Raw genomic sequence first — 141,280 nt, forward strand, 5'->3', positions numbered from 1 at the left:
AGTGTTTTAACAGGTAGTGGTTGACATGAGGCTAGAGCTGGATAAACCAGAGGTGGAAATGGGGAGCCAAGAAGAGTTATCCTTTTGGACGTTGACCGTTACTGTGCTCTGTCCAACAGGAGAGCAGAATAGAGGGCAGGGCCGAGCATCTTTTATACTTCAAGTGCTCAAGGTTCCAAGAAACAATCCAGGACTCCTGGACCTTATTGAAGGAGGTTGTGAGCCCAGGCATGAGGAACCCAGGAGCTATAAGACAGTGAAGCCCGTGAACAGATTTTTCTGAACATTTGTGAACAAGGGTAAGATTGAACTCTTGCTGATAATGTGCTTAACAGTTTGAATCATAGATTGTTAAGCTGATTAACTGGTCAGATCTCTTACCAAGAAGGCTAAATGACTTGCTTACAGGCCAAGAGCTGAGCGTAGAACACTTATGTCCCAACATGGTGCTGCATTTGGAAGTGTTTCATAGAGATATTTTAAGTCAATGCATTTGCTTTAGGAATAAGGCAGGGTTATAGACCCCAGTTGTAAGTCATGTAGTTGTGAATTTCTCTCTGCTCCTTGAGGTCATAATTCCCTCAACAGAGCTCAATTAGCCTTTCTAAGCCTCAGCTCCCCATCATGTAAAATGAAGTATTATCATAAGGCTTCAAAGAGAGAATGTTTTGAAAACCTTGAATCCTACCACATATGTAGGATTTATGTCATTTCTATATTTTTTTAAATTTATTTTATTAGTTTTGGCTGCACTGGGACTTCGTTGCTGTGCGTGGGCTTTCTCTAGTTGCGGCAAGCGGGGCCTACTCTTCGCTGCGGTGCGTGGGCTTCTCATTGCGGTGGCTTCTCTTGTTGCAGAGCACGGGCTCTAGGTGTGCAGGCTTAAGTAGTTGTGGCACATGGGCTCAGTAGTTGTGGCTCGCAGGCTTTAGAGCACAGGCTCAGTAGTTGTGGCGCATGGCTTTGTTGCTCTGCGGCATGTGGGATCTTCCCGGACCAGGGCTCGAACCCGTGTCCCCTGCATTGGCAGGCGGATTCTTAACCACTGCGCCACCAAGGAAGCCCCATGTCATTTCTTAATAAGCCTGTTGATTTATTACTGTGTCCATAGAGTCCAATTATCAGCCAAATGAGCCTGATAAATACCAACTCCAGAGGAACATGTGCATAAAAGGAGACAGATGAGGCATAAATGTATTCGGTTTTATCACTTGGCAGGGTTGGGTGACAGGCTTGGGCGGAGGTGGCAAGAATGAGAGTGAGTCAAGATTGGCAGAAATGTAAGAAGCATATGTGTTCCTTTTTTTTTTTTAACCTTCATGATTACATCAAAATTTTAACTGGTTAATATGAGTGATACTAACAAGTGGTATTAATTGGAGTTCTTTGAGGCCGTGGTTAGGAAGGAATGTGATCACAGGTTAGACCTGGATTCAAACTTCAGTGGTAACCAGGGACAGGTGACCCTTAGTGAACCTTAGTTTTTTCATCTATAAAATGGATATACTAATACGTACCCCTTAGGGTCTTTGTGAAGATTAAATGAGACTGTGTAGAATTTGGTATGTATTCATCCTTTATTGGATGTTTTTTATAATGATTATCTACACAAAGCTTCTAATGCATTACCAGTTAGATGCTCAGATATTTGTGTATGCACTTAAATTTTTTTTCCATAGCTGAAATATTCCAGGAGAATTAGTATGGGTACTCACAGGAACCAAATATGTATTAAGAATTATGTACTAGTTATGTGCTTGGACTTGGAGTTTAAAAAAATTGGGTATGGTAAGGGAGAGACCTTCTATTCAAAGTATCTTTCTTGAAGCTATGGGAGATGGAGGAGAAAATAACCCCACCATCATCAGATACCTGGTCATCTGGTTATAATAGTTTCAGGTATATATAGTTATTTACTTATAGTGTTAAAGAACTTACAATTAAAAAAAATAAGGCTACTTATAATTCAATAACTATTTCTCTTCTCATTCATTAAGCTTTAAATATGCGGTTTTAAGTTGACAGCTCTAAAATAGCACTTTGCCTGTTTCACCCTGATTCATTAACTGAGCAATCACTATTAGCTTTGTACTCTATTGACCTCTGTAACGTTTTAAGAAATATTAGTGAGATGTGATAGGTACTCCTCAAGAACTTAGCTTGAGAGCAGGGCAGACCAGAATGTTAATGGAATTCTTTTTTATAATGCGCGTATACCTTTAAGGTAGTATCTCACTATTTCCTGGCCTACGTTAGCTCTGCTCTAGTTGAAGTTACCTTATCACCAGTCCCTTTAGCTTGCCATGTGCTCTGTTGCTTCTCCATTTTTGTTTTCATGGCATTCCTCCTGTCTGAATGCCTTTCTAGCTCTGCTTGTTTTTTTTCTGTTCTCGCCTACAACATTTAACAATGCCATGTAATCCAGCACTTTACTATAGTATTCTATTTTGTATTCACTTTCATTTATTCAATTGGTATTCTCCAGATTATAAACACCTTAAAGGTAGTACAAGCATGACCCCTTAACTTCACCCTTTTGCCTCACATAGTGCTGGAGAAAGTGTAGTCATTAAATGTATAGTCTGGAGTCAGACAGGAGCTTGAAACCTTGCTCTGCCACTTACCAGCTGTGTAACTTTGGGAGAATTATTTAACCTCTCTGACCCTCCTTCTTCATCTGTAAAGTAGCAATGGTGCTTTATATATCATGAGTGCTCAGTAAAGGTCAATATTATTATTATTCAACAACTTTTTATTGAGCACCTACTATGTGTTGGGCCTTGTACTGGGTACTGGAAACTGATTTGGAACACAACAGACAAGATCCCTGCCTTTATGGACCAGTAGAGAAAATGGACATGAAACACATATGTAATTACAAATACAATAAGTACCAAGAAGGAAAAAAGCAACTACAGGAGAATAATTGACAGAGGTCCTTTTAGCCTGGGGCACTAGGAAGCGCTTGCTGAGAAAGTACTTAAACTGGTACTGGAAGATGAATAGAATTTTTCCTGTAGGAGTGTCCCAGACAGAGAAAAGCATGTTCACAGGCCTGGGGCTAGAAGGAGCATGGTGCACCCAGAGGTCTGGAAGAAGGCCAGTGTGGCTGTAGCAGAGGGAGGCCGGGCTGGTCCCCACACCCAGTGGGGACTGGTGAGCTTTTATGGTCCAGTCAGCTGGCCACTGGCGCATATCCTTTCATCACTTTCTTTTCTTTGAAATGAGATTAAGATGTAAAAATTAAATGCCAACAGTTTGAAATTTAACTCATTTATTAGGCATGATGAGAAATGAATTATCCCATGAAGATGAGTTTTTCGAAAACTAAGCCTAGGGTAGACATTTAAGCCTACCCTTTTGAATGCCAACATTTGTTGTTTTTGTTATTTTTAATGGATATCTTTCTAAAATACATACGTCTCTGCCTTCTTTGTCAACAGTATGACCTTGGATCATTAAGGAGATTAAATTATGCTGTACCACGACTCACATTATTTTAAAGTGGTATGGCATTAATGCCCTCAAGGTCTGTTGAGATTTGTGGGGCTATTTTCTCCCATTTTGAATGGCCCAGATTTATAAGCTTAGTGCCATTGTCTGCCTGTTGAAGTTTACTCTTTTTTTCCTGCAGAAATGATAGTCCCCTTGCAATATCCTGTTCCTTCTTGCTGCTGTCCCTGTCTCTAGATACAGTGTCGCCCAAATTTAACTTCTGTAAGCTAAGAAATTTTACTTCTGTAAGATGCTTCTGTAAACTGAGAAAAAGATTTCTAATTTTAGGCAATCTAACAGGTTTAGCAGATTGATTTAGAGCGACGGTCTGCAGGTTTCTCTTAGTGGTCAGGTGCATAGGGTTTTATTGCATGGACACTGTCATCAGAGGTCTCTCTCCCTTGCTTCCTTTCAGTGAATGTCCAGGTTGTTGAGGTTTCTAGATAATGGAGTTGCTGTTGCCCTTTCCTGTTGACACTAGAGTATTGTGGAGCAAGGGGCTGATTTTTTTTGTTTGTTTTTTTCCCAAATGAAGGCAGAGCAGTGGAAAAGCAAACTGAGGTGTGAAATTATTGATGAGTCATAGAATTTTAAAGCTTATAGGTACTGGAAATGTTGTCATTCCAGCTTCCTCGCCTTGGTGGTGAAGTTAGGTTTTACTGCCCAAGTTCACAGAGCTGTTGGCAGAGCCGGAAATGAAATTCACATTGACCAGGTATTAGCCCAGTGCTCTCCTCTGTACCATCCTGCCTCACAGAAAACTCTGAATAATTGAATAGGTTTGCAAACTTGTATACGGTTTTATGTTTAGCCTTTTTATTTCTAAGGATAGTCTCTGGGAGGACTGGAACATTTGTGATCTTATTTTTGGCTCGTGTTTTATGGTCCTAGCAGTGCCTTATTTAACGGAACTGTATTCTGTTAAGATTTTATTCCTGCCCGCAAGAGCTTCGCCCAGGTCTTGTCCCAAACCTCTCTTACACCATCACCGTGTCCTGTCTATCCCTGTGTTCCCTGTTTGGGGTTTGGAAGCCTAAATCTTAAATTCCCAGCCTTTATGGGATCACCAGTGCCTTGTTATTTCATTTGATTCTTATTATTCCAGTGAGTGAAGGAGCGTAATTCAGTTTTACTCCTGAGGAAGTAGATTCCCAAGAGAGAAAATGATTTGTGCCCACTTTCCCAACCAGTTAGTTACTAGACCAGGCTTTAACACCCTTTTGCAGTTTTATTTTTCACAATGACAGGTTGTCTTCTGTAGGTTGAATATCTAGCATGTTTAGTCTTCATTCTTAGACTTCGGTTAAGAAGTGTGTTCATAGAGTATAAGCTCCCTGAGCACAGAGTATGTGTTGTCACTGCTGTGTCTGCAGCGCCCCAAAGAGGGTCCGGCACATGGTAGGCAAGCAGACGTATTTGTTGAAAGAAGGAACATGTGTGAAGGATGGCATCATTGAATTCACTCTCTGTTTACTTGCCAGAGAGGTTGCTCCTGATGGCCAGACTGTCGGGTCATCTGCAAGTGGCTTTTAAACTGGGGCGCGCCATGTGAAACTGATCCAGGCTCAGTTGTGCTGGTGTTAATTCTTTCAGTGTTTTACTTTTGATCAGGTGTGTAACTAAAGATAGGCAGAGGTTTCTCATTACCAGAATTTTTTTCCAAGCTACGGTGACTCTCGGGACCAACTTTAAGTTCTCCCAGCTATAGTAACAGTAATTTAATTAGACTTCTTGTTTGATTAGATGTGAAGACAAAGTTATTTCCGTAAAGAATGTTGTGTTTTATGGCCTTTCTCTTTTCCAGATGGAACTAGGGATTAGCCAAATGACCACAGAAATGGACATTTTTGTTAATTCATGGTCTCTAAAATGTGTGGACCTCAGGCTTTAAATGGTGGGCATTAAATGTGTGGATGAGTCTTGCATTATCCTCTGTCAAGATGGTTGTGTTTCAGAGAAGGTAGTACAAGCTGTCACCTACTTTCTAATGTAATGAGTCCCTGAAAACCAATTTGGTTATAAATGCCAGTCAGTGACTCCCTGCTGCCCAGAGCTCCCCTACCAGAGGTCAGTATATGGCTATCAGTGCCACCTGGGACACTAGAAATCACTATTCAACAGATGATGGGGTGGGGAGTAATTCAGTCACCATGGAAAAACTATAAAGAAGAAACACCACCATAAATTCTGCCACTTAGAGATGGTTGCTGTTAATATTTGGAAGAATGTTTTTAACCATAAACGCACACACACACGATTTTACATGCTATTCTGTAAACCTGCTTTTTACTCAACATGTTATGAATATCTTTCAATGTCAGTAAATACCTGAAACATTTTCATTAGCACCTGGTATATTGTTTCATTGCATAACATAACGCATTTAACAAAGCTTCAGTTCTTGTCTAGGATATACAGGTATAGTAATATGGGGTTGTTATGTGGATTAAATGATAATGTGTGTAAGATGTTTAACACAGTAGATGGCCTGCAGGATGCAGTAAACTTTCAGGTGTATAACGTATTTTGTAAAGATGCGTAATTATCCCCTGATAATAAATTCCTGAGTGGGATTGCTTGGGTCATGTGGTGTGGGCATTTTCAGTTCTGATTCACATCACCAAATAGCTCTCCAGAAAAGTTACAGCAGTTTATATATTCCCACCCACAGTGCACACAGGTGCTCTGGTGTCCACCCCTCACTGGATACATTTTGTCAAGCGCTTCCAACAGGTGGAAAATGTTATCACATTATTTTTCTTTGATTTTCTTTTGATTACTAGTGAGATTGAATAGCTTTTCAAACATTATTGGTCATTTCTGTGTCCTTTTGTGAATTACTTGTTTGTGTCCTTTGCCTATTTTCTTTTCTTTTAAATTTTATTTATTTTTGGCTGCGTTGGGTCTTAGTTGCTGTGCACAGGAGCTACGCTTCGTTGCAGCGCGCAGGCTTCTCATTGCGGTAGCTTCTCATGTTGCGAGCATGGGCTGTAGGTGCTGGCTTCAGTAGTTGCAGTACAAGGCTCAGTAGTTGCAGCACGTGGGCCCTAGAGCACGTAGTTGTGACACGTGGGCTCAGTAGTTGTGGCTCGTGGGCTCTAGAGCACAGGCTCAGTAGTTGTGGCGCACGGGCTTAGTTGCTCTGTGGAATGTGGGATCTTCCCGGACCAGGGCTCGGAGCCATGTCCCCTGCATTGGCAGGCGGATTCTTAACCACTGCGCCACCAGAGAAGTCCCTGCCTATTTTCTTTTGAGATCTTTGTCTTTTTCTTATTGATTTGAAAACTCTGTATTAACCCTTTATTGTGTTGCAAATAATTTTTTCCATTTTTTTTTGACTTTATGTTCAGTATTTTGCCATTGATTTTTTTTTAATAGTCAAAGTAATTGCTATATTAAGGGTTCTGGGTTTTGTATCATTTTTTGTAATGGTCTTCTCATTTCTAAGATTATAAAAATATTCACTCATACTTCTAGGATTTTTATGGTTTAACTTTCTGTATTTAAATCTTTGTCATATGTGGAATTTAATGTGGAGTCGGGGTAGGGGGGTAAGAAGGGAGTTAGGAATCCAGCTTTTTATTTTTCCCAAATAGCTGGTTTTTCCAAAACTCTTTTACCACTGATTTGAAATGCTTGCTTTATCATACACTAAAAGAAACTTTGTCCAGCCTTGGACTTTGTTTTGTTCCATTGATCTGTCTTATCTATTCCTGTGCCAGTGACTGTGCTAGGGGATTAATAAACCTCTCACTAGATGGGGCAAGTTTCATGCTCATCTGTTCCTGATAGAATCAAGCTGACATTTGACATAGCTAATCTTAAATTTCTTGGTTTCTGAGCTTTCTACAATAGGGTATGATTATGTAATCTGAATTACTGTATTTACTCTGTGGCCCCTCTAGATGCTGGTTTTGGATTGCTAATCACACAAACAGTATATTTAAGTGGTTTCCCTTAATTTTGACCTGCTTCTAGATCCTGCATTTGACTGACTGCTTAGCAATATGTAGTGGCCAGATCGTGTTCTCTTTGTGCTAAATAATCTACTCTTAAGCATACTACATTGGAGCAGCACAACTATTGTTTACCAGAAATAAAACAGGCTTCAGCTCTCTGCCACCTTCTCCATTTCATTTGTCATGTATACAGCTAATACATAACATCTTTTTTGTAACAATGCTTGAAGTAGACACTTTACCTTCTATTGGCTGGACTCCTCAACTCCTAAATGTTTTATTTATATGTTTAGTATTTTAATATTGTAGGATATTCATTGGAAATATTGTGTTGGAGGTTTGGGGTTTTCTCTTCCTAAAGGGCTTATTCTGCCTTTCAGTTCTTTCTATCCAGAGTTTTGTCCTCTGCTCTTATTTCTTTTATTCATCTAACTTTGCCTTGATTAGAGCAGTTGAACCATAACTTATTAGTTGATTATGTTCAGCTGTATGTACCGTTGGAAACCTTCCTCATTTTTTTTTTCTTTTTACAATTTGTTTTTATTTGTATCACACAGTACAACTGTTCAAAAAACTTTATGCCATTCTGGAAAAGAAAAGGCTCCCTTAAATAGAAGGACCAAAGTGATAATGGGGAGAATAAAATAGGTTAATGCAGGAAAATGCGGTTTTGGATTCTTTATCTAATAATAGTATGATAGGCAGAAAGAGTTCCAAGTTTTACTTATAAAGGACCAAAACAAATGAAATCCTAGAAAAGAATATGGAGGCAGCCAACTAGCCAATTGACCATTACATAGGTAGAACATAACCCCGCTTCCATTTATCCCATCGCCAAGGAGTATCATTTGCTTTTGCTTAGGACCAGGAATGTGTACATTGTGATGCTCAGAAAGGCAGCAGAGAAGCACCATATATTTTCAATCCAGAATGAACACAGCATACCGTGGAATCTTTTGGGTTTAGTTTCTCCCAAGAATAGATCTGACTCTTGTGGGGTAAAAGAAAGTAAGAACCAGGCTGCCCTGGGAAACCTTCCTTGTTTGAGTGAGTGATCCTGTGGCCTCGTCTCAGCTTTCTTTGGGTATTTCAAGAAGTACTTTTTCTTTTCACACACATTTCCTTTTCTCTATTTTTATTTTCCTTTTATTCCCACTGTAACTGTGTTTATCCTGATCTTGAAATTCTTATTTAACAACTACTTAATAGCATCTACCGTATACGTAGCACTTTACTAGTTGGTGAAATTAATATATTTTATTTGTGTTACCCTTTGAACTTTTTCAAAATACTTGCCTATATCTTCGTGTTTGTTCTGCCTGCACAACTCCCTCTACCATACCTTGCTATTGCTCCCAACTGCTCCCACCTCTGTCAGCCCTGCTTAAATCTTAGTGGACAGACTTTTATTTCTTCATACTCAAATATTTGAATTTCTCTTCTGTATAGTCTACTCCTGGCCGTTGCCTCTAAACGCTTCGATGTGTTTATCAATTTTTGACTATATGGAATTGATGGTAACTACAGTGAAGGAGAGGAGTAAGGTCACTATTGTATGTGTGAATACCCAAGAATACATACTAGTGTTTAACAATGTTGTGGCTGGCAGTAAGGGCATAGGAAGAAACCCTACTTAGCTAGTATTTACTGAAATGGTGGTAATCACGGTAGAGGGGAGATTACACACAGATCAATTTTGGTAGCAGGGGTTTGGGAATACACTTTTACGGAGATGTTCGTGGAGAACTTACTATCTATAAGACCTTGTGCTAGGCCTGACAGGAAATACCAGATCATACTGTTTGCCATCTAAGAATTCCTAACATGATTTGAGAGGTAGCCAAATATGTAAATAGTTATAGTACAAGCAACATCAATAAGTGCTGTGAGAATAATACCTAAGAAGAGGTTATTCAAGCTCTGATAATTAGGAACTAGAGTGGTTGGTTTTACATGGAAAAATGGGATTTCAGCTGTCTTTCAGATCTTTTGCATTGGTGTAGTCCCTCTCTTGTGGCTATCAAAAAGAAACACCCACAACGTGGGAATGTAAATTGGTGCAGCCACTATGGAAAACAGTATGGAGATTCCTCAGAAAACTAAAAATAGAGTTTGCCATATGGTCCAGCAATCCCACTCCTGGACACACACAGACAAAACTATAATTCTGAAAGATACATGCACTCCTATGTTCATGGCGATGCTATTTACAATAGCCAAGACATAAAAACAACCTAAATGTCCATCGACAGGTGAATAGATAAAGATGTATGTACACAATGGAATATTACTCAGCCATAAAAAATAATGAAATACTGTAATGCCATTTGCAATGACATGCATGGACCTAGAGATTATCATACTGAGAGAAGTAAGTCAGAAAGAGAAAGACAAATACCATACGATGTTACTTATATGTGGAATCTAAAATAGGACACAAATGAACATAAGTACAAAACAAAAACAGACTCACAGATACAGAGAACAGACTTGTGGTTCCCGGTGGTGGGGTGTATGTGTGTGAGGGAAGGATTGGGATTTTGGGATTAGCAGATGCAAACTATTGTATATAGAATGGATAAACAACAGGGTTCTACTGTATAGTACAGGGAATTATATTCAACATCCTGTGATAAACCATAATGGAAAAGAATAGGTATATTGGGTTGGCCAAAAAGTTCATTTGGGTTTTTTCCGTAAGATGTTAAGGAAAAACCCAAACTAACTTTTTGACCAACCCAGTATGTATAACTGAGTCACTTTGCTGTACAGCAGAAATTAAACACAACATTGTAAATCAACTATACTTCAATAAAATTAAAAAAAGAAAAGAAAAACCCACCATATAATGCTGAGGAGCGATGGATATGTTGAGAACAGAACCTTTCTTCTTTAAAACCTGCATTTTTTTTAATGTGTAAAATTTATTGATTTTTCATACATTCAGAGAGTTATGCAGTTGTCAACTACAATCATTTTTTATTTTTTTAACATCTTTATTAGAGTATAATTGCTTTACAGTGGTGTGTCAGTTTCTGCTTTATAACAAAGTGAATCAGTTATACATATACATATGTCCTTATATTTCTTCCCTCTTGCATCTCCCTCCCTCCCACCCTCCCTATGCCACCCCTGTAGGTGGTCACAAAGCACTGAACTGATCTCCTTGTGCTATGTGGCTGATTCCCACTAGGTATCTATTTTACGTTTGGTAGTGTATATATGTCCATGCCACTCTCTCACTTTGTCCCAGCTTACCCTTCCCCCTCCCCATATCCTCAAGTCCATTCTCTAGTAGGTCTGCATCTTTATTCCTGTCTTGCCCCTAGGTTCTTCTGACCATTTTTTTTTTTTTAGATTCCATATATATGTGTTAGCATACGGTATTTGTTTTTCTCTTTCTGACTTCCTTCACTCTGAATGACAGTCTCTAGGTCCATTGACCTCACTACAAATAATTCAGTTTTGTTCCTTTTTATGGCTGAGTAATATTCCATTGTATATATGTGCCACATCTTCTTTATCCATTCATCTGTCGATGGACACTTAGGTTGCTTCCATGTCCTGGCAATTGTAAATAGAGCTGCAATGAACATTGTGGTACATGACTCTTTTTGAATTATGGTTTTCTCAGGGTATATGCCCAGTAGTGGGATTGCTGGGTCATATGGTAGTTCTATTTGTAGTTTTTTAAGGAACCTCCATACTGTTCTCCATAGTGGCTGTACCAATTCACATTCCCACCAGCAGTGCAAGAGTGTTCCCTTTTCTCCACACCCTCTCCAGCATTTATTGTTTCTAGATTTTTTGATGATGGCCATTCTGACTGGTGTGAGATGATATCTCATTGTAGTTTTGATTTGCATTTCTCTAATGATTAATGATGTTGAGCAGTCATTCATGTGTTTGTTGGCAATCTTTATATCTTCTTTGGGGAAATGTCTATGTAGGTCTTCTGCCCATTTTGGGGTTGGGTTGTTTGTTCTTTTGATATTGAGCTGCATGAGTTGCTTTTATGTTTTGGAGATTAATCCTTTGTCAGTTGCTTCATTTGCAAATATTTTCTCCTATTCTGAGGGTTGTCTTTTGGTCTTGTTTATGGTTTCCTTCGCTGTACAAAAGCTTTTAAGTTTCATTAGGTCCCATTTGTTTATTTTTGGTTTTATTTCCATTTCTCTAGGAGGTGGGTCAAAAAGGATCTTGCTGTGATTTATGTCATAGAGTGTTCTGCCTATGTTTTCCTCTAAGAGTTTGATGGTGTCTGGACTTACATTTAGGTCTTTAATCCATTTTGAGTTTATTTTTGTGTTTGGTGTTAGGGAATGTTCTAATTTCATTCTTTTACATGTAGCTGTCCAGTTTTTCCAGCACCACTTACTGAAGGGCTGTCTTTTCTCCACTGTATATTCTTGCCTCCTTTATCAAAGATAAGGTGACCATATGTGCGTGGGTTTATCTCCAGGCTTTCTATCCTGTTCCATTGATCTATATTTCTGGGGTTTTTTTGCCAGTACGATACTGTCTTGATTATTGTAGTTTTATAGTATAGTCTGAAGGAAGGGAGCCTGATTCCTCCAGCTCCATTTTTCTTTCTCAAGAGTGCTTTGGCTATTCGGGGTCTTTTGTGTTTCCATACAGATTGTGCAATTTTTTGTTCTAGTTCTGTGAAAAATGCCAGTGGTAGTTTGATAGGGATTGCATTGAATCTGTAGATTGCTTTGGGTAGTAGAGTCATTTTCACAATGTTGATTCTCCCAATCCAAGAACATGGTATATCTCTCCATCTATTTGTATCATCTTTAATTTCTTTCATCAGTGTCTTATAATTTTCTACATACATGTCTTTTGTCTCCTTAGGTAGGTTTATTCCTAGATATTTTATTTTTGTTCCAATGGTAAATGGGAGTGCTTTCTTAATTTCACTTTCATATTTTGCATCATTAGTGTATAGGAATGCAAGAGATTTCTGTGCATTAATTTTGTATCCTGCTAGTTTACCAAATTCATTGATTAGCTCTAGTAGTTTTCTGGTAGCATCTTTAGGATTCTCTATGTATAGTATCATGTCATCTGCAAACAGTGACAGCTTTACTTCTTTTCTGGTTTGGATTCCTTTTATTTCTTTTTCTTCTCCGATTGCTGTGGCTAGGACTTCCAAAGCTATGTTGAATAATAGTGGTGAGAGTGGGCAACCTTGTCTTGTTCCTGATCTTAGTGGAAATGGTTTCAGTTTTTCACCATTGAGGACAATGTTGGCTCTGGATTTGTCATATATGGTCTTTATTATGTTGAAGAAAGTTCCCTCTATGCCTACTTTCTGGAGGGTTTTTGTCATAAATCGGTGTTGAATTTTGTCAAAAGCTTTCTCTGCATCTATTGAGATGATCATATGGTTTTTCTCCTTTAATTTGTTAATATGGTGTATCAAATTGATTGATTTGCTTATATTGAAGAATCCTTGCATTCCTGGGATAAACCCCACTTTATCATAGTGTATGATCCTTTTAATGTGCTGTTGGATTCTGTTTGCTAGTATTTTGTTGAGGATTTTTGCATCTGTGTTCATCAGTGATGTTGGCCTGTAGTTTTCTTTCTTTGTGACATCTTTGTCTGGTTTTGGTATCAGAATGATGGTGGCCTCGTAGAATGAGTTTGGGAGTGTTCCTTCCTCTGCTATATTTTGTAAGAGTTTGAGAAGGACAGGTGTTAGCTCTTCTCTAAATGTTTGATAGAATTCGCCTGTGAAGCCATCTGGTCCTGGGCTTTTGTTTCTTGGAAGATTTTTAATCAGATTTTCAATTTCAGTGCTTGTGATTGGTCTGTTCATATTTTCTATTTCTTCCCGGTTCAGTCTTGGAAGGTTGTGCATTTCTAAGAATTTGTCCATTTCTTCCAGGTTGTCCAATTTATTGGCATAGAGTTGCTTGTAGTAATCTCTCATGATCCTTTGTGTTTCTGCAGTGTCAGTTGTTACTTCTCCTTTTTCATTTCTAATTCTATTGATTTGAGTCTTCTCCCTTTTTTTTCTTGATGTGTCTGGCTAATGGTTTATCAATTTTGTTTATCTTCTCAAAGAACCAGCTTTTAGTTTTATTGATCTTTGCTATCATTTCCTTCATTTCTTTTTTATTTCTTTCTGATCTGATCTTTATGATTTCTTTCTTTCTGCTAACTTTGGGGGTTTTTTTGTTCTTTTTCTAATTGCTTTAGGTGTAAGGTTAGGTTGTTTATTTCACATGTTTCTTGTTTCTTAAGGTAGGCTTGTATAGCTGGAAACTTCCCTCTTAGAACTGCTTTTGCTGCATCCCATAGGTTTTGGGTCGTCATGTTTTCATTGTCATTTGTTTCTAGGTATTTTTTGATTTCCTCTTCGATTTCGTCAGTGATCTCTTGGTTATTAAATAGTGTGTTGTTTAGCCTCCGTGGTTTGTATTTCTTACAGAATTTTTCCTGTAATTGATATCTAGTCTCATAGCGTTGTGGTCGGAAAAGATACTCGATACGATTTCAGTTTTCTTAAATTTACCAAGGCTTGATTTGTGACCCAAGGTATGATCTGTCCTGGAGAATGTTCCATGAGCACTTGAGAAAAATGTGTATTCTGTTGTCTTTGGATGGAATGTCCTATAAATATCAATTAAGTCCATCTTCTTTAATGTATCATTTAAAGTTTTTGTTTCCTTATTTATTTTCATTTTGGATGATCTGTCCATTGGTAAAAGTGGGGTGTTAAAGTCCCCTACTATGATTGTGTTACTGTCGATTTCCCCTTTTATGGCTGTTAGTATTTGCCTTATGTATTGAGGTGCTCCTATGTTGGGTGCTTAAATATTTACAATTGTCATATCTTCTTCTTGGATTGATCCCTTGATCATTAGGTAGTGTCCTTCTTTGTCTCTTGTAATAGTCTTTGTTTTAAAGTCTATTTTGTCTGATATGAGAATTGCTACTTCAGCTTTCTTTTGATTTCCATTTGCATGGAATATCTTTTTCCATCCCCTCACTTTCAGTCTGTATGTGTTCCTAGGTCTGAAGTGGGTCTCTTGTAGACAGCATATATATGGGTCTTGTTTTTGTATCCATTCAGCCAGTCTATGTCTTTTGGTTGGAGAATTTAATCCATTTACATTTAAGGTAATTATCAATATGTATGTTCCTATTACCATTTTCTTAATTCTTTTGGGTTTATTATTGTAGGTCTTTTCCTTCTTTTGTATTTCCTGCCTAGAGAAGTTCCTTTAGCATTTGTTGTAAAGCTGGTTTGGTGGTGCTGAATCCTCTTAGCTTTTGCTTGTCTGTAAAGCTTTTAATTTCTCCGTCAAATCTGAATGAGATCCTTGCAGGGTAGAGTAATCTTGGTTGTAGGTTTTTCTCTTTCAACACTTTAAATATGTCCTGCCACTCCCTTCTAGTTTGCAGAGTTTCTGCTGAAAGATCAGCTGTTAACCTTATGGGGATTCCCTTATGAGTTACTTGTTGTTTTTCCCTTGCTGCTTTTAATATTTGTTCTTTGTATTTAATTTTTGATAGTTTGATTAATATGTGTCTTGGCGTGTTTCTCCTTGGATTTATCCTGTATGGGACTCTCTGTGCTTCCTGGACTTAACTATTTCCTTTCCCATATTAGGGAAGTTTTCAACTATAATCTCTTCAAATATTTTCTCAGTCCCTTTCTTTTTCTCTTCTTCTTCTGGGACCCCTATAATTCGAATGTTGGTGCATTTAATGTTGTCCCAGCGGTCTCTGAGAGTGTCCTCAATTCTTTTCATTCTTTTTTCTTTATTCTGCTCTGCAGTAGTTATTTCCACTATTTTATCTTCCAGGTCACTTATCCGTTCTTCTGCCTCAGTTATTCTGCTATTGATCCCTTCTAGAGAATTTTTAATTTCATTTATTGTATTGTTCATCTCTGTTTTTTTGCTCTTTAATTCTTATAGGTCCTTGTTAAACGTTTCTTGTATTTTCTCTGTTCTATTTCCAAGATTTTGGATCATCTTTACTATCATTATTCTGAATTATTTTTCAGGTAGACTGCCTATTTCCTCTTCATTTGTTAGGTCTGGTGGGTTCTTGCCTTGCTCCTTCATCTGCTGTGTGTTTCTTTGTCTTCTCATTTTGCTTAACTTACCGTGTTTCCGGTCTCCTTTTCACAGGCTGCAGGTTCGTAGTTCCCGTTGTTTTTGCTATCTGTCCCCAGTGGCTAAGGTTGGTTCAGTGGGTTGTGTAGGCTTCCTGGTGGAGGGGACTAGTGCCTGTGTTCTGGTGGATGAGGCTGGATCTTGTCTTTCTGGTGGGCAGGTCCACATCTGGTGGTATGTTCTGGGGTGTCTGTGGCCTTATTATGATTTTAGGCAGCCTCTGTGCTAATGGATGGGGTTGTGTTCCTGTCTTGCTAGTTGTTTGGCATAGGGTGTCCAGCACTGGAGCTTGCTGGTCGTTGAATGGAGCTGGGTCTTGGCATTGAGATGGAGATGTCTGGGAGATTTTCACCGTTTGATATTACGTGGAGCTGGGAAGTCTCTTGTGGACCAGTGTCCTGAACTTGGCTCTCCCACCTCAGTGGCACAGCCCTGACGCCTGGGTGGAACACCAAGAGCCTGTCCTCCACACAGCTCAGAATAAAAGGGAGAGAAAAAAGAAAGAAAGAAGAAGATAAAATAAAGTTATTAAAATAAAAATAATTAAGAAAAAAAATTTTTTAAGTAATTAAAAAAAAAAACAAAAAAAAACCCAGACAGGCAGAACCCTAGGATAAATGGTAAAAGCAAAGCTATACAGACAAAAATCATACACAGAAGCATACACATACACACTCACAAAGAGAGAAAAAGGGAAATATATAGATATAGATATAGATATAGATATAGATATAGATATTGCTCCCAAAGTCCTTCTCCTCAATTTGGGATGATTCGTTGTCTATTCAGGTATTTCACAGATGCATCAAGTTAATTGCGGAGATTTAATCCGCTGCTCCTGAGGCTGCTGGGAGAAATTTCCCTTTCTCTTCTTTATTCGCACAGCTCCCGGGAGTTCAGCTTTGGATTTGGACCCGCCTCTGTGTGTAGATCACCTGAGGGCGTCTGTTCTTCGCTCAGAGAGGACTGGGTTAACGGAGCAGCTGATTCGGGGGCTCTGGCTCACTCAGGTCAAGGCTAGGGAGGGGTACGGATGCGGAGCGAGCCTGCGGTGGCAGAGGCCAGCATGACATTGCACCTGCCTGAGGCACGCCGTGCGTTCTCCTGGGGAAGTTGTCCCTGGATCACGGGACCCTGGCAGTGGCAGGCTGCACAGGCTCCCAGGAGGGAAGGTGTGGGTAGTGACCTGTGTTTGCACACAGGCCTCTTGGTGGCTGCAGTAGCAGCCTTAGCATCTCATGCCCGTCTCTGGGGTCCGCGCTGATACCCGCGACTCGCGCCTGTCTCTGGAGCTCCTTTAAGCGGCGCTATTAATCCCCTCTCCTCGCGCACCAGGAAACAGAGGCAAGCAAAAGTCTCTTGTCTCTTCAGCAGCTCCAGACTTTTTCCCGGACTCCCTCCCGGCTAGCTGTGGCTCACTAACCCCCTGCAGGCTGTGTTCTCGCCGCCAACCCCAGTCCTCTCCCTGGGATCCGACCGAAGCCCGAGCCTCAGCTCCCAGCTCCGCCCGCCCCGGCAGGTGAGCAGACAAGCCTCTCGGGCTGGTGAGTGCTGGTCGGCACCGATCCTCTGTGCGGGAATCTCTCCACTTTCCCTTCCGCACCCCTGTGGCTGTGCTCTCCTCTGCGGCTCCGAAGCTTCCCCCCCTCCACCACCCGCAGTCTCTGCCCATGAAGGGTCTTCCTAGTGTGTGGAAACATTTCCTCCTTCACAGCTCCCTCCCACTGGTGCAGGTCCCGTCCCTATTCTTTGTCTCTGTTTTTTCTTTTTTCTTTTATCCTACCTTTGTCTCTGTATTTTCTTTTTTCTTTTATCCTACCTACCTTTCTTTTATCCTACCTTTTTACCCTACCTGTATATGGGGAGTTTCTTGCCTTCTGGGAGGTCTGAGGTCTTCTGCCAGCGTTCCGTAGGTGTTCTGTAAGAGTTGTTCCACATGTAGATGTATTTCTGATGTATTTGTGGGGAGGAAGGTGATCTCCGCGTCTTACTCTTCCACCATCTTGCAGCTCCTCCAGGACCTGCATTATTAAAAGGTATTTTCACTGTGTATAGAATTCTATCTTTACAGGTTTTTTTTCCTATTCTTTAAATATGTTGATACACTGGCTTGCATTGTTTCTGGAGAGAAGTCTACTATGATTCTTTGTTCCTCTGTATGTAATAATCATTTTTTCTTCTGGATTCTTTTAAGATTTTTATCACTGAACCAATGGATGCTAATGGATGGGGTTGTGTTCCTGTCTTGCTAGTTGTTTGGCATAGGGTGTCCAGCACTGTAGCTTGCTGGTCGTTTTTTGTGTGTTTCTGTTTGGATAGTTTCCACTGGGAGTGTCTTCCAGTTTGTTAATCTTCTCTTCTACAATGTCTAATTTCCTGTCAATCCTATCCAGTATAATTTTCATCTCAGATGTTGTAATTCTCATCTCTAGAAGTCCAATTTGAGTCTTTTTTTTATATCTTCTGTATCCTTATTTAATGCTTATCTTTGCTCAGTCTGTTCTCTAACTTCTTTACTTTTATATTGGAGTGTAATTGCTTTACACTGTTGTGTTAGTTTATTCTCTAACTTCTTGAATGAACATATGGAGTATAATTATAACTTTTAATGTCCTTAATCTTATTATCTGTGTCATTTCCGGGTCAGTTTGTTTGATTTTTCTCTTCATTATGGGTCCTGTTTTCTTCTTTGCATGCCTGGTTATTTTTTATTGACTGTTGGACGTGGTGAATTTTATCCTCTTGGGTGCTGCATATTTTAATATGCCTGTAAATATTCTTGAACTTTGTTTTGGGACGTAGTTAGGTTACTTAACAATAGTTTTTGGTCTTGTTTTTAAGCTTTTTAGGCAAGGCTAGTGTAGCATTTAGTCTAGGATTAATTTTTCTTCATTACCAAGGTAAAACTTTTCTGAGTATTCTGTCCAAATCCTTGTAAAATATGTGGTTTTCTCCTATGATTTTTGGGAACAGAAATTGTTTCTGGTCCTGTGTGACACACAGATATTGTTTCCTTCAATTTTTTCAGGTATGTTTTTCCCTGGCCTCAGGTAGTTTCCTCACATTCATGTGATGATTAGTACTCAGATGAACACTTGGCACTGTTCTCTTTCTTTGTAGCTCTTTCCTCTTTCATACACTAAGCTATGAACTCCAGCCTCTTTGGCCTCCTCAGACTATCAGCTCATCTCTTCAAGTGAGGAAGACCTCTGGGCTCTGCCTGGGCTCCTCTTCTTTGTACCGTGGCCTGAAAATTACCTCCGGACAGTAAGCTAGGGCAGATGTAGGCCCTCGTTTGGGATCATTGTCCTTCATTGCCGGAAGTCCAGTGTCTTGAAGACTGTTGTTTTATATATTCTGTGCTTTTTTAGTTGCTTCAGGTGGGAAGGTGAATCTGATCCATGTTACTCCATCTTGGCCAGAAGCAGAAGTCCTCTCAGAATAGAACTTCTACATTTCATTCTCATTTCTGCCTTGGGGAAATTAAGTGGATCTGGCCTTATCTTTTCACTTCATTATCCTCCTTTTCAGAGCTTTGCAAGTAGTTCTTCTAGGAAATGAATTCAATATTTATTGTCTTCCATGTGCTATTGCTATATATTAGTTGCCAGTATGAATAGGCTTGGTCCCTGCCCCAGATGGGCTTCAGGTCTAGTGAGGGAGGCAGACAAGATTCTTGTTGCTATAGTTAAAAGTAACACACGTTTTGAAATATCTAAGATACTACCGTAATGTAGAGTGACGTACATTGTGTTAAACACGGTAAATAAGCAAGCATTAGAATTAATGGCCTTTTGCTGACATTTGTCAATTCTGTCTCCTAACTATGACCAGATTGTCCACCCTTTTCCTGGACATCTGTAATCCTCCCGTTGAAGGGGAAGGATTGTATCTGGGGTCTTGGTTCCCCATTCTCCTGGATTTGTCTCCTTTCCATATGACCTTTTCTTTCCACCTGAGCTCTGGTCTGTTGTTAGATCTGATTTCATTTTTCTCTTTTACGTTCTCTAGTATAAGAGTGGTAAAAACTGAAATATAAAAAATTAATTGCTTTTTTCTCTAGGTGGATGAGTTTTTCAGTGAGTTTGTGTGTTTTCAGAAGTAAAATTTAATTGGTTGTTGGGAAGGGAAGGGAAGGTTAAGGGTAGCAGACCACAATTGTAATTCATGAATTTCACCTGCATTTTCCCAAAGGAACTCTGGATGATGAATGAGGTCAGCTATCCTTTGATTTGTTTGGGTTAAGTTGAGGGTTGCTAGTGTCATCTAATAATCCTCCTCTTTCTGTGACTGAGCAGTAGGAAGATGTGAGTAATTCCAGTGTCCGCTGATTGGGTCAGGTGTGTAGAGCATTGCCTGAAAAGTGAAAGCTTGATCAAGCTAGCCAGAGCTCCTGGGATGGGATTTTTCTTTTATCCTAGTCAGCTGTTGTGCCCAGAACCTTTCTTGGAAAGATAGCCTCTGTTTAGGTAACTGTTAGCCCATGTGATCTATCTGGTGTTTGTGGAAGCTCTGAATATTCCTGCTCTCCTCAAGGAGCTCATTGATGTAATTTCAGACACTGTATCCTCACTCAAGAGAACATGCTGTCTTGCTCTGTGTGGCATCTTACAAGACGCACTGCTGTGTCAGTTTTTAAGCTTCTGGCTCCAGATGTCTCTAGCAGACCTACTTTTTCTCAGATGCTTGCCCGGCTTACATGTATGAATAACCTTTCTGTCCTGCAGTGGCTGTGAGAAGCTCTGAGCGTTTGAGAGTTAACCAGCACTTACTGAGCAAGCCGTCTGTGTGGCACTGATTGTACTATTTACAGAGATTGTACAAGAGATTCTGTCGACTTCAGAGGTACTTACGGCACAGGGGGAAATAATATAGGTGAATTCAGTGGCCCATTTAGGAGGACCACAAAGGAAAATTAAAAGATAAGCAAAACAGTTAGTGTTTTGAGTTCTGTTTCTTCAGACTTGTCTGTTGGGAATGGTGGCTTGAGTGACCAAGCAGCTGGAATCCCACCAGCTGCTTATGGACATGTTCTATTTTGAGATCAACTTTGTGGTTTGGGAAGGATGTATAATCACTTTCAACAAATGCCTATTGAGCATGCAAAGTATCATGGTAGGCACAGGGCATACCGTGACTATAAAATTATATCCTCAGCTCCTAAGGAACTGCGCATATTTGGAAAGGCAGGACATATTTAAGATTTTTTAAATCTTAATAATATATAAGTCTTCATAAAAGAAAAGCATAGTCGTCAACATTTAGTAGAAATATAGACTAAACTACTAACCCCTCTGGGTGGTGGGGCTGTGGCGGGAAAGAGGAAGGATCTTCATTTCTTACTATATACATTTCTATATATATAGTGAGAAATTTTTACCAAGTGCTAATGCTGCCTTTTTGGTGTTATTTCTTTATCGGTTAAAAAAGTGATAGAGACCAGTAGATTATACACATAATGTTAACCTTGAATATCTCTGTGTGATAGAATTATGAATGATTTATATTTTCTTTATTATATCTATTGTACACATTTTCTATAATGGATGTATATTATTTTAAAAATAGAGAAGAAAGTAGTTGAAAACCAAAACTCAAAAGCACCTACAATGATTATTATAGCTGCATTTCAATATGATTACCATATTTTGGATATAATATACCAGCTTTCCCGTTTTTGTCTCCTCACTCACCGCATCTCTATTAAGGTTGTTCTATTATTATTAATACTATTATTGTTGTTGTTATTATTAAATAAAAAGGTGAAACAAGGGCATTTACTCTTGCTTCTGTCCCTTGTCATTTTGGGTGAGTTAGCCTAGAAGCAGAAGGAATCCATCTATTAGCTATTCAGCTGTACTGTGAAGGCTGCTTAGAAAAATTTTAACTATGCTGATCGGGTTACAGTTATATCTGTCATTGTGGGCTGTGATCTCTTGTTTTAAAATATCCTAAGAATACTTTCTATATCTTTATATTTAGTTCTGTTGGAGAAGGCAAATAGATTATCCCATCTCCCCATCTGGTGCAGTGAAGAAAACTCATCTGCTTGGCTTACTTTGTATGAGAGAGAATTGAAATTTCCAACTTATTTGTAATTTAGGTTAAGTGGTTAAATACTATCTTGTCCAAATTTTTTTGTTCCAGGAATCCATATCCCCTTATGATTATAAACATAATTACTTTGAAAGTAATAGTGTTCTGTATTATTTAAAAAAGTCAAAGATTGAAGAGGAGATGTCATTTCTAAATTGAGGTTTTTTTTTCCCTTATAGCATGTGTTTGATGATCTCAGTGGCTCAGTATCCTTGTCCTGGGTTGGAGATACCACTGGGGTAAGTAGTGTTTTGAGTCTGTTGATTCAACCTAACAAGAAGATGGTGTAGATTTGGGGAGTTTAAGCGCTAAGTGTTTTACCTTCTGAAATTGTCTCCAACCTCAGTCGTAGAAAATGCATGTTTGCTGGACAGACTTTCAGGAAGCTGTGGTCGATTTTGTTTTGCTTTAGAACTAGGAACATCTTGTGACCACCTTCTTCCATAATAGGAAGATAAACACCTTTTTAGTCCTTGGTGGCTGCTTGGCATCAAGATGAGCAAGAAGAAGAAAGAGGAAAGAGAGTGCTATGTGTGAAAAGGGAGACTTAAAGTACTAGGGAAAACTTCTGTGTGGAAGCGGAAAACTGCACATTACACATCTTGGCATTTTTCCTCCAAACTGTATTGTTCCGGTGTCCTTTCCCACAGTTAATGTTGAAGGATTGTAGCGCCCGTGGGCTTATCGCTGTTAGCTCCATCTTTTGTCCCTTCCCCTACCACAAAGGAGGTACTGCCAGGATCGGGGGAATGGGAGAGTCAATAAGCTCCCCCTTATCCATCCTAGTATGTAGCCCATCTCCTAGTAGGAGGGATGCTGAGGATTCATTGGCCTCAAGTCTTGAATCAGGGCTTGGCATTACCTGTGTCGGTTATTACCCTGCCTGACAACGTCAGGGACCATAGCTCATGCCCCTCTAGTATTCCAGTAATGTGTGCATCAGAGCACTGAGGCACGTGATGGCTGTATCAAGAGCTGAAAGAAATATAATTTTGGCACTGAAGAGTAAGTTATAAATTAAATTTTAAGTTCCTGGTAGAATTTCTTCAAGCAGGTCTCGTTTTCTTCTAAAATTTGAGTTGTTCCCTGTTTCTCATGATTTATCCATTTATCTAAGACAGTTGCTGTCTCCAAGATTTGTTATATGGCTATTTGAGACTCCCTAGCCGCTTGTTCTAATCTTTCACAATCTTACCTTCATGCATATTTTTCTCTAGAAAAATGCTTATTTAAAAAATTGATTTCATGGAGAGCTAACGGCCGGGGGAAGAAGAAAAGGGCCGATGTGACATAGTGACTTCTATTAGAGCATCCACCCTATTCTAGCCTCTGTAAGCAGAGAGATGATTCTTGCTTGAGAATATCTTACAATAATGTGAATACAAAATAGTTAAATCCTTCCTTTACTGTAATGTGGAGTTGATTAGCTCTGTCTCACTGCTTCAAATGTAGGCGATGAGACCATCTCAACAAAATGAGTGGAAATTTTGAATCATTGTAAGCCCTAATCACTTGGTCCTTCTTGGTTTTCAGATATAGTATTGCAATGTAGGCTCCTACGAAGTAGGGCTCCTGGCAATCGTTCATATGGTCAGTTGTTGGAAGCATGTAATCGGACTATGTTTCTTACCACATGCTTTTGTCTCTCCAGATCATTCTCGTCTTGACTACATTCCATGTACCACTGGTAATTATGACTTTCGGACAGTCCAAGCTATATCGAAGGTGAGATGCCTAGCATATGATTGGGGCATCTGACTGAGTAATGCATTGTGAATGTAAGTTCTCTGCTTTTCTAGACATGATGGGATCCAACAGTTGATTTAAAAGATCTTCTGGCCATCTTAAATTTTCACCAGACTGTCACACTCAGCACACTTTTTAATATCTATCTACTTAGCAACCTGAAGAAGTATGAAAAGGGATCTAGTTCCAAGGAAATTAGGTTGACCTGACTGAGTGGCAGAACAGTAAAGGAAGATGAAGGAAGTGTCTATAGGGGTGTATGCATATTAATTTAAATGGATATTTGTGGGGAGGTAGCTTAGTGTTTAACCATCTTTCTATTTATTATGAGCAAAAAATGGTTTTTATACCCCTGAAGTTACAATACTTACTGTATCTTCCAAGTGAATTTTTTTTTTTTTTTTTTTGGCCATGCCGCACAGCTTGCAGAATCTTAGTTCCCCGACCAGTGATCAGGCCCAGGCCGCCACAGTGAGAGCGTGGAATCCTAACCACTGGACTTCCAGGGAATTCCCCCAAGTGAATTTTTTTTTATCGAACATTTTAAGCCCCAAACATTGTTTTTAGATCAGGAGGAGGTTCTCAGATCAGACGTACCAAAGTGCCTGGTAATGATTGTGGTAATGTATGTTCTGGAACCATAGTCTGTACTGTGACATTCACAAAGCTTTAGAATTATCTTCTCAAAGGTACAGCCTGGGGGCTTCCCTGGTGGTGCAGTGGTTAAGAATCTACCTGCCAGTGCTGGGGACACGGGTTCAAGCCCTGGTCTGGGAAGATCTCACATGCAGCGGAGCAGCTAAGCCTGTGCGCCACAACTACTGAGCCTGCTCTCTAGAGCCCGCGAGCCACAACTACTGAGCCCGCGTGCTGCAACTACTGAAGCCCATGTGCCTGGAGTCCGTGCTCCACAACAAGAGAAGCCACCACAATGAGAAGCCCACACACTGCAATGAAGAGTAGCCCCTGCTCGCCGCAACTAGAGAAAGCCCACACGCAGCAATGAAGACCCAACACAGCCAAAAATAAATAAATAAATAATTAATTAATTATTAAAAAAAAGTATAGTTTGGTTAAAGTGTAGGGTTCTTTTCGTTACCCATAAAATTCAAAACCAGCTAATATCCAGAAGTTGTTGATTGTCTTCCCAATCATTTGTTTCTATCCCATTTTTCCCCTAGAGACCTAAAGAAATTTGACATTTCAGCAGATGACACAGAAATTACCCTCAGGGCCAAAGGATCTCCCAGGAGCCATCATACTTTCTCAGGGTTCTTTTTTGATTGTTGGTCTTGGCCAAGGTGGGAGTGAAACTCTGAGATAGATCAGCCCAACCTCCCTTCCCCAATAGGTGACCCTTGACTGCTGCTCCTGAGCCTGGAGATGGTGCTCTCTGCCCTTTAGCACAGTGACTTTAGCTTAAAAATAGGCCAAGAAGGAATTGCCATCTTGGAATTGTTGTACGCTCCATGAAGGCAGGTTCTTGACTAACTTGGGGTTCTCTAGCAACTAGCCAAATGTCTGACACATAGCAGGCAGGCAGTATATATTAATTGAATGAATGAATGGCTTGCCTTCTCTAATAATTCTTAGACTAATAATATTTTTGATTTGTTTGATAAAGATTGACAATGTATTATAGAATCCTAGTTCTAGAAGGGCTATAATTTATAGGTGACTTTGTTTATTAAGTTAGAACAGTAGTTGAACCATTTCAGACATATGAAAAGTATCCTGTTTTAGAAGGGAAAAAATGCATTAAAATTTTTGTAACTTTAATAACTCTTTCCATTTTTAAAAAAAATTTTCTGTGGTAAAATCTTTCTTTATGATACAGTTTTTCTTACCAATGCACCTTTCATTAAAAAAAAAGCAGGGCTTCCCTGGTGGCGCAGTGGTTGAGAATCCACCTGCCAATGCAGGGGACACAGGTTCCAGCCCTGGTCCGGGAAGATCCCACATGCCGCGGAGCAACTAAGCCCCTGTGCCACAACTACTGAGCCCACGCACCGCAACTACTGAAGCCCGTGCACCTAGAGCCTGTGCTCTGCAACAAGAGAAGCCCCCGCAACGAGAAGCCTGCACAAATGAAGACCCAGCAAGCCAAAAATAAAATAAATAATTTTTTTTTAAAAAGCAATATAACCATATTATAAAACATTTGGAAATTTTAAAAGAAAGAAAAAATTCACCCTCAAGTCAAGTAATCTTATTTACAGTTTATTATCTTGATTTTCCCCCTATAATGTTATACCATATGGCTAGATAGTCTAGGAAGCAACATGGTATAGTGTAAAGTTGCCAAATTTTATTGGCATATAGGCCTGGGATTGGATCTCAGCATTGTCATTTTTGAGCAGAATGAACTTGGGCAAGTCATTTAACCTCCCTGAGTCTTTTTGGACGTCTGTAAAGGAAAGATGATAATAGCGGCCACCTTAGAGCTGCTGCGAGTTATGCTTTGCGGTGCCTGGCACGGAGTAAGAACTTGGTGCTCTTAGCTGCTACTGTGCCAACGGCCAGATATGGTATGTAGCCAGCATGTACTGGCACTGTGGTAGAGTTTTTTAAATGAATTGAAAGCCTTCCGAACTAGTTGATAAAAAGTGCCTGACAGCAGGTGCCTCCATGGCTTCTACAGATGCACACCCCCCTTTCCCGCCAACATGCAGGTGTTAGTAACGCTTGGCGTTGCAAACTATAACCATTCTGATTGGTCAGTGCTCGTACCATGATACTTGTCATATTCCCTCTGCTAGTAACCCATCATTTTTGTTAGATTGAAAGAATTTATTTAATCATTATTCTCTTGGACAGTTAAGTCGTAGCTAATTTTTTCACTATTGTTAATGCCGCTGTAATCAATATCACACAGATGTGTCACAGAAGATGCCTATTTCCAGTCTATGTTTTGGTAGCAAATGAAAACCTCCTCTCTGATTGATCTCTACATGTTTTGAAGCCTTTATAAGCTCCTTCTCTTGGTTGAATTATCTCCTAAATCTGTTGCTTCAGCCATTTTTTTGCTTGCCTTCTGAATTCACTTTTTAGTCTCTATAGTGCTCTTTAATCCTGTGGCTAGAACTGGACCTGACAGACCTGCGTCATACCCGTGGGGAGTGAAATGTGTATTCATGACTTCTTTTCCTATTCTTTTGATTTTCAGTGTTGTGCTTACTTTGAGACAAAACCAAACCAAACAAAATGGTATCACTATGTTACTGTTTAAATACCTACCACCATCTGACTCAGCCCTTTTCCATCCTATATTTGTCTAGTCTTGTGAGAAACCACTAACATGCAGTTTACCAGAGAGTAATCCTATTTGTTTCTGGTATACTATCATGTTACTAAGGTTCTTTTTCTTCATTTTGCACAGCGGGTTGTTTGTTTGGTTGGTTGGTTGTACAAAGGTCATTTTGAATATTAATTACTTCCTCCCTGCTGTGAAGTGAAAACTCTTCCAGAGTTTAGGTGGAAACTAAATATTCCTCGTTGCCTCTCCAGTTGGGCTGGCCTGGCCTGGTCTGAAGTGACTCATGTTGTTGGACACACCAGCCAAGAGGCACATGTTGCTTCAGAAATGGGAAAGGGAGGGAGCAGTTTGATCGAAATGAGTCCTGAATATGCTGAACTTGCCTAACTGAGGAATAAAATAAAAGCCTGTTGAAACTACTCTGAAGATTCTTCTGTTTTTCACAGCTTTAATGATTGTATTATTTATTGGATTATCTTTCTCTGCTACATCTTATGTAGTCAAAGGTTCATTTGGGATTCAAATAGAAGGCAGCTGATCACATGCCACCTGCCTTGAGTAGTACTGCATGGAGGCGCACACAAGGAGAAGGAAGTTGTCTCTGTTAGCTGTGCAGAGTTGGAGCATACTTCAGTCGTCAGGTTGTGAAAGAGGATTGTTGAAAGATTTGGGAAATAAAGTCCCTAGACATTAGTGTTTGGGTAGAATTGAATAATATATTAATATCTTCAATTAAAAGGAATCATGTTTGAATAGTATAAAGTTTGATTCTCTGTTAAGTAATATTAATTCATATAATAGATTATAAAGTACATTTGCCTCTCACTTGCAAATATGAAGTTAAAAAGGAAATAACTGGCTACAGTTAAGATGATAATTTGATTTTTGGCAACTAAAAGATGTTTTGCACCTTTTTGTTTTATGGCGCCTTGAGTCTAACCTTTCATTGTAAGATTAGCTACTTAGTAAAGCACATGTAAGCATTATGTACAGCAAAATTCTGTACCAAATTACCAGAAAACTGCTGGGCTATTTTATTTGTGATTTCTATTTCCTGTTGAGAGTTGTTCAGATTTTGGAAATTAATAAGGGAATCTCTGAGAGATTTCACATTAAATTTTATTCCATAGTCAATGTAAGTTTTTCAGGATGTTACTTGAGGTTTTAAAAAAAAGGATAACTGGGGCTTCCCTGGTGGCGCAGTGGTTGAGAGTCCGCCTGCCGATGCAGGGGACACGGGTTCGTGCCCCGGCCCGGGAAGATCCCACATGCCGCGGAGCGGCTGGGCCCGTGGGCCATGGCCGCTGAGCCTGCGCGTCCGGAGCCTGTGCTCCGCAACGGGAGAGGCCACAACAGTGAGAGGCCCGCGTACCAGAAAAAAAAAAAACAAAAGGATAACTTAAAGATATAGAACAGATATTAAAGCAAAGTTCAGTAAACCAACTTCTCCAAGGCCTGTCGTTATGACAACTTTTTTTTTTTTTTTTTTTTTTTTTGCGGTACGCGGGCCTCTCACTGTTGTGGCCTCTCCCGTTGCGGAGCACAGGCTCCGGACGCGCAGGCTCAGCGGCCATGGCCCACGGGCCCAGCCGCTCCGCGGCATGTGGGATCTTCCCGGGCCGGGGCACGAACCCGTGTCCCCTGCATCGGCAGGCGGACTCTCAACCACTGCGCCACCAGGGAAGCCCCTATGACAACATTTTTAATGATATGCTTGGTTCAGTTTTCACTGCAGTAGATCATTAACAATGACTGCATATTTTAGTTACAAGGTTAGCATAAATTCCATCTACAAAATATATTTTCCTGCTTTTTATTTCTTAAAGAAAAAGTTTATTGAAATGTATGATGATGGCATTTTACTACAGCTTCACTTTTACAAACCTAGGGCGTATAAAAATCATGAAACGAGGTGGTTTTCGTCACTTAAGAAATATTCCCATGAAAATACCTATTCTTAGGGTTGTCTTGTTTATCAAAGCAAAATAAGGACCTTAGTTACATACTCATATTCCTTCTGATAAAAAAAGTTTTGTGATTTTACTTACAATATTTTACCCTCTTTATTTTCCCTCTTATATTTTCAAAATAGCTATAGAAAACATGCATCCTTTTCCAATAAGGATAACACACAATGAAATATTAAATAAAAACACATAAGGTAGCATCAGACAGTTGGGGTAAAAAAAGAGACTGAAGTATTAGGAGTTTAGTTTAATGTAAATTCAAGTTCTGCCAATTTTACCTGGCAGTGATCTCAGGTCTGTAATTCTGTTGGCACATTTTAATAACCTACATTCTCCTTACTGATCTTTTAACTGGAAATCTCAATCCAGTTAATTGTCATTATTCACGATAGTTATGTTCTACAGTCTCCGTGAATACTGAATTAGTGAATACTGAACCATTGTTCCTGGGGCAAATACAGAATTAGGTTCCTGCAAACCTCTGACCACATCATTCATTTTCATCAGTTGATCAGTACATAATCTTGTTTTGTGTGTGTTTCTGTTTAAAGACACCTTATGTGTATTATTGATTCGTTAACATTGAGCTCACAGCCAACTCATGCCAGAAAGAAGCTTATCTAACTCACGTGTTTTCTCCAGAAACACTAAACAGCACTTCAACACTATGCTTGGGGGCTATTTAAACAGCAAAGCACCAACAAAAGGCACAAAAATGCAAAATGCATGGTACTATATAGACCGTGAGGACGATACTCAGGCATAGTATAAGAGCTGAAACAAGAAGGCAGAGTGGCCCCTTGTTGGACCTCAGATGGGAACATTTTTGACTCAAATTTTTTTCTCTGCCCTGTGCATGTCTGCAAATGACTAGGAAAGTGCCAAGAGTATGGGGTTACAAATCTTAGTGAGTAGGCAGATTTGCAGGTATGGAATTCGTGAATCATGAAGATTAACTGTATAAGCTTTCCCCATTAGTGAAAACTATAAAACTATCATTTTTTTAGTTGTCATCCTTGTTGCTTTTATGTAATAATTTATAGTGACTTAATCATGGCAAAAATGAACTAAAGGAGTAGAGAAATGGTTAGTCCTGAAAGCGAACCAGATGAGGATATTTGTGCTTTTTTGATTGTTGAGAAAAGTAAAATATAAGATTCTCTGAGATATTATAAGATTCTTTTTTTTTTTTTTGGTATGTGAGCCCCTCACTGTTGTGGCCTCTCCCATTGCAGAGCAACAGGCTCTGGACGCACAGGCTCAGCGGCCATGGCTCACAGGCCTAGCCGCTCTACAGCATGTGGGATCTTCCCCGACTGGGGCATGAACCCATGTCCCCTGCATCGGCAGGCAGACTCTCAACCACTGCGCCACCAGGGAAGCCCCAGGATTCTTTTACTGTTCTCGTTAAATGTCTGCAGGTCAGATGCCCGGTGTCACAAGTTCCTCTCTATTGTAAATGAAACGTGCTCAAAAACAAGGGTGTAATCCTTGGCTATTGACATTTGGGTTGAGTGTCAGTCAGCATGTGAATCTTCTGGAAAAATGCCCTCCTGAGTCTTTCATCTTACTAGGAATTTTTTTTTGCATCCGTTCATTTATTCATTGGTTTATCCATTCAACACATTTTTTTTCTTTAACATCTTTTTTGGAGTATAATTGCTTTACAATGGTGTGTTAGTTTCTGCTGTATAACAAAGTGAATCAGCTATATGTATACATATTATCTCCATATCTCCTCCCTCTTGCGTCTCCCTCCCACCCTCCCTATCCCGCCCCTCTAGGTGGTTACAGAGCACCGAGCTGATCTCCCTGTGCTATGCAGCTGCTTCCCACTAGCTATCTATTTTATATTTGGTAGTGTATATACGTCCGTGCCACTCTCTCACGTCGTCCCAGCTTACACCTCCCCCTCCCCGTGTCCTCAAGTCCATTCTCTACTTACTAGGAATTTTGATGCTGTATCTTACCAGGACTCCATGTGGTGATTACCTTTTTTTTCCCATTTATTTAAATGTCTGGATTTTTCATGTTCTTTGGGGGTATTAGGCTCTATTCCAAAAATATTTGTATTCCAGCACTATTTTTTGTTATAAATGTACATATTCTTATGCGTGTTTATACCACAGATTTAAGCAAAAGTGATCATTTATTTTTAGTAACCAGAAAGAGCAGATATTAGGATTGAGGTATAGAATTGTTATTAAAAAGACTTATTTCTAAAACAGATGGTTTTATAGGGCTTTGTTAATGTTTGACTACTGTTCATATCTCTATTATTATCATATGGAATTTGAGAAGTGATTTGTTTTTCAGGGTGTTTCATTGATTTCCTCTTCCTGATATATCATGTATGCTGATATAATGCTGATAAAAAATAAAGCTACTTTAAAATAAAGTGCTATATTAAAATATATCCCTGAGCCCAACGCGGCCTCCACAAAACCCTACTTTAAATCCTACCAGGTTGAAACTAGTCCACTGTGCTCCGTTTGTTTAACTGGCTAAAGTGTCAGAGTGTTGCAGCAGATGATTTTTGTTTCACTCATGTCACTTCCTTTTTCTGAAGGGCAGGGATGTGTTTGTTGTGCCAAGTTCTTGAAAAGCAAGCAGACTTGTCAGCAGGGTTGTGGAGGGTCCCCGGGATGTCGTGAAGGAGCGGCAACGTGTAAGCGGGTGATAATCGAGCCACTGCAGACCACTTAAGACGTTGTCTGAGCTATTGATGATACAGGCACTGTAGAACTAGGACATGTTTATGCATATCTCTTTTTTTTTAATAAATGTATTTATTTATTTATTTTTGGCTGCGTTGGGTCTTCATTGCTGCACGTGGGCTTTCTCTAGTTGCGGTGAGCGGGGGCTACTCTTCATTGTGATGCGCGGGCTTCTTATTGCGGTGGCTTCTCTTGTTGCGGAGCACGGGCTCTAGGCACGCAGGCTTCAGTAGTTGTGGCTTGCAGGCTCTAGAGCACAGGCTCAGTAGCTGTGGCTCGCGGGCTCTAGAGCACAGGCTCAGTAGTTGTGGCGCACGGGCTTAGTTGCTCCGCGGCATGTGGGATCTTCCTGGACCAGGGCTCGAACCCATGTTCCCTGCACTGGCAGGTGGATTCTTAACCACTGCGCCACAAGGGAAGTCCCTATGCATATCTCCTGGCCTGCTGTTGGGAAGATAAGAACTCTTGTACTCCAAAGCCAAGAAAGAGTAATACGGGAATCAGTTGGGTGGTACCTAATCCCTGTTTTATTTAACTAGGACTCTTCTCTGTGTATGTTCTGAGAGATGGGAAGACAACTTAAAGTCCCATGTAGTTTGCTTTAGCATTCTGTCGGCGACCTGTACAGACACTGAGAGATTCTTCCCTCCTGTGTCTCTCCACCTTCCTATAAGCTGATCTTTCCTGCCAGGCCACAATCCCTGGCAAGGAAGAGAAAGACCACAGGTTGCAAAGGAAGAATTCCTAACACATAATTAAAAGTTGTGTCAAGTTTGGGGCTTAGAGTTAAGAGAACTGGACTGTAGTTTCAATTTTGCCCTTAATTAACTGGTTGACTTTTGATGAATTGCTTCCCCTTGAACCTCCTCATGTGTGAAATGAGGGATTTGGACAAGGTGTTCTCTTCAGTCCCTTGTATCTCTCATGTTCTGTGGTTCTGTGATTCTTTCTTTGTTGAGGCTGCTACCAAAATTGTACCATCTTTTAAGTCATGTATACTATCATTGAAGACCACTGTACACTGCGTTTATCACTGGGCAACTAACTTGCAGTACATAGTGGTCATCACTCGTGGACATTGAAACTTAATGAATATTAAGCTTTTAGCATTATATATCGTAACAGAACTGTGTATAGTATTAAACCTGTCAAAATTAAACAGCTACTGACTTTGTTTTCTTTTATTTTTTGAAATCTAAACATGGAATTTAATACCTCTCAAAGATATTGTTGGAATGAACTTTTGGGAAAAGCTTTACCAACCCAAGAGTTGAGATTAAGTTTCTTTGTCTTCCCTAGCTGAGTGCTGCATGCATTAAGAGACTTGTGCTTAGGGATGGTAACTTTGGTGGGGGACTTAACTTACAGCTTTATTGTGAGTACTATGCATTGGTAGATTAGTTAGAAAGCCTTTGGCTACATTTACCAGAGATCCCAACTCAAACTAGCTTAAATAATAAGGGAATTCATGGCTCATAACTAAATCCAGAGGAAGGATGGGTTTCAGGGTCAATTCAATCCAGGGTCATAGGTTCTGCTTTTCTGGAATTCCAGAATTGCCTCAGCAGTACTGTCCGCTTATGTTGGCTTCATCTTCAAGTTGTGTTCTCATTGTATCAGAATGCTTATAGCACTTTTTTGTTTTGCATTCACATACTACAACATGGGGGTTTCTCAACCTTGTGCTGTTGACATTTGGGGCCAGATAATTCTTTGTTTATGGGACTCCTGTGCATTGTAAGATGTTTAGCAACACCCCTGGCCTCTACTTACTCAACCCTGAGTTATGATAATGAAAAATGTCTCCAGACGTTACCAAATGTTTACTTGGTGGGGTTGGGGGATGGGGCAAAAATACCCTGGTTAAGAACCACTGATCTAAAGGAAGACAGATCATTTCATTAGGTGGTTGTCTTAAATGTGTTTCCTAATAGACCCCAATTCCCCCCTTTTGCCTTACTGGCTCAGCCTGGATCACCCCCTCACTCCTGACCCCATCACCCATGAGGGGTTGGAACTTCTTTCCACTAATCAGGCCCACCACTGGAGGTACGGGTAGAATCAACTTCCCTGAAGCTGTGACCTCTTGAGGAGGGTGAGTGCTTCAGTAAAGTCGGCGAGAGTGATGGAAGCTGGGTGGGAACCCAACAGTGTCCGTGACCTCTGCATTCTAAATTTGTCTTTTTTTTCTTCCTCTCAGTGAGGACTATGGAAAGAACTTTAAGGATATTACAAATCTCATCAATAACACCTTCATTCGGACTGAATTTGGCATGGCTATTGGTCCTGAGAACTCTGGGAAGGTGAGACTCATTCATACATATACAAAGCTGTGCATGATACCATATACAGGGCTGTCAGATGTTGATATTTGAATGATCCAGTGGTACACAGCAATATATTTAGTTTACTATCACTGTGTTTTAAAAATTAAACATGATTTAATACTGATCACAAAAGAATGGAATTTAGCACACAGATTCTTTTTTTGGACCCTGTCCAAGAGGCACCAAAACTCTTCATAATTATGTGGTGGTTATTTAGCATTATAAGGTATACATCTTAAGGCAACATTTTAGTCTTTGGGGAAACTGGCTAATCTCAAACTGACCAGGCTCAACTTCATAGATATAATGTACTGGCTTTTGATAAGACTAATACTTGAGGAGTAGAGTGTACCAATTAATCTGTTTTTTTTAACTCTTCTTACTTTTGGAACTAAAATTTTCTTAACAAATGTCTGGTGAAAATGGTGCAAGAACTTCCTGTAGTTTCATAGTATTATACCCTGATGCTGAACTTCCTTCTCCCTAATCAGGTGATTTTAACAGCAGAAGTGTCGGGAGGAAGTCACGGAGGAAGAATCTTCAGATCATCCGATTTTGCAAAGAACTTTGTTCAGACCAATCTCCCTTTTCATCCTCTGACTCAGATGATGTACAGTCCTCAGAATTCTGATTATCTTTTAGCTCTCAGCACTGAAGTAAGTTAGGTGAAGAGCTTGTCTTGCCTTTTGCACTTTTATAGTCTCAAAATATACTGTCTTAAAATGACCCTGTAGGTAATGCTTTTTATGTTGGACTGTTTTCTAGTGACTTCTTATGGTATGAAGTATGTATTTTTTGCATTTTTTCCTATATGGTAAAGGGCACAGTTTTCATGTGCTATCTATTCCAGATAAGTATGATGTCTAGTTGTCATTACAATTTTTAAAAATTGAACAGATACGTGCTGTTGGAGCAATGAACTAGAAAACAGTTTAATGTAATCCTTCTTGTTCTACAGGGGACAAGCATAAATTGTCAAACTCCTAATGATGTTATTGTTCCTTTCCTATGGCCAAACCACATCTTTATAATTTTTTTGTTTAGGTCCTTGGTATAAAAGCCTGTTGATTTCTGTCTTTGACACCCATGTATTAAATACCCAGAGTCTTAAACCCCTGCACCCGCTACCACATTCCTATACTCTCCCCAGAAACCAGTGTCCCTCCCTGTCCCTCCTGCCTCTCTTCTGAAAGTTCCCTGAGGAGCAGCTCAGCTTTTCCTTTCCTGGAGGATCAGTCTCCTGTATCATGAATGTTAAGGGCCCAGAGTGGCTGAGTTGCTAGACTATGATAGTCGTAATTGCCCTCTATATGTATGTGGCTGTCTCTCATCTTATTGCTTAGAGTGTGGTCTAATGACCAGCAACATCAGATAGAAACCCTTGGGAGGCTGGTTTAAGATACAAACTCCTGGGCCCCGATCCAGATATAGTATGTTGGTGACTTCTGGTTGCGAGGTTGCTCGTGTTTTTAACAAGCTCCCCAGCTGAGCCTGCACACTAAAATTTGAGAGCTGTTGCCGTAATGACCATTGTGGGGACAGAAATAGGATTATCAAATATAGACAAGTTGGGCTGAACATACGGATGGCATGGAGAGGAGGAGAAGGGCACTTGGAAGAGAGGTCTGGGTTCTGGGCCTTCTTTGGGCAGATCTTTGAGTTGAGGTGAGGCTGGAGGACTCAAGGAAGGTCAGAGTTAAGCTTAGCCAAAGGAGGCCAGAGGAAGGAAACTCGCTTTCTGGGTAGGCTTTAGATCTTAAAGCAGCAATTCCTGGGAACTGGCTTTCAGCAGCTTGAGCTGCAGGCCCTTCAAGGGAACAGAGAGACCCCCATAGGAATGGACAGAACCATTGATCTGCCTTTGGCCACCCCATCACAATTATCAAGTGTCTCACGCTTATCAAACCAGGCTATCCTCAGGAAGAGGCAGGCACAGTCTGCCTTTATACCTGAAATTGCTTCCCATTAAGGGTAAGTCTGAAGTACAAGTAACCAGGGTAGAGAAGATGGGCCAATTTGTACTAAAGTGCAAATAGGTGATACCAGACCCTTTCCTGTTTCTGAGTAGAATTAGGTAGATTAGAAATGCTGGGAGGTGAACATTACTAGAGGAGGAAAAGTTAAAGAAAGAAGAATGGTGGGTGAGAGTGGAGGAGGACTGAAGGTAATTCTGCCTAGATCTGCACCATTTAATTTCAGCCGTACTGGGACACCTCTGTCCCACCTCCACTGAATCTGGGCCCACTAGGCTCGTGTTGCCAATGTAACTGAAATTGTCAGTCTCTGCTGCACTTGAAAGTATTGACCAGTCCTTCCACTTGCTTGGCTTCTGTGACATCATTCCCTTTGTTTTTCTCCTACCTTCTAATGGTTGTCTCTTGGTCTCTTTTTTAAACTCCTTTCAACCTCCCCTTAAATCCCTGCTCATTTTACTCTGAACAGTCTCTTCCACTCTTACATTTTACTACCACTGTAATGTGTAAGAGTCTCAAATCCCTGTCTCTGGTCCTGGCTTCTTCCTAGGGCTGCAAATGCCTATCTTGCTGTCCCCTGGGTATCTCTAGCTAGATGTCCCACAGGTCCCTCAAACTCAATCTAAAGCTGACGTCTTCCTTGCTGTGTCTCAGACATGTTGTTCTTCCCTTCATCCTTATGCTGCCTAAAGATTCCACAGTGCTGCTTTCCCCTCACCCAGAATCCCAGAGTGTTCAGCTCGCGCTCGCTCGCTCGCTCTCTCTCTCTCACTCTCTCGCTCTCTCTCTCGCTCTCTCTCTCTCTCTCTCTCTCTCTCTCTCTCTCACACACACACACACACACACACACACACACACACACACACACACACACACACACACACACACACACACACACACACACACACTCCGTCCTGCCCTACAGGAAAAGCCGTCCAGTTCTACGGACTCCAGCATCTAAATTCTTCCTGAGCCGCCTCCTCCCAGCCGTGGTGTCAGGCCTCACTAACTCTTAATGAACTAATGTGGCAATTAGTCACTGCTTTTCCTGCTTCTAGTCTGAACCCTCTGAAATCCATCTTTCCCACTGTCGTCCAAGTATTCCTCTTAAAAAAGTAAAACTAGTTGTGTCATTCACCTACTTCAAGTACCTCATATAAAAGAAAGACCAGATTCCTCAGCATGGCATAGAAGGAGTGCACCCCCCAACCCAGCACTGGCTCCTCCTGTCTTCACCTTGGAATGTGTGCTCCACCTGTGTCTGAAGGCTTTAGCTCCCTGCATACACTGAGATGTTTCATCACCTCTCTGCCTTTGCTTGTACTAGTCTGTCTTTGTGCAGTGATATCTCATCTCCCATTTGCCTTCTTTTGGTTACACTGCTCATCATTTAAGACTCAGCTATCTTCTTCACAAATCATCTCTGATGCAGTGTCCCTCCTTTCCCTGCTCTTACCCCAGAGACCATATTTCCATAACACTTACCACATGTATTGAACTTCCTTATGTGCACCCCTTGTTAAACTGTGAGCTCCTTGAGAACAGGGAGTGTGTCGTATTCATCTTTGTATCCCCAGTGCAACGTCTGGTATGGTGCCTGGCACACAGTAGGCACTTCATAAGCATTTGTTATTCTGAACTTGCAAGACCCCAAAGGGCCCCCATAAACCGTGTGTGTGTCTGTGGAGCTCAGGAAGCTTGGATGGAATTTCAGTGTGTGTTTTTACTGTCCTGAATGATTGGATATGAGTTATTAAAGGTCATACAAGCAGCTGCACAGGATAAAGCTGGAATTTTGATAAGTCATTTATAATCTTTCAGAATGGCCTGTGGGTGTCCAAGAATTTTGGGGGAAAATGGGAAGAAATCCACAAAGCAGTATGTTTGGCCAAATGGTGAGTAACAGAACATTCCATCTGTGCAGGGCCCTAAACCTTTCCTGACGGTGCTGCCAGAAGTCACAGGAATAAATATTGAGCACTTACTATGTGCCGGGTACTCTTCAGGGTGCCATAAGGGATGCGAGAGAGGGGTATGCCGCAGACCTTGACCTGGAGGAGCCTCTGATTCTTCTGGGAAAGAAGACTTAGTCTCACTAAGTTTTAGAATGTAAAGTATAAAACAAGGCACATTACTGAGTAGCTGCTGCCTGCAAACGGTTGATTTTATGTAAATGGTGACATCAGTTGCAAGAGCATGAAGTACAGCGTTGATGTGGGGACTTACATACTTCTCTGCACACAGAGATCTCCTCTAGAGATCCATTTCAGTTATGTGGAATGTAGTGAGGCATCAGGAAGAAAGCTCAGAGAGCTTCCCGACTGCCAGAGTCACACTGTCCGTGCACCAAAATCCATTGACTTCTCTCGGTGCCCCTCCCCAACCCCGGCTTACAGACGATGGAGGGAGGGAGGAGGCTCCTACTTGGGAGTCATGTCACCTTTGTTCTAACCTGGATCGGCTGCTAGTCGAGGCTTAACCTCTCTGGGCTTTAGTTTGTTCCTTCTGTGAAAGGAGATTTGTTTGGGGAATTGGGGGGACGGTTGAGCAAGAATTATGAGCCTTCATACCTCCAAAACTCTGATTAGGCTCAGACCCTTGTTTAGAGCCTCCTTCTTCTTTCTCTTTGACTAATTTCAGCAAGTTTGTTGATCTGGTTTCCCAGTTGATAGCAGGTTGCTGCCAGAGGTGGGGCATGTTGAGTGTGAACAGCAAGCACAGGCCAGCCTGAGAGTCCACTGCCTGGGAGCCACATGGAGGCAGGAGAACTCTCAGAGTAGGCAGACAGAGAACGCAACGGGATGAAAGGATTTAGTGCTGTGTCAAGAGAACACACAGGCCTCAGTAACTTCCAATAGGAACACTGTTACCGTTTCATACGGTTGACGTTGACGACGATGGTCCGTAATCCCAAGGAAGAGTTCAGTATTTAATGTCCTCTACTTAGGGAGATAGGGAAATGTGTAATATAGACATTGCCAAGTACGTCTACCAAAATAAACTATTAAAAATGGTGCTTAAGTAAAGCGTCCTTTTTTAGAAAATGCTGGTTAAATTAGGTTTTTACAGCACCACTGTGGTACACGTGCCACATCTGCTTTAATTTTATGTATTTTAATTAATTGTGTTTATATCTTATATGGTCTTATCAGGAAGGAATTTTTAAACTAACAAAGTTAACAAATTATTTCGCTCCTGATAGACCTAAAATATGTAAGGTGTGTTCAAATAAGACTATAATAATTTTGATCATTAAAACTCACCTTTACATCTGTATATCAAATCAGCACAGTGTATGCTTTAAATATCTTACAATTTTATTTGTCAGTTATACCTCAGTAAAGCTAAAAGAAATAAATAGAAAACTCATCTTTAAAACTAAAAAGTTATTTTAAAATGGTATTTTATTTTGTATCCTATACAAGATTTTTTACTTTTGTAACTTGTTTCTCTTCATGGTGTCTAAATATAAGATCTGGGCTGCTGGTAACTATTTACTCACCTTTTAGATCTTTGGTTTCTGGGAAGTTACAATCTAAAGTTCTGAAAGAACATGCTCAGACCCAGCACCCTTTTTTAATTGAGTTACAGTTGATTTACAATATTATATTAGTTTCAGGTGTATAACATAGTGATTCAAAATTTTTATAGATTATATTCCATTTATAGTTAAAAAACATTGGCTGTATTCTCTGTGCTGTACAACATATCCTTGTAGCTTATTTATTTCATACATAGTAGTTTGTGCCTCTTAATCTCCCACCCCTATCTTGCCCCTCCCCTCCTCTCTCTCCCCGTTGGTAACCACTAGTTTGTCCTCTGTCTCTGAGACCCAGCACCTTTTGCTGGTGCTAATCTATAAGTACTATCAAGGTCTGAATCTAGTTCCCTGGAAACTCCCTTTCCAAGTTAGAATTTAAATAATTCAACCTCTGACCTAGTTGTCTATTTGAGGTGAAAGAACTAAATTATTTAGTTCATGCAAAGCATTGAACTAGGTTCTAAGGGGAAACAACAAAGCATAAAACTTAGTACCTGCCCTGAAGAACGCAGTAGTGTAGTAGGAGAGATAAGACAAACACTATGCAATTAAAATAGCCAAACAGGAGACAAAGGAGTGCCAAGTGGCTGACACAGAGTAGCACAGGGCTCTCGCACAGGGTTTCTCAACCACAGCACTAATGATGTTTGGACTGGACAGTTCTTTGTTGCGGGGGGGAAAGCCTGAGCATTGCAAGATGTTTAGCAGCATCCCTGGCCTTTCCCCACTAAACAGTTGTAACAATCCCCCTCCCCCAGTTGTGACAACCAAGAATGTCCCTTGGGAGCAAAATCGCCCCTGGTCGAGAACCACTGCTCTAGAAGTTTGCACCAAAGAAGGCTTCCAGTTAGAGTGACAGGGAACGCTTCATGGAAGAGTTAGATTTTAACCTGGAGCCTGAAGATTGTGAGGGTAAGATTTGGTCACACGAGAGAAGAGTGTTTTAAGAAGGAAATGATATGAGCAAATGCAAGAGGCAGGTTTGGAGAGTGTAAGGAGACCAGTTTGACCGGCTGGAAGAGTTCACATAAAGAAGTGGTGGCGTGTGGAAAACGCTTGGGGCCAGACTGTGGGAACCTTGATGTGAGGCTGTGAAAGAATCGGTGTACAGCATCCAAGAAGGCTGTTTCGGCTGGTACCCATAGGTGACCCTTATTAGACGTGCTTGGAACTAAGTGACTAAGGTTGATGCAGTCTGTTAGCAGTCTTGAACCGTGTCTTTTCTCTGTCTTTGCCTCACTGTAGGGGATCAGAAAACACCATCTTCTTTACCACCTATGTGAATGGCTCCTGCAGTAAGTATATTTTAGTCCCAGAAAAGAGTGTCCTGGTGTCCGTTCATGGTAGAATATTCTGGGTTGTAAGAGGTAGAAGCATCAAAGATGTTTCCATTCTCTTGTTATTTTGATAGCTAAAGATAGCTAGCTGTTAGTGATTTTTAAAATCTTGAAAGTACAAACAACCAAGTACTATACTCTGCCTCGATCAAATAAAAAATGAAGGCTATACACAGAGACAGTATACTTAATTTTAGCAGTGTATTTACATAAAGTAAATATGAGGCTACAAACAACAAATTGAAATGCATAGTGATTTCTGCCAAAGAACATGGATTGTGTTTGTGTAGGTGGAAGCCGCTGGCTTTCCAATCAGCGGCACAGTTTCGAAGCTGAAAGCGTAATCTTTCATTTATTCATTCAGCGGACTCATTTCGTTTATCCATTCATTTGAGCATCTGCAGTAGTATGCTAAACACCATTCTCAGGACGGCGAGAACGAGACACCCAAGGCCTGCTCTTACGGAGCCTCAGTTCAAGTAGGGATGTTGGATGATCAACAGGAAAACCGAAACTCAAACAAGACAACTTAAAATACAATAAGATAATTGCAAACTGTGTTGTGAAGAAAGTAAAGCAGGATGCTGTGGTGTTTTTATGCAACACTGTACTGGAATTAAGTAAACTGTCTTTCTGTCCAATATAAAACCTCACATGTATAAAGATAAAACCCAACTGTGAATTTCCTGTGTCTCATTCTCTATCCTTTTATATTGTTACCTGATTAACATGCATAAGATTAAAAATTCTTTTGCTATAAAACTAAGAACAATTCTAAAACAATTGTTTTGAACTAGAGGCTCACAAGTAAGTGAAATTTTAATTAATATTTTGTCTTGTTTAAGAAGCTGACCTTGGGGCACTGGAATTACGGAGAACTTCAGACTTGGGAAAAAGCTTCAAAACCATTGGTGTGAAAATCTACTCATTTGGTCTTGGGGGACGTTTCCTTTTTGCCTCTGTGATGGCTGATAAGGTGGGTGTTTGCCTCTTCTCTGTGGGTTCTGATGTTTCTGTAAATATGCCTCAAATAGATAGCTTTGACTACATGTACTGATGGAGTTTCTTGCCTCTTGCAATATTTAATAAATTATGCCTCAAATAGGTAGCTTTCACTACAGGTACTGATGGAGTTACTTGCCCTTTGCATAGTTAATATCACCGTAAGATTTGGAGGTGGTTCTTTTTATAGAGGCTGATTGACTCTTCTGGGATCCTCTGTACTTTGGCCTGCGTCACCAACTGAATTCTGGTATCTGTTTTGCGATATGTAGACCCAGTGTTTGGGCTTTACTCAGACATGGATTCTGATAAAAGCAATCTACTTGCCTTTATTATTCAATAAAGATAATGGAAATATGTAACATTAATTGAGTACCTGCTATATACTAGGTATATAGGTTCTGGGAATATAGCAGTGAACAAAACAGATAAATGTCCTGCTCTCAGAGTTTCTATTCAAGTAGGGAGATAGATACTAAACTGATCAATATGATATAATATCAGGTAATGATTAAAGCTGTGAAGAAACCTAAAGCAGAGTGAATACATAGAAAGAGGCGGGAATTGGAGCAGCGCTGTTTTATTTATTTATTTGTTTGTTTGTTTATGTATTTATTTCGTTGCGTGGGATCTACACTGTGGTGCACAGGCTTCTCTCTAGTTGTGGCGTGCGGGCTCTAGTGCATGTGGGCTCTGTAGTTTGCAGCACACGGGCTCAGTAGTTGCGGCGCACAGGCTTAGTTGACCCGCCGCCTGTGGGATATTAGTTCCCCGACCAGGGATCGAACCCGCATCCCCTGCATTGGAAGGTGGATTCTTAACCACTGGACCACCAGGGAAGTCCCGGAGCAGCACTGTTTTAGATAGGGTGGTTTGGATGGGCTCTCTGAGACCTGACTGAAGTGAGAGCACAGCCGCATGGACATCTAGGCTGAGGAATCAGTGAGTGCAAAGACCCTCAGGCTGGAGTATGCTTGGAATACTGAAGAAAAGTGAGAAGAGCAGCATGGCTGGAGCATAGGGAAGGGTGGTCCAGAGATGGGCAGCCAGTGGCCAGATCGCACAGGGCCTCTGTAGGTTGTGATTAAGACCTTGGCTTCCATTCTTCACGTGTTGCGAAGCTGTGAAAAGGTTGCCAGCAGGGGAATGGCGTAACTGGCTGTCTCTTCTGACAGAATAGGTGTGTGTAGAATAGCCTCATGGGGCAGGAATGGAAGCAGCAGGAGCAGCAGTGAGAGAGATGGTACGTTGGACCAGGCTGTTAACAGTGGATGAGGGGAGACATGGTAAGATTGTGGATATATTTTTAAATGTATCGCCAATAGTGTTTGCCGATGGATGAGATGCGGATTGTGAGAGAATAAGGTGAACCAAGGATAACTTTAGAGTCTTTGGCTTGAGCAACTGGGTGAATGGTGGTGCCATTTACTGAGATGGCAAAGACTGCAGGAGAAGCAAGTGTGTGGGAAGAAAATCAAGAATTCAGCTTTGGATGTGAGATGCCTATTAGGTATCTAGGTGGAAATGTCAAGTAAACACTTGGGTATATGAATCTTCCAAAATTATATGGTGTAATCATATGGTATAATCTCATCTGGCCATGTGACTAGATGGTATCTTGTGGAGGAATGAGTCAGTCGAGAAGAGGTGGGAGGGCTGAGCACCTGGTGCCCTGAATCACCCCAGCAGGGAAAGGTTGGAAAGAGACTGTTCAAGTCAGCAAAGAGGACTTCGAGGGAGGGACCAGTGAGGTGGGGGAAACAAGACAGGTGATGTCGTGAAAGCCAACTGAAAGAAACGTTTCAAGGAGGAAGAAGTGGTCAGCTGTGTTAAACTCAGCTGAAATGTATAGTTAGATGAGTTCTGAGAATTATCCACTGGAGTTGGAAAAGTATGGGTTGTTGGTGACCTCGATGAAAGCAGTTTCCTTGGAGTACTGAAGTTAAAAGGCTGATTGGAGTGGGTTCAGAGAGAACTGGAGATGGGGAAGTAGACATAGTAACTACAGATCACGCCCTGGAGCACTTTCATAATAATCCTCCCCACAACCCTATAAGTTCATACTGTTATCTCGGTTTTTATTTGAGGAAATTGAGTAACTTGTCTAGGGTCACCCAGAGGTGGAACCCTGGTGGAAACCAGACTGTCTAATTCCAGAGGTAGTCGCCTATACACTGTACTGTTACAAAATTAAAATTCTGCTGTGTGCTTTTGAACTCTAGTTTCTACCTGTAACAGTGACAGTAAGATTCACAGTAAACATCTAAGATGTGAGTTAGAAAAATAAGTTAAATGTACTTGTCACTGAAGAGTATTTAACATAAGGAGGCTCTGGGACTAATTCTTGTGCCCTGGCTAAACTGTGTCTAGAAGCTATTTTAAACTATTTATCAGACAGTATGTGTTAATTGCCTCCTCAACAGACTCCTTTTAACAGGTAAATACTCCCTAATCAGCTTCATTATATTAATTTCTGACTCTCCTTGGCCTCTTCCCAGGCTGGCATGTTCCCTCCATCATGGCTGTTCGGAGAGCCTTCCTTAAAGAGGAGACATGTCATGTATAGCTGATTCACTTTGTTATACAGCAGAAACGAACACACCATTGTAAAGCAATTATACTCCAATAAAGATGTTAAAAAAAAAAAAAAGAGGAGACATGTCACATTTTGACTTCCCTCATGATCTCCCAAGCCTGCGTTTCATCTCCATTTTCTAGACCCTTAATTATCTAATTCTTTGGATTATGCCAGGACTGTCTCAAAGGGACCAAACTTCTATGCAGCAGTCATCATTTTAAGAATTATCTGAGGGCTTCCCTGCTGGTGCAGTGGTTAAGAATCCGCCTGCCAATGCACGGGACACGGGTTCGAGCCCTTGTCCAGGAAGATCCCACATGCCACGGAGCAACTAAGCCCGTGAGCCACAACTACTGAGCCTGCGCTCTAGAGCCCGCAAGCCACAACTACTGAGCCTGCGTGCCACAACTACTGAAGTCCACGCACCTAGAGCCCATGCTCCACAACAAGAGAAGCCGCTGCAGTGAGAAGCCTGCGCACCACAACGAAGAGTAGCCCCCGCTCACCGTAACTAAAGAAAGCCTGCGTGCAGCAACGAGGACCCAATGCAGCCAAAAATTAATTAATTAATCAATTAAAAAATAAAAAGAATTATCTGAGCAAGCATATGCGAATGGCTATAGAGCCAAACTAATGATGGTCCCGACAAACCCTAATCTCTATTGAAGGAAATTGGCGTGTCAGAAGTTGGGAGGTTAATATCTTAGGGGGCCACACCAGAATGAAGAAGCCAAAGAGGAAACCAGGATAACCTTACTTACAGTAGGATGGATTGTTCCAGTGCCTGGATCTTGCAAGAGGTTAGAAATAGCTTTGGTAATTGGTACTAGGACCTTTCATTTTTAAGAGTTGTACCCAGTGAGGAAATGGATAATGATACATATAATTAATAATGTATCTCTTCGTGTCACTGCACATGGCATCTTGGTAGAGAATTTAAAAGATAAATATTGGCATTTGTTCCAGGATACAACAAGAAGGATTCATGTGTCAACAGATCAAGGGGACACATGGAGCATGGCCCAGCTCCCCTCTGTGGGGCAGGAACAATTCTATTCTATTCTAGCAGCTAATGATGACATGGTGTTCATGCATGTAGACGAACCTGGAGGTAAGAGCTGTGCAGTGGCTCACCCTTGAAGCACAGAGATTTAAGCTCTGAACCCTATTTTAGTAGCTTTCCTTCTTACGTGTCAATTTTTCCTTTTACCCCTAGGAATTTATTACTGGCCTACTGAATACTGTGTCTTAGAGATGATATGTAGCCTCTGTTAAAAAGGCCACTTGCTTTGAGCCTCTAAGGCGGTTTGTATAGTATGTCCAGGTGTTCTAGAGCAGTGCTGCTCAAAGAATGGTCGGAGGACTGGTACTGATTTGCAAATTCTTTATTACCAAATATGTATGGAAAGCAAGAGCGAGCATTTAGAAACTCTTACAGCCCTTTGACAAAGAAATTTTGTATCTGTTGACTCTAATAATAAAAAAAAAAATTAAGGATTATATTTTTTCTTTCTTTTGTATTTCATTTTTCTAGTGATAAATTTTTGTTATATTTACAAAAGCATCAGTTTGTGACATAATTGAAATCTTAAAATTGATCCTTCACCACAGTTTGAGAAGCATTATTTTAGAGTGTAAAGATTTTAAAAGATGTGTAAGATATGAAGCTAAATACAGTGCCTCTGCCACCAGAGTATAACTGAGAAGAGCTTTTCTGTAACATCTAATTAATTTATTCAACAAATTCAGCATCTGCTATATTTCAGGCACTAAGCTGGGTACTAGAATTAAAGATGGCCATGAAGATCTTGAGTATCAAACCTTGATTGACTCTCAGGTCTGCGTGTACATCATGAAGGGAGAGAGTTGGCTGATGTGTGCAGTCAGTCAGTCATGTGTCATGTGTATGACTAGACTATTGTTTTCTCTCTGTTCCCTCCCAAGACTTAGTGTTTTTGTTTGTTTGCCTATTCCAGATACCGGATTTGGCACTATATTTACCTCGGACGATCGAGGCATTGTCTATTCCAAGTCCTTGGACCGACACCTCTACACAACCACAGGTGGCGAGACAGACTTTACCAACGTGACCTCCCTCCGTGGGGTCTACATGACAAGTGTGCTCTCAGAAGGTGGGTCTCGGCACAGCTCTCCTTCAGCTGAACATGTTGGGAGTGGAGGCTTTTGGGGAAACTGAGGATCCTATCCTCCCCAGTAATGTTGCTTGCCTAGTCAACAGGGCTATCCATGTAAATTCTGGCTCTCTATTTTAAATAAGTTATGGTAAATAGAACTAAGAAAGAGCAAAACAGCAGCAGGCAGAAAGAAAGATTTGGGGGGTTCTACATTGTTTATAAAATAAGCCTTCTGTGTTGGGAGGTTCAGGCCTACAGGAAGGAGTTTAGACCACTTATGCTTTTCGCCTTGTGGAGGGCGGAGTGATAGCCAGCCGAGATTCCTCTTGGCGTTCTCTTCACTGGTTCTCAGACCTTCCCTTTACTGTGGCCCAGTTGCACAAGTAAACACATTACTCTAAAGTACAAAGATTTGTTTAGGTTTTGTTTATTTATGTATTCACTTTTTGGAAGGAGGTGGGGGATGTTTGTTTTCACTTTGTGAAGACCCTGCAAAGTCCAAGTGATACTGACACCCTAGTTCCTCCCTGACCTCACTTCTAGCTCCTCTCTGCTTTGCTCACTCTCCTGTAGTCACTCCAGCCCTTTGCCAGTCCTTAAACACACCAGAATCACACACTCGTGGCTGAGAGATTTGCACTGACTGCTCTCTCTCTTTCCCCAGATATCTGCAAGGCTGACGCTTTCCTCCTCCCAGCCTTTGGTTGTGTTACTTTCTGATGAGACCTGCCCTGACTATCCTATTTTAAATGTCAGTCTGCCAGCCCCTACACACGTACACTGTCAGTCCCCCTCTAGCTGTGCAAGTCTTTTCCACAGCACTTATTTTCTAACATACTATCTAATTTACCTATGTACAATGTCTAGTGTTTGTCTGCCTCACCCTACTAGAATATATATTTCACAAAGTTTTTTTTCCTGATTTGTTCATTGATATATTCCCAAAGCCTTACAGCAATTTTCACATAGTGGACAGACAATAAAACATCTATTGAATAAATGAAATTTACCTTATTTGCTTTCTTTTTTGATTCTCCTTGAGAAACTCAAAGCATAATATCTTTGAATTTAACCCTGCAACAGTTTATATCATTAAGAATAGAGAATGGGGAAGACACATGAAGAAAAAAAAGGAAAAGGTAAAAGAGGGATAGGATATGGAGTGGCAGAGAGACACAATTAGGAATTATTAACTGAGACTTATGCAGATACATTCAAATCTTGAGATTCACTAAAACAAGCCCCGTATCATGGCCTTGTCTGAGTCACGATTAGAATGCCTTCGCACTGTAGATTTTACTTCCAAGGCAAGCAAACAAGGAGGAAGAATAGCTGTCAGCCTGTTAGTGCTGGTAAGGAGATAAAGGTATCTTTTTATAAGAGCATCAGTGTAGATGATTTCTGGGATCAGTTGGATCCTGTTCAGGTGGGAAGCCTCTTTCAAATATCATACTCACCAGCACTGAGCCATTTCACTGGATGTAACAAGCTTGTGGGACTCCAGAGTTCTAGCGGTGTTATATAGTCTCTGTTAGGAGAGAGTTATGCAATGATAAACTGAATTTAATAGGGTGCTTCCAGTGTATCAGGCTTAATATCATCCTTTTCCTATTCAGATAATTCTATCCAGACTATGATCACTTTTGACCAAGGAGGAAGGTGGAAGCACCTGAGGAAGCCTGAGAACAGTGAATGCGATGCTACTGCAAAAAATAAGAACGAGGTTTGTTTTACTCCAACTGTCATATGTATTTGGAGCAAAGCAGCCATTCTGTTCTGCTCTTACTAGTGCCAGCCTTTTGAATAATGAAGTTTTGTACTTGATGAGGGTCTACAGATAAAGGTGGAAAATTTGGAAATGAGGGGTTGAAATTAACTACGATGTAGGAAATAGGAACGGCGAAGAAAGACCAAAATATTATGGCTTATTTGTCTTTAACGAAAAACAAAATTGAAGGCTAACAATTTGTGTTGTACTAAACTGCTGAATGAAAACATAGTGGACAGATGGGCCGGTGATTAGTTAGGAGTCATGATGGCAGCTATGAAACTTCAGGAATTCTACAGAAAGCCATAGACCAGCCATTCATGATCAGTGCAAAGCTGTACTGGCCAGAAACAAATGAAGGAGAACTGGGTGTCTCTTCCCTTCTGCCAAAGCTCCACGTGGCCGGTGGGTATGGGTGGTGACCCGGTGTGGCATGTGGAAGCAGGAGATGAGCCCTCTGAGGAGACACCAAGAGCTAGAAATACAAACGCATTGCTCCAGGAGATCCCAGGTTTCATGATTGACAGGTCTTGACAGCCAAGAAAAAAAGGAAAAACAAACAAAAAACAAGCTTTATGTCTGACTTTTACAGAATTTGAGAGGAGCTTAGTGGAACCCTGGGAGTTTTCTTCAAAAGTGACAGTGTTGGTAATTCCAAGCTCTCCTCAGAGTACCTGTGGCTGATATGCACTCTGCTCTCCCAGCTGGGCTTTCTGGTACACCACCCCCGTCACACCCTCTCTCTTCTCTGTATTCCTGAGTGCTGTGGAGTGTCTCTCCCTATCCTGCTCCCCTTTTTCCATCCCTCCGCCCTGGCCTTGCCCTGCACCTGCCCTTCTCACCTTAAGCCTGAGCAGGTACAGTGGCCTCTTTACTTACCTTGAAACCCTCACGCTGCTGTGTCTCTCCCTCCCCAACACTCTTTGTGGTTCCCCTTTGCCTGTGATCTGGCGAATGAAGGTCCCCTCCTCCCCTCTCAGGATATCTTCTGCCTTTTCATTGTCATTGCCCATTTTATCACTGGCACGCCCCTTGTAACTTCTGCTGCTCCCGGAACACCCTGCATGTAGCTGCCTCTTGCCCACGTTATTCCTGGGGAAGTTGTACCTGTCTCCCCTACCCCCAGTTCATTAGGGTTAATGGAAATCCTAACCATCCTTAGTGCCCATCTTCAGTTAGAACTAATCATTGCTCTTCGTTTCATTAGCAGTTTGCTTGAAGCTTTTTTTTATTGCAGTAAAATATACATGGCATAATATTAACATTTTAACCAACTTGAACCTCTTGTAAAGCACTAATTTTCATCCTGCTTTATACCTCAACTAGTTTCTGAGAAATATTTCTTAAAGACAGGACTGGGTCTTATTCAAATCACCGCCACATCTTGTACAGCATCTGAAGTATGTCAGGCGTTCATCAAGTTTATTTGTGTGGAATCATACTTTAAATATTGATCAGAGGCTTTGGTGTAGTGCAGGAATAAAGTAAACTAAGACAGATTACACATGCGAAAATAATTGCATAGTTTTTTCCCAAATATACTAATGCATTTCAGAATCAAGAATATCCCACTGAGCCTATAACTCAATAACAAAAAAACAAATAACCCACATTAAAAATGGGCAAAGGACTTGAATAAACATTTCTCTAAAGAAAATATACAAATGGCCAGTAAGCACATGAAAAGATGCTCAATACCACCAATTATTAGGGAAATTATTAGGGAAATGCAAATCAAAACTTTTGATTTGCAAGAGATCACCTCAGATCCATTAGAATGGCTACTATCCAAAAAATAAAAAATAATAAGTGTTGACTTGGATGTGGAGAAATTGGAACCCTTGTGCACTGCTGGTGGGAATGAAAATTGTGTAGCTGCTATGGAAAACAATATGAGGGTTCTTCAAAAAGTTAAGTGTAGAACTACCATATGATCCAGCAGCTCCACTTCTGGGTATGTATCCCAAAGAATTGAAAGCAGTGTCTCAAGAGTTATTTGAACATGCATGTTTGTAAGCAGCATTATTCACAATAGCTGAAAGATGGAAGCAATCTAAGTGTCCATTGACAGATGAATGAATAAGCAAAATGTGGTGTATAAACACAATGGAATAATATTCGGTCTTATAAAGGCAGGGTATTCTGGCACATGCTGCACCATGGGTGGACTGGAAGGACGTTATGCCAAGTGAAATAAGCCAATCGCAGAAGGACAAACACCGTATGGTTTCACTTCTATGAAGTACCTAGACTAGTCAACTTATAGAGACAGAAAGTAGCATAGTAGTTGCCAGCGTCGGGGGAAGCGGGGATGGGGAGTTACCGGTTAACAGGCACAGAGTTTCAGTTTTGCAGGACACAGAAGTTCCAGAGATGGATGGTGGTGATGGCTGCACAACAGTGTGAATGTACTTAACACTGCTGAACTGCACACTTAAAAATGGTTAAGATGATAAATTTTATGGTATGTCATTTTTACCACAATTTTTTTTAAAAAGAGTATCCCACGGAAGTCTGGGTTAATACATTCAAAACCTTATTAGAAGACTCTCTGAGATGAGAAAAAAATTTTCACCTTTGGTTTTAATCTAAGCTTTGCTTTCTTTCCACAGTGCAGCCTTCATATTCACGCTTCCTACAGCATCTCCCAGAAACTAAACGTTCCAATGGCCCCACTCTCAGAGCCTAATGCTGTTGGCATAGTCATCGCCCATGGTAAGCAGCCCACCCTCACTTCCGCAGGAAGAAGTGGCTGGGCACACTGAAACTCAATCACAGTGTCGAGCCCTGTGAGAAAACCACCATACGTGGCTTTTACCATCCTCTGCAGAATTTCTTGCAAGATAATGATACTGTGGGTTTTTCATAGACTCTCATCAGAGAGCAACATGACTTCTCCCTTTACCAAATTGTCAGTGGCCTTTTTTTCAGTTACAAGAGGCATGATGGGAAATAATCAGAATAAACTCATTCAGAATTATTCTCTTGACAGTAAATCCTCTCTGTTTCATTGCTAATATGTGCTGATGAGATGGTGGATTGTGTTGTAGGTAGCGTGGGGGATGCCATCTCAGTGATGATCCCAGATGTGTACATCTCAGATGATGGGGGTTACTCCTGGCTGAAGATGCTGGAAGGACCTCACTATTACACCATCCTGGATTCCGGAGGCATCATTGTAGCCATCGAGCACAGCAGCCGTCCTATCAATGTGATTAAGTATGCATGAGCTCAGCTCCACCCACACTATCTGCATAGAGAGCAACTGTGGGATGTTTGTCAGTTTGTTGGGGGGAAGTTACAGTCCCTGATTCAGATTAGTGCATTCTACAGAGCTGTAGGGAAGGTGCTTGAAAGGATTGCATTTAGAGCAACTCAAATTAAATAGCTTTGTTTTTTCCTCTGACTCCCTCTAGCTAACACTTTTCGTCACTTTTAAAAAATACTCTTCTCCCTCCCAACAAGAATATTATGGGAGCATTTAAGCACTCTGGAGGGGAAATGACTCCTTAAGTACAAGTTCTTATTATATAATTTCTGTTTGTTGACTTGGAAGCCCATTCTTACATGAGTCACTATCCTTTCTTCCTTTGGAAGAATTTTTTTTTTTTTTTTTTTCTTTTTGAGGTACGCGGGCCTCTCACTGTTGTGGCCTCTCCCATTGCGGGGCACAGGCTCCTGACGTGCAGGCTCAGCGGCCATGGCTCACGGGCCCAGCTGCTCCGCGGCATGTGGGGTCTTCCCAGACCGGGGCACGAACCCACGTCCCCTGCATCGGCAGGCGGACTCTCAACCACTGCGCCACCGGGGAAGCCCTGGAAGAATTTTTATAAAGGCATTTTCTTCTGTGATATTTGAGTGAATCCCTTTTCCCCGTTAACTATAGGTGTTAAAAATTAATATAATAGTAAGCCATCACCTAAATATGAGAGTTTTTCTCTGATTTGTTATCAAACAGCCGGTGGTTTCCTGATATTCCCGTAACTGTTGATCCTCTCTCATGATCTTTCTCTAATTGTGGTTTCAGGTTCTCCACAGACGAGGGTCAGTGCTGGCAAACCTACATGTTTACCAGGGAGCCTATCTACTTTACTGGCCTGGCTTCAGAACCTGGAGCTAGGTCCATGAACATCAGCATCTGGGGTTTCACAGAATCTTTCCTGACTCGCCAGTGGGTCTCCTACACCATCGATTTTAAAGATATCCTTGAAAGGAACTGTGAGTGTCTCCTTTGAACTTTTCTACCAGAAACTTGTGAGCCCATTTTCCTAAATAACCGATTCAGTTTAATTTCTTCTAGCTGGAATAAGAAAATCATGTGTGTGAAAGAGGACTGAAGGATGTTCCATGTGGGTTAGCAGGCAAAGGGATGGTACCAGAAAAGCACTTCCCTCTTTGGATTAGCACTGTCCAAGAGAAATAAAATGAGAGCCACGTATATAATTTAAATTATGCTATCAACTAGCTCCATTATAAAAGTAAAAGAGGCAAAATTTATTTTAATAATATAGTTATTTCAGTATGTCCAAAATATTATCATTTTAACATGTAAGCAATGTTTTTAAATTATTAATGAAACATTATACATTCTTTTTTTAAGGTATTTTAATTTTTTTATTGGAGTACAGTTGATTTACAATGTTGTGTTAGTTTCTGCTGTACAGCAAAGTAAATCAGTTATACACATACATATGTCCACTCTTTTCTAGATTCTTTTCCCATATAGGTCAATACAGAGTATTAAGTAGAGTTCCCTGTGCTATACCGTAGGTCCTTATTAGTTATCTATTGTATATATAGTAGTGTGTATATGTCAATCCCAATCTCCCAGTTTATCCCTCTCCCCCTTTCTGCCCTGGTAACCATAAGTTTGTTTTCTACATCTGTGACTCTATTTCTGTTTTGTAAATAAGTTCATTTGTACCTTCTTTTTAGATTCCACATACAAGCAATATCATATGATATTTGTTTTTCTCTGTCTGACTTACTTCACTTAGTACGATAATCTCTAGGTCCATCCATGTTGCTGCAAATGGCATTATTTCATTCTTTTTATGGCTGAATAATATTCCATTGTATATATGTACCACATCTTCTTTACCCATTCCTAAATGTCGATGGACATTTAGGTTGCTTCCATGTCTTGCCTATTGTAAACAGTGCTGCAATGAACATTGGAGTGCATGTATCTTTTTGGATTATGGTTTTCTCTGGATATATGCCCAGGAGTGGGATTGCTGGATCATATGGTAGTTCTATTTTTAGTTTTTTAAGGAGCCTCCATACTGTTCTCCATAGTGGCTGTACCAACTTACATTCCCACCAACAGTGTAGGAGGGTTCCCTTTTCTCCACACCCTCTCCAGCATTTATTATTTGTAGACTTTTTGGCGATGGCCAGTCTGACCGGTGTGAGGCGATACCTCATTGTAGTTTTGATTTGCATTTCTCTGATAATTTGTGATGTTGAGCATCTTTTCATGTGCTTTTTGGCCATCTGTTACGTTCTTTTTCTTCTAACTAGGGCCTCAAAATCCAGTGCATATTCTATACTCACCCTTATGGTAAATCTCAATTCAGACTAGCCACATGTGGACATCTAGGAGAGTATAGTTTTGTACTTTAGATCTCTGTAGCATTTTCTGAGAGTTTTTTCTGCTTGTAAGGATAATGCATGTTTTTGTTTGTCTAAAATTATTTCATAACACTTCAGGGTTTTTCACACTTGATTACAGCAGAACTGTAGAGGAAAGTGTGTTACAAAGACCATCTAACTGACTGTGTCACTTATCAAAATGTTGAAGTGAGGAAGTTTTCATGCAAAGAGTTTGGCTTGACCATTTCAGAATGCTGTGACTTCAAACTGGAAGGCATGTTAAAGGCCCAGAAAATGGCTTCAGAGAAGTTAAAATATTCATTGCAAGGTGTTCCTAAAGAATGACAAGCAAACCCAGGCCCCCAGTACCAAAGATGCTGACATTGTACTGAAGACATGGAGGATAAAAAAAAAAAAACTGGAGAAAAAGTGAAGACTCCCTGTGACCCATAGTTGCTTTCTGGCATAATATGATAGAAGACTTAAGTTTCGAGAAGCTCTGGTTAAATTTGGTCCTGACTGTTATTAGGCTGTGTTGGGGGCCCGTTTCCTCAGCATGTTACTTTAGTGAGTCCTGCAAGAAGCAGAAGCACTCAGTTTGGACCTTACTTTTCTACAAGATGTTTCAGTGATTTAAAATCGGAGAGTCATTATAATCTAAATTCACTAAATAGGCCGTAAAGGAGCTGGCTTATGAGTTTTCCCCTCAGCAGGCAGCTCTACAGTTATCCCTGAAGTGTAACATCATTAAAAGATTTGTTAAGCCCCTGCTCTTTTTTAAAAAATTTTATTTATTTATTTTATATTCATTTTTGGCTGTGTTGGGTCTTCGTTTCTGTGCGAGGGCTTTCACCAGTTGGCGGCGAGTGGGGGCCACTCTTCATCGTGGTGCGCGGGCCTCTCACTGTCGCGGCCTCTCCCGTTGCAGAGCACAGGCTCCAGACGTACAGGCTCAGTGGTTGAGGCTCACGGGCCTAGCCGCTCCACAGCATGTGGGATCTTCCCGGACCGGGACACGAACCCGTGTCCCCTGCATTGGCAGGCGGACGGACTCTCAACCACTGCGCCACCAGGGAAGCCCCAGCCCCTGCTCTTTAACAGGGCCCTGTTCTGGTCTTCACATCCCAAAAGATAAAAACCTAATCCACAGTCTTTAGGCCACAGCCTTTGAGTCATTTTTCCATGAGTGGATGATATGACACACTAAGCCAGGTTGACTGTCATCACGGTCTTCATTTGAAAGCCAGTCTACAAGAGTTAAAAGCCTAGAAAGTATGTTTCCCCTTCCGTTTGAAGCAAACTAACCCATAGTGAAATTAAACCCATGCTTTTGGCTAATTGGTGTCTTGTCCTAAAGGCAAGCATCTGGTTGCTTACCTGACAGCTCCTGCTGACCAAGGGCACAGGTGTGCAAGACTTAAAGACAGAAGCTTCTCAGTCTGGAAGGAACCTTAGAGGTTCTCCATCCAGCTCCCCACTTCAAAAATAAGGTTTTTCCTAGAACTCAAATGGGTCGTGAGATGCAAAGACTCCTCCCTTGGCATGAAGAAAAGCCCATTGCTGGTAGGCTCCCACTAATGTTAACTTTCATTTGCAGTTCCAAAGTGAAGCAATAGGTTGAGTCAAACATCCCTACTTTTCCTCTCCTCGTTCTTCCTATTGCTTGGCAGCTGCATCACATGGGTGGGTTCTGTCCCATGCAGTTTCCTGAACAGCCTGTCTTTCTTTTAGGTGAAGAGAAGGACTATACCATATGGCTGGCTCACTCCACAGACCCTGGAGATTATGGAGATGGCTGCATTTTAGGCTATAAAGAACAGTACCTACGGCTACGCAAGTCTTCCGTCTGTCAGAATGGTCGGGACTATGTTGTGACCAAGCAGCCGTCCGTCTGTCCCTGCTCCCTGGAGGACTTCCTCTGGTATCAGCATCCCTCAGATCCCTATCAGCCATTTCCCGTGCTGGAGGAGGCAAAAGACAGTTCAGAAATCTTTAAATCCTTTTCTTTCCCTTTTTCCTCAAGAGTGGAGTACTGTTGCTTCTTATTAAGGAAATTGAGGCACAGAGAAAGGGAACCAGAGTTGTTAATAATTGGACAGATAACATTGCATCAGTTACTTATTGGCCAGAACCAGCAACAACCCCTGGACATCCTGACTTGGCAGTGGTGGGAAGGAGAGAGGTACATAAGGAGGATGAGAATTAAAAAGGAGAGAGAGAGAAGATGATAGGACAGAAACACCAAGAAAAGTGGTACAGGAGCTCAGAGGAAACTGGACTTTAGCAAGCAGCCTGACAGCCTGGGTGTAGCAGGTAGGGTACTAGGTTTGGGGTCGTCTGCAGGACTGAAGGCAGAAAGAGTGTGGATCTGTCCCAAGAGAGGAGGTGACATCAGTAGGTGTGGTCTGTATGTCCCATCAAGGGTTAGAAGCCATCAAGGTGAACTCCCTAGAGTTCAGGACCATCCAGGCTTAAGGGTTAGTTTCTTGGCTGGCACAGGGTTAGTTGATTATACAAGGGCGAGGGAGTCCCTAGGTAGCCTAAGCAAGGTAACTTAGGGCAAATAAGAGGAACTGCTTCACATCACAGGTACTAATCTTATGGAACTTGTTACCTGCAAAAGATACTGACAGGAGGTAGAAGTGGATTTGGAAAAGAAGGCAGGCAGATAGCAGTCCTGTCCTCCCACAATGTATTCTCCTGAAGTGCAGGTGACAGAGAATGCAGGACTGAGCAAACTGCAGCCTGACCCAGTGTGTTTCCTCCTGCATGGCTCATATCTGTGGAATGGCCAGGGGTCCTCCCTTCTCTATTTCCGCAGGGGAAAATATCACTCAGATCACTTTGATGTTGTAATAGGGCTAGAGCTTATTCATACTGTCAAACTCTGAAGAGCTGTCTCCCATCCTTAACTGCACACAGGGTGGCTCTCGGTCACCTGAGCTTCTGCTGTTTTCCAAACATGTTGTGCTTCTTCAGAGCTCCATGCCACGTGCATGCTGCTGCTGCTTCCTGGAAGTCTTTCCCTGCTTGACCCCAAGCCTGGTGAATTCCTACTTAGCCTTTAATACTTAGCTCAGATACCGCCTTCTTAAAGCCTTCCCCAGATTTTCCTCATCTAGGCTCCTAATACAGCACTTACCATATTTTAGTTTTTGTGTATAGATTTGCTTCCACCATTAAACTCCAGACTCTTTGAGTGCATATTGTATTTGATAATCACATAGTCATAATGATAGCCGCTGACGTTTTTTAGCAGTACGTCTGTTTACACTTCCCCTCAGCAGCCCTGTGAGAGAGGTACTCTGGTTATTTCCATTTCACAAAGGGAGAAATGAAGGTACAGAGAGGTTATGACTAATTTGCCATCATGTGGCAGAGCTGCGATGTGAACCTGGCCATTCAGCTCCAGAGCCTGCCCACTGTACCCCACGTGCTTGAGAAATGTGTACTTTGTGAGTGGGAAGGGTATGGTCCCTGAAATTTTGGATTGAACACATAAAATTTTTGCCAGAAATTTCTCCTTGCTATTGGAGGTGTGGTATCTTCTGTATCTTTTGTTCTCTCTACCCTCTCCCTTAAATATTTGTCAGAAAGCCTTGAAGTACAAGCAGCATCTATATATTCACCAAATATTCACTGAATATTTTCTATGCACAGGGCAGTGCAAAGTGATAACAGGAAGTTTATTATAGACTCTCCTGGTAAGATGCACATAATTATGTTTGAAACAGAAGGTGGGATCCTTGGGGATTTAGAAAAGGGAGAGACTATTCCATCCAGAGCTGAAAGGAGGTAGGTGGGTCAAAGAAGGCTTTGTAGAGGAGGTGGCATTTGGGCTGAGCCCTGACGAGCCGTAGGATTTGACCATGCACATCTGGGAAGAAGCAGGTCGTTAAAGCCTGTGGACTGATGTGGGCTTAGACCACCCCAACAGCGTGATCAGGAAGGGTGTGCTGGAAGATAGGCCATGAGGGGAAGTTACAGTAGTCACGATGAAGTGAGTGGGTCCAGATGGGGGTGCTCAGGCTGTTTCCAACTTAGATGGTGGGAAGGAAGGTAGTGTCCTGGACAAACGGAGGAAATGACCGGAGGGACTGGCATGAAGGAGGAAACGTGATGTATTTTGAATGTTTTGTTTATTTGAGGTTCTGTCGGCAGATTTAGATGGCAGTGTCCAGCAGGTATTTGGAAATGTAGGATTAGAGCTCAAGAGAGGTAAAACCTAGAAGTTTTAGTTGCAACAAATAGTTAAGCTCATGAAGGGGGAGTAAGAGAATGAATTATAGGATCTTGGAAAACATCTGCACTTATGGGTTAGGAAGAGAGCAGAGCAAGCAGTGACCAAAGAAACAGACGAGTGCCGCTCTCAGGGCCTCAGTGGGTGGGGCACAGCATTGTGGCAAGTGCCCCAGAATAGGTGATCAGAGTGAACGAGACAGAGAGAGCCCCCTAGGTTGGATGACTGGTGAGCCCTGGGGGGCCACAGACATTCATTTTCAAGGTTGCAGAAGGGGGCCGAAGCCCAAATGCATAGAATAAAAAGTAAATGAGTACAACAGAACAAGGAAAAAATATTTTTTAAGAAATCTGGCCAGTAAAGGAGAGGATGGTGAAGGAAGAGGACAGGTTCAGGCTAAGGAGAAGCCTCCAGGTGAGTGGGACTAGTGGTCACTGCCACACTGTCCATGGAACGAGCCCCCGCCCAGGGGCATTAGGAAGGATGGGGCCGAGGCCACTCGTGTCATTTCTTTGGGGAAAGCAGAGAAAGAGCAGATGGGTGGCGCTATGGAGAGATGGGATAGAATGGAGGGCAAGAACAGGCATTCACATTGGCGGCAGGGACCATCTAAGAAACTAAGAGGGACACGGAAGTGGGGAAGGCAGGAAAGGTTTAACATACCCGCCATGGGTAGAACATGGGTAAATGAGTTATTTGGAGAGAAATAAAAGAGTTGTTGAGTGTCCCAGAGTTTAGATCTGTTGCTGATGTACTATTTCTCTGTGTCTTAGTCACGTGAGTCCCCACCCCCTGCAGGCTGCCCTCCTTCCCTTCCCGGAGCCTGAGCTGTCTGTGTGGGACTCCTAGCTACGGAGTCTGAAGCCCAATCCATAAGCTATTTTCCCTCAGTTCAGCCCTCCCCATGTGCTTTTTTTTCCTAAACAGACCTCTTTATATGTCACAGGCTTCCTTAGCTTTCTGGCAACCCAAGACTGGAATATTGACCATCCACTGCCCCATATAAAGCCTTCATTGCTAGTCACTTCCTGTCTTTCAGCAACTTTGAAAGATACCTTATTTGCTGATTCTTACAGTGATTTTGGCTACTTCCGTCCAGAAAATGACTCCAAGTGTGTGGAACAGCCAGAACTCAAGGGCCACGACCTAGAGTTTTGTTTGTACGGGAGAGAAGAGCACCTGACGACAAATGGGTGAGATGCCTGCTTCTCCCGTATCGGGACTGAGTCTCCACTGTGCAGAGTGAAAGCTGCGTCTCTCCGCATAGTTCGGAGCAGTAGCTGAGAGCACTCTAGAAAAATACCGTCTACTAAAACTTTCTGTGATGGGGGAAATGTTCTGTAATCTGCTGTGTCTGATGCGGTCGCCACTAGCCCTTTGTGGCTGTTGACACTAGTGTGAGTGAGGAACTGAAGTAATTTTAATTAATTTAAGTGTAAATAGCCACCACAGTAGAGAGCGCTGCTCTAGAGGAGGCTCACTGCCTCCTTCCCTGATAAACACTCCCCTCCCCTGTGGTTTATGTACCGCGTGTTGACTGCATTCCCTGGTCACAGTTCTTTGACACAGTCTCTTAAGGCAGAAAGGTGGCATGACCCTGCAGCAAGGCAAGGGATGTGTGGTCTGTCCAAGGACTGAAACTACACAGAATATCCCCAAAACATCCCTGCAGATCTCCCCCAAGGCCTGAAAGATGGTGTAATGACCAGAAGTTTTTCTGCAACTTCTAAAATCTTGTCTTCAGGAAGTAAGCAAGAATCCAGAAGTACATCCTTGTATTCTGTTAACAAATTTTCTCTGCCTCTCAGGTACCGGAAAATTCCAGGAGACAGATGCGAGGGCGGAGTGAATCCTGCTCGAGAAGTGAAAGACTTGAAAAAGAAGTGCACAAGCAACTTTCTGAGTCCAGAAAAGCAGGTATGTTAAAGTAGATCTGGTTTAGATACAAGTGGGGTTTCACGTTCTGCCAGGAATAGTCAAAGTTACAGTGTCAAGAACTCTGTTACTGAGTACAAGTGGCCAGACTACTTCTGTCAGGCTTCCCTTCGTACAGGAAACTGTCAGGATGAGGGATGGTCACATAACCCAACGCTAAGCTCATCTACCGAAAACGTTTTTGTTGGGGAAAAAAAAATGGTATTCAGTAAAGTTTTTCCAAGTCCTAGATGCATACGGTTGAGGAAATTTCTGAGGCTCAGAGTCATTTAGGAAAAAGACTCAAGAAGTTTGGCTGTAAAGGGCTGGAGTTTTACACATGTGGAAGGGAGGGCACTGGACCATAGGTAGGGTGGATCTCTTTGCCGAGTCATGTCAAGTGTGTTCAGAATGAAAAACTGAACTATGGTAATAAGGGGCTGGTTTTGATTTAGAAGCAAGTTTTAGGGCTGATTACAGTTCTGTAGCACTGAACTATCTGGCTGGAATATGGGGATATGGTAAAGAGGAAACCTCTTGATAAAGAAGCACTGGCCCAGCAGTGAGACTTGGGGCAGTAAACTGTGGGCCCCAGGTTCCTAATCTGGAAATTGAGAGGTGGACAATCTGCAGTTCCCTCCTATCTAACCTTCTAAGGGATGAGGGCCTGACAAGGGGTGGGATTAAGAAGGCAGTGGGAGAAAAATGTGTGGGTGTGTGTACTTGTCGGGGGCAAGTTCCTCCTTCTCTGCATCCCCGCCCTGCACTCCTGGTGGCTGTCCTCAGAGTGTTTGTGTGTGTGATTGCACAGGACTACCGCCCACAGGGACACAACTTGTCCCAGAATCCAGCTCCGCCTCCTCTTGGATACATTGAAAACACACACACCCTATCTCCCACCCAAAAGCAGGTAGGTCACACTCAAACAATGATACGGAAAGCTTATTTGTAAAAACATACAACAACTTAAGTAAAAGATAAATCTCGGTGTCATAGGATGGCTTGCCTAACATAACATTGGCACAGCTCCTTTCCAGGTAATTGGCCCTGTTTTAGATTCATTCAGCCCACTTATTATCATAGTCTCCCTTTCCTGCTTCACCCTTAAAAGCTCCAAGACTTATAAACAGTGGTAGTGGGGAACAGTCACAATTACCATTTGATCTAGGTAGTTGCTACGACTTCCAGTGTAACTTTGACATGGAAGCCACTGAGTTTGCACCATTCTGACAGCTTTAAGGCAGTTGAAGTTCTGGTCACCCTCTGCCAGCTGTGATATTCTCCTGGTAGCACTGAGATGGTTCATCTTGGGGGCGGGGGTTGGGAAAGTATCATCATTAGGTGCCTAGAGACTGCAGATCATTCAACAGAGAAATAGGGGAATGAGCAGCCTCTTTGAATTCTGTCTGAGAATATGCACACCCAAAATTGTTTGTGTTTGTGTTTTAATTTATCAAGAATTCCAAGTCAAATTCTGTTCCGATTATCCTGGCTACTGTGGGATTGATGCTGGTCACAGTCGTAGCAGGAGTGCTCATTGTGAAGAAGTACGTCTGTGGGGGAAGGTAAGGAACAGAAATCAATCAAACCAGAAAGTCCACCGAGGGCAGACGGTTGAGTCAGCCCCTGGCAAAAACTAACTAGTTGAAGTGATGTTACTGAAACATCAGGCCCAAATCTTTCCTTACATTTTCCATATGCCAGCTACGGGCTGTGCTTCCTATATGTGTGACTCATTCTGCAAGTGTGTAAAACTTGGAAAATCCACCGTCCTATAAGAAATGCACCCCTCCTCCCCATGTGAGAGTTGACGGTGGTTTCCACCCGCAGGTTCCTGGTGCATCGATACTCTGTGCTCCAGCAACATGCGGAGGCCAACGGTGTGGATGGTGTGGATGCTTTGGACACAACCTCCCACACTCATAAAAGTGGTTATCATGATGACTCAGATGAGGTGAGACTCTTTCTTCTTGAGGGGTGGTCCAGAAATTTTTAAAAAGGGTGATCTTTGGGCTTCCCTGATGGTGCAGTGGTTGGGAGTCCGCCTGCCGATGCAGGGGACACGGGTTCGTCCCCTGGTCCGGGAAGATCCCACATGCTGCGGAGCGGCTGGGCCCGTGAGCCGTGGCCGCTGAGCCTGCGCATCCAGAGCCTGTGCTCCACAGCGGGAGAGGCCACAACAGTGAGAGGCCCGCGTACCGCAAAAAAAAAAAAAAAAAAAAAAAGAGTGATCTTTTCTTACTCATGGTCAAGATAATGATTGAAGCAAAGGAGGGTATAAGCTAGAAGCAGCAATTTAATGACTGTAAGACTTGGCCAGCCCAGAAACTAGGTAATGGCTTTCAAAATAGGGATTTTTTTGGTCTGTAAATAATATGGCCTATGTCTTTCTTTTCAGGACCTCCTGGAATAGCTCCTCAAAGGAGCTGGGACTGAGCACAGATGATGGAACCGCAGTACCTCTTACACTCCCTGTGGCTCCGACTTGGGGAAATAAATTTCCCATTGCGAGGGACCCAGCTCTGTTTCTGCTGCTTCCATCAAAGCCAAAAGGACCTACACTAAAGAAATGGGGGGTGGGGACCCTAAACACTCTTACAATTGGCCCTGAGAAGAGAGGGAAAATTTTTAATTCTTTAACTTTTCATTTCAAGTTCTGTCTTTTTGCAAGGTACGGGCCCTTTTCGGTTTTGTTTTTGTTTTTTAAGGGAAATGAAATGGAATTGAAGGGAACTTTTCACTAACCCCACTGTTGCATGTTTTGCATGGCGCCTGCCCCAGGGCACCTGCCAGCTTCAGCATCAACTCTCACAAAGCACTTGGTGCCGTCCCTGGGCTGTGCTGGCAACACGAAGCAGCCGCAGAGATGAGCACAGAGGCTGCGATGACTGGCACAGCCTGGGCAGCCTTTCTCCATCTGGGGACAGCCCCGCTCCAAGAACACTGCACACCAGCTCCTCACACAGATCCCTGCTTTTTGTTGTTGTTGTTGTTGTTTTTTCAGGGACCATAGGCCACAGTGATTTTTCTTTTCCCCTGTTTAATTAGGCAATACCCTCATTAATTGCCCTTTGGCAACTAACTTACATGTGCTTCCAAGACACTAAATCAGGAAAACTTAAAGGGTAATATTTTTAATTTGGGGCAGGAAAAAGGGAGCAGCAGAGAATTGACTAGATTTAGCACCTATTAAAGGAGAAACTCTTGCTTCTTCCGAGATCTTTCAAGCCATGCTTTGTGTGTGTGCCAGTGGACTTGCTCAAGGTCTGGGTTCAGGCTTGCCCGGGCTGTGTGCCCAGGCTGAGCGAGCTCTTCGCTGGAGTGGCTGGTGGCATGGGCCGTGCAGCCCCTGAGGATGGCACGTCACAGTCTTCTGCGTCCCCTCCTGCCTGCTGTGCTGGCTCCTTGGTGAATCATTAGAATGGCTGCTTATTTGCTTCCTCTTAGGTTGCTGCTCTGCATGGAGCCATGACTAGACATGTTTTCAGATTTAGGCTTTTTTAAAAAAATCAGAATTTTATTACCAGACTCTCCTCCTCTGCCCTTTTTCCCAGCTTTGCCAAGTAATTTGTTGGCATGAAACTTTTGGCTGAACCAACTGAAAAACACACTTCTAGTGTAGATGATGTTTCGTGTGATACATTAAGTTCGTATTTTAAATTTAAAAAAATTTTCCTTTTGACATTTTTAAAAATGAGATAAATTAGAAAATGTAGCAAGATGGATTTTGGGGTGGCCATATAGTGATGGAAAGCTGCAATCGTTAGTTTTAATACAGCTTGACTATTTGCTATACCGGAATATAGTAGCACGTTTTCAGTCTTAGCATACCTACTGTGCCGGTCACAGTTTCTCCCAATAATTATGATTGGGACATTCTTTGATAAACTGCCGTTTTGTTGCTAGTTCACTTTATGGCTAGAAAGTCAGGAAAAAGTAAATGTGCCAAATTAACTGTTGTCAGAATGCGTGAGCAGATGGCTGAGTTCTCTCCTCACCAGAATGGATTCACAGCCGCAGGGAAAGTGGGGGAGGGAATGGATGGAGAATTCTAGAGACTTTGAAACTGCAGTAAACTTAAATGAGTCAGGGAGCTATAAAGTTAGGGCAGTTTTTGTAAAGAGAGTTAATACTTGTTAGAGCCAGAGAACACTAGTCTTTTAGGAAAAGCTCATTCCTTTTACAAGGTTTTTAAATTAAAAGTAATTCCAAAGATATACCAGCTCACAAATGATTAAGTATCGGCTTTTGTCCCCGGTCGCCCTCACCTCCTGCCCAAAATGAATTTGATGTCCAGAAAAGACCTACTTACACCATACACCTCTTCTCCCCACATATACCCGCTCGGGTAGGTGTGCTGATACATGGTAATTCTCTGATTAGTTTTAAGATAGGAAAGTTAATATTCTTCTCTAACCGTATAAGATTAGGGCTCTTTGCCTATAATGATATTTCTATAGAACTTGGCAGTTTTCACAGCACTTTTTCTCTTGCATTATGTAATTTGAACCTTACAACATTCTCGTGAGATTTAAAAAAAAAAAAGGCGGGGGTTGTAATCCCCATTAGAGATGGAGCTGAGGTACAAAAACGGAGCAAGTCGCCAGGGTCCCTGTGTGTTACGAGCACCGCCAGTGGTTGTCTTCAGATCTCGTATACGTTTTGATGCGCGCCAGTGCTGAGCACCTGGAGAGGGCTGCTCTCTTATAGATGACTTGCTATTCTTTAGGATGCGGATCAGTGACATTTCTTGCAGAGCAGTATTTAGCTCTTTTTTGCCACCTTGGTAAACAGAAGAGTTTATTCTCCTGTTGTTCATGGTTGAAAACAAAAGTAATGGTAATTTTGAATATGTGTTTAGAAACCGCCCCTCACCTTGTTGAGGGTCACTGTTCAAGAGTGCAGGAATGGAATCTCCATTGATGAGGCACCCTCTTCATTCTTCTTGTCCTCCCACCACTGGCTGGCTAGCGAGCTCAGTTGGTTTGAGGACTGCTAACAAGCCTGGCTAGTTAGCCTTCTGGGTCAGCCTGCACTCACACAAGTGTATGCCCTCAGCCAGACAGGAAAACGGCCTAAATCCATGACAGCTTCTAAGAAAAGAAGATTTCCAATTTGTCCTATCGATGTTAGGTTAGGAGAATTATCTTTGAAAGTAAAGTTGTGTAAAGTCTCAGGCTTGATAGCAAAAGATTATTTCAACAATAGAAGTTAGCACTGTAAGGTAGGTTGGACATATTAGACGGTCCAAAGTGACCTGAGCTCTAAAATCCAGGCGGAGAACTCATCATCCTTCGTGCTCTGTGGACAGGTGTCTTGGACGTAAGGGGGCTCTTGGTTTTTAGTGAGACCAGAGACCAGGGATGCATACACCTAGGCTGTTCATTGAATGGGAATGCCCCTTAGAAGAATGAAAGCGTTTGGAGGATTGTGGCAGTTCTAGGCTGGGCTTAAGAGATTCAACAGATTAGCTGTAACTAAAACTTAGAATTTGCCGTCTGCCTCTGAATAGGCTTTCCAGTGTGCGTCTCTGTAATTCTTAGGTTTGCCTCTGGGCCTCTACATGCCCAAGCTGGCCTTTCATCCCTGACAGATAAGTAATGAACTGGCCACCGCTGGCTCTGTAAACCATTGCTGGTTCTCCCATGGCCTTCATCACGGTACAAGGATAGAGAGAGGAGTGCAGGGCAGTTCACATCCACCCCAGGTGGCAGGACTGTCGTGACTTGAGTCATTTCTTTATTTTCTAGGCAAATGATTCAGGTAGAGAGATTCTCTCTTTCCTTTTCGGAGAGCTTTAAAGAGCCCCGCTCCTGTATGCAATGGCTTAGAGCTCGCCCTGCTCATTTTTGGTACCGCCCCCTTGCCTCACATGAAGCCCAGATACTTGGAACTGCTAAAATAGGAAGAGATTCAGCTTTTCAACTTTGCTACTACCTTCCCTCAAGCAGGAAGATTAACATGGACTTACATGTCCTTTGGACAAAAACCAAAGTTTAAGATTTGCCACATGATGGAGTGATAGGGAGGGCCAGACTTTCAGCACTGGCACTCAGCAGGTGCCAGACTTTCTGTTCCATCTGCCACTGATCCGCCCAGCTCAGGCAGCTCTGGCAGTGCTGTCCTGCCCTAGCAGAGCCCAGGCCTCACCCTCATGGAGGATGATTAAAATAGCAGGAACATGTTGATTTCTTGGCTACTTTGCATTATAACAATAAGAATCAGAACATTAATTAGAAATTGTCTTCAACAACTTAACTGTACGCATTTTTTCACACTGGTACATTTTTAAGCGTCCTTGTTTATATAGGATAACTTAAACTAATCTGTACCTTTCTATATATATATGTGTGTGTGTACATATATACATGTATAAACTGTATAGTGTACATGTTAATGATTTATTGATATGTCCCAAGTCTTTAATGCAGTTCTCATCCTCCGCATGCCCTCAGTTTGTGGTCGGGTGACTTAAATGTTCCTGATGATTCTGCCCACCTCCTGTGTTTGGACGTCTAGGGAGGAGGGGTTTGATGGCACCCTCCTTATCCTCGTGCACAGAAATGCTCAGGGTCCCCGTGTGCCTGTTGTCCAGCCCTGTCTTGTCTCTTGTTCCCTATCAGCATGTGGTCCCTCCTTGCTCTGTAACTTCTCTGCCTCCACCCCAAGCTGTCGGTACAAAAGTGTAAAGCAGTATTAAGATCGTTACTGCATGTATGCTAAAAACCCAAGTTTTCTGTTCCCTTGGGACAGAAAATTGCATGTGAGGTGGGATAATCAAGTTTCAATGACCAATGTCGGTTACACAAAAAAGCCAGACCCTAGAATAAAATTCCACAAAATGGAAATAAAACTCAAATTTCTTTAGCATTATGTAAATAAATCTGGGTGTGTTTAACTTTGTACTGGTAATTTTCTGTATATTTGCAATATTTGGGTTAGAAATAAAACAGACTGGACTTTGTTACCTGACCTACTAAAATGACTAAGCTACAGTTTGTTAATATGAAAGCTTTTCCAGTTTTCTAGCTTCAAAAATCAAACTCCAGCAACCAGAGAATAAGTCAGTTAAAGAGCCAGGACTATTCATTTATAGCATGTAAGGTATTAGGTAATTTGTAGGAAAAACTACTCACCTGTTTCTGCTTTATGCTCACAAAGATCTGCCTCCCATGGGTATTTGTAAAAGCAGCTTTCTTGTTCTTACTCCGGGAAAGTGTAGCTGAGCCACCCCGTACAGCTTCTCCGTTTCAACCGCTACACTCTTCCTTCTGCACGCAGCGGCATGTCATTACTCTCTTGAATTCCATGTTCTTCTAGCAGGTTGATAAGTAACACCAAGGAGTTTACCTTCCACACCTTTCCATCTGCCCCTCTTAACGTTTCTCCTGCTGCACTTACTCGTAGTCCTTCCTGACCCATTTCATTTAAGGACCTTCAAAGAGTTGCAACTTTCCTCCTCCAAAATATTTCTTTTAGGGGAGGTTCCTGCCCACCCCCACTGAGCCTTTAGCCAAGGCTCACGACTGCTCAGCCTTCCGTCCTGGCGGGTATTTCCATTTAATGCTTGCTCTGGCGTCGTGGTCTAAAGATGACCAGGCAGAGACCTTGCTCTTGAGGAGCCCATGTCTGCTGGAAGAGCCCTCCCCCAGGAGGTTATCCAAGGTGGTTTATTTTCTGGAATTCTATCTAACATAGTGTTCTAAGACTTCCTGCAACAGAATCAGTAGGTTTTTTTTTAAATGCATATCCCACTTAGACCTATTAAATTAGCCTTTCCAATGGATAAGACCCTAGGAGTCTGCCTTTTTTATTTGATTCTTCAGTTGCAACAAGGAGCTAAGACCAAAAGCCTGGGCCAATCTCCTCATCAAAGCATGGATTAAGTGGGGTATAAGAGGGGGTGTTTGGAGTCCCCTGGTGTACTGTCTGGACTCGTAAGGGCTTTGGCTGGGTCAGACGAGAGAAATAGGTCAAAGAGGCCTTTACACAAATCCTGACATGACACAGCGCAGCCTCTCACCACCAGCCTGAGGTCAAGCTCCACAGTTATCCTCTTCAGTCATCCGAGCTCCTGATAAACAGCTTCCTGGGCACCAGCTGTGTCTACAGGTTGTCCTAGCCCTCGGTCCCTATACAGGTTGCAAAGATGAGTTCTGGGCTTCTGTCCCACACCCCAAGATAGTAACAGGCTCCCAGGATCCTAATGACTGCCCCCAATTTGACGGCTAAAGGGGAGAAATGAGTAAGGAGCTCATTCATTCAACCATACTCATTTGTTTCCATAAAAAATAAAGGAGAGGAGGGGAAGGGGGGAATGTGGGAACTCTACTTTCCACTCAACTTTGCTGTGAACCTAAAACTGCTCTTTAAGCCTAAAGAAAAAAAAAATATATATATATATATATTCACAGAGGGGATGCCAGCTTCTGGAGATGAGAAAGTAGAGTATGATAGGAAACCAGATTGATTGGATGGAGTGCATAGAACATATAAATGATGGTCTGGTGAGCCTAGAAATCACATGGGACCGTTAGTATGTAACACCTACTGTGCTCTGGCCACTTTCATGTACTTTTACCATTTTATCTTCAACACAATTGTGGCATCATCATCCCTTGTTTCACGGACCAGGGACCTGAGGTTCAGAGTAAGTGGTTTTCCCAGGGTCACCTAGCAAATGAGTGAGTAGTAGAGCCCAGAGTCACACTCAAGTCCTCTAACCTTATGCTCCTGGCTCTCCCCTCCATCACTGCTGCCTCTCACTTAATTTGTACTTTATCTCATAGGCAAGGGAGCTTTGAAAGGGACAAGTGCTGGCCCAACCTAAAAATAGCTTACATTTATCGAGCACTTAGTCGGCTACACTCTGCTAAGCACTTTACCCAGATTACCTTTGAATCCTCACAGCAACCCTATGGCTGTTATCTCCACTTCACAGATGAGGAAACAGACCTGAGAGAGACTGTGATGTGTGGTTACAAGTCACACAGCCAATTGGTGATGGAGCCAAAGTGAGCCGGGGGGTCTGGCTCCAGTGTGCAGACCCTGCCCTGCACTGCCACGGTGGGGAGTGGAGAGGATGGGGCCGCCCCCATAAAGGCTGAGCTGGCGAGACTTTACAACTCAGCGAATGTGGGAGCAGAGAGGGAGAGACCACCTAAAGGTGTGCCTGTGAATCAGCTAATCCTGGGGCCCCTTCCTTGGACCTGGACACCCTTGGATGAACTGGAGGTCAGGAGCCGAGATGTCACCCAATCCTCCTGCCAGAAGCCAGAGGCCCCATTTGGATGGTCTGGGTGGGGAGGGGCTGTTTGAAAAGCTCGAGCGCTCCCCTCCCTCCCTGGTGTTGTGAGAGAGGTGTCGGTTCTCTCTCCCAAGATAACAGGACTACCGGGTCCTCCTCCTGCAGCTATTCTGGGCTGCGGTCCGCTCCCCACTCTTCCCCTGGCCCCTGCTTCAGCCGTCTGGGAGTAGCTGGGTGGGAACAGGCCAGCCCTGTTACATAACCCTGTGTCTGGGACCCTGGGGAGGCCGGGCTGGCGAGCAGGTGCTCAGCCCCTCCCTCGCCACCAACAGTGAAAATCTTTCTCTGGAGCCCAGCCTTGGGGTGGCCCAGCATGGAGGCAGCCACAGCTCTGGAGGTGGCCTCGGATCCACGCTGAAAGTGAAAGAAGCCAGCCTAGCGGATGCTGACGGAGCCCAGGCTTCACCTCGGCGGGGGGCTGTCAGCCCCATTCCCCAGCTCCTGCCCCCAACAGAAGGTGATCCATGGGGATGGGGAGTGAGCGTTGGGAGTTGGGAGAATGCGCTACCGCCCTGACTGCACCTCCATGGGTTTTGCGGATCTAAATGGTTTCACGGGATTGGTACTTAGGGTGGGGAAGCATCCATTGGAGCCCCCACCCCCTTCCTTGGTGGATTCTAGCTTGCTGCTCAAATGTCTCTGCTGGGTCTTTGCTTTTTACCTGAAAAGTCAGTGAATGATGTTTGTGGCAATTTACAGTGACTGATAATGATAGGTTTGTATTTTTACCTTTAAAATACGTCTGTCACAGGGACCTGATATACCAATGCCAGTCAGGAAGGGAATGAGGGGTGAGATGGTGTCCATCTGGATTTGGAGAAGAAAGAAACAAAAAGCTTAGAGCCACCGGGAGGCTAAGTGGTGAACAGTATGTGACGCTCCACTTCGCCCTTGGTAGAGCCGTGGGTCCTCCACCTACCCTACCTACATCTCCACTGGCTTCCACGGGAAACCCTAGCCTATTTGAGCCTGAGCTCCACGGAAGCAGAGACCGTCCGGAAGAATTTGGCTGCCTCTCTGTGGTCTCTGTGAGCCTCTCAACATAAAGGCATTTTCGAACTAGGAGGTGGTGGGTGCCCCTTCCAGCCCCAGAGTTCCCTGCCAGCAGCCCTGCTGCCCAGCCCCCAGACTGCCCCTGGCTGAGGCCTTTGTAGCTAACAGCTCTGTGACATTTACCCTGGGTGGCTCCCACTGCACCTGGCTCAGCCGACAGAAGTGGAAGACGGGAGCCTGGCTCTTCCCCTCTCCTGCGAGGTAATCGGCGGAAGCAACTACGGGGGCTGCACGAAACATTTAAGACAGTTCCCTGCACAAAGTCCCCACTTCTGGCCCCTTGGAGTCTTGAGTGCAGAGGATGCAAAGACCACAAACGAGACACCGTGGAATCCCTGGGTAAGGAGAGGTAAGAAAAGAAGACAGCATCTAGACTCAATTCCCAGGGCCACCTCCAGCAGCTCCGTGACCTTGGCCAAGTCAATGGACTGCTCAGTTTCAATTTCCTCTCTGTAAAATGGTGAGTAATAGTATCGACCTGGTAAGGTAGTCGAAAGGATTGTTGAGATAATCCAAAGTGCCTTGGAAGAGGCCAAACAAAGATACGAATAGATAATAAATTATTTCCAAGTCAGGGATAAAGACTGAGTTCTCCCTGCAAATAGGGTTGTGGAGGGAAAGTTTGCTGCCTCTTATCATCCTGATGGAAGATGCTGGGTCTTCAGAAGCTATTTGTATGTCAGGGGCAGAGAGCCGACCAAGTTTGCCCCACTGAAAAACAGGTAAAGAGAGCAGAAGTTATTGGGAACATACTAGGCTGGAATGGTCTTGAGGCAGAAAATCAGTTTCTTCCCGAAAAGGCCCAGGGAATAAGTCACAGGCAGAGGGAGAATGAGAGCCAGGACTGCTGACTCTCTGACCACTGGTCTCCACAAAATCCTGGGGGAGGGTGCTCATCCCTTCCACACTCCTCCCTCCTGACGGCCCCTGGCCACAGCCCCCAAGTGCGGCCTGAAGGGCCCTGATCTTGTGTGTGGCCTCAGGGCCACCAGCACCCAGTGACTCAACCCACCTACATGCCAGAGGTCACTAGCAGCAAGGACTCCTTGTGACATTGTGCAAAGTGTTTGCATCTGTTATCCAGTTGGGAAAAGAAGACATGAGTTCAAACCCTAGCTCTGTCCTGTGACCCAAGGCAAGTGAATCCACCCCTCTGGCTTCTATTTTCTCATCTGTAAATTGAGAGGTTGAACTAAATCAGAGCTCTTAACCCTTCGGTGGATATGGATCCCTAGGAAAATCTGATGAAAGCTGTGGATTCTTGCTGCAAGAAAAATACTCAACAAAGTTCAGGGAGTTCAGAGCATCACTGAAGCCTAGCCAGAGGTCTTCAGGGGGGTGCTATGGTGCTGGACTAGATGGCCCCCAAGTTCCCTGTGAGCATCAAGGACTTTTCCTTCCTCTTAACGCCTCCTCTTCCTTATGGGGAGCTCTATGGGACATAGAAGGGCACAGTGGCTAGCATGTGAGTACACATGAAATAGAGCAGGCATCAAAATGTTTGTGACATTAAAATGAACTGCAACTGGCCGACACGGAGCTTTTAGTCAAGAAAGACTGCTCCATGGCTAAAGAAGCAGAAGTAGGTGTTTGGCATTGGGAAACCATCCTCTGTCACTCTCAGCACTGCACAGAGGCACTGTGTCCTGGAGGCAACGCTGGGCAGGGGCCAGAGGAGAGCTTCCGAAAGAGTGAGAGATATGGGACAGACTGCACCCTGACACGGAGAAGACGGGACTCTGAGACCCAGTAGGAGGGCCCGTCTGCTGATCTCAGCTCGATTGCTTCCAACTGACCCTGTGTCCTCTTTCAGTCTGGACTGTTCTGTGTCTTCCAGGCTTGGGAAGCTGAATCCCTAGCCTTGAAGTGACCATCCTTCCTTCCTCCCTCCCACCCTCCCACTGTCCCTTCTTATCCTCTTTCTTCCTTCTACAAATATTTACTTTGTGTCTATTATGTGTCAGGCACTGTTACAAAAATGCACAAAATAGGCAAAAATAACTTCCCTTGTGGAGATTACATTCTATGTAAGGAGATAGATAATAAATAGGCAAATAAAATATATAAAATATCAGAAAGTGAAAACTGCTATGCTGAAAAGTAAAGCAGAGAAAGAGGAGGGTATAAAGTGCTGGGGTGGGAAGTGTACTTGCTGTTTCAAGCAGGATATTCAGTGAAAGTCTTGTTAATAAGGTCATCTGAGCAGCAACCTAAAGGAGACCAGAGAACAATGCATGCAGATATTGAGAGTGAAGGTTTTCCACAGACAGAACAGTAAGTGCAAAGGCCCTGAGGCAGGAGTGTGCATTATGGATTGGGGCCACTGTGGCTGTAGCAGAGTGAGGGAGAGAATAGCAGGTTTGGGGTCAAAGAGGTAGCAGGACCATTGTGAACACTGGTTCAACCCTGAGACAGATGGGCAGCCAGCGCAGGGTTTTAGGTGAGATCTGGCATGATCAGGTGTAGGTTTTAAGACTTTTCTGGCTGCTGAGTTAAGAATAGGCTATAGGCAGGCTTTAGACACTAGCAAGATTGTCAACTGAGAATAAGGATTCAGGAAAAGGTATGGAAGTTTTAGAAGAGGGTGTACAACAGTCACCCAGGAGAACAGGAGATTGAGTGAATTAGGGAAGTCTGGCAGATCTGCCAGGGTCCATTTGGAGGCAATGGCCATCAATTTAAAGTCAGCATAGTTTTGTAATATTTTTCCCCAGTCGTGTTTGGCTGTGTGGATGCAGACACTGAGGGGGTGTATTTAACTGGGGCTGGGTATTGCTAAGAAGTGGAAAAGGATTAGGGCTTTGAGTGGGTATGCAAGGGAGTGAGTCTAACGATGACCATGGAATCTAATTTGGGTGGGAAAGAAAGTGGTAACATGGAGGGGTGATGGAGAGTGAAGGGGTGGGAAGATAATGGATCAGAGGTCTCAGTGGGCTGAAGGATCACTGCTGGCAGAGCTTTAGAGGGAGGGAGCTGAAGGGATAGAGACTGTTCATTAGGTTATGCGACCTCAGAATTTAAGGCTCAAATACAATAGATGTTTATTCCTTACTAGCAAAACAACTAAAAGCAAGTGTTCCTACTCAGCAGATAGTTCTCCAGCACTAATTCAGGGACCCGGGCCTCTTCCATCTTGTGGCTCCGCCATGCCTTAGGGCCCCGTGATCGCCTGCATGCAGCTAGCAGATGGGAAATAGAAAACTCATTCATTAAAAGCCTCGACTCAGAAGTGATTCTCATCACTTCCACTCACATTTCACTGGCAAGAACTAGTCTCACTGTCATACAGCAAGTGGGGCCGCTCCTTCTCAGAGATCCCTATACTATGGAAGAGATAATATGTACAAATTGTTGTGAGCAATTAGCCATCCCTGTCATGGAGGTGGTGCTGAGAGAGTGGGACGCTTGAAATTCAGATTCTATAGTGGCTATAGTTATTGGTCTAGACAATGACCAAAGGAACCATGGGCTGAAGCAGGGGAGGACAAACTCATTGGAGGAGTGGCAGGCAAGGCTGGGAGCGGCCCTGCAGGGACTGGAAGTCTGGGTGTTGAAATGAGCAGGAATCATGACTGGAGAAATGTTGGAGAAAGTGACACTGAGCCAGGGCTACCGTCATCAGCGTGAGGGGGAGACTGCCACAAGGGGAGAGGGTGATGGAGTCTTTTCCTCAGAGAAGTATTGCCTATTTCTATGTCCTTTTATTTTTTCTGATCTTAGTTTCATGGCCTTCAAGGAAGTGACACTCTTGTCCTTCACAAGGTTTTTAGGTTTATTTTTTTGAAGTCACCACATTTCTTTCCCACCACACTCCTCCAGACAAGTTTCTGATAAGGTCAAGTCCACACCCTATGCATCTGCTAATGCTTCTGTAAGAAATGCTGGTATTTTTTGGATCCCTGGAAATCTCTGGGGTTTTTTGGGAGCCATAGCTTGCCTTGTGCATTTGCCCTCTTTTGGTAACCGTTCACTCACACAGGCCTGTGCATGTGTGTGCACACATGCACACGAACTCACAGTCTTGCACACTCACACACGCACACACTCCTCCACTATTTCAATGTGTCTATCTTGTTCCTTCATTCTCTGGGCCATAATTAATACCATCAATCTGAACTACACAGTCCTTAGGGAATCGCTGGCAGAAAGTCTTTAGCCATGTGAAACCAAGTTATGAGAGGATGGGAACAATTATTTCCCATGAGCAGAGAATAAGGAAATGGGCATAAACCTCAGCAGGATGAAATTCGGTAGAATTAGGAAGGATTTTCTAATGAAGAGAAGTCGAGATCTCTGGACTTTAAGTAGTTTCCTCTCCGCTCCTTTTTAAGACAGTATTCTGTCTGAGAGAAATTCAGTGCTGAGAGCAACACAGCTCAGAAGCCAAGGGCTCTCAAAGGACTTTTCAAAATGTCTTTTACCTGAGACTCTATGAAGGGAGAAAATCTCATAGACAAACTGCGGCTGTCTCAGACCTGGTCTTAGAAACCCGAGGTTCTGCTTTAGGGCTGTAGCCTTTGGTTCACATCCCTCCTGGCATATGAAGAGGAGAAAGACCTTGGGCGTCAGGGAAAGCCATGTTTCTCCAAGGTCAGTACAATTAACACCTCGCTTGACTGTGGATGTGTGAAAAGAGATGTCCCAGATGAGCCCTCCTATTAACACTCTTAGCAAGGGGTCAGATTGCTCTTGTTTGCTGGGCAGATTCAAGGCCTGGGGTGCTCTGGGGAAGAGCTTGCTGCAGCCCAGGCACCTGGAGCTGTCACACACTTTCACCTCCCATATTTTGTCAGCGGCTTTAGCCTTAAGCCCATCCTCTGCTCTCCCACTGGGGCTGGGAGACTGCTGAGAGCAGAATCCTCGCCTACTAGTCCTCAGACTTAGAACATTCCAAATAGTAACTTAAGTTTGTCCCCTACTGATTCACCATCTTGTCAGGGAATCCCACTTCTAAGCAAAGAACTGGCCCGGGAGCCCTCCAGGGAGGAAGAATCCACCATCCTGGCTGTCAGCCTTTCTCCTCTGTCTCTGCCCCCTGCTGGCATCCCCTCTGGATCTCAGGGCCATTCTGCTCATCCTCCTCCTAATTCCCCCATCTTAGCTTACGTTCCACATAAACTTATTTCTTTCATTTTTCTCCTTAGTTCAAGTGAAACAATGCTAACCTTTTCCAAGATACTTTTCTAGGAAAGACTAAGTGGGAACAAATACTATATACATCAGCATGCACCTACCTATAGAAGCCCCCTTCCTACCTGAGGTGTAAGCAGAGCAGGGCTCAACTGGCACCTCTTCCAGGCATGACAGCCTGGGTTCCTTTCCTCACATCAGCCTTTTTAATCCTTGAGTGTGGCCCCCTGCCTTCCCTTCTTGGCCTCTTCTCTCCAGGGGCAAGATCACTGCAGGAGCCCTGACTGTGGTGCCCAGTCCCAGGTGGACACTGAAGGGCAGGTAAGTGGACAGATATGCTGTCATGCTCAGAGAACAGGTCCTTCAGACACACGTTCCTAGATGGTGCCAGCACGACTTCACAACCGGCCGTGAGGTCAACAGCAAAGCTGTTTCTCTCTCCCAGCCCTTTCCTTCCAGTCTTCTCCTTGCTCTGGGTGCTCACCAAGGTCCTTCCTAACTCAGAGGTTCTGTAGGCAGCGCAAGGGACAGCAGAGCCGGCTTCTCCTCAGCCCTCTCCCCGGCAAGCGTGAAGGGTTAGGTCCCCACCCAGCAGTGGGGAACCAAGCCCAACAAGATGAAGTTTTGACCCTCCTTTTCAATTGCCGCCCTCTTTTTGCAGAAAACCCTGAAGTCATATCCGCCTGTTCTCAACTCCTTGGTCGCTTGCCAAGATGGCCACAGGAAAGGAACACATCACACAACACTTCTTCTGTTCTTCATGCCCCGCCTCCACCCAAACTGCCAAAGTCGAACAGAGGGCAGCCGAGCAGGGTCATTCAGCTGCCTGGGTTCCAAGCTGAGTCCTTGCTGAGGCCTCAGGCCCTGGGCCGTACGGGCAGGACAGCGCTTAGAGCACTGGAGGCCCTGTACCACACAGTTCCCACTTCTGTCAGGGTAGAGGGGTGAGGCGCAGCCTAAGACAGCACAACCCAGGTTAAAACGTAAGCCACACGGTAAAAAAGGAAACTAGGCAAATAAAATGGACAGCATGCACTGAATATTTCTGTCTATCTTTATCCACAAAGCCCAAGTTATCTCAAGATGCTAATCAGGGCGGACTATGGAAGTTCCTGGTCTCTAAACAACGATCTACAAACTGAGGTGTAGGAAGAGCTTTGTAGACCCTTCGTTTGATTTATTTTCAATTTCACCATTCAAATTCTGCATTATGTAATGTACATTTTAAACAGTTCAATTTGTAAATAAACATACATACATTAGGGTGAATGTTCAGGGATGTATTTACAGGGAAATGTGTGTTATCAAAAAGTTTGGAATCGCTATCAAGCTGTTTGCCACAGTTGTGTGCTGGGGTGGAGTTCTTCCAACTGATAGGAATGAAGGAGCGGGGAGGCTGGGGAGTTGGTGGGAACTGAGACTGTCACACCCCCTGTAAGACTACAGCAGCGGGGGACTGTCTCTGCCTGAGAAAGGAGGAAGCAGTAGCACCAGAAGCCTGGAAAATGGAGTAGATTTCAGCTAGGACCCGAAAGGAACCCAGGTGGGATGTTTGCACTTCCTCAGCCAAGGCTGCCGGAGGCATCCTGAGAGGAACTTACACCTGGTCATTCCCCAAACTTACACTCAGCACTTTCCTGAGCATCTCCTGTCTTCATCCTGGAAGCCAATAAACATAATCTAATCTCTCTTCTCACTGGAACACGCCTGAAGATCAAGGGGGAGTAAGCAGTGGACCTAATCTGCCCCAGATTCTGACTGTACAAAGTGATCCTCCACAGACTGGAAGACACTGTGCAGGCCCCTGAACAGGGCAGCCCTGCAGAGAAGGGACCAGACGCCAGCTCCCTCTGCAGTGACATCAGTGCTGTCCTGGTGGGGCCAGGGTGTTGACTCTGCCTGCAGAATATAAAGCTTTCTCCTCGGGGTCTGGCACCGAACTGGGGAGCGGGGCGGACACTTGGGGGTCAGGATTGACATTGAAAGTGGCCTTGAAAAAAGGAGTGTTGCTGAGGACAAATGTAGAAAAGGAGTGGAAAGACAGACCACTCGGACTGGACTGGTCTGTGCATAAACAAAAAAGAAATCTCAGTTGATGAAAAGTCGATGGTGGAGAGTTACCAATTAAAAGAAGTAGGTGTCAGGCTCGTGCTTCAGTGCTCTTTCTGCTGAGACTAACTCTCTCTACAGGATCCCACAGCTGGTTGCTTATCCCTAAATCCCAGTGAGACAATGGGAGCTATCTTCCCATTCCCCGAGAGAGGGCTTAATTTGCTCAGTGTTGCCTGGGTCACCTGGCCATGGAGCACAGCTAGATACAGCATCCACTTACACTTCCTCTAAACTCTCCTCTTCCCCCCAGGGAGGCTCACCACCCCGTTCTCTCTCTTTCCATCACTCAGAGCACCCCAAGATCTGGCTACCTCAGGCCCAGAGGCAGACCTACGTCCAGAAGGTTGGAGACACTCTGAATCTACTAATCCCGTTCCAGGTGATCATGACAGCCCCACGTTGGGTCCATGACTGGAGCCAGGCCAGGGTTTTGATTTGGAAACAAAAAACAAGAGTCCTGCTAGCAGTGGGACAGTCGTCCTAGCCTTGAATGGAAGGGGCATGTCACTGAGTGTGAGGCCAAACAGCCCTTCCATCAGCACTCCTGTGGGGTGTTGGGGTCAGGTAAGGTTGGGCATGCCCAGGTGATGATGTAAGGCTAATCCATGCCCTTCAGTCAGCAGGGGTCTGGGAGCGCTCAGTTTGGAGGGCTCTCAGGAGTTTGGGCAGCTAATTTTAGTCCCAGCTGCCCTGAGTGTCCATGACCTAGACTCTCAGAGGCGGGGAGACTCAAAGCCATCCCCCTTTCCCATGATCCTGAGGCTGTTGCTGAGAGACGGAAGTCCGCTGGGACAGTCCACCAACCTCTCACTCAAGGAATTTGCAGCTGCGAGTCAAGTCACCACGTGGACCTGGTGGATCTGACCCCTGTTGCAGCCGGGAGGGGCAAAAGCCCTCTCGGGGCAGCTCACAGCCTTCTCCCCATTTCTCAGGGCAAACCCCAACCTCAAGCCATGCGCACGCATGACGGCTGTGCCTTGGACGCCAGTCATGTGAGCATGCGGAATGGGGAGCGGGACTCCAACCTCTTCATCCGAGAGGCCCAGTGTGCTGACTTGGGTCACTACCAGCTCCATGTGCAGCTGGGTGGGCTGGAGGCCACCGCCACCACTGACACCCTGGTGATCGGTACAGTGGGGGGAATGGGAGACGACGTGGTCCTTGGGGGCTCCCACCCCAGCGTGAAGAGGAATCAGCACAGAGAGCCGGGGAAGCGGGGCTGTGGGACGCAGTGGTGGGTGAAGGGAGGGGTGGCTGAGCAGAAGCGGAGGGGCCCCTCCTGGTAATGTCCTGGCATGTGAGGCGTGCCATGCCCGCTGCCATGCTTGGCCCTTTCAAAGAGGCCAGGCTCTCCTCAGAGTATCAAGTTGGTGGATGTCTGGGGCTCCAGCGCTACCCTGGAGTGGACTCTGCCCCAAGACACGGGAACACACTCCTGGGATACGTGGTGCAAAAGGCTGACACCAAATCTGGGGTGAGGCCCAGCTGGGATGGAGGGAGGGAGGAACAGCACATTCTGGAATGGGACTCTGGTAGTTCCACGCAGTAGGCTGGGGTGGAGTGAGCTGCCAAAACAGGGGTCTCATTCCGGGCATCTTCCGGGGCCCCACAGCTGTGGCTCACAGTGCTGGAGCGCTATCACCGCGCCAGCCGCACAGTCTCCGACCTCATCGTCGGCAACTCCTATGCATTTCAAGTCTTTGCTGAGAACCAGTGTGGGCTCAGCCAGACAGCCTCTGTCACTGCCGACCCGGCCCACATCCAGAAAGCAGGTAAAGCACTGAGACTCAGAGCCAGGAAGAGTTAAGGAGAAAGAGTTGAAGACGGATGGGGCTCTCAGGCACTACAGCAAGGCCCTTCTTGGTCCCCTCGGCTACTGTTTACAAGACCGAGGGGTTTGTCCAGTGAGATTTCTCAGAAGCCCCGAAGTTCACCCAGCCTCTGGCAGACTGCACTACAGTCATTGGCTGTGACACCCAGCTCTTCTGCTGCATCCATGCCTCCCCCAAGGTGAGCAAGGAGGTCTGTGGGTGGCTGTGCTGCTTTCTGCTTCTGCTCTAACCTTAGCTGTGTCGAAGAACATTCTAACCAAAACATTTGCTCCCGTCACCATCATCTGCCTGTTCCACAGCACATTACGTAGGAACACTCAGGGCACTGGTGTCCAAGACAGGCTGATGTGGATAACGTTTCCAGTTTTGCTTTTAGTGTTTGTTCCTCATATATGAAGATGTCACTTAATGACCTGCTGGCAATTGGGCATGAGATTCAAAGCTGTCTCTCTGGCAGGGGGGGCTGGAGTCCTGTTGGCTGCTCCTGACTCACCCCCCTCATCTTTATCTTCCAGCCAAAGATCATCTGGCTAAAGAACAAGATGGATATCCAAGGCAACCCCAAGTACAGAGCCCTCACTCACCTGGGAATCTGCTCCCTAGAAATCCACAAGCCTGGCCCCTTTGACGGGGGCATCTACATCTGCAAGGCTGTTAACCCCCTGGGGGAGGCGTCAGTAGACTGTCGGGTGGATGTGAAAGGTAAGGGCAGAACTCGCACCTTAAGGTGCAATCACCTCCTCTCTCCACAGGTGGGAAAGTCGAGGGCAGAGACACAAGCCTAGATGAAGAAGGGCTCGGGTTGCTTCCCCTTCAGGCCTTCTCATCACTGTCATCATCAGGATGTATTTTAGGAGCCATTTTTATCATCCATTCCTCATTTCTCTCCATCATAATTCTGTAATATAGGAAGAATCACTATTTCCACTTTGCAAAGGAGAAACCTAAAGCACAGGGAGGTGATTGATCAGTTTACCTGCGATTTCCAGTGCTGGTTAATTGAGGAGTTGGCACTATGGTGGAAAAGAGGCCAAGTCTGCTGGACCTTACCCAGATCATTTTTCATTAAACTATACAATCTGACTCAATCCAGGAAAGCTGTAGCTTTTTATTGGGCTTTTAAACAAACCAGAGGACTTTCGTCTCTAGTTGGTTAAATGGGAATATTGCACATCCTCTCTACCGCTTTTAAAGTATTCATTCATTTATCCATTCCTGTCCCCTTGCTCAGATTGCCATCATTGCATTTAGAATATTGTTTTATAATTATCTATTTACTGATCTGTTTCCCCATAAACTGTGAGCACTGTGAGGGCAGGGACCATCTTATTCACCTTGTCCCCCAGTGTCCAGCCCAGTTTCTGGTACACAGTGGGCACTTTCTAAGCATGTGCAGCATGACTCAGGAATGAATGGGCCATTACATGTCCTATTCTTCCCTCCGCATAGACTCTTAATTAGCACCATGGACTCCCCCCAAACCTGGAAGTATATCCCTTCTCGATGCTCTGAAAGGTTTCCCAGAGATTGCTGAGATGTTAAAATGGAGAGATGTCAACACAGAGAGATGTCTGAATTTTGCAGCTCCTAATTGAGGCACGCTAAGCAGACATGGGCAACTCTGAGGAAGGTAAGGAGAGGTACAGGGGATCTGAATGGAGTATTTCATGTTTATGGCTAGTGTTGCTGAGTCTGAGACAGATATATATTCCTGAGCCTTTCAACCATACACTCACTGGCAACCACTTTTCTTTTAACGACTTTTTTTCTTGTAAGTGAATACTATCATCCCTGTGGAGGGAATTTACCATAGATGAGGTCTACTTTTGTCACATCCTCTATGTATCTGTACTCCTCAAGTTGATGACAGGAATTAAACCTAGCGGCCCTCTGAAAAAGAGTGATAGCATCTACCTAATTGTAAGGGGGTTTTGTGGGAGGGAGTGAGCAGGTGCTGTAAGAAAAGGTGTCAAAGAAAACAATCAGGAGTGGAGGATGGCCGAGGTCACCATCACCACCACATGGCAGAAAAAGAGAGAGGAAGGTGTTCCCATCAATTAAGTGTTTCTACCTCAGTATCTTAAGCATGGTGAAAACCAGATGAGCTTGCTTCCTTTTTACTTTGAAGATTTTGGATTCCTTCCCTTCCAAGAGAAGAAAACCACTGTTATCATTATATGTCAACAATAATTGAACATGTGGGGAATGTGGTCCCAAGCAGCACGTTACTGGCAAAGGGCAACTCAGACCATCATTTAGAATTTGATAACTCCTTCAGACTCTAAATCACTCACAGCAGAAATGTTGTGTACAAACTGATGAGTGGGGTGAAAAGGAAGCTCATGAGAGAATTAAAGAGAACTGGTTCCCAACATCTCCTCTGACTTGCAGCTCCTGGTCAATGAAACCCAAGAATTAATTCCATCCCAGAAGCCATTTATTTAAGCCTCTCACTGATCTTTAGCAAATGAAAACCTTGAGGGATGCATTAAAAGTACAAGCTTCTGGGCTTCCCTGGTGGCGCAGTGGTTGAGAGTCCGCCTGCCAATGCAGGGGACACGGGTTCGTGCCCCAGTCCAGGAAGATCCCACATGCTGCGGAGCGGCCGGGCCTGTGAGCTATGGCCGCTGAGCCTGAGCCTGCGCGTCCGGAGCCTGTGCTTCGGAATGGGAGAGGCCACAACAGTGAGAGGCCCGCGTACCGAAAAAAAAAAAAAAATAGTACAAGCTTCTCAGGAGATCTCTCTCTGCCAGCTGGCTTGCACAGCCAGTTCTCTCGCCATCCCTCAATTCCTCCTCTGCATTAAGGTTAAGGTTAAGGTTAATGTCATGTTGTGTTGGTGTTATCCTTGTTACTCTTAGTGCCCTTTTCCATTTCTCCTGGTCAGTGCCAGCAACGAAGCAGGGTAAATACAGAATTCAGAGCACAGGACCCAGGGACCATGAAAGGAGGTCACCTCAGCAGCCTGGATGAGCTCTCACTGTTTGCCGTTATGGCCACAACAGACCCTCTCTTTTCTGTGCCTCCAGGAAGCCTGTGGAGAGACTGTGTTCTTAAGGAGCTCCAGCATAGTGTCTGTTTGGACTAATCTAAATAAAGGTGTGGATCCTCGCTGCATAAGTGTCCATCTGTTTGAGGCTTTCTATATAGAAAACCATTGAGAAAATTGGAATCCTTTAGCCAGACTGTATGGAATCTGCGGGCCCCCAGACTCCTCTTTCTCTTCCCATAACTACATTCTCTTCCACAGAGGTTCCTAACACTGTCCTTTTCTCTAGACAGTCTATGACAACTCTATACAGTATTAGGTGCTCAAAGGGGGATGCTCAAGATGACCTGCTCTCTTCCTCTCTGTGCTTTCCAGTATAAGTTGGAAAACAGGATTCACATCTATCACAGAGACACAGACAGCAGGACACATAAATACACACAGAGCTAATTAAAGACAGAGCACTAAGATGTGAGGGCCGGGAGATAGTGAAGAAACCAGTGCAGAGTCTCATTAAGCCCTGGGGAAAGAATAAAAGTGATGTGCTCTTGCTTACATGTTTTCATTTCTATAACAAATAAGATACTGAAGGCATTCTGTGATGGAATCTGCAAAAGATAGCAACAATTCCTTCCATCCTGGAATGGTCATGGTGCTCTTTCCACCAAGAGTTGGAGTCTTTTTCTCCCCCCTTGAATTTGGCTGACCATGTGCCCTGCTTTGACCAAAAGAATGTAGTGGAGGTGATGCTATGCCAGTTGAGAGTCTACTAGTCTCTGCTTTTGCTTTTGGAAGTCAGTTCCCATGTAAAGCATCTCAGGATAGATTACTGAATTATGGGAGGCCACGTGGAGGACAACCAAGCATCCCAGCTGACAGCCAGCATCACAGCCCTAGACATGTGTGGCTACCTTGGACCTCTCAACCCTAGTCAAACCCAATCTACTCCTCACGTAGAGACAGGCTGTCCTTGCACAGCTCTGCCCAAACTGTAAAATCATGAGCAGATGAATAGTTGCTGTTGTTTCAAACCACTGAATATTGGGTGGTTTGTTGCACAATAATACATAACTGAAACAGCTTTCTACGCATCAGGCATTATCTCTTTTAATCTTCATTTTACAAATGAGTGAGTTGAAGCTTATAAATTGCTCCAAGTTATGTAGCTGGAAAGTAGAAGTTCTAAGATTTGAATCAGGTCTGTTTGAATTCAAGTCTTCCCTATTTCCTCTTATCTCTTTCACCCAGGGACCCTCACTGTTTCGGTCTGGGTTGGAATCATGGGTTTAAGAAAGAAAAAAATTCTAGGAGGCAGTAAATATAAGGCAAGGTTTTGAGGAGGAAGTGGATATGTTTTGGCTGAGTGTGAAGAAGAGCTTTTCTGTTCAGACCAAAGGCCTATTTTCAGTTGAGGCCAAGTATCTATTCCAGTCTTTCTCAACTGGAGTTCTATGAGAAAGTCCCAATGCCCCAAGGCATTCATTGTATGTCATAAATTAACTTCTTCCTATGCATCAAGAATGTTACTAGTTATGTAGCATCCTTGGGAAAACTGAGAAAATAGTCAAACAAATCATTTGTAGAGTCTAAGGCACTAGCGGAACCCCGGCTGAGAATGTTGAGAGGGCCATTAGGGAGCAGGGGCCAGAGTCCCGAGACAGCCGGTCACGTACACAGTGACCAAGAGGCTTCCCGGCATTCAAGGAGAACTGCACTGGAATCCTTAAGTTTATCATTTATGCACTCAACACTATGCTCAAAGTACCTTCTCAACTAAGGCTTACCATGTGCCTGGGAGGGGGTATACTTTCTTCATTAATTCATTTCTTCATAATTTACCCCAAATCTTTAACTCTTATTCATACATACCATTTTGGAGTTGAGCTGAGGGGGACACGTTATTTCCCAGATTAGGTGCCTTACGCTGAGTGAAGAATTCTTGTGCCTGAAATCTATATTTTCTGGCTTTGTTGTCATTCTGATGGAAGAGAAAGCAGGTCCATTGCTTTTTTTCTTTAACAGCTTTCAAAATCATAATTTGGTGACAGAAAATTGGAGATGAGTTTCCTTAGAAGAAACTAACTTCCAACTTGCTAAAACTGCCTCTTCCGCTTACCTGAAGGTGGGTGAAGAACTTCCCTACTCAGGCTGCTCCTAGGGGAAGACAGAATGCAGTTAATTAACAGCTTCTTTCCCTCTGATCTCCACTACCTGCCTGAAGAGAGAGAAGCTACTGGCTCTGGTTTTCTTACCTCCAAAGAATTTGAAAACTGCAAGCAACTAAAATTCCACTGTCACCAGGAAACCTACGGAAAAAGAGGCAATCCTCTTCTCTCAGCTTTTCCTCACACAAGCTTGCAAGTTCTGGGTCTCCCCACCCTCTCCCTTATCACACCACTAAATTCCAAGCCTCCTTTGCTCCCTGTGGCATTTATTACTGTAACATCTCACTCCTGCCAACCTCACCACCTCAACTTCACAACTAAAAACTCGGAAGTAAACAAAAAGCCTATAAACCGCCAAAATAATGGTCATAAACTCTGGGGACTAAAAGCTTAGGCTCTTTGTTTACGGGAAAGCTCTTCAACCATTCTTTTTGGGACTTTTAACTTAAAAATTTTAGAATATTTCTGAGAAGACTGGTGGCCCAGTCTATTCACAGGCAACCCTTGGAAACAACAAAGAAAATCCCTAATAAGTAGGCTTAAGCTTTTTGCACCACAGCTTTTAATTTAGAGGAAGGCACACGGTATAAAACTTGATGTTCATAACTATCCTCCTAACCATGTACTGCGACGGTCACGATCCTCTTAAATAAGCGAGGGGTCAAACATAAGCTCAGAGAGGTCAAAGATACTCAATATACTTGTCAACAGAGGAGCCACGGTTGAATCTGAACCCAAATCTCCTTGTCTGAAAAGCCCATAGTTTTCTTCACACCTTGGATGCCTCAGGTTCCGAATGTTCTCGCCTAAAAAGCCGATGGAAGATGTACGTCTTAGAGAACCTCAATATACCTAAAATATAAATGTTTAGTTGCTTCCGTGAATACACCTCAGGGATCAGGCTAACACTGCGCTTCCGAATGGAGTGAGCCAAGTGAGCCCAATAAAACGAATTTCCTCAGGCAGAGCGTTAGTTCTAGGGCCGACCGCCGCAAGGGGCGTCAAAACTCAGCTCTGCCTCGCACGAGAAGGAGGGGGCGGAGAAGAGGGGGACGGCAGGTCGCGAAACTCTCACTCATTGGCCCGTTCCCTCGCGCGTCGCCGCGAGGTCCCGCCCCTCGCAGGCCCGGCTCCGGGAGGGAAGCCGAACAAGGTCTCCCAGGCAAGCAAGCGCGCTCGCGGCCTCCTCGCCTCAGCCCTCCAAATGAAGCCTTTCTTGGAACGGCTTTCCACTCGGCCCCCACCTGCGGACTTCCGGCCGGCTACCCTTCCACCGCCCCGCCCCACAAGGGCGGAGGATGCTGGCCTTCACCAATCATTGAGCGCGTGTGGTAGGAGTGGGTGGGGCCTGAGAGATTCGAAAGGAGCCCCGCCCCCTCGGAGCGGGTTCCCTGGACAAGGTTGTGGGAGGAAAACACCTTCCGCGGGAGGTGAGGCGAGTCGGAAAGTGAAAACTGAGGGTGGCGTGGAGGTGTGGTGTGGACGTGGTGCCGCGGAGAGTAGAAAGGTGGCTTGGGGAGAGGAAGAACCCGGAGGGTGATGTTGGGGAGGAGGATGGGGCGCGTAGACCGCCCCAGCGAGAAGAGGTCGGGTCGCAGTGGGGCGGGGGCCAATGTGCGGAAGGAGATGGGAGGATGGGCCATCTGTCGGCACTTGCTCCGGAGGTAAGAGTACCTCAGTTACAGGGGCAGGTGCTGCTGCTGGGACGCCTGCTTTACCTCCATAGTGACTCCCAGCCCCTGGCTTTTACCGAGTCTAGCTGGGAGGCCTTGGGCAGGATGGAGACCTGAGGAAAGGTATATTTTCTCTCCAGCTCCGGGGTCTAAGCTGACTTTTGCTCCTGCTGGCTGGAACATGGAAGATTTAGAAGAAGGTAAGGAAACGCTGGAGGGAAGAATGAGGCCCTGTGATTGAGAGCCGTGTTAGGGACCAAAGGCTGGCATTCCTTCTCTCCTCCCCTACAGATGTAAAGTTTATAGCAGATGAGACCTTGGACTTTGGGGGGCTGTCACCATCTGACAGGTAGTAGACTCTTTATCCTACTTACCTTCTTCCAACAATGGTTGTCTCTAACACCTTACTGCTGAATTATTGGCCTTAGGTCTGGATTGGTAATTTAGCAAGGTTGGGTGCACTGGGGCTTCTGGGTGGCTGGTTGACTTCGCCCCCTATGACACTACTGGGGAAGGGGAGAAGGGATAAGCTGGAACGAGATTTCAGGGTGTTAAGAAGAAGGGTAAGTGGATTTGCTTCATGTACATCCTGGCATAATTCCCAATGTCAGTAAGTGCTGAAGGCCTCCTAGAACTGGCTGTCTCATCACTTAGATCTCACAGCCAGCACGGGTATCAGGGTTTGGGGTTGTGTTCCTAGCTCTGTAGTGGGGGTTTTGCCCAGTCTCCCTTGTAGTCTCCTGCTCTCTTCTATGTGGGCATGGTGCCTGATTTGTTTTCTTTCTCAGTCGAGAGGAAGAAGATACAGCAGTGTCGGTGACTCCGGAGAAACCCCTCCGACGAGGTCTCTCCCATCGAAGTGACCCAAATGCAGTGGCCCCCGCCCCCCAGAGTCTGAGGCTCAGTTTAGGCCCCCTCAGCCCAGAGAAGCTGGAAGAAATCCTCAGTGAAGCCAACCGGCTGGCAGCTCATCTGGAACAGTGTGCCCTGCAGGAGCGGGAGAACACCGGTGAGGGCCCGGGGCCTCGAAGGGTGAAGCCCAGCCCTCGGCGGGAGACCTTTGTGCTCAAGGACAGTCCTGTCCGAGACCTGCTGCCCACCGTGAGCTCTTTGTCTCGGAGCACTCCCTCCCCAAGCAGCCTGACACCCCGACTCCGGAGCAGCGATAGGAAGGTGTCAGTCAGGGCTCTTCGAGCAACATCTGGAAAGAGGCCCTCCAGCATGAAGAGGGTGAGTGTAGAGGGTTTGGGTTAGATGTGTGCCCCCGACACTGTGCCTGACTCAGTGCAGGCATAGAGCAGTTTCCTTGTTGGTAAAATAGAGATAGTCAAATTCTACCTCATAGGACTGTTGAAATTAAACGAGGTACCATAAGCAAAGCACTTACCACCGCGTCTGTGCGTGAGCTCTATAATGCTTATGGTCCGCTCTCAATAAATGGCATTGGTGATGATGATGATGATGTTGGCAGCTAACTTCTGCTCTTCCTCACTGGGATCTAGGCAGCTCTCCACCTCTGTCCCTTAATCAGCCAGCAGAACAGATTCTTTTTCCATTCTAGTCCTTTTTTTCCCCTCTTTGTGCTTCAGGAGTCGCCCACTTGCAATCTGTTCCCTGCATCCAAAAGCCCAGCATCTTCTCCTCTTGCCCGATCAACTCCTCCAGTCCGGGGGAAAGCCGGGCCCAGTGGGAGAGCAACAGCAAGTGAGAAGACCTGGGCAGCAAAGCTGTGGGTGAGTGGGAGGAGGGAGGATGCGGAGCTGACCCTAAAATTCCTCTGCTTCTCTCCACCAGGCCCACCTACCTCTGTCAGACCAGTCTTGGCTCCACAGCCTTCTACCAGCAACTCTCAGCGCCTGTCTCGGCCACAGGGAGCAGCTGCTAAACCTTCCAGTCGACTGCCTGTTCCGTCGGCCATTCCCAGGCCTGCCAGCAGGATGCCACTCACCAGCCGGAGTGTACCATCCAGCAAAGGTGCCCTTCCTCCAGATTCCCTGCCAGCTCGGAAAGGACTTCCAAGACCAAGTGCCGCAGGGCACAGAGGTGAGAAGAATGGCCATAAGGATAAGAAATCAGGAGGAAGAATACCTACCCCTACCCAGCATGAACGCACCCTCCCAGAGTTGGTAGCAGTGACTTTCTCCACCCTCATTACAGCTCTGTTTGAAGATGGGAAGGCTGAGTTAAGGAGAGAATGTGGGCCTGGGCAGAGTTTGAGCCTCAGTTTTCAAATACCATATGTTTTTTATCTTGGGTGGGAAGAAAGGCACTAATCCCAAACTCACTCTACCTTCATCCAGTATTTCTTTTTGAGAAGGTCACTTGAACCTTCTGCTAACTCATGTCTTTCGTTAACACCCATCAAGGTCCTGTTTCTCAGCGACCAAATCTTCCCATCCCTGGTGCCGGTCGCAGCAATCTGCAGCCCCCCAGGAAAGTTGCAGTCCCAGGACCTACCAGGTAAGACAGGTTGAGATGCTGTCTCTTTCTCCCTTGATGGGGATGACAAGGGGAGCCTGGAGGGGCAGGGAGTCCCATTTCTTCCTGAACTTGAACTCAGCTGGTGACAAATGGGCTTGTGAAAGAAGGGCTATTTAAAGCAGTTCCTTCTTCTGTCTCTTTAGGTAAAGAGATCAGGACAGCAAGCAAGAATTCAGTAGCAAACTACTATAGTCACTGCCTGGACTCACCTCTGTATTCAGCTTCCCAAGCTCTCTCCTTGGAGGCAGGCCTGACTCCAGCAGATTCTGGCCCAGGGACAGAAGGAAGAGCTGCCACCATGGCTGGTGCCCCAGGAGTAGAGACCATGGGAGATAGGGTGGATTCGGGTTGAGCTGGAGGGGAATCAAACTCTCAGTTGAAACAAGATAGGAAAAAGAGGTTGCCTCCCAGTGGTGAAGTTAAACAGGAAATAAGAAATGCTCGAAAGTGGTTTGTCCTCATCCACCCCCATTCTTGTGTCTAGCTCCACAGAGTTTGATTTTCATCCCAGGCTTTGGTTCGATGGACATTTACATGTGAATGGCCTCTGTAGCTAACCTCCGTGCTCTCCAAGGAGCAGTCCTCCTGAATAACATCCTCTGCTGGACTCAGGCCTGTTTGGAGAGGCAGAGGCAGGCATCTGGTCTCCAGAACTTGTTTCCTGTGGATTCTATGACTCCTAACAGGCCAGTTTATGATGAGCTTACTCCATTGGTCTGCATTTTTCTAAAATAAAATGAGTATATTTTTATATTCTGAATACATGTGGAAGTAAATCCTGCTCTAATGTCTAACAAATTTAGAGTAAACTCCTGTGTAATTCCAATGAGGGAGCCAGGATGGGCTTCCCAGGCAGGGGTCTGAATAGGCCTTAGGCCCTTGAGATTCCAGCTAATCAGGCTATGACTAGCCCCCTTGTTGGCATTCGATGGGAACAGGCTGCCTTTTTCTAGGCATTTCCAGGCTTCATATGTTATTAGAAGGTCCAGATCAACTTAAGTAGAGTTTATTTACTTATTTTTTTGCGGTATGCGGGCCTCTCACTGCTTGTGGCCTCTCCCATTGCGGAGCACAGGCTATGGACGCGCAGTCTCAGCGGCCATGGCTCACGGGCCCAGCCACTCCACGGCATGTGGGATCTTCCCGGACCGGGGCATGAACCTGTGTCCCCTGCATCGGCAGGCAGACTCTCAACCACTGCGCCCCCGGGGAAGCCCTAAGTAGAGTTTAATTCACAGTATGTGAGGCTATCAAACCAGGGTCTTGGCAAATTATTATTTATATTCTAAACGTGCATGTCCTTTCCTGGCAAGAGAATGGATACTCCTAGGAATTCAGCATCTTGTCTGCTGTACTTATGGGATGAGGGGGCCCTCGGGTGGGTACCCTGGTGTTCAGGTTTGCTGATTGCCTCAGGCAGAAGATGCCTGAGCACCTTGTTATGTTCTGCCTTACGTCTTTAGAATTGTTGGTGTTCTCCTCTTCTTACCCCTACTAGACTTGAGGGCTGGCGCCAGGATTTATAAACCTCTGCAGTGCCTAGTGTTGTGATTTGTATGTGGTGGAGAGTTCTATTCATTTATTGAAAAAATATTTGAGTGCAAGATGGGGGGGGTGTTTGTTAAATGAATGACAAAAGATTCATTTAACAGATTAACTAGGGGGTCTCCCTTTTCTCACAGCCTTCGATTCTTGGAAATGCCAGAACCAGCCCAATTCCTTATGAGTTTTGAGAGGACTTTTCCTCCTTGGAGGCCAGGCCCTGACTTAAGGAAGTCAAGCAACTGGGCCAAGGGAGTGAGTTCCAGCTCGTGCCCCGCCCCCCCAGGTTTACATGCCGATAGGCCCCCTTCTGAGGCACTAAAAGGCCCTTCCCCTGTTCCTGGGCCAGGCCCCCACCCCGGGGCTTTCTTCTTTTTATAGCTGATCTTAAGGTTCATTTAACACATTCACCTATATCGCAGTGACAGCTGCCTACACTTTCACCTTTCCCTGAGCCTCTGGGATTCCAAGCATTGAGTTGGGGGAGGGTGTGTGGAGACAGACAGAGTATCTGGCTCTGGAGAACATTTGGCAGGGGCAGGAAGACCTCGGGTGCGTCTCCCAACCGCGTCCTGCACTGGTGTCTGACAGAAGCAAGCCCAGACACACGCTTAGGTGTGGCCAGCAGATGGCATGTTCGTGTGGCCTGCGTGTGAGCCAGGCCCCGGTGGGTCCTCAGAGGCAAAACAAGCAGCAGACCCGCGTGCTATTGCCACCTGGTGGCCGAAGAGGACAAGGCAAGGCATGTTCCTTTCGCCCTTTAAGTCAGTCTAGGGTTTCGTTAACTGCCCCTCCAATCCCACTGCAGATCTGTTTAAGCAACGTTCAGGAGGCAGCATCTGCGGGGGAGGAGGCCTGCCTGCCACGGCTGCCCTTCTAGCTCACTACCTGCTTACTTCCTTCCGTTTGGGTCGAGCTTTCTGTCTTTTCTCTTTATGCACTCTATCTTCACCCCCCTCCCCAGTAGCACCAGGGAAGGAAGCCAGGGTTTCTTGGTCTCTTACTATGCACTGTGAACTGTTCTAAGCGCTAACATATGTCAACTCATTTAATTCTCATAAAAGCTCAGTTAGGCACAAATCATTATCATCCTCATTTTGCAGGCAGGGAAACTAAGGCTCAGAGAGATTAAGTCACTCAGTCTGGTTCCGGGGTTTGTGTTCTTAACAACTCCCCTCTATGGCCCCCATGTGAACTCCCTATCTAGTTTGTTGAACAGACCTTCGAAAAACACAAAACTTGGGAACAGAAGTAATGTGGCAGAGCACACAGCTGGCTAGAGTATGAGTAGTTGCTTCATTTCCGATGGGGAAAAACACGAGACCGCCCAAAGGAATGAAGTTAGGATGTACCTAGTCACTGGGCACCTTTCAATTCCCACCAGCCTCTCAGCCCTCCCTGCCTCCTGAATTCTGCTCCCAGGACGGGACTCAGTACTGAGGCTATTTGGGGGACACTGCTAGGGGTGTCGAGAGGATATCTGAGTCCCCTGACCTGGCCCTTCCAGGGCCCTGCCTGCTCGTGTTTTCCAGCGACCAGGCCTCCCCACGCTGGAAGGAGAGGGCCCCACACAGGAGGAAAGGATGACAGTGCTCAGCCCGCAGAGAACTAGTTTTATTCAGTGGCATGGAGAACTGAAAAAAACAAAGCACAAAATGCTACCATATTTACAGTTACAATCAAACTGTACAATCAGATGGTTAGTATCAAGTTAGCATCCAGCATCTTTGTATTTTTTTAAGTCAAGTCATCAGTAGTAAAAACCAGTTAAGTTTTTAACCCTTTGCAGGATTGCTGAGGGGAGAGGCCAGGGAAAGAATCCATGGCAGAAAAGCCAGAGACCAGCCTTACAAATGAGAAATAGGAACACTTTTTCTACGCATAGCCTCTTTTTCTAGCCACCTGCTCCAGAGGAAAATGGGTGACAAGTCTGGAATACATGCTCAGCATAAATGGTGACTCAGATGAACAGCAGTTGGCAAAACTGAGGAGGGAGGGAGAGGTGGGGAGATGACAGCCTGGAGCAAGGGGAAGGGCCTGAGGCCCCCTCGCCAGGACTGCTGGGTACACACCCCACCTGACTGATGGCCACATCAGACCCCCTGGGACTGGACCCATCCCAACACAAAAAGCAAATAAATAAAAAATATATATTAACTCTCTTCGCAGGGAGCTGGGTGGTGAGGGGGAGAGAGGAACAGGGACCTGGTCCTTCGAAGAAGAGAGCCAATTCCAAGAAGGGGATAAAAATAGAACATGTCTCAGAGGCCACAGCAGGTCAGTGGGGTTTGTCTGGTCTCAGAGGAGGGCGAGTGGACCCTGGAACCCAGACTGGAGACCTGGGCTGGAGACAGCACGGGGCAGCCGTGCCAGCCCCATCTGTCCTCTTCCTCCCTGTCCCACCCACACAATAGCAAAGAAGCTCAACTTAACACATGACTGGCCTTCCCCAGCACGGGGCGGGCAGGGAAATGAAGCACTTTTGGGTCAGCGAACTGAGCAAACACCTGGGCTGCAGTGCATGGCCAGAGTCCAGGGAAAGGAGAGGGGCTGGGGTGGCCCGGCCGCCACCCAGGGGCATGGGTTCCCTTCAGAATGTGTTCATGCAGCATTTGGGGGTCTGGGGGCGCTGAGTCCTTCTGCCCCCTCTCCGGACAGGGCTTTTTCAGTTCCTGGAAGGGGCGGCACAGGCGGGGTGAGGAGTGCCCTCGGCCCTGCGCCCTCACCACACTGAGGCCTGCCCGGTGCGGCCCGCAGGGCTTGATGCCCTGGGTGCATGTGGCTTTGTCCTTTCCTTTTGGTGATGGCAAACGAGGGGCAGGTCCCCCAAGAGTCCCTTTCCTCCCAGAGGCACAGCAGATGGGAAACTGAGGAGAGGCTGGGAAAGCATCCTGGGAGGTCCTATCCTCTTTGGGGAGGGAAAGGGGAGTCAATTTCCAGCGTATAAAAAAAATTAATCCCTGAAGTCATGAAGAGTGGAGTTCCTTTTTTAAATTTCTTTTTTCCTCTTTTCTGAAAAACTTTGTCTTGGAGATGTTGGCCCCAGGGGTCCAAAGTGCAGTGAGGGGGATGGTGGGGGAGGGAGTTGGCACTAGATGGCCTTGGGTGGGGTGGGTGCCCCTCCCGGCAAGGCCCAGGCTCCTCAGATGGATGTTTCCTCGCTGCTGCAGGCAGGCAGGCAGGGGGAGCAGGGGCGGGATAAAGCACAAGACAGGAGTGGGAGCATGAGTGCAGCTGGGGAGCGTAAGGGAGCCTCAGGGTGTAGGAACCACCGGCCCAGGGTTAATGCAGGAAGTTAAAGAAGAGAAATCTGGAGAGGCAGGAAAGGAAAGTGACAGAAAAGGCAGACAGAGGGTTAGTCAGAGCAGAGGAGACAGTGGGAAGCTTTCACCAGAAGAAGGAAACAGAAAAGCAACCCCAGCTCCCCACCCTCCCTCACTTTGCCCGATGCTGGGCTGGGCTGACCCCACAGGGCGTCATGTTTGTGGGCATGTGGCCTGAAGGGACCTGGGCCACACTCTGCTGCCCACCTGAGCGGCCTGGGAGGCCTGGAGGCGGGGCCTCTGTGGGGCTGCACCCTGTCCCGCCCACCCAGCCACACTCACTCGGAGCCTGACGAGTCCTCATCCACCGTGCCTGCCTTGATGCTCATGGCGATGGGCATGACCCCGTTCAGCTGCTCCTGGAGGCTCTGCCGGGGTGGAGGGCGGGGAGGGGGCCCACCCCGGCTGCCCTCGCTGGCTGAGGAGCCCCGGGAAGACCCTGTGCCCTGCTCCAGGGGTAGCCGTAGGAGGCTGCTCTTCTCACTGATGGTGGGCAGACACTTCTTCTTGAGGATGCCTGTGGGCCAGAGGGCGGGTGCCATGAGGAGCAGGTGGAAGGAGCATGGGGCTGCCCTCGAGAGCCCTGCCAGCCACAGGCCAGTGTGAGGAGTGAGGTTGCTGATGGGGGAGCATGCAGCTGAGCATACCCCGCTCACCTTTGTGAGGTTGGGCAGAAGGGCCTGGAAGGGGACCCAGGGACCCCTCCCGAGGCAGGGCATCTCCATTCTCCCGCGGCCGCTCCTCAGAAGCCCCATTTCCACCACTGTCCTTTGCTGTGATCCCAAAGTCTCCTGGCCAGGGGGCCTTCCCGGACCCCAGGCCCCCATCTGGTGGAGAAAGGAAGTAGATGAGGCCCAGAGAAGACAGACGGCTAGGAGAGTCACCACCCTAGTCTTGCTTCCCAGGAATCCCAGCCCCTCTGCCCTCCCACTGCCCCCAAAGGCCACAACCCTGCGCTGACCCACCCTTGGGGGTACTGTGCAGGGGCAGTCTCTCCGCCCCAGGCCCCAGCAGGCTGTCCCAGCCCGGCTCTCCAGGGAAGGTGGCCTCCGCCTCTTCCTCCTCTTCTTCCTCCTCACTATCTGATGAGTGGGTAGAGGCATAGGAGCCACTCTGGTCATCTTCCAGGGACAGGTCACTGTCAGAGTCTGTGTCTGGATCTAGGAAGTGTGGGAGAGATCACAGGCAGCCCATCCGCCACTGCCCACCCTCAACAAAAGTTAGGCAGCTGTGCCTCCACCACCACTGGCCGTCAGGAGGTTCCGTCCTCACCATGCTGCTGGTCTTGACCTTCCAGGAATAGGCCACCAGGGTTCCCCAGGCCAGGGGGCCCTTGGCCAGGGTTCAGTGTGGACTCCTCCCTAAGAAGACAAGACATGCTGGAGGCATCAGCCTGGCCCCTCACCCGGTGTCCCATTCTCTTCTCTGTTCTGGGTTTTCCAGTTCCTTCCCCATGTTCCTCACTGCTTCCACTTCAAGCTGCCACCGTGTCGGCCATGGTGTGTGCTACGCAACTCCTAGCAGCCTGGCCTGGGTCTAGCATGCCCGGTGCCCTTCTCCCCTCCCCAACTGTCCCATCACCAGAGCTCACCTCAGCAAGAAGGGGATGTAGCTGGGCTGACTCTTGCCCGAGCGGCTGGCGCTGTGCAGAGAGCCTGCTGAGTCTCCGTAGGGCTGGTAAAGCCTTCCATCTGCATAGGGGCTGGGGCAGTTGTAGGACTAGGCAGGGAACAGGGAGGTCAGTACATGGGTGAGCCGGAAGGGGTGGCCCCGGGAAAGCGGAGGGGCCGAGGGAGCTTGCCCTAAGTTCTCCCCGCCACATGCCCAGGACTGAAGAGAGAGGCCCCACATCTTTGCTGCCCCCATTTCAGGGCCTAGTAGTGTTGTAGCTCTGCCATAGCTGTGCCAGTTCTACGCACCCCAAGTGCCCCGGACTCGGCTGTATAAGGGTCTGCTGGCAAAAGATGGCACCAGGAATTATCTCCTGAGAGCATTCTGGGAGGCACAGAAGATTTACCAAGAGGCACAAGGGATTCTCAGGTGTGGGGCATTTATGACCTGATTACCTGTCTTGGCTACTCCCTCATCTATTCTAAGCTCTGCTCCCATCCCTCCCAAGTCAAAAATCCCCCTCCCCGACCCCAGGCCCCTTCTTCCCAGGCCACACATACCATTTCACCACCCCTTCCTCCTTCCAGGAAAGGATATAAAGATGGAGAAAAAGTGGGACAAAAGCACAGCCTTTGTCCCTCCTGCCTCTTCCCCCTCAACTCCCCATGACCCCTTCACCTCCCTGACCCCGGCTCCCTCACCGAGGTCAGAGTGGACTTGGTGGTCAGAGCAGGGTCAGGGCTGGGCTTGCGGCTGCAGGCAAACTTGAGTGCTTTCCGGACCTCCTTGCTAAGCACCACATAGGAGAGGAAGATGAAGGGGCCCTGACAGGCAAGAAGCAGCAAGTGTCTAAGTGCTTATTAAGGCACTTCATACCCAAGCTTCCCACCTACAATTCCACCGGCCTCCCACAGGGCATGGGTCGGACCAGGTACCTGGATGCAATTGGAAGCAGCAAAGAGGTAGTGGAAGAGGAGGGTGTCACTGTTGACAGACAGCAGTGCCAGTAGCCACGTGGCGCTCAGCAGCAGGAGGACAGCGAAGGAGGGCCGCAGGCCCAAGCTGGGGAGGGGGCGGGCTGTGAGTCTGGCCGTGAGGCCTCCCGTGCCGATGCCCGTCCACTGCCACGGCACCCACACCCCATACTCACACAGGGCCTTTCTTCTCAAAGCCCTGCCGCTGGGCAGCACAGGACGCCCGGGCCGCCAGGATGTACAGGAAGACACTCATCTAGCAGGGGAGGGGGACGTGTGAGGGGGACCATCAGGGAACAGACAGCTTCCACCCCACCCTATGGAGGCCTCAGCAATTCCCAAAGGGGATCCTGAGGTCACACTCAGCCTGCTCGCCCCCAGCCGCTTTCCAGCACTTACCGAGACAGCAAAGGCCACGGGGCCAGCAAAACTCCAGATGAGCGTATCGTAGATGGAGAGCCAGCAGAAGTCAGGGTTCCCATAGCCTTCTGGGTCCAGGCCCACGGCTAGACCTGGTGACAGCAGCGGGGAAGGGGTGATCAGGGACTTGGAAATCAGTCAGGCGGTCAAGTGGGCTCCTAGGGCCAGGTGCAGGGGATGAAGGCTTCTGCCCACCATATGTCCATGCCGTCCTCTCCAGGATGGGGGACCCTGTCCCTGAGTCGGGGTGTCAATAGCTGAGTTAAATCAGAGGGATACTTGTGGAGAACCTGGCCTGGGCATAGGGATGTGGGCCTCTGGGCCTGGGCTGGGAGTGGGAGAAGGTGGCATGAAGATGGACTTAGGCCCTAGGGATGTAGAACCTCAAGGCCCGGGATCGGGGGTGCGGGTACCTGTGATGAAGGCGGGCACACCCCAGCCTAGCATGTAGTAGAAGCGCATGGGGCCGGCATTGACGTCGCGCACCTCGGTGAGCGCCCGGTACAGGTGCAAGGCCTCCAGCAGAGCCCAGGAAAAGGTGCAGAGGTACAGGAAGTGCAGCAGGATGGCGATGACTGTGCAGGCAAACTGAGGGCCCAGGCCGCGCCCAGTCAGTGACCAAGGCACACCCAGAGTGTGGGTCCTGCTCTCGCCAGACAGGGGAGGAGAGCCTGGGTGTTGGGAGGTGCTTCAGGGGGAGTCTGGGCCAGAGGAAGGTACCTCTAGGGTGCTGGGGAAGTAAGGGGGAGCTAGAGAGGGGGAAACTGGGGGCCAGGCACTAGGCTGGCTCAGTCACTACTGCAGGAGCAGGGATTGAGGGGGCTGCTGGGGAGGACGCGTATGGGAGCCTGAGAGGGCTGGGCACTGGGGAAGGTTTCTGCGTGAGGAGGAACATCTTACAGGGAGGTCAGCCTGGTTGATTCCCAAGAGGAAGACCAGCTGAGCTAGGCCCAGGGCGGCAGTCAGGTTCCGTTGGATGCCGTGCTGGTTGGAGCGCAGGGCACGCAGAATAGTGAGGAAGAGGAAAGTGAGCAGTAGGGCAGCCAAGGTGACCCCTAGGGCCACATAGGTCAGCGTCTTCAGTGGCAGGATCTCCCCATTCTGCAGGGTGGGTGGCAGAGAGCCAGAGGGCTTAGGAAGGGCAGGGCCTGAGCACCTAGTCCAGTGCCCTTGGCTCCCACCCCCAGCTCTGCAGCTACCCCTGGTGGGTCCAACCTCCCGCCTGGACACGTCCATGAGCACAGCGAAGCTCGTCATGTGGTTGCACTGGCAGCTGACGTGGCTCTCGTTGCGGAAGACGACTTCGCAGCCTCGGGCTGACCAGCCACCTGTGCCACTGACCCTGCGTGAGGGAGGCAGGGTCAGGAGACAAGAAGGGTGGGGTGCCCAGGGGCCTGAGCTCTCCGCCCAAAGCCTTGGGGGCAGGGCAGTGCAGGCTTACAGGATCGAATGGTTCCAGAAGACACAGATGGGCTTCGTCCGCTCCTCCGTCTCCAGCAGCCGGAACTGCACCGTGACTGGCTTGTCCAAAGCACGGGGCAGAAGCTCCTCATCGTCATGGACGCTGATGCTCACCACGGGCGTGTTGATGACAGGGCGTTTGGGAACTCTGGCGCGGGGCAGGTGGGCACACAGTCACCACGGTAGTCGCGTGACTGGAGGACGCCCCAATCACTCTGAGATGCCCCCAACCCCTGGGCCCTCTCTGTGCCTCACCCACCCGACCTGTCTCCCCCCGACTCGTCTCCCCAGCCGCTCACCTCAGGCTGCGCTTGTCTGGGTCGTAGTTATGGGGCAGTAGCCCAGCCAGGGTGCGGTAGATGATGACACTGGCCACCGCCTCACCCTGACTCAGCTCCGGGTGCCGCCGCTGACGCCGTGCCAGCTCCTCTGGCTCCTGGGCCTCTCCAAGGCCCGCAGGCCTGACCATGGGGGGCGTTTCTGGGATGGGGACACTGTCCACTCAGCTGGGTCCTGCGTAGATGCCCTGGCCTGGCCCCTGACCCACCCCTTGGCCCCCACTGACCTCTGAAGACGGACTCAGGCAGAATGACCGTTGTCTCAAGGTCCGGGGGCCGCTCCCCTCTCAGCGCCTCGTAGCGGGGCAGCTTGGCCCCAGCGAAGTTCCCCTTGTCCAGGCGAACTACAGAGATGACTAGGGAGAGGTCACAGGTCAGACCCCCGGTGAGGTGGGCAGGCCCCTGGCACGGCCGCCCTTACCAGAGACTCTCCCTGGACCCTCCCACCCTGGCAGCAGCCTCACCAATGTTGGGCGTGACGATGGTGAAGGGGCTTAGGTAGGTGTGCCGCATGTTCTGGGCCAGGGCACTGGCATAGGCCTCATAGTGCTGGAGCAGCCAGGCGGTGCCACCCTCTGTCTGCTGGATCAGCTCCCAGTGCCGCTTGTTGGCTGCATCCAGGAGGGCGCTGCCCACCTGCAGCAGATTCTGGGGGAGGGCACGGTCTCGGTGGGCTGTGCCTGAAGCCTCAGTCCTCGTCCCCAGCACCAGGCCCCAGCCTGTACCTAGACCAGCCTTGGCTCGCCCCCCCACCATGCCCCTCCCTCTAACCCTTCCTCCTTAGTCTCTAAGAGTTTCCCACACAGATGTTATTAGATGCTGGTTCCTCCCTGTCCTGGCACGATGGGCAGGGCCTCTCCTCCGAGAAGCCTGATCAGACCAGGCCCCAGTACAAACGTTATTTTCTATGGGCGCCTTGCTATGAGAAGGGTTGGGAAGAGGTGCTCTAAGTTACCCATATGCTGGGCCATGGCTCAGAGGGTCTCATGGGGGCCTCATGCCGGCTGAGAGCTCCCCAAAGGCAGGGGTGGGGAGTGCCCCCCATTTTGCCCCCAGGTGGCCAGGAGCAGGCTCACTCACCGTGACCTCCACCCACCCAGCCATTCCTGCCCCCTCCAAGCCCCACCTCGGTGAAGTGCACATCCTGTGTGGCGGACAACCCGAAGCCTCGCTGGGTGCTCTCGTGGGCCAGTAGCCGAGCGGCCAGCTGGTAGGCCACCTTGACGTCACTGCCGAAGTAGCCAGCCGTGTGTTGGGTAGCGTTACGCAGAAGCAGGGCCAGCCGCTGGGAGCGCCCCGAGTCCAGGCCTGACTCGTTTCGCTGCAGCCGCTCAGCCTGGGACCAAGATAGGCTGGGGGGTCAGCACAGGAGTGAGGTACCCAGAGAGTAGAACTGGAACTCTAGAGTAAAAGGACTCAGGAAAGGGGAGAAATGGCCTCCAGGTGGGGGCCCTGGGAGACAGGAGCTGGAATTCCAGAGTCCCCTTTCTCAAAGCTGGGGAGGCAGGCAGGTCATACTGGGCCAGGGCAGGGGGCAGGGGTAAGGAGATGGAGATGAGAAGTTCCACTTACAAAGCCCTTCAGCTCTGAGAAGGTGACTGATGTGCAGTTGAAGAGGTTTGGGGGGAGCCACCCTCTGTGCTCGTCACAGTGGCGCACAGCAGTCCCTGGGGGAAGGCAGCCAGGAGGGCAGGCCTCAGGGGGAGACACAGGAGGCTGCCGAGACCTGGCTGAGTTCTGCTGGGGGGCAGCCCCTCATGGACCAGAGGCAGGAGACAACCAAACAAGGGCCCTGCCATCCTGTACTGCAGGTGAAAACAGGGAGACGCGTGTGGAGAACACCAGAGCCAACACCTCTGTAGGATCAGCCCAAAAAAGGGCTACAGGGGCACACGTGGTCCTGCAGTACACGTGGTCCTGCGGCACATGTGGTCCCTTTGAGCCCCCAGACGTGGCTGTCCCTCTCCAGCCACCACCTTGAGCTCCCTGCCACTCACTCTCTACTTCTGAACTCTGGTCATCGTCAATCCAAGGACCAGCGCCAGCCCCCATCCTGCGGCTGGGTCGCCTGGGACAGCACCTCACCTCCCCTACTCCCCAGACCATCTTTCTAGTGGCATAACTCCAGCACTAGGTGGTGAGCTGAGGACGGGAACCCTGTGTGACTCATCTTTGAATCTCTAGCACCCAGCCCTGTGCCATGCACACTGCAGGTTTTTTAGCACTTTTGTTAAGAGTCCAAGATATAGGCACCTTTCATTTAGGCAACCTTGGGAGCAGGGGAACAGTGAGCCAAGGAAGCATGGGATATGGAGTCCCAGGACCTGGAGGCTGGAAAGTGGGGTCCTATGATCAGTAGCCAGGGGCTCCCCACCCTCACCCCACTGATGAAAGGCCAAGTCCTCAGTCTCACATTCTGGGCCTCCAGCACCTACCAAAGGAGCCTTTGGGGCAGGGGGCAGCAGCAGGCAGCCCGAAGCGGGTACGGGGCCACCAGATCCCAGCCTCGATGGCCCGTGGGCAGCTGTCATAATTCACTGCAGGGAAGCACACACCGTCACTCAGGAGCAACTGTCCCCCTACAGCTCTGGCCAGGCTCCCCAGCCCTCCCTGTGCAGCCTCAGGCCTGCAACCAGCCCCTGCTCCTGGCCTCCCTGGGACACCAGGGCCTGGCACACAGCAGGGAAGGCCACCCATCTACCGCAAGAGCCCTACCTTCACAGCCGTTGGTGGTGACCTCAGCAAAAGGGTTGTCACAGCGATCACACTGGCGCCCAATGACACCTGGCTTGCATGGACACTGGCCATCCTCAGGGTCACAGACTCGGGACAGAGAGCCCGTGGGGTAGCAGTCACACAGCAGGCAGGCGGGGCTGCCAGGGGGCCGGTAGTGGTTCTCCTGGGAGGGGAGAGGGAGGATGGGGTCACTGGCTCAGGCTCTTTTCCCTGGATGCTCATGGATCCTTCACTGTGGCCCCTCTGGAGAGAGGCTCCCTGACCTCAGGTCCCCACCAAGAACGGTACATTCAAAATATGTAACAACTGGTAATGTTTTGGAGTTTAATCCATCAATGAGACACCAATCAGAACAGGCTGCAAACAACCAGTATAGCTGACCCAGAGCTCACTGGTTAAGTATAGGTCCTGGACGCCCCACACCCCAGACACACGAGGACAAACAGCCCCTTGCCCGCCCTAGTGGAGCAAAGGCACATAAGCCCTCAGCTCTCTGCAGAGTCTTCCTTCATTGTCCCCCCCAAGGGCCCAGGAGGTACAGAACAGAGGCCAAGGCAGCTGCTATGGAGGCCTAGGCCGGGGCTGTCACCTTGCAGTGGCACTCGCCGCTTGTCTTGTTGCAATCCGGATCGAAGCCTTTGCTGACGTCACAGTTGCATGGGCCGCATGTGGGGTGTCCCCACCAGCCTCGGGGGCAAGGCTGGTCAATCCTGCAGAGGAGGACCAGGCAGACATGGGCTCCCTCTGCCACCCGTCTGGTGTAGCCATGTGTGGCCCTTCCGAGCCTGGCTGTGGCTCAGCCAGGTTCTCAGTGCTCTGAGGGACACAGCAGACACAGGCAGTGCCACTGGGACCTGCTGCTGCCTGCAATGGTCCACTTACCTGGTCTCACAGTATGGCCCAAGGTAATTTGGGGGACACTCGCAGATATAGCCATGGGGGTCACTGGGCTTTCGGGTACACACGGACTGATGCTCACATGGGTTCAGGTCACACACGTTAGTACAGTTGTCACCATAGTAACCTGGGACCAGAAGGACAGGAGAGGCTCAATCCCCACCTTCCCCTAGCACTTTCTTCAAACCTGCCTTCATCCATCCCCTTCTATCCTGAGCAGCTATACCAGCTGGCTCTGGCTTTGTAGTGCAGGAGAGGCTCAGAGAGGTGATGTGACTAGCCCCAGGTCACACGGCAGAGCCAGAGTGAACCGTCGCTGCCCCGCACTTGCTAACCTGCCCCATTTCCCTGGATCCCTGGCATACCTGGATCGCAGCTGCAGGAATAGCTGTCCCAGTCGTCACTGCAATAGCTGTTGGCAGGACATGGGTTCGAGTCACAGGGGTCTGGCAGGCTACAGCCTGGCTCCACATTGATGCTTTCCCCACGGCTGGGATCCAGACTGCTAATACCCTCGGACGTCTCGCTTACCCGAACACCCTGGGATGGACAAGGTAGTGTTGGCCCTTTGTGGAGCGGGCCTCCAGCCTCCAGCTATTGGAGATGAGAAGGCAGGGCAGGAGGCTTACCTGCAAACAGCCCCGGAAGCCACGGGCCACACCACTGGCCGGCCCAGGCACTCCCCCAACGGTAATGTTGCTCAGGTGTAGCCCATGCAGCCGGGGGCCCAGGTTGCCCTCTGCCCGCTGCTGCCCATAGTCGAAGGACAGGATGGCGTGGCCGGGGCCCCCACTGGCTCCCAGTGCCAGCTGTGCATGGTGCCAGTCGCCATCATTGGCCCGGCCTGGCTCCAGCCGGAGAGACGAGGCCTGGAGTCCGGTGCCCTCCACACTCAGCACCACGTGGCCCTCCTGAAGCTGGCACCAGAAGAAAAGAGGGTCAGCAGACTGCCTTAATGGGCTCTTCTTCCAGCCCACTGTCCTCCTTCCTGGACCACCAAACCCATCCTGCTGCCCAGCTGAGGCCAGAGAGGAAAAGGTATTATTTCCCTTGGGCCCAAGAGATGGCAGCAGTGATCCACCAAACGAACCTAGCTGCCTTTCTTTCCAGGGAAAGGCCCCGCCCAGCCATCTTTGACCAACCATGGCCAGGGCCCGCCTGCCCCACCCCTCTCTGCATCACCTGCAGGGTGATGGTGCTGCGGCCCCTGGTGACAGCCTGCAGCAGGACGCCGTCGGCCTGGCGTGTGCGGAACATGAGGCTGAGGTGCCAGGGCTGAGAGATGGGCAGCGAGAGGCCATGCCAGGCCACCAGGCTGCTGCCCAGGAAGCGCTGCGGGTTGGCCATTTCTGGGGAGACAGATAAAGGCAGACTCTGAGAGGCGGAGCACCCAAGTGCCCCAGGGGGTATGATGCTCAGCAGGGGCGGCTCCCTGGGAGGCAGGGCACTGTCCCTCCTAGTGCCCACTCTCCACGGCAGCCCCGCCCCCCAGAGCATTCACCTGCCCTGGGCCCGCACCACACTGTGCCCAGGCCTGCCTCTGACTGGGCCCTTTGTCTCCCGTGCTACCCTCTCAAGGCTCTGCCCAGACACGCTTTTCTACCCACAGCCCAGCTCAGCTGGGCCCTGCCCAGTGCCTGCCCGGACCCTGCCAGTGTTCCCAGCAGTGCTGACAGCTCCCAGGCCCCGACCTCTGAGGGCTGCCCCCTACCCTGGGCACAGCTCTTGCCCCCGAAGCCCAGAGGGCACTCGCAGCTGAAGGCATCCCACTGGTTCACACAGGTGCCCCCATTGTGGCAAGTGTTGCTGTCACACACGTTCTTCTTGGCAGAGCAGCCTAGAGTGGAGAGAAGGGCGCTCAGGTGGAGGCTCCCAACAGAAAACCTGTGGCAGTGGCTGGAGGGGGCTCTGAGACCCGCCACGTGCAGGGGTCCCCGCAGCAGGCACACCCCTCCTCTGCGTAGGGCCCCTGGCCTCGCCCCTACCCCAGCCCCCATACCGGGCACGGTGCCGTTGTTGGCAATGAAGTCGGCCATGTCGACATGGCGGCTGTCCACCTGCAGGTTCCTCATGCAGCCCACGAAGTGCCGGGTTCGGACAGGGAAGCTCTCAGGCAGGTCAGGCACCCCGCCCAGCAGCAGGGGCCCTGTCAGGTCCAGAGACCTGGGGGGGGCGAAAATGGCTGCGACATGAGGGAGAGTGGGGTGCTTCCGGCTCTTCCTCCTCCCTGAGCCCTGCCGCCAGGCCAGGAGCCCAAGGGGCCCTGCAGAGCAGCCAGGGGAAGGGGAGCCTCAACCCGGAGCTGCTCTCATCTGATACCCGCCCCTCCCCAGACCGCTGCACGAGGCCCGGCTCTAGTCCCCCAGTCTTGCCCGCTCCCGCCTCCCACCCCAGCCCCCACAGAGCGCTAAGCAGGGGCAGAGGGAAGCAAGGCGAGGGATGACCCCCGTCTGAACTGGTCCCCATTTCAGGGCCCCCAAAGGCCCCCCTACAACCCTCCCTCCCTGACTGGCCCACACCTCACCGCAGCCCCAGCCCTCTCCCCTGCTTACTTCTTGCTGCCACCCTGGGTGCCCTGGGCAGCGCAGGAGTAGTTGCCCAGCACAGCTCCGAAGCGCAGGGCCACCCCTGTGTCACAGCCATCCACGGTCACCACAGCCACCTTCTGCTCGGATGGGCCCTGCGGGAGCCCTGTCTGACCCAACAGCGGCTGTGGACAGGGAAGGGCGGAGATGGGAAAGAGTGGGCAAGAGCCAATCAGGTCACGGGCCAGGCACTAACTCACCCCCTGTGTGTACACCCTCCCCCACATATACAAACACACATGCACACTGATGTGTGCTCACAGGACTTACGCACTTTACCTTCCTCAGCGTCTACTCAAGTTTCTGCCTACTAGAACAGGAAGGATCTACACCACCCAGCGGAATGGGAATGCCCAGCAAGATGGTAAGTTCCACCCCTCCCTTCCCCCATCTCAGCCAGAAGTGCCATGACCAGCCCCTGGGGAGGCAGCGCCACCCAGGTCTAGGTGAGCTCCTGAGCCAACGACAGAACCCTCCAGCTCCTTGACCGCCTCCCACACCCACCTTATTGTAGTACTTCAGCTGCACTGTGTGCCACTGGCCGTCACTGACCCCTCCGGACACGAACGGGGACACGGTGGTGGTCGACTCCCCTGGGGAAAGGACCCAGGTGAGCTGGGACACCAGATGAGGGCTGGGAATGGGGAGGGGATGCTCATGGTTGGGCTGGGCCCAGATCTGGCTGGGAGAGTGTGTGCCTTGGGGTCAAGGGCTGAGAGACACGGGGCCTCTAGGAGATGGGCAAGGACATGGGGCAAGCGGGATCACCTGCAGAGAAGGTGAGCTGGACCTGCTCCTGGATCACCTCGAGGGCCACAAAGTCATGCTTCTCGTTGAAGCGCCCATTGTACAACAGCAGCCCATCACGCTCCTTGGTGGCAAACCTGAGTAGGAGTGGGCGATGGGGGCACGCAATGGGGCACCCACCTGGATGCCAGCACCCCAGCCACCTAACCAGCCCTGATCCTACTCAGGACTCTCCAGAGGGCTGACTCCTTGGCCGAGGCTATGGGCCATGTGGCTAGAATGTGGAAGATGAGCCCAAACCAGGACCAGAAGCAGAACCTTGGCATCCTAGCTCCCACCGTTGAGGGTGGGGTGGGAGGAGCGTAGACGGCCCTGGTGGGTGAAGGAGGCCTGCTGGCCAACTGCACAGGCAATTCCAAGTGCAGACCTGGCTCTGCCAACAACCTCTTCTGGGCACTTTTGCTGCCTGACTTCCCACCTCGTCCGCAGAACAGGAGGCACCAGACTCCCCCCCCGGCCCCTACCCCCAGCACCCAGGAACTCACGAGAGGGCCAGGGTGAAGTGGAAGCGCTGGCGTAGGCCCCGGAAGGTGATGAAGGAGCGGGCGGGGAAGCTGCGCGTGGTCACCTGGCAGAAGGGCTTCTCAAAGTCTCCGGATGGGCAGTCGCACTTGAAGCCGCCCACCAGCAGGTTGACACAGGTGCCCCCATTCTTGCAGACACCCGGGGTGCAACGGCCTGAGCGGGCACTCACCTCACAGTGCTCACCTGGGCAAGAGGTAAGGCAGGTGAGCACCAAGTGCCTGGAGAACTGGGACTCTTTTGCATCGAGTGATCCCTCCGTGGTCTCCTGTGACCCCCATAATACCCCCAAACTCTCCCAGGCATCCCCACTTCCTCTCATGTGCAAACTCAGCCATTCTGTGCTGTGCGTGGCGCACTGGGCTGTTCTCACCACAATCCCATATACGGCTGTCCTGCGAGTTCCCTGAGGCTCCCAGTCCCTTCCATAGCCCTCTTTGGACCTCGAGAGCACAGGTCCACAAGGTCGCTGATTATAAGGGCCAGGTCCTAGCAGCCTTTGGCATCAGGGCTACCACGCAAGCTTAGGGGTGTTCCGGCCCCTTCAGGGGTGAATGCGCATGGAGGGAAGGGCCTGCAGGACAGCATGAGGGCTGCTGCCAACCCCTGCTTCCTCCCTCCCTCCCACTGCTGCTTTTGTCCCTGTCAGGCACCAAGATCAGTTTCCCTCCCTGGGGATAAGACCAGGCTTCCACTTGGATTTGTCGGAGTTATGGGATGGTGTGGGCAGGAAGCTGGGGACTTTCCAGAAACGGGGCAGGGAACTCCCACCCTGAGCCCTGGGGTCCAGACTGAGGACCTCTGTGCACTTGGGAGATGCTGACAGAGTAGGGAACTGAGCCCTGGGAGCAGACCAGGATTCAATGGAGGAGATGAAAATTCCAACAATATCAGATGGAAAAATCCACCCTTTTCTCTCCCTCCCCATTCCCAGATTCTAGAGATAGGTTCTCAGCTCCAGTGCCTAGTGACAGGCTCTAGTTTCCATGGAAACTGTTGTTCGCCTACTCTAAGCACCCCCCTACCCCATCCTCCTGGACAAAGACTTCCCTCCCCTCCCCCAAGCCCACCCCTCTGCTCCCCACCCGCCCCTCCACCCACAGTAGCAGCTGAGAGGAGTCAAGTCTGGCAAGTTCTGGGCAGGAAGATGCAGCAGGGGTGGCAGTGGGGCTTGCCTACCACTGCTGGCAGAGCCAGTGGGCATAGCTCTGGAGGAGAGGGAGCAAGCCCTAAGGCATCTGGGAAGGAAGGGCCCATGGAGGAGAGAAGGGGATGTCCTGAGGAAAAGCAGGAGCCTGCAGGGAGCACAGGAGCACAAAGCAGAGGCAGTGAGCATCCCAGGGAGAGGCTTGGGACAGGATGTGTAAGGACCCCTGGAAACAGGCCAACAGGGAGGCCTCTTGGTCAGGACGCTGTTTTACACACCTGGGCAAGGGTGGGGCTATTCTGTTCAGGGTCACACACAGGTGCGATAATCTGAAAACCACTATCCCCATACCCAAACCCTCCAGTTTCCCCAGCTCTTCTGTGCCTTCCCCTCAATACCTAGGGAAAAAAGCACTTGCTGCAGCTCAGAAAGGTAACTCACTCACCAGTGGGGAGAGATCAGGTACTAGGCCCAGCCGCATCTCTAATCCAGATGAGACCTGGAGCAAGTCACCTGATCTCAGCGTTCCCTTAAATCACAGCCAACACTTCCTACAGGCCAGGTCTTTACCCGTATTAAATCAGTCCTCACAACCACCTTATCATGTGAATAGATTCATCATCCACTTAAAAAATACTAAGGCACAGAGAGGTTAAGTAACTTGCCCAAGGTCACCCAGCTAGTATTGTCAAAGCTGGGATACAAATGCAAGCCGCTTGGCTCTAGAGCTGACCTCAGTTACACCACCTGGGGGTGGGGGCTGGGTAGGTGGCCGAGAAGAAGGGGTCCCCTCTCTGCCTTCCTCAATAGGTGGTTGTGAAAGAGCAAGTGGGACTTGTGAATGGCCAGTGTACCCTGTACCTTACTCTGGAAAAGAACGAGGCCACCCCTGTCCTTAGCCTGATTGTGCTGGCACCGCGGTGCTAGCCCCCCAGAGCCGCCCCCAGGGGTCCCCCCTCCCTCGGTGAGGGCTCACCGGTGTAGCCATCGCGGCAGAGGCAGGTGTAGCCGCCTTCACGGCTGCGGCAGCGGCCGTGGGAGCCGCAGGGCCGCGAGTAGCAGAGGTCCACCTCCGTCTCGCAGTAGTCGCCCGTGAAGCCAGGCGGGCAGCGGCAGCGCAGCCCCCCGACTGGGTGAATGGGCCGGAAGAGCACGGAGGAGGAGGCGATGAAGGGCGCGGAGGAGTCGAAGCGCAGCACCGACACGCAGCGCATGTAGTTCTCGCAGGGCTCGCGCAGGCAGATGTTGTCGTCGAAGGGCAGCACGCGCTGCGCCGAGATGGCCGTGAGCAGACTGCGGTTGAGGTACAGGCGCTCCTGCAGGTCCTCAGAAGGCAGGAAGGGAGGCCCGCCCCCGGGCCCTGGCGGCTGGCCCACCGACAGGCTCACATTGAGGATGTGGCCGCCTGGGGCGTCCGTATCCCGCTGCACGTTGAAGACCACCACGTGGTCTGGGGGTGTGGCCAGCGTGGCGGCCACGGCCTGGATGAAGAGACCCAGTAGGGGCGACAGGAAGCGCTCAGGCGACATGTCCTCCAGGCGCAGCGTGATGCTGTGCGTGAGCATCTCGTCGGTAATGATGGTGACGCGCAGTGCGCACTGAGCGGTCACACTGTGCACGCCATCTGCGGAGAGGTGAGACGGTCAGCACCTGGGGAGGGCAGGGTTGCCAAGCCATAGACCTGGCCCCGGGCAGGAGCAGCCGGAGGAGGGAATGAGTGCGGGCTGAAATCCCGCCTGCACACTCTTGCATTGCCTAGTTGCCAACAAAGGGTCCTCTTTTCTAATTGGCATAAAGGTGCCCTAGGAGTTATGTGTAGCTCACCTGAGGGAGAGTCAATCCATGACGGCTCAGCCCGCATGGGCACTTAAGGGGATTGATTTTCAGAACTTCTTATTGCATACTTCCCAGAAACCCTCTGTTGTGAAGCACGGACACATCTTTTAATATTTGTGCACCTTTCCCTGCCCAAGCCACAGGTCCTGCTCCCTTATACCAGACCAGGTGCCTTCCCGCACAAGAATCTTATTTCGCCTTTTTCTTACCTTCCTACAGGGCCCAGAGCACCATGAGAGACCCACAGATATAATCCTTCTGCCCCCTCAGCCTCTATTTCTCAACACTACCATAACTCTGACCCTGGCCACGTTCCCCCTCCCCCACTGCAGTAGAGAATGGAGGGTGAACTGGGTCAGTGGGCCACCCAGTCCCCCTCCCACTGAGCCCCACGGCTGCTTGGGCTCAGGCCCGCTATCCCCATGGCAACGCCCCACACAAAGCATTCTTCCCGCCCAACTCTCTGGGCTGCAGAGGGTAGCCTGGGGGGCCCCACCCCAGGAAATCCAGCTGAGCCACCTTACCAGTGGTAGCACCACCCACTGGCCTGATGCTGTGGCGTTCTGGGGGTCAGAGATGGAAGGGCCTGGGCAGCTCTCCACCCTGAGCCCCAGACAAGAGCCCCAGTGGGCTGACCTCTCCTCCGGCCCTAGGGCCTCTGGCTACTCATCGCCCACTTGGCTAACCGCATTATAGCCGAGTGCCTGCCACACCCCCAGGCCACACACTCACCTATAAACAGCTAAGTACTAACACTCTGGCTTCTGACTCCACCTACACACCCTAAGCCCCGAAATACCATATACACCTGAATGCACAAATACATGGCAATGGATTTTATTTAGCTCAAAATGAAAGCTGGAGGCCAAGGGGAGAGGGAAATGGCTTGGCAGGGCTATAAAGGATATTCATCTTTTTTATTTACTACAATGTCCTACGCATAGTAGGTGTTCAGTAAGATGTTCATGAGAATTTATTTGGTCTCCATAATGAAGAAAGGGCCTTTAAAACACAGCAGGAGGGGCCCGGGTAGCTATTAAAAAGGACACCCTAGCAGGAATGGGACAGGAGTTGGTATTTCAGGGGGGGGGTGGGAGTAGGAAAGGGATCTGGGAACAGATCCTGCTTCTGTGTCACAGCGACTTGTGGCTAACTGCACTGGCGGCTGGGAAGGCTAAAGCCAGACACCCATCTCAGCCGTGTCCTCGGCCCACTGACACCTGCCCTCCAGCCGCATTGCTTGAGAATGCAAGGCCCGCCTGCTCTCACCAGCAAGCCTGTTTGTCATCACTCACTTGCTCCTCTTTCTCTTGACTTGCTGCTACTGAACAAGCTGTTCCTTCCTACCTGGCCTATCCAGACACCAGCCCACGGCCCTCCTGGTTTTCTAACCCGCTCTAAACTCACCTTTTCCAGGAAGCCTGCCCAGATTTATGACCTCAGGCTCTACTGTTCTCCCTCTTTCAGACCCCCCTGCACTTAGTTATGGAGCTGGCACAGGGCTCTTGTGTACCTGGTGCCGTTATTCCTTGGTGGGATAGTCCCTCCGGGCAGAATGCAGCCCAAGAATCCACACAGAGTACTTCTAACTAATCAGGGAGGGGAGGGGGCAGTCAAGAGAAACCTCACCACCACTCAGCCCTGGGAACAAGCACTCCTCCCTATGTCCCCCCTCCGTCATCCCAGGCTCCGCCTGCGCCCCTTGCCCAGTGTGTCTCTGTTGCTTCCCATCTGGTCCACCATCTGTGGCCACCTGCCCCCTCCGCTATTTTCCCCCATCCCAGCAGTCAACCTACTGCTCTCTGCTGCTTCTTTGTTCCTCTCTCCTGCCTTGACCTGGGTCACCCCTCAGGTGCAAAAGGTAACGGTGGAAACAGGGGTGGGGGGTTGCATTACCTGAGCCATCCTCCTGGAAAGAAAAGGGGTGGGATGGGCCCTGACTCCAGGAAACGCCACCTGTGTCTAGAACCCAACCTGCCGCACCTGGAAAAGTGCCAAGTCCCAGACTGTGGCAGAATCAGACTCCAAGCCCCTCTTCCCCTGGCAGATGTGCCAGTGGGAGTTGTAGGCCTGGAGGGGGTCTGCCACTCTGGGGAATGACCAGGACATGGACAGGAGCTCCTGTGTGTCCTAGCAGGGTAAGGAAGAGGCAAGGAGAATTCAGGCTTCAGGGGAGCCATCCGGCCCAAGCTGGGGCAGCTGCAGCCACAGGGAACAAGAGAGGGGGAAATCAGAGAGGCATAAACACAGAGACCAAACAGGGGCAGACAAAGGCCCAGGAAAAGAGCCAGCAGTGGAGAAAGTGGGAAAGCAGGAGAGAGTCACACAGGAGATGGGGAGAGGGCAATGGAGGGGGCCGTGCAGAAGGGCCCCCAGGGGCAGAGGCGGGAAAGAAAGAAGAGACAAAGAACAAGAGAAGGAAAACAAAGGGGCAGTAGGAGTCAATCCCCCTCACCCCAGCCTCCCTGAACTTTGGGGTTGCCGTGGTGACTGCCTCCAAGGGTCAGGGCTGAGGGGAGAGGGTGGGGCTAGGGCTGGAGGGTCAGCCGAGGCCTCCCCCTCTATTCTAGGGGAGCTGAGGTCTGGGGCTCTGCTCTGGTAGGAGCACGAAGGCTGGGTGGGGCCCCTGCCCATCCCTCCATCACCTAGGGCGGACTGGGGATGGACAGGAGGGAGAGGCCCTTCCTCTCCACTCCTTCCCCCTGCCTCCCAGCACAGAGAAGGACAAGATAGGGGAGCTCCAGCTCCCACTTACTCCTCCTGGAGAGGAACTGAGGCTTCAAGATGCACAGAGCCTTGTCCGTGACCTCTAAAAGCTCATGTGCCCTGGCTCTGATGGCCACCTGAGGAGTGGGGAGGGGAGTCATGAGTCCCCGGAAGGACCATGAGTGGAGGGGGTGGGGAGCTGAAGCCACACCCTGTGTCTTGCACGCCTCTCACTCCCATCCTGGCCCAGACTCCCCAGGGTGGAAGTGAGGCCCGGCAGGCTCTTCTCTTTCTCCCCTCCCTGATGTGTCTGGAGTGAGGGTACCCTGACCCACCCATCCCCAGGGCACAGCTAACAGTGAGCCCTCATGAGGGTCCCAGTTGTTCCCAGGCTTGGGGAAGGGCTTCAGCAACCTGGGGCTGGCCCCCTCCTTGCTGCTGCTGCTGCTGCCCACTCCCTGCAGCTGACAGAAGAGACAGGATGTCGTCCCCACCCCAACTCTCCTCCCCCAGCCCTTCTGTCCAGGGAGTCTGCAGGCTGAGCGCTTGGCCAAGCAGCTGGAATGCCCGGCCTAGGTCCCGGCCAGGCTCCCATGCCCCAGGATTCTGTTCTCTCACCACTGGATCAGGGGGCTGTGCCCTCAGAGGCCACCAATCCCCTGGCCCATTGCGGTCCCCACACCCCATCCCCTGAGCCCAGGCTCTCACGGCCTGCGGGGAAGGCCTGGCGTCTGAGAACAGCCAGCCCGTGGGGCAGCAAGGGGACCCAGAAGGCTGCAGCCTGCCCCGGGGTTGCAGCCCCTCCCCCAAGCCGGACCCCGAACCACAACCTCTGACAGTGGGGTCTGTTTGGACAGAGACAATGAGCTGTGGCCTCACTTCCTGTGGGAGCTCTGAAGGGGGAGCCGGGCCAGGCTCTTTCTGCCTGGAGGGAAAAGAATGTCCTAGACAAAGTCCCCCTCAGCCGGTCTGCGGCTCAGCCGGGAGCCAGAAGGGGCCCGACTGCAGGGTCCTGACCCCGAAGTGGCAACCCTGTGCCCCCCGGCCTCAGCTCTGTCAGAGGCTGTATGAGATCACAGGGAGACCCCGGTGGGCGGGCGTGAAGGGGCGCTGAACCGCCGGCTCGCCTCTCCTGGCCACGGTCCTCTCCATCCCTCCCCCAGCTCTCCCGGACCCCAGTCTTCCACGCGCCTTTTTTCACAATTCTTGGCAGCCGTCACCAGGGCAGCCTCACAACGCTTCCCCACCACGTCACAGGCTGGTAGGCAGGGGGCGGCCAACCGAAGCAGCCAGGTCTTGCAGCCCGGGGCAGCGGGCAGGGCCAGCACAGCTGCCAGGATGTCTAGGGCTCCTTCCCAAGCTGCTTCTCACCCCTCAACCGCCGGGCCAGTACCGGGGACAGAGGCGGGTCAGCAGTTCCGCCTTGAATGGCTCTCCAGGCCCTCCCCCACGGGCCACCCCCATCCCCATGTCACCTGGGCCCTTCCTTACCTGACACCAGCACGCTCATGATGGCCTCCAGAGGTCGGTTGTTGTCCAGTGCCCGACTCAGCCTCAGCTCGCCCGTGGACGCGTTGAGCAGGACCAGGCTGAGTTCGTTTCCCCGCTCGAAGCTGTAAGTCAGGCTGTCGGAGATGTCAGGGTCGTGGGCAGGCACCCGGCCGATGGCACCCCCGGGGAAGCTGCTCGAGCGGTTGGTGACGTAGTTGTTGAAAAGGATCTCAAAGTTGCCCAGCACCGGTGGGTTGTCATTGCGGTCAAGCAGGCGGACGTGCACTGTAGCCCGGCTCACCAGGGGAGCCGACGTGGCCTGGATGACCAGGATGTATTCAGGCCGGTCCTCGTAGTCCAAGTCCACCAGAGCGGTCAGCTCCCCAGAGAAGATGTCCAGCTGGAAGACCTCAGGGATGTTGCCCTCCACGATCTGGTACATGATCTGGGCATTAGTGCCTTCGTCAGGGTCTGTGGCTGTGACGCGGGCCACAGCCAGCCCAATGGGGCTGTTCTCTTCAACAAACACATCAAACTCATCCTGCTCAAAAACAGGTGGATTGTCGTTCACATCCAACACAGCGACCGTCACGTCCATGGGCGTGCGAGCTGGAGGCATCCCCTTGTCCACTGCATATGCCCGCAAGGCGTACTGGGCCACATTTTCACGATCCAGCCTCCGCAGTGTTCGCACAATGCCTGACGTGGACTCTACGATAAAGTCACCATCTCCATCATCGCCTCCTTGGAAGGTGTAGAAGACCCTGCCGTTAAGGCCAGAATCACGGTCAGTGGCCGAGATCTGCAGGACACTGGTGAAGGGGGGCACATCCTCATAGACACTGCCCTGGTAGGAGTCCCGCAGAAACTGAGGGGCATTGTCATTCACATCATTCACCAGGATCTCCAGGTAGGTGGTGTCAGACTTCTGGGGAATGCCATTGTCCCGGGCAGTGATAGCCAGGGTGTAGGACACCTGGTCCTCATAATCCAGCTCGGCCTGGGTGGTGACAGCACCTGTATCTGCATCGATGCGGAACTGAGGGATGCTGTCCTCCATAAAGTAGGTGATGCGGGCATTCTCACCTGTGTCCTCATCTGTGGCACTGATCAGCACCACCGTGGTGCCTGCTGGCCGGTCCTCATTAATATTCACCGTGTAGTGAGAGCTCTGAAACACGGGACGATGGGTGTTAGCGTCGGTGACGTTCACCACCACTTGTGCTGTGTCCTGTCGTGTGCCATCGGAGGCAATAACAGCCAGCACGTACTGCCGCTCCAGCTTGTAGTCCAGCGGCAGGGCGAGGGACACCAGCCCCCCCCCACTCTGGCTGGTGATGGAGAAGCGGTTTCGGGTGTTGCCGCTGGTGATCTGGTAGGTGATGACACTGTGGGCATCACGGTCCACGGCCGACACCGTCACCACGCTGGTGCCCACGGCCGCATCCTCGTTGAGCCGCACCGTGTACTCTGGTTGGGTAAAGGTCGGGTTATTGTCATTGACATCCAGGATGGTCACGCTGACACTGGCCGAGGCAGTGAGTGCTGGGGTACCATGGTCGCGGGCTTCTACTCCAAAGCTGTAGAAGTCAACCTCTTCCCGGTCCAGCTCAGCAGCCACGGAGATCCAGCCTGTGCCATTGTTGATGGTGAAGGGGAAGTCATGCCCGACCCCCGCAAGGCGGTATTCCAGGCGGGCATTGTCACCAGCATCAGCATCGATGGCCTGGACATGGAGAACCAGGTAGCCTAAGGGGACACTCTCCAGGACAGTAGCCTGGAAGGGGGTGCTGACGAAGATGGGAGCATTGTCATTGATATCCAGGACCTGCACTGTCACCAAGCCGGAGACGTTGGAGAGAGGGGGGCGGCCGCCATCCTGTGCTCGAACCCGTAGGGTGTATTCCTTGGTCGTCTCATAGTCAAGAGGGCTCACCACGTCCAGAGCCCCAGTCTGGGCATCTAAGTAAAACTGTCCCCGCGCGTTGCCACTCATGATGCTGTAATGCACCAGGGCATTGCTGCCCTTGTCTCTATCCGAGGCTGTGACCCGGAGTACCGGAGCTCCTGGGGTCACGTCCTCCCGCACCTGGACCACATAGCGCTTCTCGCTGAACTGGGGGGCATTGTCATTATCATCCTCCACAGACAGGAAAACAGCAGCTGTGGCACTCCGTGGACCGGGGTCCCGACCCTGATCACTTGCTTCCACTGTCAACTGGTAGGATTCCACCTCTTCCCGATCCACAGGGCCACGGGTTCGTATTACCCCAGAGCGAGGGTCAATCTCAAAGACCTCAGAGGGGCTGCCCCCAGGCCCCTCCAGCAGGCGGTACAGAATATTGGCATTGGGAGGGGCGTCACCATCTGTGGCTCTGACGGTGAGCACTTCATAGCCCACCTCCAGGTTCTCCCTGAGGCTCTCCTTGTACTCCTGCTGCTCAAAAACAGGGTCGTGATCATTGGTATCAGTCACCAAGATGGTGAGCGTGGCCAGGGCACTGCGTCGGGGCATGCCGTGATCCTGCGCCGTGACTCTGAAGACATGGGTGCTCTTGGTCTCACGATCCAGCTCCTCGGCTGTGGTTACTGCACCGGTGATTGGGTCCAGGGAGAAGAAATGGTTGGAGCGGCTATCGAAGAGGGCATCCATAGTGTACTCAAGCCGACCTGCCTCACCCTCATCTGGGTCGATGGCCCGCAGAGATGCCACAGGGGTACCTGCTGGCTGGTTCTCGGGCACTGTGGCCTGGTAGCTGGGGGGCTGAAACTGGGGGGCTGTATTCACATTCCTCTTCCGACGTCCACCCATGGACGCTTCTGCTGAGCTTTCCCCTGCCCTGAACCCTGGGGTCTGCACCAGCTTACAGGACTGGCATCTCAGCCGTGGGGCCTTTAAGCACAGGTGCTCATGGGGCAGGGCAAGTTTGCCCTGTGGGGAAAGGTGGCCTCCAACGCCCAGAAGACGACAGCTCCAGGGGCAGCCTTCGGGCGCTGGCGGCAAGGGGATGTGGGCCCCGGATTCTGGACACCAGACCCTCAGACCATCATGGTGGGGCACCAGATGGCCAGTCAGTTCCGTCCCCGCATCCCTGCAGCGGCTGGTGTAGAGCCAGAGGTTCGAGGATGAGGCTGGACAGAGCCAGCCCACGGGAGCGCAGGCCCCCGAGGAACCGCGTCCCCCAGGCCCCAGGGAACGACAGGGCCCCACCTGGTCTCCCAATAGTGGCGGCAGCAGGAGCAGTAGCAGCGGCAGTGGTGTTGGAAGTGGGGCGCGGGCCGCCGGGCTCCGCATCTCTCCCTCTTCCCGGCCGGCCGGGTCAACGGCGGCGGCGGCGGCTCCTCCTCCCGCTCCTGCCCGCCCCGCCGCGCCTCATGCCCAGGCCAGGGCGCCAGTCCCCGGGGGCCTGCTCCTTGATGCCTCACCGGAGCCCGGGCTCCCACCGTTCCCTGAGCCGGGCCCGCGCCCCGGTCACACCGACCACCACGGGCTGGCGCCGCGCCCACTGGCACACCCGGCTCTCGCCACCTGCGCCCGCGGACCCCGCGCGCCCTTGGCCCTGCCGGCCCCCAGATCCTCGGAGTGTTCCTCGCTCCCGCGAGATAGCCCACCTGCTCCCGCGGAGCTGCGCACCCGGACCCCGGCCCGGCCCCGGCCGCCCCCGACGGCCCAGCGCCGCCCGCTCGTGCCCCGCGTCCCCGCCGCTGCTGCTGCTGCTGTCGCCGCGGCCCCGGGCCCAGCCCCACGCTCCCTCGCCTCCCAGGCGGGCGGGCGAGCTCTGCAGAGCAGCGGCAGCGGCGGCGGCGGCGGCGGCGGCGGCGGCAGCAGCGGCGGCTCATTACCATAGACCTGCTCGCGCCGCCGCCGCCTTAAAGTGGCGACGCCAGCCGCACCGAAGGAGGTGGGCCCCACCCAGCGCCGTCCTCCGCACCAGTGCTGCAGAATTCAAGCAGTCCAGACCCCCTTCCCCCACCCCAATCCCACCCCAGGCCTGACCCTGGGCCGATGCCACATTCCTACAACAGTCTAGAGAGGAATTAACAATCAGAAGCCAGACAGCAAATGATAATAATGGTGGCAGTACCCTAAGTATGTTTAGAGGTTTTCAAAACCTTCTGAAGGGCTCTCGGAGGCCAAGTGCCCACGTCACGCCACCCAACAAGGCTGGACGCCGCTGGCTGCTGATAGGAGCCCTTGCTGCTGTCCCCTCCACAGGTCTGGGTCAGACTGAGCTAAAACGGCCCTGTTCAATAGTATAAAGCCTCCCCCATATGCCCGAGAGACACCCCACTTCCCTGCAAACACACAGTGAGGTCCTGAGCCCACACCTCCCCAGACCCCTCAGCAAAGTTGTGATCTAATCAGGCTGCCCCCTTGGGGTCCAGCTGCAGCATACAGTACAGAATGACCTCAGCCTCAGCTTGGATGACACCTGGGCTTTCCAGGGGGAGGTAAGCTGGGAATGTCAGAGCAAAAGCCAGCTGGTATAAACATGCTAATATTAGCAGGTTCTGAGGTCCAGAGAGGGTGAAACTTGTACAGGGTCACAAGGTTGGATAGGGGTGGAGCCAGTTTTAACTCAGGCTTCCTGGGTCCTAGACCAGTGATTCTCACTGCCCCATAGGGCCTCTTGTCTGGAGACATGACCTCTTGCCCCCTGTCTCCTTCTCCATCAACGTCCAGCTGCCACTCCCCTCCTTCTACCCACAGCTTTGTGACAGCAAACAGCCCTGCCCAGTGCATGGGGCTCGGGGGGCCTCTTCACAGAGCAGGCCTTCAGACTGGACGTGCCACTTGAAGGGGTGTGGGAGATTCCGGGGCTCCTGGAGGAGGTCAAGGCATGGAAGCTGGACCTTGAAGAAGAGCCAGGCAAGGGAGGGGGAGGATGATTCAAAGGGACTTTCGTCTCTCATACCCCAACCAGGAATCCAGGGCCAACTGTGTGAGCAGCGAGGGGCTGGGACTGGTGGTCTGAGGCCTGGCCTGTGGAGGAAGCCAGGGCTTTTCCAGTCCCAGCCCACTACCCTCTAGCTGGGTGGCCTTGGTCAAATGCTTGTGCCTCAATTTCCTTTTGTAAAATGAGGGGATCGAATAAGCTCAATAATTTCAACAATTAATTTAACAGTGGAATCCTTTTTTCAATGAAATCTAAAGTAGAAGCCCAGAATATAAAGCAGATAGAAGTAGTGCTGCTGGGTTGAAGTGGGCGTCAGGTCTCGCCACATCCCCACTGCTCCCCAAGGAGCACACCTCTGGGCCCCCTGTGGAGCTTGAGGGTCTGGAGGAACCCAGTTTGAAAAGCATGGGGCCAGATGCTGTCTTCCAACACGGCACTCTGGTCACAGCAGTGTCACTCTCAGTGGGTCACAGCAGGAGAGCTGTGAATCCCCTCTCAGAGGCCCCAGCCCAGGGAACTTCCGTGTGACCACAGAGTGATGCCAAGAATGAGAAATCAGCTTTCTTCTTTCTCCCCAGGGAAAAGGAAAGGAGATGAGCTTTGGCGACAGCAAGAGGGATTCGGGTTAGACTAGACTCCTGGCAATGGTAGTGGACTGGATGAGGAGAAGGAAGTGGGCGGGGGACCCACGACTCAGGGAAGTGCCCTCTTCTCTGACTGAAGATGAACAAGGCCAAGGGCAGCTCCAGACACAGAAGGATGCCTTAAGTGCCCTCCCTGGGGCTCTGCCTCTCCGGACTCCCTTTGACTCTGTGGTTTGGGAGGATCTAGGGGCTGCGTAGGCATTTTGCTCTTCACCTAATAGCCATGTGGCGCGGAGAATGCTCGGAAATTATACCATCTGTTAATTATCCTTTGAATTGGGGTTGGGTAATGAGACTCATTTCTGCTGCAGGCCCAAGCCAACGCAGGCAGAAACTGCAGCCCTCCATTCATCTCTCTCCCTTTGTACTAAAATAAGCTTGCTGGGTAGGAGAGCACAGCAGCCTTGGCTGGAGAACTTGATTCTGGAGCCTAGAGCGGAGGCGGCACGGCTGTGGGAAGCCCCTTTCCCTGCGAAGGGCCTTTCTGCCCAAGGACAGACAGGCTGGGGATGCAAGGAACCCCTCCCTTCATCTCCAGGCACGTTTGGTAGATAGTCCTTCATGGTCTCCCTGCCCTGCCCCCAAGGGCACAGGACAGAACTGCCTCCTCAGTCCACTCTCCCCTGCTCAGCCGCTTCTCCCTACCAAAAGCAGGACAGAAACTTCCAGGTCTTCTACGCATCACGGTGTCTCAAACTAGGGCTTGTCTTGGTGGTGTCCTCCTTGACCCCTAGGGGAAGGTCTGCCTATTTCATGGAACTTTCCAACTTAAGGAACCTTTAGATCTCCCTCCCACATGGGAGAAAACCAAGGTGCAGCAAGATCCTGGAGTCTGTTCAAATGGAAATTACTGCTCTTCTAGTCCAAACCTTGGGAGGGAAAGTGACCTGCGGGGAGAGCCCAGGCTGTCCTCCAGTTCCAATGGACTTCCTCACCCATGCTGCTTCCTGAGGGTCCCCCAGGTCTACGGAAAATACACACATGCATAAGATGTGACTCTCAACTGAACAAGGTAGTGTGGGTGAAGTGCTCCAGGAGCAGCTGAGATAGAAAAGGCTAAAGGAATTCAGAGGAGGGAGCAGTGAAGGTTGAGGAAATCTCAGTCTGCCTCTTGGAGGAGGTAAGACTTGGGTTGCCTCTTGAAGAATCAGGAACTGCATTCCTGGCCAGATGAATTCATCGGCAAACTCCTTTAACCTACAGGCAAAGGGTTTTCTCCAAGGTTACACAGCTAGTAAATGGCAGACCTGGGATTGGAACCCAGGCAATCTGGCTCCAGATTAAGCTCCAGATTATCTGGCTCCAGATAAACTATGAATGAGTGAAATGTGAGTGTCACCGAAGCCAAGATTGGGGTGGGTGTGGGAATTCCCTGGCCATCCAGTGGTTAGGACTCGGTGCTTTCACTACCAGGGTCGGGTTCAATGCCTGGTCGGGGAACTAAGATCCCGAAAGCCGCATGGCATGGCCAAAAAAAAAATGAAAAAAGACTGGGGCAGGTGTGTTGTGGCCCAGCACACTGAAGGGCCAGACAGGGCCAGACTGGGAAGAACCAGGTGATCTCTGTCATGGGTAGATCCTTGTGAGCTTAAATTCTGGGACCAATGGCCTGCTTGGAAGGAGAGGTGTGGAGGGAGGCTGCTGGTGGCAGAGGTCCAGGTGACCTTTGGTGGGTGGGCGGGGCAGTTTCTCTGACAGGAGAGAGGTGGGGAGAGGCCCCGGCTGCCGATAAAGGACCACAGGCCAGCAGCCCCGGTGGGGGCGCGGGGGGCAGGACCTGCGTGTTCTCCTGTCCACACTCGCCTGCATGCCCATCTGCTGCCCTGCACTTTTCTTCACAGTGCGTGTGTTTCTCAGCCCCCATCTCCATGCCTGGCACAGAGGGGGTGCTCAACCAGAGTTGCATGGATCCTTCGTGAGGTTGCTTTCCCTCCAAACCAGTCACCATTCAGCCACCTAAGTAATCTTTTAAACTTTTTAAATTAATAAACATTTTTTAGATTGAAAACACACTCCCCCAATTTTTTTTTTAAATTTATTTATTTTTGCTGTGTTGGGTCTTCGTTTCCGTACGAGGGCTTTCTCTAGTTGTGGCAAGCGGGGGCTCCCCCAATTTTTTATTTTAGAAAATGTCTAGCATTCAGAAAAATTGCCAAAACGGTACAACGTATCCCCCGGATACTCTCCACTCAGGTTCAATCATCGTCAGCACTATGCTTTCTCTCAGTGTTTGGAGAACAAAGTGCAAGCGAGGTGCAAACATCATGGGGCTTCCACCCTCGCCCCCTCAGTGTGCCGTGCCTGAGTCAGAGCCTCAGTCAGCCCAGAGCCCTGAGTCAGGGGACCGCTGCCACACCCAGGAACTCGAGTGATGATTCCGGTGTCATCTTATGTCCGGCCTGATACAAATTCCGTCTTGTCCCTCAAAGGTCTTTGATGGCTGTACTTTTAAACCAGAAGTTTATGCATTACATTTGGCCACATGTCACTTTAGTTTCCTTCCTTCTTTCCTTCTTTCCTTCCTTCTTTCCTTCCTTCCTTCCTTCCTTCCTTTCTTCCTTCCTTGCTACCTTCCTTCCTTCTTTCTTTTCTGTGATATTGACTGTTTGAAAAGTCCAGGCTAGTTCTCTTGTTGAATGTGCCACATTCTGGATTTTTCCGATTAAAGGACTCCTCCTGGTGTCCTTTGGCGAGTAGTACTGTGAAGTATGAATCTGAGCATATCGCTCTCTTCCTAATAACCCTGCACCGGGCTTTCTGATTGTGCCTTGAATAAAAGCCAACTCCATAGGGGTCCACAAAGCCCTGGATGGCGTGGCCCAGCCCCTTCTTACTCCTCCCCCTTCACTCTGTTCTGGGCACCCTGCCTTCCTTCCAGCTGCTGAATGTGGCATCTTAAATATCCCCTCCTTTATGGCACATATTGAAGTTTGTTACTACAGAAAGTATTTATCTGTTAATTTTACTTGGTTAACAGCTGTCTTACCCACTAGCTGTAAGCTCCAGGAGCAGGGAGAACACGTTTGCCTTAAATACCTACTTAGTATCTAGCATGGCACCTGATACGTAGCAGGCACTCAGTAAATTCTAGTCAAGTGGATGGATGGGTGGACGGATGGATGGATGAAGTGACGAATGGCATAGAGGAGTGACCAGATGGTCCCTTCATTCCTTGAACCACCATCTGGGAGGCCAGTTGGGTCTGCAGGGTTCTCTTTGGGCGGCCCTGAACTCATTCACATTAATCACAAAACTGTATTCCCAATGCCAGCTGCAGCCAGGAGTTGTAAGCCTGATGTCCCAGCCAAGCTAGACAGATTTTCTTTGGGACTGAAAAGGTGACATTGGATACCTTAACCCATGATAGTTTCAGCCCGCGGTGCTGGCACTGTTTGCGGAGGGTGGCTCACTAGGCCCAAGCATTCCATACAGATGCACAGTCCATCTAAGATCCAGTTGAGATCATTTTTGGCTCCTGAGCACAGACGGGAAGAGATGGAGCCTGAGATTGAGCTGTGAGGAGCAAATCCCAAAGCAACATCTGTAATAACTTAGTTAAGTTTATCAGAGCAGGCCGAGGAGAGAGCCCTGTCCAGCCCTAGCCATGCTCCAGGCACCGGACTAGGTGTGAGAGGGACACAAATGAACAAGACTCCAGCTCTGGCCTCAAGGAGCAACCAGTCTAACGTGGACAGAGACAAATGCTGTGGTAGAGCCGTATTCATTAATATCTCTGTGTGAGGGTGGGAGAAGTTAGAGAAGGCATTGTAAAGGAGGCGACATTTGAATCACCTTGAAGGGGAAGGAGGAATTCCAGGGACAGGCAGGAGGAGAGGCACTGGGGTAGAGGGAACAGCGTGAGCAGATAAGGAGGGGGCATTGCATGGTCAGTGCTGGGAGAGGTGAGTAGTCCCCTGGGGCTGAAGCAGGGCTCACGGTAGGGAAAAGAAGAGCAGAAGAGACTGCTAATCTGAACTGTGGCCACAGTTTGATGAATCCGGATCTGGCTGAGAAATCTGGACTTTACTTCCTAGGTTGAGGGAGTCAGCTGAAGCGTTTCGGCGGGGGTGGGGGTGAGGGCATGACGTGGCTGTACCCTCGGCCACAGCGGGGAGGCTGCACCTGAAGGAGGGGCTGGGGTCTGGCAGACGCGAGGCGGTTTTAACAGTCCAGGAGGAGGGGAGTCTGTGCTGCAGCTGAGGACTAGGCTGCCAAGAGGCCAGATCCGGGTGATGAAGAGATTCAGTGGGACTGTGGGAGATCGGCTGCTGGGGAAGAGGAGGGGGTAGTCCAGGGTGACTCCCGGGTATTTGTTTTGGGTGGCTGAATACCCAGAGGAGGGTGGGAGCAGAGGATCAGATAGGGAGTTAGACTTTGGACTTACAGGTTTGGATCCTGGTGAAGATGCTCAGTGTGTGTTGGGGGTGAGTGGGCCAGAGCCAGAGATGTGTGAATGAGAGATGATGGATTGGTGATGTAGAGCAGGAGAGCATACAGAGATAGAGCAGCCAGAGGGAAGAGCCCCAGGAATCCAGCATTTCGGGGCAGGCCCTGTCTCCTCATCCAGCCCACTTCTCTAGGCCCAACTCAACATCCCCCTCACCCTCTGCACTCCAGCTATTCAGGCTTTCTTCCTGCTCCCTCACGCTATTCCCTCAGTCTGGAACATTCTACCTTCCCTCTGAAGGGGTTGGGACTAGGAGGACCCGGAATGTTGATGACGTAGCAGAACCTACGAGTGTCCAGGGTTTATTTTTCTTTGAGGAAAAGGAGCCAGTTGGGATCATAATTTGACAGCAGAGGCTGGATGGCAGAAAGGCTGTTTTAAGATGGGGAAGTGTAAGTAGGTTGGTAGTTGAGGGGAATGAGTGGGGAGGGGAGGCATAGGAGAGGAAGAGGGAGGTTGAAAAGAGAGCTGGCTGAGGAACAGGGACTCAGGAATTCCCAAAGGCGGCGAGATCCAGGGCACAAGTACACAAGGCTGGTTTTGCAGAAAGAGTAAAAAAAAAGAATTTTCTTTCCCCCCTGAGACAAGATGGAAGGAGAGAATGAATGCTATTCTAAATGGGGGCTCAATTCTTCCCTTTCTTTAGGGTTTAATAAAAACAAGGAAAAAGAAGTGTCCCTAAAGGGTCACACCATCTTATCAGTAATTTACACCTCAGTAAAAATAATTCTCCAGACCATTTCTGACAGCAGGCTTGTGTAGGGGGAGTGAAGCCCTGGTCCAAGGGAAGGACCCTACCGCTCTCCAAAATGCAGGGCTCGCCAGCCAACCAATGAGAACAGCGCGAGAGAGGAACTTCCCCTCTAGAAAAAAGGGGTTTTCTCAGAATCTGAGGTTGCTGGGACCCCCTACCTCTGCCCGCAGGTCCGGGGACCCAGAGGTCGAGACTGGCAAGGTGGGCGTCCTGTCTCCTCCTTTCCGCAGACGGGGCGCCGCACTTGCTGGGGTACTGCAATGAGAACCTGCCGGCCGCACGCCCGCCGCCGTTGCGGGGGGGGGGGGGGGCGGGGGGGAGTCTCTTAAAAGGGCAACGTCAGAGGCGGCTATGCCAGCACCATCAGGACCTCCCTCCTTGGAGATGCAGGGTGGCGCCCCCTTTTGTGTGTATCTGGGAGGAGCTCTGGGGGGACCCTTTGCTGAGAAGTGGCTGGGGGAGTGGAGCACGCCCGTCATCCTGGCACAGGCTCTGACTTGCAGCATATTTCTCCAGGGTCCGTCCCAGCTCTGCCTGTCAGACTCCTCCTGGGAGTGCAGCCAGGGCTGCCCCAGGCCCCCAGAGGGAGGTATGGCGAGAGACGGCGTTCTCAGGACCCTGGGTAAACCGGAACCGCTTCAGGGAAGGAAAAGCAGGACGGGTAACACGGAAGGTGTCAGTTCCCAGGCGTGGTTTTCCCCATTGGCGGTACTCGGCTGATAACTAAACTTCCCAGCAGACTGTGAGTTCGGGCAGGCCCCTTGGTCTCATGTTGGGTCCCCACAGTTCCTGGTTCTTTATATATTTCTCTCTAGAAGTCAGCCTTCTAGTTGTCTCTCTCTTGCTAGAAAGGCCTAGTGGCTCCTCTCTCTTGCCTGAAGCACTCAGACCTGCATCTTGGTCCCTGAATTCCTGGGTGTGGGAACCAAGGGTTGGTAAGAGACCCAGGACTCTGACTCACTCCCTGGTGCCCGTGGGGGCTGTTTGCTGAGGTAACCTGGGCAGCTGAGGTTGGAGATGGGGCAGGTCAAGGTGCCAGGGATGAGGGCATCAGCCGTGGGTTGTGGAGGCAACTGCCAGGGTGGAGTCAAGGTTATCTAGGCCCATTCCTGGTACTCAGCTTCCAGGCCAGCCTGCCTATCCTAAACAAGGTTCACATCAGCCCCATCCCACTGCTCCAGGGAGGGAAGGAGCCTGGAGGAAGGCAAGCCACACCTTTCCCAACGTCCGGGAGTTCCTTGAGAGCAAGGACTGTGTCCCATTCTTTCTGTAACCCCTGCTCCTAATCATACCTAGCGCAGGGCAAACACTCAGTAAATAAGTGCCTATGTGCGTCTCCTGCTCGTGTGTTTTCCACCCACAGGGAGGGACCTCAGCCACGGGATCATCCTTTCCTTCACCATTACTATTTTTCTGTCTTGTGGCTTCAAGGAGGTAGAGACTTTCAGCTAACAGACTACTCGGTGCACACAACAGCTATTTTCCGGGCCTCCACTCACTCCTTTTTACAAGCCAGCCCACACACTGGCCAGCCACAGGGAAGGCTGGCATGGGGACCTGGGCTGCTGGCAGCACAGGGCAGGAGGCTCTCTAGACAAACAAGCAGGAGTCCAGGTCCCAGGTGCAGCCAGGTCCAGAAAACTAGGCGGGTGAGAAGAAGGCGGGTCAGCCTGGGGTGGGGGTAGGGGGCGGGGGGGGGGGGTGCAGTGCAGGAGCCAGGCCTGGGCCCCCAGGGACTCAGAGCCCCAGCTCCTCCTCCTGGGGCGCTTTCAGGGCCAGAGAAAAGCAGTGCCTCCTGGTGGAAGGTCATGGGCGCCAGCAGCCAAGAGGGTAGGAAGGGGGAGCAGAGGAGGCAGCTGTAGTGACCCCTAAGGCTAGATGGGGGTGTGCGGGGCCACTTGAAAGTTTCTAACCCCAGAGCCCAATGAGCTTTTCAAACAGGGAAGAGCGGTGTGTGGTGGTGACCAAAACCAGCCTCCTGCTCACTGTGTAAACTGCCTTTCTTCAAACCAAATAGCTGAGGCTACAGGAATGTGAGTCTCATCCTTCCAAGTATATGGGAGCAGCTTGCTCTTTTGTTCTTTGGCCCTGGCTTTGTTATCCCAGAGCTGGGGCACTGGCTAGAGTAGAGGCAGGCTGGTGAGCCTGCCTGGGGCAAAAGGGTCACTGTGGTCACCTTTTCAGGTGCCCCGGTTTTGACAGTAGCAAGATTCACAGGCTCAGCCCAAGCTCCCAGTGGAAAACCAAGCACATGGGCTCTTTCCTGGGTGCTAAGCAAGCTCCAGCAGGCCTGGGGAGGTTGCTGCTTAGGGACTAAGGATGAAATCATGCTCCTAAGTTACAGGCCAGTTCAGAGTCCTGTTCTCATCCTTCCAAAGAAACACAGCGAGCATCAAGCCCTGCTGAGGAGTCAGGACTCCTGGCTTCCACCCGGCCGTACTTTCTCATCTCCCTTACCCACCTTGTACTCTCTTCCTTATGATGGAAGAGGTATAATCATGTCCCCACCCTCCTGTCTGGGACTGTCACAAAGATAAAAGAGATCCTCTATAGGAAGTATTTTAGACTCCTAGGGGAGAAGCACTAAACTAACAGTTGGTGTTATTAAAAGTGTTTGTAGATTGCAGATGAAAGGCAGCAGGTAAATAAAGAGCCTAAACATCATCCTCCCCAGAGAAAGCGTGAACTGGCTATTGGGGCAACGGTGGAAGCTCCAGAGAAAGGACTAAAACCTTGTTCCCACTAGCCCCCTGCCCTGTGGGCTGTATCGATCCTCTGGAGTTGAGCCACAAGCTGCCAGGCAGCTGGTCTCCCATTTGGGGATGAGTGGAAAGAGAGAAGCAGCTGTGAGTAAGGCCCTGCCCCGTGCTCTTGAATCTAGGGGCTTTTCTGGATTAAATGTAGTCTCATCTACCCTGATGTCTCACCACCTCCTTCCCTCTCCATGGAGCCTTTCCTAGGGAACAGAAGTGCTATGAAACTCTTATTGTTTTGGCCACGCTGTGCGGCATGTGGGATCTTAGTTGCCCTACCAGGGATCGCAACTGCGCCCCCTGCAGTGGAAATGCAGACTCTTAACCACTGGACCGCCAGGGAAGTCCCGCTATGAAGCTTTTTATATCAACTCAGGTCTCTAAGCTGGTCCTACCTAACTGCTTTAACAAAGCAGGAGCAAATTTACGAAGGAGGATCCTGCCCTTGCCCTGCAAGCCTGTGTGTCTAAGTCGCAGTTTTCACTTTCCCCTTGAGCCTTTACTAAATCTACCCCTGCCTTCACCTACCTTCTCAAAGGCTCTCTGCTAAATGGAACAACCTGCCTGATATAGCAGGAAAAGCAGAAGTGAATACGGTTCCAGGGAGAACTGTCAGAGACAGGGTTCAAGCCCTGGACAGAAGACTGAGGAAGAGTCCTGGCCTCCCTCAGAGGTGCTTTATTACATGATTTCATCAGTCATTGGTGATTAGATCCTATGCCCAAGCGAGAAAAGAGGAACACTGCATTGTACAGGGCAGATGGTTCCCCTTTTGGCAATGCAGTCACACGGGGTGGGCGACGGGTGCGTGCTTGGCTTCCCTGCCTGTGGGCAGGCTCTGAGATTGCAGCTAATTGAAATGGAAGCCTGGTAAAGTGGGAGAAAGGAATGTTCAGGAATCAGTGACCTCCATATTCTGCAGCTGGCTTTCCAGGGCAACATCTCTCGCTGCCCCTTTCTTTTTGCTGCCCTCATGCTGCTTCTTCTGCTTCTTTGACGGCTCCTGGTCAATGGGTGCGGGCTTCACAAAGGGGATCAGTTCCTGGAGACCTGAAAGGAAACAGCCAACCAAACTACCCATCATTCCTCAAGAGTCAAAGCCCAGGGACCTCTGGGGAAAGTTACACAAGACAAAGAGGCAGGCACTGCTTTCATTTATTCCTTTTTTTTCCCAGCCTGAATTTTAGCTGCATTTAAATAGAAGCTCATACCGGCACTGGCTACTTTTCAACCTTGCCCCTTGCAATGCCCAGCACCAGAGGACAGGCAGAGTTTTGGGGGCCGTGTATGAACAAGAAAACTTGGTGCATTCTGAAAGGGGCTTACTATTTAGAAGAGCAGGAAGACAGACAAGAGGAGGAAGATGGGCTGGGCTGGGAGCCTCACCTGGTGGCATGAATTCCTTCAATTTCTCAGGCACAAGGATGCCGTTCTCTGTCTGGTAGTTCTCTAGGATGGCACAGATGGTGCGAGTTGTGGCGCACATCGTGGCATTGAGCATGTGGACAAACTCCACCTGCGAGGAGAGGGTCCCCAGAGGGAGCAGTTACACTCAACTCCTAGCTGGGCTTACTGATGACCAGGAACCATCCACTCAGCCAGACTCCCCCAACTGCAACTATCCAAATCCAAATCTAAAATCAAATAAAAAACAGGTTCTACCCATATTAGTGATCTCTAAACCTTTGAATTCTGGTTGGCTTATTAGATAACTTATGGCTTATTAGATAACTCCAGGAAGATTCCTCATGTCTCCATGAGTGACAAGTGGTAGGTCCCAGTATTTTGAGGAGAGTTGGGCCCTTTGAGGGAGGGAAGAGACTACTCAATGGCTTCTCCTTTTAACCCCTTTCAAGTCCCTGACCTGGAAAAGATTAGGGCCTGGAAATTGGGTTTGAAGAGATAAGCTTACAACCCAGACCTTCTTGGGTGAGAAGAGGGGAGACATTGCCTCCAACTTGTTCTGTGTAGACAAATGGGGATTACTCTTTATCTGGAGTTATGGAAAACAAAGCCAAGAAGAGAAAAGCTAGAATTACCTTGTAGAATAGAGCTAGATTCAGGTTTCTATCTAAAAGGACTCAGTCCTGATTCAGTGAAGTCACTTTCAGATTCCCTTTTTGGTCTAGACTGAGAAGCTCAGATTTTCCCATGACGCTGGGAAATAATGTCCTCCAAGGGCTGAGAAATAAGATGGACCTACTCTGAGCTGAAGGCCCTGCTTCCTGCCTCCCCAGGGGCCATCTACCTTGTCCATCATCTTCTTGGTTTGCCCGTATCGGATTCGGAGCCGGCGAGCCTGATAGTCTGTGCAGTTAGAACAGGAGACTAACTCACGGAAGGCTCCTGAGCCCGGAAACCAGGCCTCCAGGTCAAGCTTCTTACTGGCAGCGTGATTCAAAGAACCTGTAAGGAAAAACCCCTAGAATTCATGAAGGAGGGATGGTATTTCAGAAGGCTAACCTTTAGCAAACCCAAAGAATTCTTTAGTTCACATGTTATCCCCAGGAGGGAAATCACGCCCAGATATTCTTATCACCAAGAACTCCCAAGGGAAAAGAGTGTGATATTTTAATTAATGTGGGCAATTAATTGGATTGTAAGCTATTTCTTTGTGTGGCAGTTCAACTAGTCAGGGTGGTGTTTGTGGGATGCAGGAGAGGGAGGCTGATAACCTGAGACAATATTCACGATATGGTAAGGGATCCCCAGAGACTGGTAGAACTCCTCAGCGGTAGTGATCATCTCCTCAAACATCTCCCAGGACTTGTTGTCATGTGGCGATGAGTAGACAAACTGTTCAATCTGCAAAGAGGGACCCAAGGGCACAGTGACAAGGGGACGGGGTGAATAAACTGAAGGCTGAAGTGGGAATTATCCTAGCAATGAAGACCTATTCCTATTCCACTGAGAGTCAGGCGGGGCTGGGGCCCTGGTGAGAGATCGGGGCTGAACTGGACTGGCTGGGGCTGCAGCAAGAACGAATGCTTGTGTAGAGAGCGTCCCACATAACGTGCGGCTACTGTTCTAAGTACTTTCTTTCTTTCTTTTTTTTTAACATCTTTATTGGGGTATAATTGCTTTACCATGGTGTGTTACTTTCTGCTTTATAACAAAGTGAATCAGTTATACATATACATATGTTCCCATATCTCTTCCCTCTTGCGTCTCCCTCCCTCCCACCCCCCCATCCCACCCCTCCAGGCGGTCACAAAGCACGGAGCTGATCTCCCTGTGCTATGCGGCTGCTTCCCACTAGCTATCTACCTTACATTTGGTAGTGTATATATGTCCATGCCTCTCTCTCACTTTGTCACAGCTCACCCTTCCCCCTCCCCATATCCTCAAGTCCGTTCTCTAGTAGGTCTGTGTCTTTATTCCTGTCTTACCCCTAGGTTCCGTTCTAAGTACCTTCCACGTGGTAACTGGTTTAATCCTCACAGTAGCCTAATGGGGTAGGTACTACTATTATCTTCCTTTGACAGAGGAGGAAACAGCACAGAGAGGTTAAGCAAATTGTTCAAGGTTACACAGCAGTAAGTGGTAGAGTTGGCCTTAGGACTCAGGCAGCCTGGTTCCAGAGTCCATGCTCTAGCCGCTCCACCATGTGCTTCTCAGGCTCTTCCCTAGAAACCCAGATGGAGGCAACGAGAGGAAAGACTGGAGCTGGGGTAGGCCTGAGCAACACAGATTCTATCTCTTCTATAACAGCCCTGGAGAGATAGAAGGGTCCCATCCCTCACCCTGATCTGCCTACTCACCTTCTCAAACTGATGGACTCGAAAGATGCCACGGGTATCACGGCCGTGGGAGCCCACCTCCTGGCGAAAGCAGGTGGACAGGCCGGCATACTTGATTGGCAAATCCTCTGGCCGAAGCCACTCGTCCCGGTGGAGAGCAGCAATGGGCTGTTCGGAGGTGGCAATCAGATATTTTTCCTCATAGGTGCTGTCATCAGACTTTTCAGTGCCTTTGCCAATCACCTGTCAGAGGAGGGTAATATTTACTAGTTAAGAGTGAGGGAGTAGGACCTCAGCTCAAGCAAGAAATCACAAAGATCACACAAATCACACAGAGAAGATCTGAGTGATGGGAGGATGAATTTTCTTCAATCCCTGCCCAGGAGTGAGCAGGTGATGCTAAAAAGACATGGGAGGGAATGGGTCAGTCCAAAATGGGGTCCCTACTAGAGATCAAAGAAATGCAAATTAAAAGAAGACAAACTATTCTTATACTACTTTTTTTTCCCTTGGCTTCACCATTTGCAGCTTGTGGGATCTCAGTTCCCTGACCAGTACCCAGGCCCCCTGCAGTAGAAGCGTGAAGCCCTAACCACTGGACCACCAGGGAATTCCCTCTGATACTATTTTTACTTTATCTAATAAATGAAATACTTATAAATGATGTATAGTGGCCAGTGATGGCAGGTGTGCAATAAAACCTGAGCTGGTAGCAGTATAAATTAATCCACTTGACAAATGTTTGTGAGGCATGTAGTAAGAGCCAACTCCTTTTTGCCAATGCGGGGCAAAAGGAGATAGTCTCTGCTCTCTTGGTGCTTATGGATTGATCTAGGGTTGTAATCCTTGAAGAATCACTTCGGTATTCAGCTGAAGAAAGTAATGGAAAAGAAAAAAAAACTATAGACAGGACAAAGTTCATTGTAACATTACTTACTGATGGCAAAAAAAAGGGAGCCCCCTAAATATTCAACAGGGGAAGCGCTGGGCAGTCTATGTCCATGCCAGGTAATATTATGGAACCACTGATAAACGATGGTTACGAACACCATGTAGCAACACTGAAAAATGCTTCTGATATAATGTGAAGTAAAAAGGCAATCTACATATATTGTGATTAGAAGTATGAGAAAATGATACATGTATAAAAAAAGCTCCCACAAGAATATTAAAAATGACAATTGTAGTAGGTAATGTGAAAGAAGATGATTTCCCCCCACTAATTCCAAATTTTCTGTCATGTGGTATTACTTTAACTAAAAAAAAAAAAAAAAAAAAAAAAAAAAGAGGGGAGGAAACTTCCTCTAGGCCACTGTTTGGAAATGTGGGAAACTACCTTGCTACCTAACAGTGGGAATTTAGCCCCGTGTGAGGCTAGTCACATACAATGTAAAAACAATAGAGCTTGCGGTCTAATATGGTATAGCCACTAGCCATACATGGCTATTTAAAGTCAATTAAAATTTAATTCCTTGGCTTGCATGAGCCACATTTCAACAGCCACATGTGGCTGGTGGCTGCCACACTGGATAGGACAGATACAAAACATTTCCACTATTGCCGAAAGTTCAGTTGGACAGCCCTGCTCTAGAGAATTAATAAACTGAGGTTATTAGGCAAAAAGTGCCAGCCAAAATTCCTCACTATGGAGACCTGTGATTCTCCCTGCCTATGGCTCCAAGAAGCATCTGGGTAAGAGATGGAGAATGCTGCAAACACGCAGAGCACCTGCTACCTAATATTTTTCATAATCCTCCATATAAGCTTCTCCCTGGTGTTACCTGCAGGGCATCCTTCTAAAGTTCTGTCAGTGATTATCCATCCAATCTTGGGAGTTGAGATGAGAAAAAAAGGGAAAAGATAAAAATAGGTCTCATCTGATAATGCACATGTTCCTCTCATTAAAAGGAAGAAGAGGAGGACCCCAAGGTTGTACCAATGCTCAGTGTTTGGAGAGAGCATTTTGTTTCCCACTGCATCTTGAATTAAAACATACCTTTGAACTCACCAACAGGACCTAGTGGGAAGAAGGTTCTGACTGTTAAACTCATCTCTCTACATAAGATAAATCAGATGAGGCCAGGAGCAGTTGTCTAACTACCCGCTACATGGGTTTTGGGAGGAAACAGCCAATAAGAACAAAGTCATTCCCCCCTGCCCTGGAACAGGGTTGAAGGAGAGGGACAGGTGAGAAGTGGCCTCAGCTGCGATGGGCAGCCGTTAGCAGAGACACTAGAAATCCTGAGTGTTGGGCGTAGACTTTGGGTGTGGGGGGAGCTACAGCTGATGTTAAAGCTGGTTGATTCAGAATCACCTTCTGCACCTCAACTCAAATCCACTGGCTCTCGCTGAGATGGTTCATGATTGAGAAAGAGCCACAAACTGGAAGCCACAACCATCCAAAGGAAAGTATGTCTCCCCCTGTGGAAGCTTCCAGTCTGGGGTCAGGAGTGGGAGGACACGGGAAGATCAGCCACTTCTACAATTTCCTTTTGTCCAAGCTTAATAATAATATATGAGCTGCTTTTCTAAGCTCATGGTGCTAAAGCATGCTCAATCTAGATAGATCACATAAACTATCTGGGGAAAGATAAAATAGGCTCTATGTCTGCACTGTCCAAATGGTAGCCACCAGCCACATGTGACCATTTAAATTAAAATTCATAAAGATTAAAATTTTACTTCCTCAGTTGCACTAGCTGCATTTTAAGTGCTCGATAGCCACAATATAGAACATTTCATCATCGCAGGAAGTTCTGCTGGACAGCATTGCTGTGTCCTTGAAGTTAAACTTCATACCTTTAGGAGTCATTCTGCCATACTGCCTCAGGCTACTCACCTTATAAAGTTCTTCATCAAACTGGCTGAGCTGTGCCACTTCCTGCATGACCTCCTTCCTCATGAAGAAGGGGGTATAAATGGGAGTGTAGCCTCGACTTCCCAATGTGCGAAGAGCATACTGGATGAGTGCCTGTTCCAGGAACACCAGGACCCCCTAAAGGAGCAGACACAGCACTGTGTGAGTGGGTTCTGCTGCCATCACGTTCATCTGCTAGCATTTACCCCCAGAGGCAACTGGGGGCACACAGGAGGCCACAAAGACCATGGATCCAACAACTGACTCAAGAGACTCTTTCTTAACAGCCATGCACAGCACATCATCTGAAGAGCATTCCCTTTAAGATACCAATCAAGGGAAAAGGACTGTTCACCCAGGGTGCGTGGGAGAGTCTTCCTGTGCTAACTCTTAAAACACTGGACTTATTTGTATACGTAGAACATACCAATATGGACAGTGTTTCCAAAACTACTTTACCACGTCCTTCTGGAAGGCTTCCCTGAGCGCATCTGCCCTCTGCCCAGCTAATCTGGGTGTGTTGCCTCCACCTACCCGTTCCTATAGCACCCTGGGCTACTCACACCAGAGCACTTATCACAGAGGGTTTTTGACTCTTTGTTACTTGTCTGACTGTCCAATTACACGGAGCTCCTTAAAGGCACAGACTGTTCTAATTCAGTCAGCAAAACATATTCATTATGGAGGATCACTCAGTGGCTTTTGTTCTAGGGAATCCTGATAAGCACTCTCCTGCCTTAGAAAGAGAATTGCATCTAATTGCCAGTACGTTTGTAGTAGAAAGGCGGATTTGTGGGCCTCTTTAAGTGGGTTATGTTTTCTGCAATTTTTTTTCAGTTCTTTCTTTATAACCAACCTCACTGGCTGCCGACTCTTACCTTCAGGAAGTATCCTCGACTCCCAGCCACCACAGCCCCCTTTTCGCCTTCAAAGCCATCTACCATCACCACCAGGTCCACGTGAGAGTACTTCTTCCTGACGGTACAATCACCCCAAATCCTCTCTACTTTGTTGTCGGCGTCCTAAGCAAACGAGACCAGGAGACAAAGATGCAGGAGCTCTGAATTCTACAACCTCCATCTTTCCGAACCCTATTCCAAGAACGAACTAGAGCTTTGTGAAGTCACTGCTTAACTCAAACACTAGGTTTTGGCCCTTGTGTACAGAGACTAGAGAAAGGAATTTGCTAGAGAATCTGCGCTCAATAGAGAAATAATAATTTATAAAGTCCTAGAGGCAATTCTAGCCATGGAACTGAAATCATGATTTTCCAAAAGATCTGTAGTATTCTCTCGTTTTTATACCCTTTTAAATGACTCCTTGAAAATCCTATACAGGGAAAACCCTTCCCTGGACAATCTGCACTGCCTGGGGTACGGAGGGGAATGCAGATTTTTTTTTTTCCAGGCTCTCATTGGTCCAGGGCCACACAAGGGTGGGCTCAGGGCCCTGACCTCTTGAGTCTGCCACCCCAGCCCTCAGTGAGTTTAATGTCCCTTCACCAGGGAATGAATGAAAGAGGCACAGATGGGCCCTGCCACGGCTGGGGTGTCAGGGAACAAAGGCTGGGCTCAGAGCAGCTTTGTGCTGGGGAAGCTCCCACTCGGCAGGAAACTTTTATCATGCAGATTTCCCTTCAACCTGCAGCTTCTCAGCAGGGTGTGGGTGAGGGGTGAGGCTGATCTTGCAGATCCCTCCCACGAGATGAGCTGCTACCATGGGCAACACGCAATGGAGGACAGCAGCCTGATTTAGAAGAGATTTCCGCGCCAGGAGTCTCCACCTACCTGCTGTCTCTGCTACTTCCCAATCAGGCAGGGATCTGACTCTTTCAATTCTCAATTGGTGGGCAGAGCGAATACACAAAGAGCCTGCTTCTATTATACAGAGCGTGCCAGACTTTCACTGTCCTCCTCCCACTCCGCCCCCTTCCCAAAGGAGAGGGGTGACGCAAGGCAGCCGCTCACTGTGGCACCGACGCCTACCTCATCATTGCTGATGGGCACAGAGGGGTGCAGAAGGTTACCAATCTCGCGAAGGTTCTCAAATCGCTCTGCTTCCAGCTTTATCCGCTCGGCATCACACTTCAGGATGGCTTCGTCGATGAGGAGTCGGACTTTTTTGATTTGTGAGACTTTCAGGTTCTGTAGATGAACAAGGCCAAGCCCGTCCAAGGCCACAGCAAGTCAAGGGCAGAGTAGGAAAAAGATTGTTGCCCCAACCTTGTTGGGCTCTAATGATAACTCTTGTAACAGCATTTTAAAAATTGACACTGGAGGCTTTCAAAGAACTGAGATTTATTTCACACACGGATATATACAGTTTTGCCCGACAAATCCGTTGGCATTTTCTTTCAGGGTGCCTAAGGCAGAGGTGGATCAATTCTGGCCACTCCTCTTGTCCCTGTATATCTCAGGAGTGTTAATACCATAGCTTAACTTGCACTTCCTGATATTCCTGATTAAACCAATTCAGCATGCTATTATATCCTATATGTAACTGTTCTCTAGGAAGATTATAAATTTATTAGGAGCAAGAGACCTTGTCTTAAGCTCGTTTTGTATTCCTTATTGCAGGTGTTTCAAACTGTACTCTGATTTCCTGGGGGGACCCTTAGCAGGTAGGGCAGGGCAGGAATAGCACCCCAACCTTGCCCTTCAAGCACAGCAACTCTGCTTTTTCGGGTCTATGCTCTTGCTATTGTTGCAGGGGTTTTTTTTGTTTTGTTTTGTTTTTTAAGATTTTTTTGATGTGGACCATTTTTAAAGTCTTTATTGAATTTGTTACAATATTCCTTCTGTTTTATGCTTTTTCAGTTTTTTGCCTGTGAGGCATGTGGGATCTTAGCTCCCCGACCAGGGATCGAACCCTCACCCCCTGCACTGGAAGACAAAGTCTTAACCAGGGAAGTCCCTGTGTTGCAGGTTTTAAGAAAGGGTTCAGTGACTAAAAGACTTGAAAATTCCTGCTCTAGGCCCATTGTAGTGAATATTTACTGAATTACAAAAAATTGAAAAATTACTGACTCTGTGGAAATAGAGTTATTAAACCAAACATAGTTCAGTTCCTTTTTTCTCTTCTTCCTACTCTTGACTTTTCCATTCCACCTGTCTCCATCTCTGCTGTCTAATAGTCAAGTACTGAGATTAACAAGAGGGGATGGGGACACGTCCCAGCTGCAGAAATTCAAGGATGCCACAGTGCTGTGTGGAGCAGAGCGTCAGGACTTGCTTGTCTAGGAACAAAGCTAAAACAACAGAAATCCTAACCTGGAAAATGACAATAACTTACAGTTAAAGTGTCTGCAGTGAGGTCATCGAGATTTAATACATCTTCCGGAATGGACTCATCATTTCCCGTTGGCTCTTTTTTCTATGGGAAAGAAAAACAAACAAACAACAACAAAAACATAACTAATTATAAAGAAAAATTTCTGACATAGTTTTATAAGTGTACACCAAACTAATATATCATATAAACTAATTACAGAACTTTATACATAACTTAGTCTCTAAAAGATGCGACGCATGGGAGAAAAATTAGTGAACTGGAAGCAAGAAGTTAACGTTCCAAGTCCCTGTCCTGACACTGTCTAGCTTTCTGATCCTGGACAGACTGATCAACCAATCCAGGTCAGAGGGTTGATACCATCGGGAACTTGAGAAGGAAAATGTCTGACATGGACATAGATGTTATGACGCCAAGAATGTACGAAAACACTCAGTGCTGGTCAGGAGCCAGCGCTGGGCAGACACCTGTGTGTCAATTTGTGAATCCCCATCTACCTACTAAGAACAAACCCAGCCCTTAGGCCTGCGGCTAAGAGGAAAAATGGATGGGATGAGGAATATTAGGAAGCCAAAGAAACACAATTTTTGAGGAAAAAAGCCACGTTTAGAGCAATCAATGCAACTTGGCAAAACAGCAAGGGTATACCCAGGACTAGATTTTTTCCCATTCCAGTTTCTCTCCTCACCCTTTTTTATGATATTCTTCCAAATCATCATTTCTAATCGTTATCCAGAGCAAGGGAGAAGACAGTGATTCAAGGAAAATCATCTTTAAAAGCTGGAAAAATCTGACAATATCAGAATGAGTCTTGATAAGAACAGGCATAGACTGCTGAGGTAGAAAAACATGGCCTAAATCTCAAGATGTTCCATTTGGTAGCCAAGATAGCTGAGGCCCTCTTCCTCTCTGATAATCCCTCAGGGCAGCAAATTCAAGTTCTGAGTTCAAGTTCTGGCTCTGCAACTAACTGATGGCACCATTTTGGGCAAGCCCCTTAATTTCCTAGGCCTCTTTACCCTACCCTTTTAATAGGGTTAACAAATGTACTACCTACACTCCACGTTTACAGCAAAGATCAAAACCAAAATGAGACGTATATGAAAGGGTTTTGAATGCTTTCAAGTGCTATACAAATTAAAGCACTGCTAGTACTATCTCAATGGATAGCAAGAGAGAACACTCCTTGCAGGGCCAGCAGTCAAGGGAACCTAAGAACATTAACGCAGATGAAAATACTACCATCTTCTTGCTAAGAAAAATACTTGGCTGGCACTATCCGTATATATGCCCCAAAGAACACTCAGGCAGAAGTATACATGGAAATTAACATAATTATGGGGTTGCTGACATGTACCTGACTTAGTGTCAAGAGTTCCACAGGAAGAAAACTGTATGATTATCATCAATATCAATTTCTACAGCCTGTCACATGCTGAAAGTGTAACAAAATAGTGTTAAAGAGAAGGATACAGAATATCATGAAGGATAAGGTGCTAGAGTCCAAGGGAATCTTTTTTTTTTGTGTGGTACGCGGGCCTCTCACCGTTGTGGCCTCTCCCGCTGCGGAGCCTGTGCTCCAGATGCGCAAGCTCAGCGGCCATGGCTCACGGGCCCAGCCGCTCCGTGGCATGTGGGATCCTCCCGGACCGGGGCACGAACCCGCGTCCCCTGCATCGGCAGGCGGACTCTCAACCACTGCGCCACCAGGGAAGGCCCCAAGGGAATCCTTTTGTTATGGTCTTTCCAGGTTCAGGTTCCTAAATTTCATAATTTTTTGGTTTATTTTAGAGGTTTACAACTTAAAAATGAGACAGATTGTAGGGTGCATTAACATGTTTTTTTAAAAAAATGATTAAGAGGCTAAGAGCGTATTTTTGAAGAAAGATTAAAAACTAATCTGGTGGGCTTCCCTGGTGGCGCAGTGGTTGAGAGTCCGCCTGCTGATGCAGGGGACACGGGTTCGTGCCCCGGTCCGGGAAGATCCCACATGCCGCGGAGTGGCTGGGCCTGTGAGCCATGGCCGCTGAGCCTGCGCGTCCGGATCCTGTGCTCCGCAACGGGAGAGACCACAACAGTGAGAAGCCCGCGTACTGCAAAAAAAACCCCACCAACCTCCCCCCTCCCCTGCAACAAACTAATCTGGTTACCAAAGTAAAGCTGAGCTGAAACTTAACATTCTTCAAGGACAGGAAGGATATACTGGATGAAGGCCAGTACTACTTGCCATTCACTATTACTCTCAATAGCTAAATAACTACAATGTTCCAGGCACTGTGCCAGGTTTTCTATATTAGAAATTTTCAGTTCTCACAATTGTATTCTAAAGGTTAGTGTCAGAACTGTCATTTCATAGACAAGAAAACTGAGGCTCAGAAGTTAACTTGCCTGAAGTCACATAACCAAGAGTCTAGGATTTGGACTCAATATCTGTGCTCTTTTAAATAAAGAGCACGACTACACTGGGATAAAGAATCTGAAATTTACAACAGGAAAACCTCTCTGGCACTGTAGGTTGAGCTCAAGAAATAACTGGAAAGGATTACTGGTGGAATTCATTTTATTAAGAACAGAACAGACAATGAATGACTTGTATGGCAAGAATCTTATCTTACAACAGACTGAACGTCTGTGTCCCCCAAAATTCGTATGTTGAAACCTAATCCCCAATGTGATAGCATTTGGAGGTGGGGTCTTTCAGAGGTGATTAGGTCAGGAGGGCAGAGCCCTCATGTATGTAATTAGTGCCCTTATGAAAGAGACACCAGAGAGCTCCCTGCTCCTTCTGCCATGAGGACACAGCAAGAAGACTATCTATTAACCAGGAAGCAGGCCCTCACCAATCTGCTGGTGCCTTGATCTTGGACTTCCCAGCTTGCAGAACTGTGAGAAATAAATTTCTGCTGTTTATAAGCCACCCAGTCTACAGTATTCTGTTACAGCAGCAAGAATGGACTAAAACATACCTGCAGACAGAAGATAGACTCACTGATCCTTGAAAATGCCTCTTAGTTCCCTCCCTGCCTTCCTCTCCTTCTTTTTAAAATAACTTTCCCCCTCTGGTAAGAAATCCAGTAGCTCATGGAATTAAACACTATGTTAGAAATTATGAATTAACTAAGAATAAGATTAAATACCTCTGCTCAAGCTCTCAAGGGTATTAGTCAGTTCTCTTACCTTCATTTTCTCTCCAATTGTCTTGCTGCATAGGTTCTTCAGCTTGTTCAAGTTGTCTGCCTGAAATCTGCCTGAAGAATAAAGAACCCAATATACCAAAGATAGGCACATAACTAAGACACCTCATTCCTAATCTTGGCTCCTTAGGACTGATCTCAGCCCAAGGCCAAAATACAGGCAGAGCTAAAGGATCTGCCTCACAAAGTTGTGTTATTCCCCAGCATTTGGTGACAATGAAAAGGCCATTCTGGGGCTGAAATTAAAAAGTATCATAACCTGGACGATACCACTGTAGACAGAGTAACACATCTGAGAAAACTGGAAAATACTCATATAACTATAACCTGTTCAATTATCTTAAAATTCACTTAGAGAAACTATGTGGTATGCACCAGGATCTAAAAAAAGGCAGTCAGTCAAGTTTCTATTCCCATGAACTTGGTTGCTACTTCTCTATGCTAGAAATGGTTAATGTTATTTCCTTTGCTTTGATACAACGCTCATCTGGCAGCCTTGAGAAGAATTCAATTTCTTACACTTTGGTTTCTTTGGGGGAAGACAGTGCACTAATCAGCCTGCATAGGTATTCTGGCCCAAATTAACATCTTGGTGTTGTGATCCATCAGTCTAACCTTGATTTGCAAAAGCTGGACCTCCTGAATCTAAGCTTTAGCAACAATATGGTAAAAATTAAGCTTTGGACAGGTAAAATGATGACTAGAGATGAGACACCGCCTAGACATGGCTATTCTTTGAAGTTTTGCCAAACTTTAAATTTAAACTAAACTTCAGCACAAACTATATAACTACTTTCTCATTCACTTATTCACACTGATTACAGAGATGGAGAACAGATGAGTGGTTTTACATGTACTCATTTGCATGTGCCTGTAGTTCTGTGTGATATCTCATGTGTAGATCTGTGTAACCACTGCTACACTCAAGATACGGAACTGTTCCATCTCCACAGAGATTCCTTTTGCTATCATCCCTCTGTAGTCCATTACCTTTCCCCTGCCCTGTCTAACCCTTGGCAACCACTAATCTGTTCTCCATCTCTGGAATCAGTGTGAATAAGTGGCTAAAATTAAAAGGACTGCCAATATCAAGGGCAAGGTTGTAGAGCAAATGGAGCTCTTACATATTACTGATGGGAGTATCAATTATTACAACCACTTTGGAAAACTATTAGGTAATATCTACTAAACCTAAACATGTGCCTACTCTGTGACCTAGCAATTCCACCCTTAGGTACATACCCAAAAGAAATGAGTGCTTACGTCCACCAAAAGACACAATGTTCCTAGCACATTATTCATAGTACCCTTAAAGTGGTAACAATCTGAAAGTCCATCAATGAAATTGGTTGGTATGTTTACATATATGGAGTACTACACAGCAATGAAAAAGAACCAACCACTGCTACACATAATAACATGGAATAATATTACAGACATAATTTTGAGACAAAGAAGTCACATGCAAAATTATATACTATATAAGTCCATTTATATGAAGTTCAAAATCAGGCAAAAGTCATTTATGGTGATAGAGGACAAAATACTGTTTTTTTGGAGGAGGGAAGTGACAGTGAAGGGGCATGAGGGAGCCTCCCCGGAGAACTGCAAACGTCTTAGATCTTGATCTGAATGGTGGTCACATGGGTGTATGGCTTTGTAAAATTCATCAAGCTGCACATTAAGATTTGTGCACTTTACTGAACTTACTGAATACATTACATCTCAATAAATTTTAAAAGGTTGTATATAAAAATAATATAAATGCCACAGCAGAAATATA

General features: G+C 47.6%; 5 protein-coding genes across 13 annotated transcripts in view; 3 read left to right on the plus strand and 2 right to left on the minus strand.

Moving 5' to 3' along the window:
• The first annotated feature begins 21,871 nt into the window (after positions 1–21,871).
• Positions 21,872–66,756, plus strand: SORT1 (sortilin 1). 4 transcript variants are annotated; one of them, XM_082660128.1, is made up of 20 exons: positions 21,872–21,927; positions 23,340–23,413; positions 33,575–33,677; positions 34,193–34,357; positions 37,496–37,569; positions 40,461–40,510; positions 41,398–41,528; positions 45,099–45,243; positions 46,109–46,264; positions 47,884–47,990; positions 50,648–50,750; positions 51,086–51,254; positions 52,063–52,253; positions 55,362–55,551; positions 58,947–59,063; positions 59,679–59,787; positions 60,596–60,694; positions 61,243–61,349; positions 61,615–61,738; positions 62,183–66,756. In XM_082660128.1, exons 2-20 carry the CDS (start codon positions 23,382–23,384, stop codon positions 62,195–62,197), a joined length of 2,187 nt encoding a protein of 728 aa, XP_082516254.1. In that variant the 5' UTR covers positions 21,872–21,927; positions 23,340–23,381; the 3' UTR covers positions 62,198–66,756. The 4 variants fall into 4 exon arrangements, with proteins under 4 accessions (XP_082516254.1, XP_082516255.1, XP_082516256.1 ...); XM_082660129.1 differs by having other exon boundaries at positions 41,401–41,528; XM_082660130.1 differs by lacking the exon at positions 60,596–60,694.
• Positions 66,757–69,404: 2,648 nt separating this feature from the next.
• Positions 69,405–80,797, plus strand: MYBPHL (myosin binding protein H like; the record flags this gene model as incomplete). The annotated part of the gene is given in 11 exon segments (XM_082674008.1): positions 69,405–69,432; positions 69,435–69,548; positions 77,677–77,765; positions 78,319–78,519; positions 78,727–78,805; positions 78,808–78,860; positions 78,999–79,158; positions 79,236–79,291; positions 79,295–79,396; positions 79,734–79,920; positions 80,668–80,797. Coding segments are annotated over 11 exon segments (1,077 nt in total). The 3' UTR covers positions 80,676–80,797.
• A 5,399-nt stretch (positions 80,798–86,196) lies between these two features.
• Positions 86,197–88,509, plus strand: PSRC1 (proline and serine rich coiled-coil 1; the record flags this gene model as incomplete). 4 transcript variants are annotated; one of them, XM_082667703.1, is made up of 6 exons in its annotated part: positions 86,197–86,245; positions 86,337–86,394; positions 86,834–87,275; positions 87,635–87,749; positions 87,840–88,088; positions 88,412–88,509. In XM_082667703.1, 6 exons carry the CDS (start codon positions 86,227–86,229, stop codon positions 88,507–88,509), a joined length of 981 nt encoding a protein of 326 aa, XP_082523829.1. The 4 variants fall into 4 exon arrangements, with proteins under 4 accessions (XP_082523829.1, XP_082523828.1, XP_082523827.1 ...); XM_082667702.1 differs by having other exon boundaries at positions 86,227–86,245; positions 87,635–87,778; positions 87,917–88,109; XM_082667701.1 differs by having other exon boundaries at positions 86,227–86,245; positions 87,840–88,109.
• Positions 88,510–92,805: 4,296 nt separating this feature from the next.
• Positions 92,806–116,217, minus strand: CELSR2 (cadherin EGF LAG seven-pass G-type receptor 2; the record flags this gene model as incomplete). Of its 2 annotated transcripts, none has more annotated exons than XM_082667679.1 (34): positions 92,806–93,232; positions 93,674–93,908; positions 94,048–94,218; positions 94,357–94,551; positions 94,664–94,752; positions 94,983–95,110; positions 95,704–95,826; positions 95,938–96,064; positions 96,153–96,232; positions 96,376–96,488; positions 96,810–96,984; positions 97,297–97,497; positions 97,612–97,738; positions 97,838–98,005; positions 98,157–98,337; positions 98,423–98,551; positions 98,660–98,843; positions 99,322–99,531; positions 99,768–99,862; positions 100,631–100,732; positions 100,911–101,094; positions 101,521–101,641; positions 101,814–101,955; positions 102,194–102,368; positions 102,458–102,745; positions 103,011–103,177; positions 103,540–103,665; positions 103,828–103,991; positions 104,381–104,538; positions 104,918–105,006; positions 105,182–105,297; positions 105,706–105,928; positions 107,866–108,513; positions 112,923–116,217. In XM_082667679.1, the coding sequence occupies 34 exons, from the start codon at positions 116,215–116,217 to the stop codon at positions 93,211–93,213; spliced, it is 8,751 nt and encodes a 2,916-aa protein (XP_082523805.1). In that variant the 3' UTR covers positions 92,806–93,210. The 2 variants fall into 2 exon arrangements, with proteins under 2 accessions (XP_082523805.1, XP_082523806.1); XM_082667680.1 differs by having other exon boundaries at positions 92,806–93,378.
• Positions 116,218–127,039: 10,822 nt separating this feature from the next.
• The window catches only part of SARS1 (seryl-tRNA synthetase 1), a 16,693-nt gene continuing 2,452 nt past the window's right edge, over positions 127,040–141,280 (minus strand). The window contains exons 2-12 of one of the 2 annotated variants that reach the window (XM_082658794.1): positions 139,481–139,551; positions 136,307–136,387; positions 135,001–135,159; positions 133,894–134,037; positions 132,998–133,153; positions 130,180–130,401; positions 129,094–129,223; positions 128,667–128,824; positions 128,340–128,411; positions 127,805–127,934; positions 127,040–127,468 (exon numbers count right to left, since the gene is read on the minus strand). In XM_082658794.1, coding sequence (XP_082514920.1) covers positions 127,311–127,468; positions 127,805–127,934; positions 128,340–128,411; positions 128,667–128,824; positions 129,094–129,223; positions 130,180–130,401; positions 132,998–133,153; positions 133,894–134,037; positions 135,001–135,159; positions 136,307–136,387; positions 139,481–139,551 — 1,481 coding nt within the window. In that variant the 3' untranslated portion in view covers positions 127,040–127,310. The remainder of the gene's footprint in view (positions 127,469–127,804; positions 127,935–128,339; positions 128,412–128,666; positions 128,825–129,093; positions 129,224–130,179; positions 130,402–132,997; positions 133,154–133,893; positions 134,038–135,000; positions 135,160–136,306; positions 136,388–139,480; positions 139,552–141,280) is intronic. The other variant, XM_082658793.1, reaches the window with a different exon arrangement.

The sequence above is a fragment of the Grampus griseus genome, assembly GCF_964374135.1.
Source record: "Grampus griseus genome assembly, chromosome: 1".
Lineage (NCBI taxonomy): Eukaryota > Metazoa > Chordata > Mammalia > Artiodactyla > Delphinidae > Grampus > Grampus griseus.

Bases quoted from the DNA above. Each gene is read 5' to 3' on its own strand.
- SORT1 (XM_082660128.1), top strand. From the start codon at position 23,382: ATGACTTTCGGACAGTCCAAGCTATATCGAAG. The intron at 34,358-37,495 runs GTAAGTTAGGTG...ATAATCTTTCAG, and splicing joins TTTTAGCTCTCAGCACTGAA to AATGGCCTGTGGGTGTCCAA. The intron at 40,511-41,397 runs GTAAGTATATTT...GTCTTGTTTAAG, and splicing joins CTATGTGAATGGCTCCTGCA to AAGCTGACCTTGGGGCACTG.